Here is a 142,889-nt window from a genome sequence, read left to right on the forward strand (position 1 = left end):
CAGGTGACCCTGACGCTGCTGGTATGGGGATACACTTCAAGGATCCTAGGCTCAGAAGTTGAGGTGATAGCATGAGCTTAGTCTTGGGCTCTGGTCTCAGCTCCTCCCCTCACCACATGACTTTGAATACATCCTTTGCCCTCTCTGAGCTCCTTTCTCATCTCTAAAAGGATTCTCTTCCCCCTCCACTGGGTTGATGTAAGGAGTCACAAGCTTAGGACAATGTGATGTACCTTAATGGTACTGAATAGATGGCTTAGAACTCTACCTCTATAATTTCATTTTTCTGTGTGTTTACTTCCTAGTGGGAGTTCAATAAAAATTTGTGAATTGGTTTTAGGGAAAACTACTGACTTGGACCCTAATGAAATGTGCTGGCAAAATGAGAAGAGCTAAAATAGCCAAGTTGCATATGTCTGGGTCAAAGGAATGCTAAGTACCTTCAAGCTGGTGAGCGTTTTCACACTGGTGAGGGTTTTCTTTTTTTCTTTTATTTTTTTAGATAATAGTGATTTTTAATTTCACTCTTTGGATTAGTCTGGAATAGAGCCCAGATCTGTATTTTTAACAAACTCCCTCAGTGAAAACTGGTCTTGAATTTGAGATGACTGGGGGTAGCAGGACTCTGTCTTATCTTCTTCACATTGGTTCATCTGTATTCTTTTGGAACTGGACGAGGCGAACTCTGGTCACGTTCTCCATATCCATGTCTCCATTTGCGTTCTCCATATCCATGTCTCCATTTGCGCTTTCTGGAGAATCACCATTTAAATAGGGAGAAGTGGGAGGAGGTGTAACCCTCAACGCTTCATCACTGTAAACTTCATGAGCCACTACATCGTTGAGTCTGAAGTAAGGCCATGAAATGAGGTTGTGTTAAAATACGCTTTAGTTCCTTTGCATCGCTATTCTCAGGGTAACATGAAATTTCTTCCAATACCTCTTTGGCTCACTGTACTGCATCGCTCGGAGGATTCCTGATTTGCGGTGAACACTTCGTGTTAATTTTGTCATACAGATCTAGTAGTGTGTGAAGATGCTGATCCTGGAAAACACTGTGTAGAAAATCTAAGTCCTTTTCACTGCAGTCTGTAAGTGCATGAATCTCTTCCAGGCTGTCCAGCACCTGTGACACTGCTCCTGAGGAGGTAGGGTCTTCAGAGAAATCTGGCAACTCTTCAGGGGGATCCCCATAGAGTGAGTTGAATTTGTGACTTGACATAGCTGCTAGTACTGCACCCTCTAGTTTCCTCCGTGCATTGAATTTCCGCAGTTGCTCTACTGTTTCTGGAAGATGAATCTTGTAGGCATAATGATCCGGTGAGGGTTTTCTTTCCATGCCCGATGACCACACAGTACAATAACAATCGTGTGTAGTGTCACAGTGGACTGCAGATCAACTGTGTTCTAAGTTCATGGTTGTTTAACCAACAAATGCTTCCTGAGCACCGCCAAGGGGCCTGCTGGGTGCCCTCTGACTTGGCTCAGGGCATGTACTCCGTGAAGAAGACTCCCTGTGACTGGGACACGGCCTTCAGACACACACACACACACACACACACACACACACCATGCCCCTCACGCTGCTCCTGGAGCAAGCCATCTTCTCCCAATTTACATTTGTCAGATATGAGCCCTGCTCTTCATGGGAAAAGGGTACGCACATTGTACGCACAAAGGAAATGTCCATGGTGAGAATGGAAGCCCCGCATGCCCCTCAGGAGACTGGGCGTGTGGCGGCTAAGACCGTAAGCCTTGGAGTTTGGTTGACTGGATTCCAGTCCCATCCTTTGTCTCTCTTACCTCACTCCAGACACCACCCTTTCCACCGTGTCTAGCTGTGTGACCTCAGACAAGTCACTTCACCTCTCTGAGCCTCATGGGGGCATAATAATACCTATTCTATAATGTTTTGGGGAGATGAAACCGGTCCTGAATGGTCTCAATAGGGAGAGTTCTTTTCCCAATTTCGGCTTTTGGCAGAGTGGCCACCAGAGGGCGGTGGTCCCCATGGTGGGAAAATGGCCTGCCTGGTGATCTGTGATTCCTTTGAAGAAACACACACACATCTGCACACACGTGCACCAGGAGGACATGTGGCCTTGATTGGGTCAACACAGCCACTGGCCGACAAATGGGCACCCTGCTGGTCACTCTCCTCTGTGGTCACTCGAGCACCGGCATGAGCCTGAGACCGGTGAATAGGCATTTACTGGGACCTTCTATTCTTTCTACCCTGACCATGGAACCGCCGGCCTTTTCTGAAGTGCTTCCTTCTGCTTGCTGTGTTTTGGTAAACGTCCTCTTCAGGTCCATCCCCACCTCTCTGAGTTCTTTCCTCCATAGATGGGGTTCATCTAGGCTCCCGAAACACTGTAGTCTCCTTAATGGGAGCATTTAAACACATCATTAAATTACTTAGGTGCAGTTTAACTAGAGGTTAAGAGTAAGGATGCTTGGGGGTCTGCAGCCTGGGCTCCGTCACTTACTGTGGAACTGTGTGCACATCTAACCTTTCTGAGCTGCAGTTACCTCATATGTAAAAGTGGGGCTAATAACAGTACTCAGCACAGAGGGTTTCCCTGAAAATTACACATTAAGAATGCAAAGGGTGTGTTTCCAAAATGACGGCAGCGATGGATGTGGATACCCCGAGCGGCACCAACAGCGGCGCGGGCAAGAAGCGCTTTGAGGTGAAAAAGTGGAATGCAATAGCCCTCTGGGCCTGGGATATTGTGGTTGATAACTGTGCCATCTGCACGAACCACATTATGGATCTTTGCATAGAAGGTCAAGCCAACCAGGCATCTGCTACTTCTGAAGAGTGCACCGTGGCGTGGGGCGTCTGTAACCATGCTTTTCACTTCCACTGCATCTCTCTCTGGCTCAAAACACGGCAGGTGTGTCCGTTGGACAACAGAGAGTGGGAATTCCAAAAGTATGGGCACTAGAAAAAGAGAATTCTTCCATCAAGCTCAACTGTTTTTGTTATCCATTGAATGACTTGACCTCCTGTTAATTATAAATTAGATAGAACCGCGTCTCTTCTGCTTTCTCTTTTCAGTTTGCTACTCCGGCAGCCATACTGTATTCCGTGTCAAATAAAATCCAGTTGGATTCTAGAACAGACGCTGTCTCTTGTGTATGTGGAAAAAGTGAACACAAGTAAAGGGCCCCCCCTCCACCGCCCTTCTAGGGTGGAAGGCCAGTTTCTGAAAGTGAGAGGTTTGTTCATCAGAGCCAGAGCAGGATCGTCCTGCGAGCACGTCGCTTGGTCTTGAGGAAGCTTGGTCCACAGCCTGGCTGCTGATGGTGATCTTGGGCGAGTGACCTCTCTGCTCCGAGCTCTTCCTCCTCCGTGAAGTGGCTGCTAAGGACTAAAGAGGATCACGTGGGCACAGAAAGAGGCCTTATAAACTGAGGACGCTGTACAGGTGTTAACTTTGTGTATGACATGTCGCTTTCTCTTTTTAGTTTAGAAAAGTGAACTTGAAAACAATTTAATGTGTCATCTTGGCTGGCAGTGGAGTAATCTGTGAACTCAGATCAGAAATCAGCGTTGTTTAGAGCTAACGGGAGAATCCAGGTTGCCCTTCCCCACCGCCACCCTTTGTAATTCGTTTAAAATGCCTCGGCCGTGGACGGAACTGCCAGTTCTAACACTACTTCAGTCTCTTAAATAGTCTTTAACTGATAGCCAGGTTAATTTACTGCAGTGATTCTCAAAAGTGTGTGCTGAGGACTTGCGGGAGTAATGGAAACACTTTCAGGAGGTTCACGAAGTTCCTTTTCCGGCTGCATGTCTGTACAAGGCCAATTTTTCTTTTTTTACTTCAACCAAAGCAACATGTTGAATGCAGAAGCAGAGCAGAGAATCCAGCTGTCTTCTGCTAAGTCAGATATAAAAGAGATTTGCAAAAATGTAAAACGGTGCCACTCTTCTAACTTCTGTTTTGAAAACTAGTTACTTTGAATAAAAATATTTATGTTAAAAAAAAAAAGAATGCAAAGCCCTGGTCTGAAGAAAAAATGAATGAGCAAGTGAATGAGTGCCTATTAAAACCCATGGAGTTGTGAAAACTATAAAACAATGATAAAGGAAGATGGTTCAAAGAAATGGAAAGATATCCCATGCTCTTGGGTTGGAAGAATTAATATTGATAAGATGGTCATATTACCCAGAGAAATCTACAAATTTAACGCAATCTCTATCAATATATTCATGACATTTTTCACAGAAAAACTTCCCTAAAGTTTATTTGGAACAACAAAGACCCAGAATTGTCAAAACAATCCTGAGGAAAGAGAACAAAGCTGGAGGCATAAGCCTTCCAGACGTCAGACTATACCACAAAGCTACATCAAAACAGCATGTAATCAAAACAGCGTGCTATTATGGCCAACTCTAAGGATGTACCATACCCCACCAGACTCCGCTTCCATGGAATTTTCCTGGTAAGAATACTGGAGTGGGTGGGCTGACGTTTCCTCCTCCAGAGAATCTTCCTGACCTAGCAATCAAACCTGCATCTCCTGCATTGCAGGGGGATTCTTACAAGTTGAGCTACTCAGGAAACCCCAAATGGGACCTAATTAAACTTAAAAACTTTTGAACAGGAAAGGAAACTATCAAAAAGACAACCTATGAAGTGGGAGAAAATATTTGCAAAGGAGGGCTTCTCTGGTGGTCCAGGGGTTAGACATCCATCTTGCAATGCAGGGGACACTGGTTCGGTCCCTGGTTGTGGAAGATGGGGCAACTAAGCCCATGTACCACAACTAAGCCTGTGCTCTGGCGCCTGTGAGCTGCAACTACCGAGACCACATACTACAACTACTGAAGCCCATGCGCTTTAGTAGCAGCCTGGGCTCCGCAACAAGAGAAGCCACTGAAACAGAATCCTCTTTCTAGAGAAAGCCCAGGCAACAGCAACAAAGATCCAACATGGCCCCAAGTAAATGAATAAATATTTTAAAGATATTTGCAAAAGGTATGATCAACAAGGGGTTAATATCAAAAAGTACATCCACAGTTCACACAACTCAATATCAAGAAAGCAAACAACCCAATTTTAAAAAATGAACAGAAGACCCAAAGAGACATTTCTCCAAAGAAGATATAGAGATGACCGATAGGCACATGAAAAGATGCTCAGTATCACTAATTATCAGAGAAGTGCAAATCAAAACCACAATGAAGTATCACCTCATACTGGCCAGCATGGCCATCATCAAAAAGTCTACCAATAGTAAATGCTGGAGAAAGTGTGGAGGAAAAAGAACTCTCCTACACTGCTGGTGAGAATGTAACGGTGCAGCCGATATGGAGAACAGTGAGGAGGTTCTTTAAAAAACTAAAATTAGAGCTACCGTATGATCCAGTAACCCTACTCCTGGGTATATATCTGGAAAAGATGAAAACCGTGATTCAAAGAGATACATTCACCTCAATGTTTATTAGCAGCACCCTATACAATAGTTAAGACATGGAAACAACCCAAGTGCCCAACAACAGATGATTGATTTAAGATGTGACATATACACACAGTGGAATATTACTCAGCCATAAAAAAGAATGAAACAGTGCCATTTGCAGCAACATGGATGAACCTAGAGAATATTATACTCAGTGAAGTCAGACGGCAAAAGACAAATATTATATGAAATCTAAAAAATAGTACGAATTAATCTATGCACAAAACAAAAATAAACTCAGATATGGAAAACAAACTTAGGGTTACCAAAGGGGAAAGGGAGGTGGGGAGGCATGAATTAGGATTATGCAAACCAACCCACGGAGCTACAGGCTCCCTCAGGGGTAGGAACAATTTTCTTTCTTCTTCTAAAGCAGATCAGTCCTGGGCGTTCATTGGAAGGACTGATGCTGAAGCGGAAACTCCAATACTTTGGCCACCTCATGTGAAGAGTTGACTCATTGGAAAAACCCTAATGCTGGGAGGGATTGGGGGCAGGACGAGAAGGGGACGACAGAGGATGAGATGGCTGGAGGGCATCACCGACTCGATGGACATGTGTTTGAGTAAACTCTGGGAGTTTGTGATGGACAGGGAGGCCTGGCGTGCTGAGATTCATGGGGTCGCAGAGTCGGACACGACTGAGCGACTGAACTGAACTGAACTGAACTGAATGCCTGAATCCCAATGTGGGCATGTTGCTAGTACAGTGGTTTTCAAAGTAGGTTCCCCGCAACCAGCAGTCTTGGCGTAACCTTAGAGCTTGTCAGAAATGCACACTTTTAGGCCTTGCCTCTGACCTACTGAATCAAAAACTCTGGAGATGGGGCCCAGTAATTAGTGCTTTAGTTAGTCCTCCAGGTGATTCTATTGCATGTGAAAGTTTGTGATCTACTGGCCTAGAGAAGTGGATGTGGTGGTGGTTTACTCTCTGAGTAGTGTCCAACTCTTGCGACTCCAGGGGCTGTAGCCAGCCAGTCTCCTCTGATGTGGGATACTCCAGGCAAGAATACTGGAGTGGTTGCCATGCCCTCCTCCAGAGGATCTGCCCGACCAAGGATTCGAACCCATGTCACTTACATCTCTTGCATTGGCAGGCGGGTTCTTTACCACTAGCACCACCTGGGAAACCCATTAAGTGGATGTACCAACCTGTAAAATTGGTGATTTGAATTAGAATAGGCTGTAAGCTCCGTGAAGGCAGCAGGGGTCATGATTTCCCCAGCACCTAGCAGATGCAGACACATAGTAGGTGCTCAAAAATGTTTATAAAATAAATGAATGAAAATCCTTTCCAGTTCTTCTGTTTTTTAATTATTTTAAACCTTCCAAATTTTAGTTTTATTATTTGTCCTCTCTCCCAGGATGGAAAGGATCAAGAGGCAAATGAAATATATGAATATACATAATCAAATAGTACTGTCATCAGAAATTCCCCAGAGAGGTCTGGACATCTACCCCTGCTCTAAGCTAGAATTTCAGGCAGCTTAGGAGTTCTGCCGCAGACACACACCTGCTAGGCCTTGTCCATCCATGGAATGAGGAAGCCTGCTCTTAAAACAGGTCAACACTCTTAACAAGGAAGGAACAGTAGTTATGACCCCATCCTGGCACAAGACGGATGCTCAATAAATGTCTGAAAAGTAAACAACCCTCTGGAGAGCAGAGTTAATTGCATGGATTCTGAGCCATCAAATTGTTTTTCTTTTTTCCTCCTTCTTGTCCTATTGCTTTGTCCAGGATTGCCAAGAGATGTTGAGTTGTAGGAGTAATAGTAGGTGTCCTTGTCTTGTTTCTGAGGTTTTATTGTTAAGTATGATATTTGCTGCGGGCTTCAGGTGGCACTAGTGATAAAGAACCTGCCTGCTAATGCAGGAGACAAAAGAGACATGGTTCAATCCCTGGGTCGGGAAGATCCCCTGGAGGAGGGCATGGCAACCCACTCCAGTATTCTTGCCTGGAGAATCGCATGGACAGAGGAGCCTAGTGGGGTACAGTCCGCAGGGTTGCAAAGAGTTGGACACGACTGAAGCGACTTAGCAAGCATGCACACATATTTGCTTGTAGGATAGTCATTCCTGTATATTTTGATTTACCTATCAGGTTTCTAAAAAATCATAAATGAGTGTTGATTTTTTCCTGCATTTTTCCTGTATCTATGGAGATGATCACGTGGGTTCTCCTTTAATTTGTTAATGTGGGGATTGCATAAATTGCTTTCTTTCCGATTTTGATGGCAGGAGTCTGTGTCATGTGCGGTGTCAGAATGGCACCCAACAATTCACAGGCACCTAAATATGTCTGCTGAATAAATAAATGAGGAACAGATTCCTAGGAAAACTTCCCCAAAAGTTGCATTTCTAGCTCACATTCTGCACAAAAGAAGAGCTTGGAGTTTTGCAGCAAATGTCCTGATAACGTGTTTGTGTGTCTGGATCAACCCGAGCTGGCTGTGATTTATTTTTATTTTGCAAGGGTATATTTAATTGGCTACTATATATTTAGGTGGAGAAGGAAATGGCAACCCACTCCAGTATTCTTGCCTGGAGAGTCCTCCGGACGGAGGAGCCTGGCGGGCTGCTGTCCATGGAGTCGCACAGAGTCGGACATGACTGAAGCGACTTAGCAGCAGCAGCATATATTTAGGATTTGTGTCTCTACATTTGAGAGAATTCTTCTGGAATTTTCTTTTCTTGCATTGTCCTTGTTGGGGATTGTTGGTTTGGGGATCAAGGGTATCCTAGCCTCACAAAACACATTGGATGATTTTGTTTCTGATTCTCTGAAAAATGTGTAAGTTCAAGATGAAGATCTAATAAAACTTGTAAACTCCTTCTGGCTGTGGCATCATTTGGAGTCAGAAACTCCTGAATGCCAATTCAACCTAGTTAACGATTTGCATTTCCTCTTAAGCCAGTTTGGGTAAATATATTATTTTCTAGAAAATTGTTCCCTTCATATACATTTTCAGCTTTGCCTCTCATTGGTTGCATTACCTGGGAACTTTTTTTATTTTTAAATAAACAACTTTATTGAAGCATCTTTTACATAATCTAAATTTCACCTATTTCAGGTGTACATGCATTGATTTCTAGAAATTGTATCAAGTAACTATAACTATTACCATAAATTTGCATTCACCCTATTTCCATTTGTAAAGCAATAGCTTTGTTGAGATATAATTCATATACCACACAATTCAACTACTTGAAGTATACAATTCAATGGGCTTTAGGATATTCATAGAGCTGTATGACCATTACCACACCAATTTTAGAACATTTCCATGGCCCCCTCTCGATAAAGCCCTGCTCCCACTGGCAGTCACTCCTCTCCTCCCTTCCTTCAAAGCCTTAAGCAGCTACTAATCAGCTTCCAGCCCCTAGATAGGCCTATTCCAGACACTTCATATAAATGAAATAATCTGTTACCATTTATGTCTGGCTTCTTTCATTTAGCAGGTTTTCAAGGTTCACCTATGTTGTGGTATAAACCAGTGATTTATGTCTTTTTATTTGCTAAATAATACTCCATTGCTGTGGGCTTCCCTGGTGGTTCAGATGGTAAAGAATCCACCTGCAATGCAGGAGACCTGGGTTTGATCCCTGGGTCAGAAAGATCCCCTGGAGAAGGAAATGGCAACCCACTCCAGTATACTTTCCTGGGAAATCCCATGGACAGAGGAGCCTGGCGGGCTATAGTCCTTGGGGTCACAAAGAGTCAGACGTGACTGAAGCAACTTAACACACACGCATTCCATTACTATATGAATACATTTTATTTATCCATTCATCAATTGATAGACATTTGAGTTGTTCCATTCTTGGATTATTACGAATAATTCTTCCATGAACGTTTGTGTACAAGTTTTTTTGTGAATGTTTTCAATTCTCTTGGGTATATACCTAGGGGTAGAATTACTTGGGTTGCATGGTGGGTTTATGTTTAAAGTTTTGAGGACCTGCCAGACTTTTCCCCACAGTGGTTGTATTATTTTACATTCTGAGTAGCAGTGTACAAGGGTTACAATTTCTCTACATCCTCAGCTTTGTTATTAAATATTATCTTTTTGATTATTGCTATCCTAGTAGATATGAGGTGGTATCTCGTAGTTTCGATTTACACTTCCCTGGTGGGGCTAATGAGGTTGTGAATATTTTCATGTATTTAATGGCTGTTTGTATATCTTCTTCGGAGAAAAGCCCATTCATATCCTTTGTACATTTTTTTAGTTGGGTTATATATATTTATTAAGTTTTGAGTTCATTCTGGGCTTCCTAAGTGGCACTAGTGGCAAAGAACCCACCTGCCAATGCAGGAGACATAAGAGACCTGAGTTCAATCCCTGTGTCAGGAAGATCCCCTGGAGGAGGAAATGGCAACCCACTCCAGTATTCTTGCCTGCAGAATCCCATGGACAGAGAAGCCTGGCAGGCTACAGTCCACAGGGTCCCAAAGAGTCAGACACAACTAAAGCGACTTAGCATGCACACAAGAGTTCTTTCTATATTCTAGATGTGGTGTGGTGTGGTTTAGTTGCTAAGTCGTGTCCAACTCTTGTGACCTCCGTGGACTGTAGCCTGCCAGGCTCCTCTGTCCATGGGGATTTTCCAGGCAAGAATACTGGAGTGGTTTGCCATTTCCTTCTCCAGTGGATCTTCCCAACCTAGGAACTGAACCCAGGTCTCCTGCATTGCAGGCAGATTCTTTACCAACTGAGCTACAAGGGAAGCCCCATATTCTAGATACAAGTCCCTGATTATATGTCTGTGTCTTGTGATCATCCTGAGGATGGGAACTATTCTTATTCATTTCTAGCTCCCCAGTACTTAGTAGGTCTTCAATAACCCATAAAAGACCATATCAACTGTACAAAGTATTAATGACTATGTATGTCAAGGAAAACCTCTACAAAAAACTAAACTGGGCCTTGAATAAGCAAGAGCCTGCCCAAGTGAAATGCAGAGAAGGGGGAAAACTTGCTGTTTACAGGAATTGACAAAGAAGTCCAGTGTGGCTACAGGTTGTGGGGAGGAGTGGTCAGTAAGGCTGGAAAGGTAGAGTAAGCCAGTTGGAAGGTTGGAAATGGATGTTCACACCAAGTAAAGGGGCATTTCATCCTGAGGGCAGAGGAGCCACCCATTAAGCAGGGAGAGACATGATGAGAGTTGTATTTTAGACAGATCTCTATGGGGTTTCCCCTGGGGGTCCAGTGGTTAAGACTCTGCCTTCCAATGCAGGGGGCATGAGTTCAGTCCCTGATCGGGGAATTAACATCCCATATGCTGCGTGGGGCAGCCTAAAATAAATAAAAATTTAGAAGGACTTCTCTGGATTAGTGGAGAGGCATAGTTTGTCAAACTTCGCCTGAATTAGAATCACCTGGAGGGCTCATTAAGACAGATTCAGAGTCCCACTCTGAATCAGTTTATTCTTATTTAGAAGGTCTAAGGTGGGGCCTGAGAATATACGTTTCTTACAAGTTCCCAGGGAATGCTGGTTTGAGGGCCACACTTTGAGAACTACTGATACAGAGGATGAGATGCAGAATGGGTGGCAGTAAGAGTATTAAGGAAGCTACTGAAATAGCTCAGGTGAGAGATGATGGAGGCAGTATTGGGCAGGGGTTCACATTTTAGATCTTGGTGCTAACTCCAGTGTCTTATTGGTGACATTTCAGGCATGGTAATAAGCCAGTGGAGAAAAGGGAGGCTGTTTTGGGGGGCTGGATCAGCCAGTTGGTCAGAATAGTCCCCACCCCCGACCTGGGGGGCCCAGACCCAGCCCTGGTCATGACCCACAGAAAGAACGACAGACACAAGGGGCCCAGTTTTGTCGTTTAATGCCCAATCATCACAACATGAGGTTTCACATGGTGCTCGCCAAGGCAGGACCGGAAACCAGGCTGGAGGTAAGTGACCCGCATGGAATCCCAGCGCAGGGACCAGGTTCCCTCTGGACACTGGTGTCACGTCCAAGGCCCCACCCAGGAGCCAGCAGCCTGGCCGGGTTTCTGCTCATCGAGGGCCCCAAGGATGGAGGAGCTAGAAACGAGGCGGGGACTTCAGGACGCAGTGACGAGAACCAGAAAGCTGCTTGCAAACAACCCCAAAAGGCTTTCACTTCAAATGCGTTAAGCCACACAATGCTCGGACACAGGAACACCCAAACTCTTTCACTAAAAACTAAACACGGCACAGAACTGAGACCAAACACCTGGAAAGGAGAAATGAAGTCAAAATCACAGGACAGCCAGCTTTAATGTGCTGCACCGTTCTCCTCTTCCCTGTGGCCGCACTGCTCAGACCTCAGTGTGGCCGTGGAGAAGGGAGGATACACTGGTTTTAAGAAATGTCTTCAAATCTCAGAACAACTCTACCAAATGACTTAATGCTACTGGGTTCCCGGCAGCCCCTGCGCCTTAGGTGCCCCTGGGAACATAAGTGATGGGGGGGCTGCCAGAGGGACTGGGAAATTTTCTGGCAGAAATAAAGTACCTCAGAAAGAAACTGGCTTTTCTTCTACCCTGGTTTTAAAGTTTATTGGGCCCCTAAAGGGAATTCCACTCAAAATGCTTTTTAAAGCACTTGATGGAACTCGGGAGGTTTCAGGCGTCACTGGCAAGAAAGAGGCACCAACTTGTTTCCTGCCTGGAACCTGAGGATTGGCCCGGGTGGTCCAGGCCCTGGGCCAGGCTGGGTGTGGAGGGGTCGGGATGGGAGGGGGCGGGGACAGCTGCTCTGGATACAGGCCATGGGCCCAAGGGGCAGCCCCTCTGTCCGGCCCTGTGGCTGGGCTTTTGGGGAATGAGCTTAAATTCTGGCTGGACTTCATCATTAGATTCATTCCTGGTGGGTCCTGCCAGCCTCTTCTCCTTTTTTCTCTGATTTAATTCTAGGAGAAAGCTCCAGCCAGCGCCCCAGGCATGGAAGTCAAAGGTCTCCATCCTCCGAGATGGCACATGGCTAAACCACCTCACAACAGTCATGCCATCTCCAGCCCCACACACCCCAAACCAGGTCCCAGGAAGCACCCCCTTCCCTCCACCCAAGGGCCTGGGGGGAGTCCCTTGGCCCTGGGCATGTTGGGCTTCCAAACTGACTTTTGCTGAGACCCCTGTGAGTATCTGGAGAGGGAAGGTGACACGCATCTCTGTAAAAGGCAAACAATTGGCCCTGTTTATAGACTGGGGTAGCTGGGACCATTCCTGAGAGGGTGCTGACTTGAGGACCAGAAGTTGGGTCAACGACAAGGCCTGACCGTACCCAGCTGGGCATTAGCTCACATCAGACCCCACCCCCAAAGAAGCCCACCTTCCAAACTTCAGATGCCAGTAGGTCAGCTCGGGAGCAACCCCACGGAGCCAACTTCATATTTGAAACCAACTTAATGCTACAAACTTAAAAAACAAAAAAAGTGCTGCCCTGCTGAGCCCCTGAGGAAACCTAGCTGCCCGAGGGTGGGTGGGTAGTGGCTCTCAGACCACCACCACCCTGGACTGCCTCTCCCCAGAAGGCACAGCCTGGCTTCACCCAGAGCACCCCCACCCCAAGTTGGATGGGGAAGGAGAGCTGATTCCTCGCTACCCAGTCGGGCTATATGGACAATGTGGGATGGTCCAGCCTCTGGGGAATGGGGAGGAGGTCAAAAGGCTGGCTTATTAATAGGACCCCAAGCCTGAAGAGGTAATCTGACTGTAATCAAACAAACATATCCCCATTTGTTAGCTGCCAATGTTTGGTCTGCAATGAAGACCCTTCCCTGTCACCTTTTCAACATCCTGTGACAAAAGAAGCCAACGTGCCATCAAGCCATGGTCACTTTTGTCTCTAGGGGGGTCTGTGTGAGAGCTGGGGGCAAGGGGAGGTCCTTAATCACCCCCTTCAATGAATGCGGCAAAAAAAAAAAAATGCTTCCGGGAATGGGGAGGCCCATACCAGCAGCTACCGCAAGAGCTACTTTCTGGCAGTTTCTTCTTTTCATCTCACCCTTGTCTACAGTAACGCTGCCTTTGCCTCCCATGTCTTCAGTGTTAAACAGCCCCCTGTCCCAGTGAGAGGCAACCACAGAGCAAAGGTGCCTATAGCAACATTTCCCGCTTCTGTGTTCCTGCCCCTGTTTCCCCAGGAGCTCTTCAGGGATGACCTCCCCCCACCAGGAACCCCAGCTCTGGGACAGAGAACGGGAATCCAGCGGCTCCCTCTCGCTGGAGTGAGGAGGCCGAAGTGCAATTGACGTTCCAGAAGACTGGATGGGCCCTCGGGCCCAGCCCGCCGTGTTGAGGGCAGATGGGGATTTGGCCTGGGCCCCTGGAAGACCCCAGCCTGCCCTTGGACAGCAGACGGCGCTGGGCATGTCTGAGGAGCAGTCTTACTAGAAACTAGAACCACCTCCCTGCTAAAACTCAGGGAGGGCAGACAAACAAAACTCAACCTGCAATAAATACAAAGGCATTAAGTGCTTCTCAATAAACTGAGGGACCTAGTGGCCCCTCAAAAAGGCAGTCGATGGGCCTCTCCTTGGACCCAGTCCCCTCCTCTAGAGCCCTTCAGGCGAGAGGTCAGAGATCAGGAGACTGACCAGGCCTTCCCAGGCCCGGCTTCCACGAGGAAGGACAGGGCCTCACCCCTGCTGGGCTCCCGCCCCATATCCTCCACCTCCCCCGGGACAGCATCGACTGGCAGGTGGGTAGGAAAGGAAGGGGCGGGGGGGAACCCTTCCACTCTGAGGGCAGCACCTCATGTCTCACGTCCTGTGAGGAGGTAGAAACGGGCCGGGCTGCCCGGGGCGAGTGGGGGGTGCAGGCAGCGCCAATTCAGTTAATCAGCAGGTCCCCGAGGTCGTAGGTGTCGAAGAGGTCGCTGATGCCCTCCCCGCCATCCAGGCCCCACAGGTAGTCATCCTGGTCTAAGGGCGGGGAGAAGCTGATCAGAGGGGAGCTGCAGGGCAGCGTCGGGGACAGGAACTGGTCCTCCGTCTGCTGCAGCAGCGGGTGCGGCAGCTCCAGCATGTTCTCCGTGGCCTCCAGGGGGACAAGGGGCGGCGGGGGCGGCGGCGGGACCTGCGGGGACGTCAGTGCTGGCTCTGCAGACAGACAGACAGACAGACAGGCAGGGTTATGCCCAGTCCAGTGCCCCACCAAAGCCTCCGCCGGTCAGACCTCTGGGATCAAGAACCGCCTCTAGCTCCCTGGGCAGCTGTGCACCCTGCACGTGTCTCCCATCCTGGCCCTCGCCCGACGGCACAGGACGCCTCCCTTTCCCACCCCAGCTCCAGCAGCGCCCCGCTCCTTCACCCGCACTCTCTCCCCGCTTCTGTCCCTGCACGCACCCCCAGCTTCTGCTCCCAACCCTCCCCACTTTCACCATCAAGGCCCCCACCCCTGAAGTCATTCACTGTTCTCTTTTTTACTGCATCATCAATGCTTCTCACTCTCCTAGGTCTTTCCTGTCGACGCACAGACATCCTTTAATAACTCTGTCTTTAAAGAGCATTCCTCCCCTGACCTCATGACTCTCCCTAATTACCAGCCCATTATACTGCTCCCTTTTGCAGTGAAGTTTCTCAAGAGTTACCCATAGGACTTTCCTGGTGGTCCAGTGGCTAAGACTGTGCTCCGGGTGCGGGGCGCTGGGGTTCAATCCCCGGTCAGGAAACTAGATCTTACATGCCGCAACAGTTAACATGTCGCAACTAAAGATCTCGCATGCCATAACTAAGACCTGGCGCGGTCAAAAAAAAAGTTTCCCGTGTTCACTCCCTACTTCCCCACCACTGTTCATGCTTCAGCCCACTCCAATCTGGGGTCTGTCCCCACCACGCCACTGAACCAGTGGTCGGTTCTCTGACCTCATCCTATTTGACCTTCCAGCAGAATCACACGCAGTCGTTCACAACCTTCTGGAAACATGTTCTTCCCTTGGTTTCAGAGGTACTAGATTCTCCTGCTTTTCTTCCTACCTCTTTGGCTGCTTCTCCTTGATCTCCTTTCCTCTTCCCAACTTCTAAACCCTGAAGCCCAGAGGCCCCATCCTTTGATTCTCCTCCCTTTTGGTTTCACTCCTGCCCAGGTGATCTCAGCCAGCCCATGGCTTTATATCTGTCTCCAGACCTACTGCTCCCAGGTGGACGCCTCCAGCCTGGCCCCCACTGCCAGGCTCTGGGCTCCTGCTTCATCTCTACTTGGTGTCTACGCGACATCAGAGCTCAGCATGTCAAACCACACTCCCGGTTTAGTTCAGTTCAGCCGCTCAGTCGTGTCTGACTCTTTGTGATCCCATGGACTGCAGCACACCAGGCCTCCCCGTCCATCACCAACTCCCGGCGTTTACTCAAACTCATGTCCATTGAGTCAGTATTGCCATCCAACCATCTTATCCTCTGTCGCCCCCTTCTCCTCCTGCCTTCTATCTTTCCCAGTGTCAGGGTCTTTTCCAGTGAGTCAGTTCTTCACATCAGGTGGCCAAAGTATTGGAGTTTCAGCTTCAGCATCAGTCCTTCCAATGAATATTCAGGACTGATCTCCTTTAGGATGGACTGGTTGGATCTCCGTGCAATCCAAGGGACTCTCAAGAGTCTTCAACACCACAGTTCAAAAGCATCAATTCTTCGGCGCTCAGCTTTCTTTATAGTCCAACTCCCCAAACCTGAGTCTTCCCCCATCATATTCAATAAACCCCCACCCACTTAGTTGGGCTTCCCTGATAGCTCAGTTGGTAAAGAGTCTGCCTGCAATGCAGGAGACCCCAATTCGATTCCTGGGGTGGGAAGATCTGCTGGAGAAGGGATAGGCTACCCACTCCAGTATTCTTGGGCTTCCCTGGTGGCTCAGCTGGTAGAAAATCTACCTGTCATGCGGGAGACCTGGGTTTGATCCCTGGGTTGGGAAGATCCCCCAGAGAAGGGAAAGGCTACCCACTCCAGTATTCTGGCCTGAAGAATTCCGAGCACGGTATAGTCCGTGGGGTCGCAAAGAGTCAGACACGACTGAGTGACTTTCACTTTCAGCCACTTAGTTGGGCTTAGGCCAAAAGGCCCAAGGATCATCTGAAATCCTGCCATTTCCCCAGAATCTAACCCAGCAGCAAGTCTGGTCACCTCCACAACCAAGTCAACCCTCCAAGCTGCCCACTGGCTCTTCAGTCCTGCTGCTGTGGTCTGGGGCTCATCCCCTCCTCTCTCACTTAGGACTCTGCCAGAGCCGCCTCACCAGTCTTCTCGCTTCAACTCTTGGCCCTCAGTCTATGCTCTGACTTAAAAATGGCTTAGAGAGACTTCCCTGGTGGTCCAGTGGTTGACACTCTGCGCTTCCAAAGCAAGGGGTCTGGGTTCAGCCCCTGGTCAGGGAACTAAGATCCCACAAGCTGTGTGGGGCCACCGAAAAGTTTTTTATTTAAAAAAAAAAAGACTTAGAATAAAATCCAAGTTCCCACCAGGACTGAGTAGGCTCTGTACCATCTGGTCCCTGCCTCCCTTTCTGTTCTCTCTCCTGCCTACCTCCCACAGCTCATGCCCATCTCTCCAGACACACCGGCCATCACCTCCTCTTCAGCACACCCAGCTCATTTCCACTTAGATGTAAGGAGGCGATTCCCTACACAGGCATGTGGAGCAGGGCACTGGAAATCCCCTGCCAAACATACCCTGACACCCAGAATCTCACCACCTGAATTGGTCCTTACCAACCAAGCATTGTTTTGAAAATACAACCATGCTGGTGTGCCAGATTGCCTGATCAACCTCCGAGCTGGGCGACTTCCTGGGTGGCCCAGGGGTTAAGAATCTGCCTTGCAAGGCAGGGGATGCAGGTTTGATCCCTGGTTGGGGAACAAAGATCCCACATGCTGCGGGGCAATTGGGCCCGCACACAGCCTGCATGCTGCAATGAAAGATCATCGTATGATGCAATGAAGATCCTGCATGTCTCAACTAGGGCCTGATGCAGCCAGATAAATATTTTTTTAAATGGATGGAAGGAAAATAAAATAAAATCCATGAAAAATCCCTAGAATTACAACAAACAAACAACACACACACACACACACAAACCTCAAGCAAGTTGTATAATTGTGTGGGCAGATGACAGCGTTCACAGGCCTCTGTTTCCTCACCCCTAAAATGGGAAATTCCCTGATGCTGGGAAAGATTAGGGGCAGGAGGATAAGGGGACGACGGAGGATGAGACGGCTGGATGGCATCATCGACTCATGGACATGGGTTTGGGTGGACTCCAGGAGTTGGTGATGGACAGGGAGGTCTGGCTGCTGCAGTTCATGGGGTCGCAAAGAGTCAGACACGACTGAGCGACTGAACTGAACTGACCAAAGATGGGAATGATGATACCTGCCTCTGGTTGTTGAAGCTTAAATGATAAGTGAAGCTAAAGAACAGCTGGTCTGTAGGCTGCCCTTCTGAAAAATAAAAATAGATCCCGTTGACCGAGGGCTTGCTTCCCAGGTGGCTCAGTGGTAAAGAATCCACCTGCCAATGCAGGAGATGCAGGTTCAATCCCTGGGTCAGGAAGACACCCAGGGGGAGGAAATGGCAATCCTCTCCAGTATTCTTGCCTAGAGAATTCCATGGACAGAGGAGCCTGGTGCGCTACAGTCCACGAGGTCACAAAGGGTTGCACATGACTTAGTGACTGAACAACCACCAAGAGCTTACCAGACCCAGCTCTCCTCTCAAGGAGAGGTCTGTTGCACCTCCTCAGACACTCAAGCAGCCCCAAGGGAGGCATTGTTATGATGTCTATTTACAGATGAGGAAACTGAAGCTCAAAGAAGCCAATCAAATGTAGTATTTGCATGAAAAAAAAAAAAAAGAAAGTTTGTTTAGCACACTGCAGAGGCCTGCAGGTGTTAAGAGGCCTGGCTTGGGAGCAAGGAAAAAGACTGGGTGCTCAGACACTAGCCCCTTTCACCGGCAACAGGACCCAGCGCCTCGGTTTTCCCACCCAGAAAAATAAGGACCCACCTCCCTGAGTTGTGGAAGCAACAACTGAGCTGTCACATGTGAGAGGTTCGACCCCAGGTCAGGCTCCTCTCATCCATCCACCCACCCATCCATCCATCTATCCATTTCCCCTCTCTCTCTCTCTCCCTCTTTCTCTCTCTCTTGCTGTTGATTACATCAGCAGAGAGCTGCTCTTTGTAACATCTGTGCCTCCCCTGTACCCTGAATGGCTCGTATCCACTTAAACATCTCCAAACCCACAATAGTAGGTGTTCAGTTCACATAAACTTTTAAAAAGTCACATTCACACTGTATCCTTGCCTGAAATGCACCCAAACATCACGAGGGAGTTTTAGCATCTCTGTTTTGGAAACGTGGGAACAGAGGCTCGGAGGGGTTAAAACGGCTCCCCCACCGTCACCCCGTCATAGAAGGGGAAGCACAGACTCGAACCCAAGCCTCCCAACTTCAGCTGGGGCACCTTCAGCCACGTGTAGGTTTAAGTCAGAACGTCACAGCCTGGAGGGATGTTCAATGACCCAGGTTCCAACCGTCCCATTACAGATGAAGGAAACAAGCTCCCAAAGTGTTCGTGATTCCCCTGGTGGTTCCAGAACTGGGAAACCATCCCTTCCCAGGATGGGAACCTGGGTCCCAAGACAGCAGTGACTTCCTCTTTGGACCTGGCCCTTGGACCTCAGGATGACCCTGCTTCAAGCCAGAATGTGGAGCATGTGCACGTCTGTGTGTGTATAATACCTTCTGGAAAACTTCTCTTCTTCAGCAGGGACATCTTTAAAAGGCCATGTGACAAGGGTGGAGGGGGCGGCAAGGGCACAGGCCCTGGCACAGAGCTGGCCTCTCCATCAGCTCTTCTGTAAACCTCTAGTCCTTTGGGGCCTCAGGCTCTTGACTTGTACGAGTGAGGTAAAAACCTCACCCTGGTTTCTGCACTCCGGTCCACCACCTCTGCCCAAGGTCTCAGAACTGAAGGCTCTAACTCTGGAGGGCCATGCGCATGTTGACAGGGCAGTGAAAAAGCAGAGCATCGCAGGAGGAGGGAAAACAGGGTGGGGCATAGGTCTGGACCAGGAGATAGGCACTGGGAGGTGCCCAGGGGGACAGATGGCTGATGCAGGGAGAGCCTTGGGCCCCAGACCAGGCCAGGACACAGGAGAGATCACTAGAGAAGAACTGGCAGTCTGGGCTCTTGTCTAAGCCCTGTTGCTATCTTGCTGTGTGACCGTAGGAAAGTCACTTGCCCTCTCTGGGCTCTGTATAAGATGAAGCGCTGAGTTAAAACAGGGGTCAACAAACTTCTGTAAAGGGGCCAGATAGTATTTTAGGCTTTGCAGGACATGTATGGTCTCTGCCACACACACATCGCTTGCCCTACCCCGAACCCTCAACTCTTTAAAACTATGAAAACCATCCTCAGCTTATGGGTCATATAAAAACAGGTCAGATTTGGTCTGCAGGCAATAGTTTTGTTAACCCTTGAGTTAAAGAAATGGACTCCAATCTGTGTTCTGTAGATACCTGCTCCCATCCACCACACACACAAAAAGCCTCTTCCAGGGAATTCCCTGGCAGTCAAGTGGTTAGGACTCAGCATGTTCCCTGTCATGGCCTGGGTTCAATCCCTGGTCGGGGAACTAAGATCTCACAAGCCACACGGCCACAAAAAAAAAAAAAAAAAAAAAAGCCTTTTCCACCAGACCAGTTCTAGCTCTGCATTTGTTTAAACACCAGGGTTCTATTTAGGGGAATTCTGCTGCTAAGAAAACAAAAAGGGCAAAAACCATTCGGAGGGACAGGCCTTGCAGAGGCTCCCATTTCTACTCCTACCCAACTCCCAGTCTCCCTGGGAAGCCCTCAGGGACTCTCCCACTTCCTTACTTCTTGGCAACAGCCTCATTCTACCTCTTGCCAGGCATAGGCAGCTTATAGCTGTACCACCCACCTCCCAGCCACCGTCCTTCCTTGATTTGTTCTGTGCCTGGTGGAGAGATGCCTGGGCTACGAGTGTGGAGACCAAGGTTCAAGATACAGTTCCACTGCCTTCCAGCTGGGAGGCCTTGGGCAGGTCACATCAGCTCTCTTTCAGTTTATTTATCTCTAAACTGGGACAATAAAAACCACCCCAAGAATTGATGTGAGGAGTTATGTGATAATGGATGTCCTTGAGACATAGTTGTGGTTCAAAAAACCCTTGTTATCATCTCCTAAGAAAGTGTTAAGAACTTCCCTGGTGGTCCAGTGCTTAAGAATGCACCTGCCAATGCAGGAGATATGAGTTCAATCCCTGGTCCAGGAAGATCACACATATCACAGCAACTAATCCTGTGTTCCACAGCAACTGAGTCCATTGTTGAGCCTTCCTCGGAAAACCTACAGTTTCCATTTACTAAGGGCTGATTGAGTGTCAAGGAGCTTTGCTATTAGTTGTTACAGAAGTAGCAGGATTAATGGCAGAGACCACCATAATGATAATAATAGGTAATTATTATTGCTATTAATAAATAATATGGCCAGTTATCACCAGGCATTGTTCTAAATGCTTTACCTATATACGTATTTTTTGGCCGCACCTTGCAACATGCAGGATCTCAAGTCCCCTCAGCCAGGATTCAAACCTGTGTCCCCTGCATTGGAAGCGTGATGTCTTAACCGTTGGATCACCAGGAAAGTCCCCGCCTTCCTTATATTTATTAACTCATTAATTTTCACAATCTGTGAAGTAGATCCCATTAATTACTATGCCCAAGTTACAGATGAGGAGATTAAGAAAAAGAAAGGTTAAGAAATTTGTCCAAGATCAAACAGCTGGTAAGTAGAAGAGCTGGGATTCGAACACAGGCCGTCCTCTGCCCAGAGCAGCATCAGTCTTCCCATTGAGACAAGGAATGTACGGGTGCTTTATAAAGTGTAACGTGCAATGCACACACGTAGGGGGAAGGACTGTCTCCCTGTTGCTGGGTAGAAGGTAGGTATCCCACAAATGCTGATACGGAAGAGGAAGACTTGAAGGCCGGTGCCCCTCCCCATCTCCTGTCCCTCTGGACAGAAGGTCTCACCTGAGGATGCCGTGGGTTCCGTGACCCCAGGGTCGCTGTTGCTGCTGGGCTGGGTGGAGTCAGGGCCAGGGCTGAGGGTGGAAGTGGAGGGGAGGGGCTCCTTGGCAGGACTGTGGGGCTCCTGCACCTCTTCCGGGCACAGGTAGACCTCGATGGGCCCCTGTGTGCTCTTCAGATATATCTGCAGGTTCTCCTGGAGAAGGGAGAGAAGCCAGGTCGTGGGTCTGGGCACCAGGGCACTTACTCATGGCTCAGCGTGTGTGGACGGACGCACGAGGCTCTCAACGTCCATGCGAGCTCGCAGCCCCTGAGCTGGGCGCTGGGCCTGCCCCGTGTGGCCTGTGGCAGACAGCTGTCTGGGCCCAAGACCTCCCCCACCCCTTCTTTTAGGGAGAAAGCTTTGATTTTCCTTTGAGAAACCGCTCCTCCCCTACTCTCAGGCCTGAGCTGGTATCATAAAAGCTGTCTTTGCTACTGCAAGGGGGAGCTGGCCCAGAGTATGGCAGAGAGAGAGAGACGGAGGGCGTGAGGCCAACTTGAAGTCCCAGTTTGAGCGCCTGAATCCAGCCTTGCCTGCAATCCCCAAAATCTTCCCCTGGACCCGTCACTTGGTTCCCCTGGGGTGCCCCTCACTGAAGCGGGCTGGACGTGGCTGTCTGTAACCGAGAGACTGATATTTGGCTTTCCCGCCCTTGCTTCCTGCCTGCCTCAACCAACCTAAGCCACAGCCGATAACATAGGTGCTGCTCCCGATGGCATTCGGGTGTCCGCGCCTGTGCCCAGGCAGCCCCTCTGCCTGCCCCTACTTCTCCTGGCAAAGACCCTATTCATTCTTCAGGATTCAGTTTACCTGTCATCATCTGTGGGCCCTTCCTCCAACTCTCCTTCCTCCAGGCCCTCAAAGCAAGACAGCGTCACTGCTTGCTTGGCTGGCTCTTTTTCCCACCAAGTCCTGAGATTCTTCAAAGCCAGGGCAGGGCCCTTATTTATCTTAATGCTTTTCTGTTAAACAGATTATGTCCCGAGCCCTTACTAGACTCTGGGTTGGGAGTACAAGACGGGTGGAACATGGTTCTGTGGAGGTTACCCTCTAATAGAGGAAGCAGCACGTAATTATGTAATCGTTGATACATCCTGGCCAATGGAGGTTAAATGTGATGGAGAAGGACAGGTGGTTATGCAGCTGGGGAATAATCAAGGAAGGCTTCCTGAGGAGGTGACGTTCACGTTTCAACCTGTAGGATGAACAGCAGTAAACCAGGCAGAGAGGGACTTCCCTGGGGGTCTAGTGGTTAAGAATCTGCTTTGCAGTGCAGGGAACGAGGGTTCAAGGAACCTGGTTGGGGAACTAAGAGCTCACGTGCTGCAACTAGCAAGCCCACGCACTCTGGGGTCGGCACCACAACCAGAGAGCCCGTGTGCTGCAACTAAAACCCAAATAGAAATAATGAGGCCGAGAGAGGGAAGAGCATTTCGGCTGGAGGGAACAGCACGTCAGAAGCTCTTGTACTGGGGTTGAGCTCAGCGTGGTGTGGGGACCGCAGGCGGGTCCGTGTGGCAGGAGTGAAGCCAGGACAGGAGCAGCGCAGAGAGGAGGTTGGAGGGGTCAGGGCTCAGACGGTCTGATGAGGTGTGTAAAGAATGCGGTCTTTAATCTAGGAGAGCACGGTTAACAGGGAAGGATTGCTGTGAGTACTGACAGCGCTGTGTGTGGGCGCACGTGCGTGTGTGCACAGGAACTCAGGGCTGGTGGGAGGCGGAGAGAAACTGGGAACAAAGAGCTTTCTCAGGCCGGTACCTGATGCCATTGCCAGCTTCTGCCTCTTCTGCCCCATCTCGGAGACCATCAGCCTTGCCAAGGCCACCGGCATGGACCTGCGAAGCTTGGGCCCGGGCAGTGCCGGGGACAGAACCTGCAGGGCTGCCTGGAATGTCCCTGGACCTGCCCTCCACCAAACGCCTCCCCTCTCACCTCACTCCTGTCAGGCACCTCCAGTCTCGTCTGCGGAGGGGCCTTGACTGCAATCACCGTCTGCTCCTTAAAGTTGCCCACAGCACGGATGTCCTGGTACGTCACGTAGGCCAGTGTAGGGGCAGGGGAGTCAAGAGAAGCGACTGTTGGGTCAAAATTCAAATTCCCAGCCTGCCCAGCAGGGATCTGAACCCACCTCTCAAAGCCTCTAACCATCCCCAAACTATAACCTGTGCTTTTAATACCATGAGCTACATTGAACCCCTTGAGAAAGAGGGGCATAAATCATTTTTTTTAAACCTGCCTTAGGGATTTTCCTGGCAGTCCAGTGGTTAAGACTGCACTTCAAATGCAGAGGCTGTGGGTTTGATCCTTGGTCAGGGAACTAAGATCCCACTTGCCACATGGTGTGACCAAAAAAAAATAAATAATGCTGCCTTATATCATGTAGAAGGCAATGGCACCCCACTCTAGTCCTCATGCCTGGAAAATCCCACGGACTGAGGAGCCTGGTGGGCTGTAGTCCATGGGGTCGCTAAGAGTCGGACAGGACTGAGAGACTTCACTTTCACGTACTGGAGAAGGAAATGGCAACCCACTCCAGTGTCCTTGCCTGGAGAATCCCAGGGACGGGGGAGCCTGGTGGGCTGCCGTCTATGGGGTCCCACAGAGTCGGACACAACTGAAGCGACTTAGCAGCAGCAGCAGCAGCCTTATATCAGCTTTTTACATAAAGGCTTCAACTGTTAAGCCAGATTATAAGCTCTGTCTTATTTCTTTATATTTCTCACAATGCCTCCCATCCTTCCAAAAATATAAGGTCAGATCCAAATGCCAATTAGATGGTCAAACCATTTGGGGAAAGTATATATAAAGCCATTGCAAAATTTATGCTCTTTGACCTCGTTGAGTCAATCCTAGGAATCTAACCCAGGGAAATAAGTTAAAAAACTCAGGAAAAGGTTCTACCTATAAAGATATTCATCACAAAGTTGCTTTACAGACGCAGAAATCTAGACCTGATCTCAATGCCCGTTTTAGGCCTTGTCAAAAACCACAGTGGGCTCAGTAGGACATTCTCAAACCATTTAAAATATGAGGTTAAACCATATGAAACTGCTGTTTTGTATAGCTTAAAAAATGGTCCAATACCAATTTCAAGTGAATCAACCAAAATAATTAGGAAGGATGTATAACAACATAAAAACCACCTATGGTAATATACTAAGTGGAGGAAAAAAAGTGAAAGTGAAGTCGCTCAGTCATGTCCAACTCTTTGCGACCCCCATGGGCTGTAGCCTACTAGGCTCCTCCGTCCATGGGATTTTTCTAGGTAAGAGTACTGGAGTGGGTTGCCATTGCCTTCTCCAGGGGATCTTCCTGACCCAGGGATCGAACCTGGGTCTCCTGCACTGCAGACAGACGCTTTACTGTCTGAGCCACCAGGAAAGCCAAGTGGAGAAAAGTAGGATATATTAAAATGCTGTGTACAGCAGGTACACACTGTATTTATTTTTCTCCATATAGTATGTTTTCTCCATTTTCCAGATTTACGGAAATGTACTTGTCTTTTTTTTTTATCGTGAGAAATTAACTTCAATAGACCTAAGAGGAAAAGCCATCAAGGAAGTCTTTCTTCAGTGATAACGCCAGACCCCTGGGGTGGATCAGCCCCTCCAGAGAGGTTCTGCATCAGCTCTGGGTGGTTATGAGCATGCCACAGGCCCCCTGCCCCCAGACCTCTTCTTCCCAACCAAGGAGGATATCTTTTGTTGGCCTTGTCCTCCGTCAGGTGCTTGAAGTTCAGAGAGCAGCTGTGGATGAGCTGGTCCAGGGCCTGCTCCATGCTCGTCAGCTCCTTCAGCTCCTGCCCCAGCTGCTGCTGCTTCCCAGGCCGCGTGGGGTCTTCAAACAGCCCCCTGCCTCTGGGGACAGAACAGCCGCCCCACCCAACGGTGTCAGTCTCAGTCTTCACCCAGGGGCCCCCACCCCAGGGCTGCAGTGCCAAGCTGCACAGGCGGGCAGGCGAAACTCCAGGAAGAGGCTGTTCACAGGGTCTGTGAAGGTGCCCCCTGGCTTGTAAAGATCAGTGGTCCTGCCTAGCTCTCGGGGAACTGCCAGGGATTGAAACTTGAGTTTTGGGGGTTGGGCTAGGGAAAAGAAACAAGTCAGGGCCTGACTCCACTTTTGGGGGGCGGAGGCTTTCAACGTTACCCACCCCATGCCGCAGGCTCCTCCAAATGGCAGGGAGCTGCAGTGACCTCACTCCTCACTCCTCTGCCTGTGTTCTCTTAAGAGCTCATGCCAGGGGTTACAGGTCTGTTCCATAAGACCTTGAAGAAGTGAGGGATGGAGTCCTTATCTCAGCTGAAAGGAGTCTAGGTTACTACTGCTCAGCATCCCAGAGGACTGTCCTAAGTTAGAAGAAGGCAATATTGGGACCCCTGGCTCAAGAAGATCTGGGGTGGGATGTTTTGAGAGAACAGCATCGAAACATGTATATTATCAAGGGTGAAACAGATCACCAGGCCAGATTGGAAGCATGAGACAAGTGCTCCGGGCTGGTGCACTGGGAAGACCCAGAGAGATCGGGTGGAGAGGGAGGTGGGAGGGGGGATCGGGATGCGGAATACACGTAACTCCATGACTGATTCATGTCAATGTATGGCAAAAACCACTACAATATTGTAAAGTAACTAGCCTCCAACTAATAAAAATAAATGGAAAAAAAATTAATTAATTAATTAAAAAAAAAGATCTGGGGTGCTCTTAGCTTCCACACGCGATGGATATCCCTCTGCCCCTGCCACGCTCTCCTCATTTTATTCTAGCAGTATACACTTGCGCTTCCATCCCCCTCTTAAATACATTGGCTCCACCCTCAGCGTGTAAGCTCATTGGATGCTGCCTCCGATTTCCCCAGCCAGCGTGTGTGCCCATTGGGTGTTGCTCTCAGGCCGCCTCCCACAGCGCAACCTGCGGCTACTGCCCCTGGCCCCGCCGCGCCTGCACTCACTGGTGCCACCCGCCCCAGGCCCAGGCACTCACACCCACTGGATGTTGTTCTTGGCCTTCTTGCGGATGAGCTGGATGCCCTCCAGCACGTTGGTGATGTCGTAGATGCGCCGCTTCTGCACGTCCAGCACCTCAGCAGCCCAGTTCAGGTCCAGAACCCCATCCTCAGACTCACTCAGGAGGTAAATGAATTTCTTGGTGAGCAGCCCCAGCGATGTGTCATAGCGAGTCTTCTCCCCCGGGGACTTGGGGGCTGAGGAGGAAAGGGGCTCAGTCACTGCTCAGAGGGGGCCCCTGGGGACCTTCCTCCATTGACCTGAAGCCACTAAGTCCCACCCTTCACATGAGCACCCACTTCCCAGTTTACAGAGTACTGGAAGGGTGGTCAATCACCAGCATTGTTCAAACATTGTTCAAACTAGAGAGGCAAAGTGACTTGCTTCAGGTTTCACAATTGTGGAGGCATTGTCAGGTCTGGAAACCAAATATTCTAACTCTTGGTTCACACCTTTCCACCAAAGCTCAGGGCAGCCATACCACCACCAACACCAACAACAAATGCTTACTGTGTGTAGGTCACTGTTCTAGGCACTTCCCATATACAACAAATTTAATCCTTACAACACCCTATAGGTTTGGTATGGAATCATCCCCATTTCACAGATGAGAATACTGAGGCACAGGCAGATTAAGTAATTTGCTCAACTCCCTCAACCAGAAAGTGGCCAAGTTGGCACTTAAATCCAGGCAGTCTGGCCCCAGAAGTCTCCCTTCCTAACCACTACCCAATCCTACTAGTTATGTCAGGAATTTGGAATTAGGGTAGGAAGGAAATGACAAGAACATGTTTATAGACTTGCTTTTTTTTTTTCTTTCAGTTTTGTTGAGATATAATTGACATCCAGCACTGTATAAGTGTAGACTTGCCTTTTCTTTCTATGTGTCATCCAGTGATTATCTGAGAGGAATCAGTCCTGTTACGTCACATGCAGCAGGTTCATGAAAAAGGTCCCTTTCTTAATGAGGTCGATGTCACAAGACCACACCTCAGCTGCAGCATCTTAAACCACAAGAAGACTTTTGCAATCTAGTGACTTGCAAGTCATATAGCAAGTTAGTGGCTAAACTAGTTCTGGGAAATGAGTTTTAGAGAGTCTCAGATTCCTCTAGAAGGGGACTTTAGAACCCCTTAAGATATAGATAGCAAGTATTTGGCACACAGACAGCTTTGTTGATTTTTGCATCCAAGACAGACATTACTAACTGATTGGGATCCTTCAATGAAGAGCTCTGGGAAGACTCTACTAGTCAACTGAGAGGAAACTTTCTTACTATTCCTGATCTAGCTGTGCCTTGTTTTACAGATGATACGGCTAAGGAGTGACTACTCATGTCAGAGCCCTGCCCAGACTTGTAAGTTCCAGACCCTCCATCTTCCAACCCAGTCACATACCTTTTTTTTATTAGGTCTCAGTTCCCCCAAATTAGTGTTAATACCATTGCTTAAACTCCCTCTCAAACCAGGATGGTGCTCAGTCGCTCAGTCGTGTCTGACTCTTTACAACCCTATGGACCGTAGCCCTCCAGGTTCCTCAGTCCATGGAATTCTCCAGGCAAGAATACTGGAGTGGGTCGCCATGCCCTCCTCCAGGGGATCTTCCCGACCCGGGATTGAACCCAGGTCTCCTGTATTGCAGGTGGATTCTTTACTGCTGAGACACCCTTGGAAAGCCCTCAAAGCAGAATACGGACTGAAAATATCAAGAGGCAGGAGCTGGCTTCTGGCCCTGACGCCACTGACTAGCAGTGTGACCTTGGGCAAGTCACTGAAGCTCCAGGTCTCCAGCTGCCTCATCAGTAAGAGGGGAATAATCAACCTGCCTGGCAAGATCCAGTGAGAAGCTATAGGACACTGTTTTGTAAAGAAAGCCTGCTACGAATATCAGTCCTAGTGACTTGGCCGGCGCTGCTGCCCTCTGACCCTCCCCACTCCAACGTTGTCTCCTGAGCCTGCCTTGAGATAATACCCCATCGGCATGGGTATCTTACTTTTGGGGCTGGGGAGGCCATCCACTCTAATGCACTTCCCCTTGGGAGTCCGGAATTCAGGGACCGTGGGCCTCCCGATCCCCTCCAGGTCCAGCTTCCTTTTGGCCTTGGGGAGAAAGAGGAGAGAAAGGCAGAGTTTGAGAAGCATTCCTGCTTTAGCCTTTCCCCGACCTGGGGCCAAAGCCCTGAGGCCGCCAGCAGCCACCTCCTGCCTCAGTTTACCACCAGTCCTGGGTGAAAAAAAATCACTGTACCTGGTAAGGAAATATCAGTGACTTGAAAAGTAAGCTTTCAGGGGAAGGAAGTCCTATTGCTGAGGGGCCCACCACACTCCCATCTTCTGAGGCCCAGGCCCTTGAGGCTACCAAAGCCAGTCTGGGTTTTAATGCAGGGTTCCTTAATTAGAAGCCCCAAGGTCACTTCTGCATCCGTCTCTCCACCCCGTCCCAGGATGACACAGGGAGGACGGAATGGGTGGGGCCTACACCACATCAGGCTGGGGAGAGCCCCCCTCCCCGCTTGCAGAAGCAGCTGGCCCAGCCAGACCGAATGCCCATCACAGCCTCACAGCTGGCCCTTTATCAGGGTGGGGCTGGGCATCCGCCCAGGCTCAGGGGACTTCCTGGCTCTGTGCCACACCCCAGGGAGGTGCCTACATGGGGAAGAAGTGCAAACATCCCCCCACCCCCATGTTTGGGCTCCAGCTCAAGGGCCCCCGGGAGCCTCCTGAATAGACTCTATTTGCCATTCTTTCTTTGCTGAGAGGGGCAGACAATGAATCCTTCCCATGTGTCTTAAGGACAAGCAGCTGAGGTCCCCCCTGCTCCCCCCTCCCTGTTCCCGCCAAGCTTGGGAAACACCTGCTGGGGAAATCAAACCACAGACCCATCTGCTCCTCTCCACCCCACTGCCGCCCGGCCTCAATTACGCCCAGAAGCGGTGCTGGCCCGGAAGGGGCCTCTCTCCTTGCGAGGGCTGGGCAGAGGCAGGGTTGGGGCACTGGGGCACTGGGGCACAGGTCAGAGATACGGGCTTGGGTCTCCCCACTCCTTCACAGGCTCGCTGTGTGACTCGGGAAACGCTCCACATTTAGGAGCCCCTGTTTCCTCCTCTGTAAAATGAGAGCTGTCCTAAAGCTTCAAGGAGATAGATAACCTTTGTAAAGTGCTCAGCACTCAGTAGGGGCTCAGGCTAATCTCAGCTTCTTCTTTGACAAACTATTCTGGGGGTCGCTGAACACATTTCCTTCCTCTCCCTTTCCCCCAGTCACCTAGACACCCCTACCGTAGCTAAGACAGAGAGGCCTATTTTAACCTTTGGTGGTGAGGTCATGCTCAACAGGGCTGAGACTTCTAACCGCTGCTGATCACAGCTGGGCTGACAGGTGTGGGAGGTGATGATGGCTCTTGCTGCTGTCAGCTCCCTTCCCCCGTCTCATGCGTCCTCCCCCCTTCTCATGCCTCCTCCAGGAAGTCTTCCTGGACTGATCTGAGGAGCCCCGTTCCTTGGTTTGAGGAGCCTGGATATGATTCTCCTCTCCTCCACCCCCACCCAGACCTGGACATGATCCAAACGCCACACCTCTCTGCTTATTCGATTCTCTTGTTGAAGTCTCTCTGGAATATTCCTTTTCTAACCTCCCAGCTGGGGAGATGCTAGATTCTAGGGACGGTGACCTGCTCTAGTTCCATCTTGTCTATAGAAAAAGTCCTGCTCATTCACTGAGACCTTCTACCTGCCTCAGACCAAGTCCCAGCGTTCATCACCTCACTGAATCTTTTCCATACCGCGAATCCCCACTTTACAGCTGAAGAAATGGAGACCTTGTGAGTCCAGGGCAAGGAGAGGAAGGGAAGTCAGGCTGAGCTCTACCCGAGACAGAGACGGCGCCCGGTCTCCCCATCCCCACCCAAAGAAAAGCAGCCTCTGCTGAGTTCACAGAGCACACCAGAAGAGCCACACGACCTGCAGAGCAAGGAGGGGAGGGCCTTGAACGGAGTACCTGTGCGGGGCCTGTCGCGTGCTCACCAGCCCTAACTCATTATGGCAATCTCTCTTCCAGAAGAAGAAGCGGAGACTCAGAGAGGGTAAGCCATGTGCCCAAGGCCACACAGAGAGGACAGCCAGAGTTTGAACCCAGGTCTGTCTGACTCCAAAGCCATGGGCCAGACGGCTCAACTCCATCCCATACACATTGCCCAAGAACCCGCTGAAATTCAAGTTAAGACCTGGCTGTGTTCACCTGCCCCCATCACTACTTCACACACACACACACACACCCCGCCCCCATCACTACTTCACACACACACACCCACACACCGGTCCCCTTCCTTTTCTTCCTCCCTTTCACCTGGTTGTGTTCACCTGCCCCCATCACTACTTCACACACACACACACACACACACACCGCCCCCATCACTACTTCACACACGCACACACCAGTCCCCTCCCTTTTCTTCCTCCCCTTCACCCTTATCCTGCACTCTCAGGGTCCGTAGCAGCAAACTGTGAGTACGTCTCGCTGACACCTTTGAGCACTGCCCAGAGACAAGTCAGCACGGATGCGCCTGAGCCCGGACAGCAGAAGCGGCAGAGGACAAGCCCAGGAGGATGAGGAGCGAGGCGAGGCTGAGCACAGGCTTTGGAGCCAGAGCCACCCGGGTCCCCATCCGGGCGGACCTCCTGAGCCCCACCAGCAGAACGGGGATGCCTGCTCATCCCCCGTCATCGGGGATCCCGTGAGAGGGCAGCAAAGGGCTTGCTCATGCCACGGAGCTGTGATCGCTAACCAGGGGCACCAGCGAGGGGAGGGCTCAGAGGTGAGCCCAAAAGCATCGGGGATGTGCCTCAGAGCAAAGGCCAGTTGGGCTCCAACCTGACCCTGTTAGGCAGCCCCTCTCACTTAACCTAAAGGCCTGATTAAGATTCCGGTCCACACTGGCAACCCCACAGGAGAAGAACGAAGTTCCTTGCTCGAGCAGCCCTAGAGGCGAGAGGGCCAGTGATGCCAGACACCACCCCCAACAGGTGAGGTAACCCAGGCTCAGAGGAGGGGAGGTGACTTGCCCAAAATCACACGGGGAGTGGAGCCGCGTCTCTCCTGAGTCCCAAGTCCTAAGTTAGAGGGTGTGGGTAGGAGCCGGTGTAGAGGAGCTGAGAGCTTCACTTCCAGATCCCCCCTGGCCTCCCTATGCCTACATTTCCTCATCTGACCCAGCTTGTAGGGGTGCTCACTAAAATACTTGTTTTCTTTGCTGATTCTCAGAGGAAATTTGGAAAATACAGACAAATGAAAAGCAAAGAAGTCTGCAGGACCCCACCCTTTTCCCAGGCTCCGGCAGGGTGAGGCCATGGGCCTGACTGGAGCCGGATCACCCCACAGGTGGTGGAAAGAGCTCTAGCCAGGGAGTGAGGAGACCCGGGTGCCCGCATTCTTTCTGCCACTGATCTTGGTTGCCATCCCTGAGCAGCGCCTAAGGTCCCTTTAAACAGCAGCTCCCCACCAAATCCTGCCTCACCCTGCACTTTGCAGCCTGGCCACAAAGCAAGTGGCCACACCCAGGGTTGGGGTTGGAGCTGCTCCTGGTCACACCCTGTGAAAGTGAGTAAACAGGGGGCCAAGGCCTGCCCACAAGGCTTTGGGACACCAGGCAGCCGGGGAATGACAGTAGAGGGGGCTCTGGGCCCCGGAGGCCCTTAGGGTGACCTGAGGCAAAGAGATGCTCCCACGTCTTGGCTTAGGACCTGGACAAGTGACTTCACAACTCAGCTTAGTTTCCTCATCTGTGAGATGCCTCATCCCAGGCATCTTGACCAAGATAATGAATGTGAAGAGTGCCAAGCAGTGCCTGGCACATGAGAGGCATTCAGTAAAAGAGCCATTCTTGCTATGATCACTGAGCCCCTCCGGGAGGGAGGTACAGACAGATGCACTCGGCTCCTCTGGGAGGCAAGCGGTTCAAAACCACAGCTGTTACTAAAACTCTGCCGGGTTGCCTGAAAGCAGCTGGCCAGAGGAGAGACTGGGCCCAACACTGAGCCCCCTCCCTAGGGGCACCCAGCTCCTAAATCAGGCAGTACTGGAGAAAGTCAAGCAGAGAAGAGACTGTGTCTCCCTATATAACTTCAGACAGGTTACATCCCCTTTCCGAACCTCAGGTTCCCCCTGCAACATGGAGCTGCGAACACCATCTACTTCCTAAGGTACAAAACTGTTTTAGATCGTAAAATAGTGATCAAGAGACAGGTGCAAAACTCCTGGTTATCCTTGGGTGCTTGACTTGTAAAAATAGGAAAAGCACTCCTGCCTCCTTCCTCCTAATTGGAAAGAATGTACAGGAAGGGGCTCTGAAAGTTTAAAGCCTTGATCATGAGCAAAGCAGGATTCCAGAAGCAGGAAGTGGGTGCTCTGCCTGCAGCCTGGGAGCCGAAGCCTGCTGACTGACACAGATCTGATCAGTGCCTCTGGATCAGAGGCACTGGGGCAGAGGGGGTTATCAGTTTCTGTACTTGAACTTGATTCACGTCTCACAACAAAGCAACCTACAACACCACCATCTTCCTTCCCCGATCCTGCTTCCAAAACCCTGGACCTTGAGCTGGGAGAGAACTGAGGTGAATTAGTCCCACAGCTACCAGCCCCCCACACACAGATTTTCAAGACAAGGAAAATGAAGCTCAGACTCGGGCTAAAACTTGTTCAAGGACAGACAGTGAATTAGTGGCAATCAGGATGAGAAACCAGGCTCCCCAACTGCCACCCCCACTCCCCAGGGCTCTCCCCACTCCATCCCCACCCTATAGTTGTTTCATTTTTCATGGGCTCCAAGAATTCCACTCCCACGAAACACACCCTGTGCCTGGTGCCACCCCACTTTGGGCCCTCCCTGGCAACAGGCCTGGGGGTTTGAGAAAGGAACACTCCATCTGCAAAGGAACTTCAGAGGGCTGCCCCAACCTTGCACCTGCTACTGGCTGTCTGGGACAGAAGACGGGCTGAGGGTGGGGGGTGGGGGTGGTACCTAGTGCAGATAATTGGGAAAGAGTTGGCTGGATGGTGAATTGAGAGTCTCAGGCCAGCTGGATCTGAGAGACCTCCTCCTGTTTTAAAGCCCCCACGGTATCCCTAGGCTCAGCTCTGTGCTTGGACAATAGCAGGTGCCAAGTACTGGTTTCTGAACCAAACAATGAATGAAAGAATGAATGAATGACAGCAAACTGATTCCATAGATTTCCCCAAGGTCACAGGGTGCACTGGGGGTCGTGGATTGGGTCTCCACACTCCTGACCCAGTGTTCTTTCTATTCCACTCCAGTGGATGAGCTCATTTTACCCCAAGTCTGAAAAGGAAAGGCTTTTCTCCTTAGATATTGGGGCAATGGGTTGTTCTGGAAGCTGAAAGCAACCCTTCTGCCTTCCCAGACTCGATCTGCCTCACTTAGACTAGGTCCCAGGCGCCCCTCCCGCGTTTCCCACACCCGGAAAAGCAGAAAGGGAAGCGGTGGGTGTGGGTGGGTGGGGGTCCCCAGCATTACCGGCAGCCGGCCAGCCGGCACGCATCGCACAGCTTGACCCTCCGGTCCATGGGGGGTGGCGTCGAGGCAGGTGCCGGGCGCCGCCGCGGGAGGCACAGTCTGTGGATACAGCTGGGTGTAGTAGGCGGTGGTGGCCGGGCAGAGCTGGGGGCTGCTGAGGCCCGGCGACCACAGCTCCGTGGGGCTCATCGCGGGCAGCCCCTTTGGGGGTGGCCCGGCTGCCGGAGCCAGGGCCCGAGGCCCCCGCAGCATGGCGAGTGCAGCGCCCCCCTTCCCAGCCAGGCCTGGCGCGCCCGCCGGCACCTGCGGGCTTCGGAGCCCGCGGCGGCTCACACCGCCCGCGGCATGGCGCGGAGGCCAGGCAGGGCCGGACCCTCCTCTCCTGGCCCGCAGCCGAGCCGGGCAGCGCTTGGAGATCGCCGCTTGGAGATCGCCCGGCGCCGCCGGCGGCGGCGGCGGCGGCTGCGGCAGGGCCAGGGGCTGCCCCGCCCCTGGGGCGCCCGCGACCTGCGAGGGCCCCGCGCCCCCGGAGGCTTCAGCCCCTGGAGTCCGGCGCGCTCCGGGGAGGGGGTCTCTGGGATGCCCACGGGCTCGGCAAAAACAGCGATGCACTCAGATAGGGGAGGGGGACCGATCGCACCGACTCCCTCTCGCCTCGATCTGAAGTCCCTGAGTCTTTCTCTGCTGCTTTTTTTTTTCCTTTTTTTTTTTTTTTTTTTTAGCGCGAAACTGCGTGCCGCGAAATTCGGATCTCCCGCGGAAAATGCCGGGCTCCGATTGGTCGCTGCAACAGACACAGGCTCCACCCCCCGGAAGGACCAGTCCCCCGAGGTGGTGATTGCAACACAAGCTTGATGCTTAAAGGGGCCGCCGTACCTGCTGTCGCCCGGTGCCCTCCCTCTCTGGCAGCCCGAGAAACAGACCCGGAGGGTGGTTCCCAGACAGCGGAGGCAACCATGCCCTGAGGAATGGGTCCGAATACCCTGGGGGTGGAGGGGATCTTTTGGCGTGGAGTCTTTGGCTTGAGCCCAAACCCAGTGGTACATTGCCCGAGCTGCAGGCCTTTTGTTAGTTTGCATTATAGCTCAGCTAACGCTAACGTAGAGGTATCTATATCCTTTTCCCCGCTGAAATGAAAGCCAGAAAAGTCTACTCTTTCTTGGCACGGGGCGGGGTGGGGGTGGGAGGGCGAGGGGCAGAGACTAAGGTTTATACCTCTTCATAGGGGGATCCTAACATCTATCGGATGAGATGGTTGGATGGCAGCACCGCCTCAATGGGTATGAGTTTGAGCAGGCTCCGGGAGTTGGTGATGGACAGGGAGGCCTGGCGTGCCATGGGGTCGCAAAGAGTCGGACAGGACTGAGCGACTGGACTGAACTGAACTGAACATCTATCGATGGCCACAGCATGCCTAGCAACCTGCTAGATGATTGCTTTATCTTATTTTATTTAACTGAATCCAACAATTGCCAGAAAAAAAGTGATGATCTTGCTGGTAAAGATGGACCGTCTGAGAGGTTAGGTCACTTGCTCAAGGTCACACAGAGAGACTGGCTGGTTTGTGATCTGAACTGATCCCAGTTCAGTCTGGGAAAGGCCAGCTCCTGAGCCCTTGTTTGTTCCAATGAAAGGATCCTCCCACACTCTCCTAAGCTGAGCCCAGGCCCTTGCAGTCTTGGGTGGGAGTCCAGAGTGCAGAGCTCTGACTTGTCCACAGTTGTATTCCCAGAGCCCAGCTCTCAGTGAATATTTGAAGATCTCCAGGTTTCTCCTCAACAACCCTTTCGTCACAGGTCTTCCTTCCTTCATGGCCAGTAATCCATTTACATTCCTCATCTCTCCAGTCTAGAGAGGCCAAGGCTTAGAGAAGTAACCTTGGCTAGTGAGTGGCAGAGCCACTAAAAGGTGCTGCTAGATTCCAGGTCTGCTGATTCCTGCCTGCGTCTGTGTGATTTTTATGCAAGTCTGAACCTGGCATTCAAAGCACTTCTTCAGAGTCAGTTCCCAGCTTCATACTTGATCCTCAGATCTCGAAAATGAGATGGTAATAACGCGTGGGGATGAAGAACCCAGACTTTGAAGCAGAGAGCCCTGCTTTCAAACCCAGACCTGCTCACTTTACTAGCTGTGTGAGTTTTGTAAACTCTCTGAACTTGGGTTTTCTTGTCCCATATCACTCACTTCATAAGACTGTGGGGAAATCTCATGAGATAATGCATGTAAAGCTCTCAGCACAGAGCATGGTTTACAAGGAACCCCAGGAAATGGCAGCTGTGGTTACATCTCTGACCTTATCTCCAGTGCACAGATCCCTTTACTCCAGTCTACACATTTCACTGGTCTATCATGGCTCAGTTTATTTTTAAAATTTTATTATGATTGTGTTATGTTATTTGAATGAAAATAGACTTTATTGCCGAGGGATTAAAACCATTTGAACATGTATTTTTCTATATAACTTATCACAATAAGTCATATTGTGATCAGTGTTCACTAAAATATTAATTTTCATCATTTGCTTCAATTCATGTCTTCTTGACCAATTCTTTTGTTTCCTTCTCATATATTGTATGCCACACCTTTCAGGCAATGAAGAATTTTTTAAACACCACAGCTAAGGACTTGAACATTCATCTGCAGGTACTTATATGCTTGTTATTAATACATGCATTTATGTTCTTCATGGTTTTCTCACAGCCATCCTCTACCACAAGTTTTTGGAAAACATTTATCATGACAGCCTTCACTCACCTTCAACTCACAGGCTCTGTTTCACCTTGAAGAGTCTGGTGACTGGCCTCCAGGTGCTGCTGCCCTGCCCGCACAGCTGATGGCGCCTCTGGCGACTTCTTTCCTCAGCAGCCAAATGGGGAAAAGCTTCATGCCCTAGTTTAAATATCACCTCCTCCAGGAAGTCTTCCCTGCCTGCCTCCCGTCTCCTAGTCAAAGTGCTTCTCGCCCTTTTCTGGACCCTTTGTGTGTTCTGCCTCCACAAACAAGGCTTTGTTTATCTGTTAGGTTCTAAGCCTCCTCCAGGGACCAGGTGGCACCCCTCTCTGAGTGCCCCTCAGCATCTAGAGACTGGCTTGGCATGCAGAAGATGGATAATAAATATTGATTAAATGATTCACTCATCTTCCCAGCAAAGACTGGCAGAAGTTAATGAGATCTGAAATCAGAGGCTCGGCAAGCCCAGATTCAAGTCCCGCTGTCCAACTTCCCGGCTGAGAACCTTCAGAGAGGCTGCGACTCCACCTCTCCACAACAGTTTCCTCAACCATCAAATACAGGTGCTTCCACTTGGCCGGTGTCACTAGGCTCCAGGTATATTATTGGCTGCTGATGATGTTGATGATTGCTAATATTTATGGAACCTATGGTGTGCTGGGCTCCAAGCACTTGGGCCTCTTTTCTGATTCTCGTGACACCCCTCTGAGACAGGCACTGTTATTACCCCCATTTTACAGATGAGAGAACCTGGAAGGAATTGTGGCAGAGCAGGTTTGGGGAAGGAACAGGGCCCCAGGGCCAGGAAGGGAAATGGGGGTGGTAGGGTGGGGCTGGGATGAAAGAAGGTAGCCAGCAAGGGGGCCATGAGCCAGCTCTCTGCGGCTGAGTTTCGGGCAGCTGGGGCTGCCTTTAGAGTTTCACTGCCTGGGAACTAATTCCTGCCAGAGGTGTGGGATGCCAATCTGCAGTCTGTCGCCCTGAACTTGAATACCTGCCCCTTCTGTTCCTAGTGTAGGGCTCTTAGTCAGGCTGTCGGATCTCTCCGAGCCTCAATTTCTTCATCCTTGAAATGGGTATGGCAAAAGTGACCTTTTCATTCAAGATTCAATGAGGTGTTGGATATAAGGGGTGCACAGCAGGTATTTAATATATTTTCACTGAGCTTTGTGTGAGTGAGCAGAGAGACCTTCACAAGGAACTAAACTAAAATACTTGCAGTTTTCCATTCACGTCCTATACTTTCCTGTTCCCCAGCCTTGACTTCCATGGCTCCATATCCACAAGGCCCCTTCTGCCTGCCATCCCCACGTGACAGATCTGACCCATCCTTCAAGGTCCAGTTCAAACAGTGGAGTGGCAGGAATAGAGTCTGAGTAAAACTTCCACCGACCCATGCTTGTTTTCATCTTCATGCCCTCTCCCTGAGCATGCCAGGTACATAGTAGGTCAGCAGTAAGTGATGATGGTGTTAAGAGTGCACGTCTCCTGAACACTGCCTCAGTGTAAAGCACCAACCAGCCACTTTATATGCATTATTATTTTTTTAATATTTATTTAGTTTTGACTGTGCTGGGAGTTGGTGATGGACAAGGAGGCCTGGCGTGCTGCAATCCATGGGGTCGCAAGGAGTCGGACGCAACTGAGCGAGTGAACCGAACTGAACTGTGCTGGGTCTTCATTGCTATGTGCGGCTTTCTCTAGTTGAAGGGAGCAGGGGTTACTCCTAGGTGTGATGCTTAGTCTCATAGTGGTTTATCTTGTGGAGGAGCACCGGCTCTAGACACTCAGGCTTCAGTAGTTGCAGCTCATGGCCTCTAGAGGGCGGGCTCAGCAGTTGTGGTGCATGGGCATAGTTGCCCTGCAGCTTGCGGGATCTTCCTGGACCAGAGACCAAACCTGTGTCCCCTGCATTGGCAGGTGGATTCTTAGCCACTGAACCACCAAGGAAGTCCTACATGCATTATTATATTGAAACTTCCCAACTACCCTACAACACTGTACAATAAGGGCATGTGTGCATGCGTGCTAAGTCGCTTTGGTCATGTCTGACTCTGCAATCCTATGGACTGTACTCTGCCAGGCTCTTTTGTCCATGGATTCTCCAGGCAAGAATACTAGAGTGGGTTGCCATGCCCTCCTCTAGGGTATCTTCCTGACCCAGGGACTGACAGAGGCTCACATATGTAAGGAATTTGAGCTAGGGCTGGTTAAAGAGGAAAGTGGAAGTGTTAGTTGCTCAGTCATGTCCAACTCTGTGATTATAGCCCACCAGGCTCCTCTGGGCATGGGATTCTCTAGGCAAGAATACTGGAGTGGGTTGCCATTCCCTTCTCCAGGGGATCTTCCTGACAGAGGGATCGAACCCAGGTCTCCTGCATTGCAGGCAGGTTCTTTACTATCTGAGCCACAAGGGAAGCCCAGTGGTTAAAGGGGAAACAGGATCTGAACTCAGATCTCTGTCTCCCAATACACTGAGCTATTATTTTGAATGAAGAACTCAATGCTGGAACCAACCCCATTGAAGGAGGGTATGTTCTGCCAGTGAACCCAGCGTTCCAGTGCTGCATACACTGTTGCGGGTGGGAAGAGTGTGCTCACAACTATCAATTGCTTTATAATTACCGATGTTTAGCCCCATTTTCCAGATGAGGAAGCTGAGCCACAGGGGACGTTAAGAGAGGCTACACAGCTGGTAAGGGAGGCAGCCCTGTTCTAGCCAGAACCAAAAGCCCTGGAAAAGTCCCCAAAGCAAAGCAAATTTTCATTTCAGCTGTTGGACCTCATCCCTGGTGAATTTTCCTATGAAAAATGCCTCTGATTCCCTCTTCTCAAAGCCCTACTTATCAAAATATAAAATGCTTGATAGAAACTTCCCAAAGGCACAGACCTCTTGTTCTGGGGCTCCCAGTGTGTTATCTGTTCACAAAAATCCAAAATCAGACAGAAGCCAAGTTAGAACTGTACATAGGAAGGGGGGGGGAAAAACCTCTGCTCTGTCATATTTGTACTTTTCTGTACAGTCTTTTTCAACTATTCTAAAATAAGCACATATTACTCATCCGGTAAAGAATCTGCCTGCAATGCAGGAGACCCCGATTTGATTCCTGGATTGGGAAGATCCCCTGGAGAAGGGAACAACTACCCACTCCAGTATTCTGGCCTGGAGAATTCCATGGACTGTATAGTACATGGGGTCACAAAGAGTTGGACACGACTGAGCAACTTACACTTTAACACTTTGGTAACTGGAGAGAAAACGTTATTTTTAAAAGGGGGGTGGGGAGCTTTCCTGGTGATTCAGAGGTAAAGAATCTGCCTGCCAAGGAGAATGCGTTCGATCCCTGGGTGGAGAAAATCCCCTAGAGAAAGAAATGGCAACCACTCCAGTATTCTTGCCTGAGAAATTCCAAGGAAGGAGGAGTCTGGTGAGCTACAGTCCATGGGGTTGCAAAAGAGTCGGACAAGACTTAACGACTAAAAAGTAAGTCATTTTTTTTTTTTAAAGCAATAAGCAAGACAGTGTGGTACTGGCACAAAGACAGAAATATAGACCAATGGAACAGAATAGAAAGCCCAGAGATAAATCCACGAACCTATGGACACCTTATCTTTGACAAAGGAGGCAAGGATATACAATGGAAAAAAGACAACCTCTTTAACAAGTGGTGCTGGGAAAACTGGTCAACCACTTGTAAAAGAATGAAACTAGAACACTTTCTAACACCATACACAAAAATAAACTCAAAATGGATTAAAGATCTAAATGTGAGACCAGAAACTATAAAACTCCTAGAGGAGAACATAGGCAAAACACTCTCCGACATAAATCACAGCAAGATCCTCTATGACCCACCTCCCAGAATATTGGAAATAAAAGCAAAACTAAACAAATGGGACCTAATGAAACTTAAAAGCTTTTGCACTACAAAGGAAACTATAAGTAAGGTGAAAAGACAGCCCTCAGATTGGGAGAAAATAATAGCAAATGAAGAAACAGACAAAGGATTAATCTCAAAAATATACAAGCAACTCCTGCAGCTCAATTCCAGAAAAATAAATGACCCAATCAAAAAATGGGCCAAAGAACTAAACAGACATTTCTCCAAAGAAGACATACAGATGGCTAACAAACACATGAAAAGATGCTCAACATCACTCATTATCAGAGAAATGCAAATCAAAACCACAATGAGGTACCATTACACACCAGTCAGGATGGCTGCTATCCAAAAGTCTACAAGCAATAAATGCTGGAGAGGGTGTGGAGAAAAGGGAACCCTCTTACACTGTTGGTGGGAATGCAAACTAGTACAGCCACTATGGAAAACAGTGTGGAGATTTCTTAAAAAACTGGAAATAGAACTGCCATATGACCCAGCAATCCCACTTCTGGGCATACACACTGAGGAAACCAGATCTGAAAGAGACACATGCACCCCAATGTTCATCGCAGCACTGTTTATAATAGCCAGGACATGGAAGCAACCTAGATGCCCATCAGCAGATGAATGGATAAGGAAGCTGTGGTACATATACACCATGGAATTTTACTCAGCCGTCAAAAAGAATTCATTTGAACCAGTCCTAATGAGATGGATGAAACTGGAGCCCCTTATACAGAGTGAAGTAAGCCAGAAAGATAAAGAACATTACAGCATACTAACACATATATATGGAATTTAGAAAGATGGTAACGATAACCCTATATGCAAAACAGAAAAAGAGACAGAAATACAGAACAGACTTTTGAACTCTGTGGGAGAAGGTGAGGGTGGGATGTTTCAAAAGAACAGCATGTATACTATCTATGGTGAAACAGATCACCAGCCCAGGTGGGATGCATGAGACAAGTGCTCCGGCCTGGTGCACTGGGAAGACCCAGAGGAATCGGGTGGAGAGGGAGATGGGAGGGGGGATCGGGATGGGGAATAAGTGTAAATCTATGGCTGATTCATATCAATGTATGACAAAACCCACTGAAATGTTGTGAAGTAATTAGCCTCCAACTAATAAAAAAATTAAAAAAAAAAAAAAAGCAATAAGTTGCTGCTTCAGGGAAGCAGAGAAGTTCTATTGATAATGATATTTTCACTGGAAAATTGTTGGAATGTGAGGTTCAGGGGTTCTCTGGACTGGCACATAGTAAATACTATATGAGTATTTGTCAAATAAATAAAACTCTGGGCCCTGACATTCTGTAAGCTGTGGCCTCTTGGGCATATCATTCCTCTACTCTGGACCTCAGTTTCTTCACCTGAGAAACGGGACAAATCATGGCTTCCTCATATAGTTACTATGATACTTGAAGAAAATCCAGGCTGGTACATGAATGTGTTGTATATGTGTGTGTTGGGCATAATATTACCAAAGTGAATTGAGAAGATAAAAGATTTGAATGAACAGTCCTCCAGAGAATATATATAGAGGCCAGTAAGCATATGAAATGGTGCCCAGTATCATTAATCATTAAGGAAATGAAAATCCAAACCACAAGATTCACACCCTCTAGAATGGCTGTAATCAAAACGAATGTTAGTAACAAGTTTTGGCCAGGATACGAAGAAATTAAAACCCTCATATATTGCTGGTGGGAACGTAAAATGGTGCAGCCACGTTGGAAAACAGTTTGGCAGTTCCTCAAAAAGTTATACAGGGCTACCATTATTGTTGTTCAGTTGCTAAGTTGGGTCTGACTCTGCGATCCCATGGACTGCAGCACGCCAGGCTTCCCAGTCCTTCGCTATCTCCCGGAGTTTTCTCATATTCACGTCCATTGAGTCAGTGACGCCATCCAACCATTTCATCCTCTACCACACCTTGCTTTTGCCTTCAATCTTTCTCACCTCAGGGTCTTTTCCAATGAGTTGGCTCTTCCCATCAGGTGGCCAAAGTGTTGGAGCTTCAGCTTCAGCACCAGTCCTTCCAATGAATATTCAGGATAGTTTATGATATGACCCAGGGATTCCACTCCTAGATATATACCCATGTTCATACAAAAACATATGCATGGATGTTCACAGCAGCAGTATTCATAACGAGCAAAACATGGAAACAACCCAAGTATCTGTCAGCTGATGAATGGGTACACAAATGTATATCCACCCAAAGGAATATCATTCAGTCAAAAACAAATGGAGTACTGCTATCTGCTACCACATGCATGAGTCTTGAAAACATTATGCTATGAAAGAAACCAGACACAAAAGGTTACATACTACATTATTATATTCAGGTAAAATGTCTAGAATAGGCAAATCTATAGGGACAGAAACCATTCTGACATAAGGATGTTAGTGCCACGCTTCTCCAGTGGAGACAGGCCATAAGAGGATGCTTTTCGCGACCCCCACACATGCACAGGGCTTCCCAGGTGGCTTGGAAGGTAAAAAGAATCTGCCTGCAATGCAGGAGACCCGGGTTTGATCCCTGGGTTGGGAAGATTCCCTGGAGAAGGGAACAGCAACCCTTTCCAGTATTCTTACCTGGAGACTTCCACGGACAGTCCACGGGGTTGCAAAGAGTCGGACACAACTGAGCGACTAACACTTTCACCTTTTTCACAGGGACAGAAAGTCGATTCGTGTTGCAGGGGCGGGGGCGGGGGCGGTTGGTTTCATCCTACAGATGAGGAAACTAAGGCTCAGAGAAACAGAGTTCCGCTATGCCCACCTATCTGGTGACTTTGGACTGGTGGCTTCACCTCTCACAGCCTTAGTTTTCTCAACTAAAAAATGGAGGTAATGATGGGCACCTGAGAGGGTGGTTGCCCACCTTCAAATTAGATCATGTCCCTTCTCTTTGGCCTTTTCAGGTGGAAGCTGGTGGGGTTGAAGGGGTAAGGCTGCCACCTAGAGGTGAGCTCTGGTACCTGCCAGAAGCCTGCAAAGCTATATAATACCTATTAACCAATGAACCAACCCCCTACAGACTTGGGGCGGAGATAAAGAATGTGAAAGATGCAGCCCGCTGGGAAGCCCAGGGCTACCAGATTGGCCAAATGCTTTCCAGATGTTTCCAGGCTCTGAAGATGTTTTTCACAGATGTTGGGTCTTGTGGTCTCACTGGAGGAGGGCAATCGGATTCAGGTCCCAGTAGAGATGCCCAGAGGAGTTTGGGGAAACACGGCCTATGAGTCCTGTGATTATCAGTTTATTCCCTCCTTTTCCCAAAGGAACTCTTTAAAACACACACCTGGTCTTGTCACTCTCTAGCTTATGATCTTGCAAATAGCTCCCCTGCATGGCCCGGCCAGCTCACCCCCTGCAAGCCCCTCAGATTTTCAGCCTCCTTCACACAAAAACCTGAGGCTTTGATAAAACACCCTTCTCTCGGCACTCGCTCTGACCTCCCTGCTCTTTCTGTTAGCCCACATTGTTCTCTCTGCTTGGGCTTCTCTCCAACTCTCCCACCAGAAAAAAAAAACACACACAAGTTTCTCAGATACACAAGTCATAGAGAATGCTATATATACCCTCTATGCACAGGTGATCTCAAACTACACTCGATAAAAATGGGTGTATTTTCTATCTACAGATGGATGGTTAAAGGGGATGTGGTACATGTATACAATGGAATATTACTCAGTCTTTAAAAAGAATGAAATAATGCCACTTGCAGCAACCTGGATGGACTTTTTGAGACTATCATAATAAGTGAAGTAAGTCAGACATAGAAAGACAAATACGACTTCATTTATGCAGAATCTAAAAAAATAGATACAAATGAACTATTTACAAAGCATACACAGACTCATAGACTTAGAGAATGAATGTATGGTTATAGTCGGGGAAGCGGGTTAACTGGGGGAGGGATAGCTTGGGAGTTTGGGACTGACATGTACACACTGGTATATAATACTTAACATAGATAGCCAGGGACTTGCCTGGATCTCTGGCAGTCCAGTGGTTGAGGCCCTGCAATTCTACTGCAGGGAGCATAGGTTCGATCCCTGGCCTGGGAACCAAGATCCCACATGCTGTGCAGGGAAGCAAAAAAATAAAATTAAAAAAAAGATAAAAATAAAATAAATAACCCACAAGGACCGACTGTATAGCACAAGGATTACTCCTCAATATTCTATAATAACCTAAATGGGAAAATAATTTGAAAAAGAATAGATACATGTATATGTATAACTGAATCACTTTGTTATACAACTGAAACTAACACAGCATTGTTAATCAACTATCCTCCAAAATAAAATTAATTTTTAAAAAATGGGTGTGTTTTAACCCTTCAGCTGAATAGAACTGAAACCTGGGACAGCAATATCAAAAATCCAGATCAACTACTGACATTAAAAAAAAGACTCAGAACTGTTTTGAAATAAACAAGACATTCAGTCTTTGGAGTCTGAGTGGTATTGGCCACACTATGAGTGTGGGTGGTGATAGCTTAGAGCACCCATTTCTCAGATGCTAATTCTGACCCCTGCTCCACACTTCCTGTAGGGGATCTCAGTCTCATCATTTCACATTGTAATTCTGTTCTGTCCCTCCCCCCAGATTTAAGTCACTCCTTGTCTTCTTTATTGTCGCACCCCCATATTCAGCCCAGTGTTCATTGCAGAGTAGAAGCCCAAGAACCGGTGGTTGAAATGAACTTAGTGGAAGATTTTTGGAATAGTTGAGAGGCCACTCCCAGTCTCTTCCCAGAAAAGTCTCTGGCCACTGTCAGAGGCTCTGTGACTCTGCAAACCAAAGAGACTGCAGGGACCAGAATTCTCAGATATCTCCTCCTGGCTTGTTGACAGAGTAGCATCTCTCTGCCCATCCCTCTGCCCCCATGATCAGCCCTCCCCAAAAAGGCAGATAAAAAAATGATGATAATAGTAGCAAAGCAAGTACATTCACACCTCAAATCCACTTTAGTTACCGTGATAGTCCTAGGAGGAAGCCATGATTAGCCCCACTGTACAGGTGAAAGAGGGGCTTCCTGGGTGGCTCAGTGGGTAAAGAATCTGTCTGCTAATGCAGGAGATGCAGAAGGCGTGGGTCAATCCTTGGATCGGGAAGATCCCCTGGAGGAGGGCATGGCAATCCACTGTTATTCTTGCCTGGAGAATCCATGGACAGAGGAGCCTTTTGGGCCACAGTCCATGGGGTCATAAAGAGTCAGACAGGGCTGCAGTGACTGAGCTCACACACACGCACAGATGAAGAATTCAGTGATACACTTGAAGGCACACAGCTTAAGAAGTGTCAGGGCACAGGATTTTATTGATCATGTGCCAATCACTGTTCTGAAGGTTTATAGATCTTATATAATCCTCGAAACATCACTATGAAGTATGTATTGTTATCACTCCCACTTTACAGATAGGAAACAGACTCAGAGCTCAGATACTTTTCCTGAGATCATCGGGCTGGTGATGCCTGGTTTTGAGCCAGGGCAGTCTGGAGTCACCCTCTCACCCACTCCGCTAGCTTTGTTTCCTTCTGCAGACCATCTGAAAGCCTTGGCTTCAGCGTGTGTGAGGAGGGTGAGAACACCCACATCCCAGAGTGGTTGTGAGGATTAGATCAAATGTATGCGGGCAGCTGGAACACACTAGATGCCAAGGAAAAAGAGGTAACAAGTTTGGCCACTCGAGTCGAAACTGACAATTGCAGCAACTGGCCACCAGGGGGAAGTCACGCGCCGAAGACCTAACACCTTCCCGGGTCCTGGTTGACCGTTGGATGGTTAAGAATTCTGTTGAGACCTTCTTTTCCCTGTGCCCGGACCCTGTGATCAGTGACATCTTGCCGATGCAGAACCTGGTGGAACTAACCTTCCTGCAGATGAAATGAGGTATAGACCTTAAACACTTCCAAGGCCCCTTTGCCAACACCAGTTCTGGGAGGATGTATGCTGGGGGGAGCCTAGCTGTGTCCCATTTGGGGGTGGCCATGGAGGGGGCAGCGATTACTAGCTATGCCCCTTCTGCTGGAGGCTGGGCTCCTGGAGCCACAGCTGCAGGGTGGAGGGTGACAGGAGGGGCTTTGGAATTGTCTCCCTATTGGTTTCCATGGTTACAGATTGATGCAGACAGCCCACTAGGCTGGGTCCTTTATCTGTATTGTCTCCTGGGGAGACAATGGGCTTTGGGGATTGGGGGGCCACTCCATGCAGATCACTGCTGCAGGAGGGCCCTCCTGGGCCCTGCTCTGTGAACCCCTTGACCCCGGGGTTGCTGGGGCTGAGAGAGCAGAGCATGGGGGTCAGCCTTGGCAATCACTCCCTGCTTTAGGGTCCAACACTACTGCTAGAGATTTGGGAGCGGCCATCTTCGGGGCCCTGAGATAACAACGCGGCAGAGGTCTCGCAGTACCGGATAAAAAGCACACATTTTAGAATCAGCCCTGATTACATCATGATTCCAGCTTGGGAAATAACTTTTTACCTGCCTGAGTCTAAGTTTGCTCATCTGGAAAGTGGAGGGGAGCACCGACTTCATAAAATTTCTGTGAGGCAGCATCAAGCACAAAGCCCGGTATCTAGAGACTCACGGAGTTCCTAAGCTCCGAGGGACTCAGAGCATGCCTCGGGTCGTAGGACTGGCTCTCTCTCAGTCTGTGGCCTTAGCCACGGCCCTTCCCCTCTCAGGGCCTCAGCTGCCCCATGTGTGGCTTGGGGACTTTGAAAGGTTTATAAAGAATGAGATGAGATGATAAGAAAATGCTTAGAAAAATAGAAGTCAAACCCTAACACACCACTCTGCTTCCAGGACTAACAGGCACTTGGAATATACAACACATGATCACCGGAGCATGTGACATCCAGACGAGTTGAATCTTTTGTGCTATGGCAGAAAGGAGAGACTATTTAGGAGGCTGGATATGGAGGGTCTCAGAATCAGGGAATTATTCCAGGAAGATCTGCCACCCTGGTCAAAAAAAGAAACAAAAGCACAGACAGGGAATTCCCTAGTGGTCCAATGGTTAAGACTCTGCACATTCACTGCCAAGGGTGAGGGTTCCATCCCTGGTGGGAAAATTACGACCCCCTCACAAGCCAAGGGGCATGGGCAAAAAAATAAAAATTAAAAAAAAAAAAGCACAGAGAAATGAAGGGGCTCAGCTCTCTGCCACCCAGTTTAATCACCTTGTTCTGTCATCACCTTCCTCTCCAAGGAAAGGGTGTGTCTAGGTGGGGAGGAAAGGAAGGAGTAAGGGAAAGTTACTGTCATTTATGGGACACTTTTATATGAGGTTAAGTTGATCATTAGCCCCATTTTATAGATAAGGAAACTAAATAATGCTATTATGGTTATTCAACTGGATTGGCCAAACAATGTATGAGGCCCAAGAATAAAAATAATTTGTCTGCAGGATGGAAGACAGAACTTGCTCAAGAGAAAACTAAAACAATTCTCAGCAGAGGGAATCAAAACTTTTAAGTGTCTATCACTCATCCTTCCATTAAGATGCACTCATCCGAGAGTCTTGCACAATACAAGTGTGCAGGAAATGAAAGTTCTTATCACCATAAACGCTACTATTAAATTTATTACTACACATTCAACGCAGGAGATACAAAGGCAAATAAAACTCCCTCCTGTCTTTGAGGAATTCAGCCTACTGAGAGGGAAGGAGGGTGCAAAAAATCATCTCTTACACTTATTGGACTTGACAGTAAGCACTTTTGACAGTAAGTGCTTTGTAAAAGTACAAAGCACTTTTACATACACCGTCTCAACTGAATTCTCCAAACAACCTCATGAAGAAGGCATTTTTCCCATGTTAGAAATACAGAAACTGAGGCTCAGTGAGGTCCAATGACTTGCCCAGACATTGTAAAATATGAATAAAATAGGAAAGAAAATAATTTTAGGAGGAAAACCACCTTTATTGGATTAACAGATGTGTTTAAAAAGCAATAAAGGGTATTAATTACATAAGGCACCCAGATCATAACCTTGTTTTATTAAAGAATATAAACAGATAGCTCTTACTGAGTTAAAAAACCAACATGCTTTGAAGAGCTCTCATCTGGAGCAATGACTATGCGAAGGCACTTTTTGTGCATCTCTCTAATCCTCACGACCTTGAAAGGTCCGCCCCCTTTCACAGATGGGAAGTCAAAGCTCAGAGAGATGAAGTCAAGGGCCCAGGGTTGCACAGCAAGGAGGGGAGAGAACCAGGACTGAGACCTGGGCTCTGATACTCAGGTTCAGAGCGGGAGCCAGGGCTTCCTCCCAGGTCAGGTTTTTTATTTTTTATTAATTACTTTTATTTCTTTATTGGAATATAATTGCTTTACAATGTTGTGTTAATTTCTGTTGTACAACAAAGTGGATCAGTCATATGCATACATATATCCCCTCCTTCTTAAGCTTCCCTCCCACCCCGCCTCCATCCCATCCACCCAGGTCATCACAGAGCACCGAGATGAGCTTCCTGTACTTTATAGCACCTTTCGTTCTGATTGAAAGAGTCAAGACTTGGGCTTAGGGTGGAGAAAGCCTGGTGCTCCCCAGAAAGAGCACTGAATTGATCTGCCGCCAGAGAAGGCTATCATATCCTAGGTGGTCTGGCCCCACCTGACATCTTGGCTTTTTGTTTTATTGTTGTTTTTATTTTACTTTTATTGATTTATAGTTGACTTCCAATGTTTTGTTCATTACTGCTCTACAGCAGAGTGATTCAGTTATACATATATATACATTCTTTTTTATATTCTTTTCCATTATGGTTTATCATACATGCGTGCTGAGTCACTTCAGTTGTGTCCAGCTCTTTGTGACCCATGGACTGCAGCCCACGAGGTTCCTCTGTCCATGGGATTCTCCAAGCAAGAATACTGGAGTGGGTTGCCATGCCCTTCTCCAGGGCCAGGTCAGTTTTGCCAAGGAATTCTCCAGCTGAGAGGTCAGAGTCACCAATCTCCCTTCACAGAGGACAGTGAGTGGGACAGAGCATGCGGGCCACTCTTCAAGGCAAGAGGGCTTGTTTCAGCTCATCATGTGTGTGTGTGAGTTCATGCACATGCGTGTGCACACACAGAAGTGTGGCTATGTGTGAAGTTCGTTAGGCTCTAGATCTCACAAAACTATGATAAAAATCTGTACATCTTCTTGAAATGCCAATTTAAAATAATTGAGACATTAAGATTTTGTATAAAAACACAGATGGCTATAGAATGCATGGGAACCCAACCTTCAGAGTGTGGTAAGATAATGAATGACAGGCAGCATTTCGGGGTCCCTAGTATGTGCCAAGCGTTAGACCGAGTGTACTCTGGTAACTGATTTAATCCTCACACCTGGGAATTCCCTGGCAGTTCAGGGATTAGGACTCTGCTTTCACTTCTGGGGGCCTGAGTTCGACCCCTGGTTGGGGAACTAAGACTCTACAAGCTTCATGGAGTGTCCAAAAAAGAAAAGTAAAAAAAAAATCCCAACTGTCTGTAGTGGGGACTTTCATTATCCCCATTTTATAGGTGCAGACACTGAAGATGAAAGAACTTAAGTAGTTTGTCCAAGTTCACACTCTAAGTGGGGGAATGTGGACACACACAGGCATATCAGAAGCCAAATATTGTTTGTTCAACTGGAAGTCTACAAAAAGATTCACAATGAGGGTGATGACAAAGTCACAGGTGGCTCCTTGATAAAATCTTGATAAAATTATAGGGGCTGCCGATTTCAAGCAGTTCATCTGTGCCAGGGACTCTGTTGTCTTACTTAGTTCCCTAAACAGCCCTATGAAAGAGGTACTACTGGGAGCTTTAGAGGAAAAAATGAGGGGACTTCCCTGGTGGTCCAGTGGATAAGTCTGTGTGTTCCCAATGCAGGGGGCCTGGGTTTGATCCCTGGTCAGGGAACTAGATCCCATATGCCGCAACTAAGAGTTCGCATGCCGCCAAAGACCTGATTCAGCCAAATAAATAAATAAATGTTTAAAAAAAAAAAAAATGAGGCTGAGAGAGGTGGTGTCCTTTAGCTGATCACACAGCTAAGAAGTGGCAGAGACAGGTCTGTCTGATCACAAAGCTCGTGCTCCTCTGATTTCACTATGTTTGGCCTCCAGGTTCTCTGGCCTCTGAGTCATGTCCATCCTATCCCAACCCTGACCCCTGTTCTCTTCTACAGAGGGATGCGCTCACCAGCGAGCTGGTTCTGTATCAGGCGGAGCCTGGGTTCAAAGTTCTGACTTTCCACAGTTGAAAACACCTTTGTCATGAAATGATTACGAATCCCAGTGATGAGAGAGTAGTAGCTGGGCGAAGGGAGATGGCAATGGCAACCCACTCCAGTACTCCTGCCTGGAAAATCCCATGGATGGAGGAGCCTGGTAGGTTGCAGTCCGTGGGGTCGCACAGAGTCGGACACAACTGAAGTGACTTAGCAGCAGCAGCAGCAGCAGCTGGGCAAAGACTGGGAGCACGAAGATCTGGTTTTTAATCCCTGGGTCTGTGAGGGGGTCTTTTCACATGACACTGGATGCGTCACTTATGCCCTCTGGGACTCAGCCTCTCCATCTGTGAAATAGGACCATTTCTAACCCCAACTGTAACTCACTGAATGCCTCCCTGTGCCGGCGGGCCTCTTGGCGCTCTATCTTTAGTTCCTCACTAAATCCTCAGCAGGACTCTGCGGTGGCTCCAGGCTGGTTTTCTGAGGCTCAGAGAGGTTAAGGAGCTTGTCCACGGTGGCACAGCCTAGGAGTGGCGATGCTGAATTGCAGCCCTGCTTTTTAAGTCCTTGCACTGTTCCTCAAGGCACCGAGCATCCTGTTGATCACATACTTCTGCGTGTGTGTGTGAAAGGCCTCTGAAGAGCACACCTGCTGGACAGGCAGTGCTGAGATGCCATGGATGGATTATGCCAACAACTCTGCCACCCGGAAAGATGAGGGAGGAATTATGTGAGGAGTCTGACAACCATGCCCAACAAGCTCTGTGGCTGGGGGCACCCAGGCCCACCAAGTGCCAGGCGCTTTATGTGTCGTCTGCTTTAATCATCACAGCAAACTTGTGAGGGTAAATAACCTACCTCTAATGGATGGAGAAGAGATAGGCTACCCACTCCAGTATTCTTGGGCTCTCCTTGTGGCTCAGCTGGTAAAGAATCTGCCTGCAATGCAGGAGACCTGGGTTTGATCCCTAGGTTGGGAAGAGCCCCCTGGAGAAGGGAAGAGTTACCTACTCCAATATTCTGGCCTGGAGAATTCCATAAGCAGTATAGTCTATGGCATTGCAAAGAGTCGGACACAACTGAGCAACTTTCACTTTTCACTTTTCTGATGGCACAGCTGATACATGACAGAGCTAGGTTTTCCACCAGCATCTGTCTGATTCCCAAACTCACAGAAAGTACAGGAGGGCTGTGGGGGGTGGGTAAGGCCAATTCTATATGACCACTGGTTAGTAGAAAGTTTTAGAAGAGCTGCGTTGGCTCAATGGTAAAGAATCCGCCTGCCAAAGCAGGAGACTCGGGTTCGATCCCTCATTCGGGAAAATCCCCTAAAGAAGGAAACGGTAACCCACTCCAGCATTCTTGCCTGGGAAATTCTATAGACAGAGGAACGGGGAGTGGGGGCTACAGTCTGTGGGGTTGCAGAGTTGGACATCATTGAAGCGACTTAGCACACAGTACAGCAGACATCAACAAGACAGGATGTGGAAGCTATGTTTGGAGACCTGGGCTCTGATGCTTACTCCAAGGTGATCTTTGGCAGGTCCCTTAATATCTGTGAGCCTCATAGGGGTGAAATGGAGGCAGCCCCCCAGGATCCTACAACCACATAGACTAAAATCCTGTGTACCAGGAAATGGTCTCTTTGAACACTTTCTTGCTGCTGTGTTTGAATATGGAGTCCAACCTGCCCAGGGAAATGTGATTGACAGGATGCGGGACCAACATTTAGGCCCCTCAAGGCCCCCACTGGATGAACCCTGGATGGAAGCTGAGACCATCTCTTCACACATCTGGACCCACTGCAGGGGCCCTGGTGGGGAAAAGACATGTGAGTCAGGGTGTGGGTGGTTCTGGGGGGGCTGTCTGTCTTGATGGTCCCTAAGTCTCTGATCCTACCCACAAAACCTAGAGTGGCCTAGTACCTGGTGTCTTGAAATCACTTTTTTTTTTTTTTTCCAATGTTAAAAATGGAAACAATACCTGGTTCAGGAAGAACCTGGATCAGTGAGTGGGCAGGTTATTCTGGTGAGTCTGCCTTAGGTACCCTCACTACCACACAACACACAATTTTAGCCCCAAACCGACCAACTGCCAGCTGGCCAGCGACCACTTCGACTTAGGGTAATGAGTTCCATATGTTTCCATAAGAACCCAGCTAAGCTTTTCCCCAGCAGTTCTTAAAAAGTGTTCTCTCCTCTCCCCAGCTTCGCCCGGCCACCCTTGTTTCATTTGCTCCTAACAAGGGCGTCAGGGAGGGGGCTGGGTGGCAGTGACAAGGACACAGTGTTTCAGGGAATCACCGGGTTCCCACTTCTCGTGTCCAGCTCCTCAGCTGGGTGCTGTGCAGTCCACTCGCCCCTGGCAGTAAGAGCTAGGTGAGTCCGGAAGACTCTCAGGGCCTCAGCTGCCCATCTCTAAAGTGGGAATAACAATCCTTGCTCAGGGTAGGCAAAGGATCACAAAGAGTGCCCTAGCTAGAAAGGTAAAAGACATGGGTTTCTGTCTTTATTTTTTGGCCATGTTTATGGGATCTTAGTTCCCAGTGAAAGTGTTGAGTCCTAACCACAGGACCACTAGGGAGTTCCCTTGAGTCCTGTCTTGACCACGAACTTGCTGGGTGTCCCTGAGCAGGCTTCTTCCCCTCTTGGGCCACACGTGTGACCTCTAAGAGCCCTTCCATCCCCAACAGGCTTTAGGTTTGTGAACAAAAGGCAGAAGGTACAGGGAAGATCAAGGTACCTGTTCCCCACGGGTGAGGCCAAGTGTGGGGGGGTCCGTCAGAAGCCTAAGGCCTCCTTGCCATGGCCAGTGTTACCGTCAGTTTGACCACGGGTCTGCCCCCGCCACGGTTTTTTGCCTCCAGCATCTGGCACAAGGTAGGAGCAGGGAGGTGTGGAGGGCAGGGAGTGTCCCAGATGGAAGGCCAGCTTCACAGTCTGAGTAATGCCAGGGGGAGGCTATGACCAGCCCCCAGCTGTGGAGGGATCGGAGTTCAGAGAGCTACAGCGCGCCCCGACTCCCCACTGCCTTTATCTGGCTTGTCAAAGGCAACCACCAAATCCTAGTCTCTGGGTGACCTAGTACCCTGATCCACACTGTTCACTGACCCTGCCCAAGACTGACTCACTGACTTTGGCCACTGATGCTACTATACTCTGTCTATTAAGCCCTGCCGTAGACTGACCACTGCCAACTTCCACCCACACTATCTCCAAACCTTGCCACAGTCTGGCTAAAACCCCAATTCTGGCCACACTCTGACCCCTCACTCCACTTTCAGACTGACCCTTGATTTCGGTCACAAAGTGATCCCCTGACCCTGCCACTGACTGACCCTTAACAGGAGAAATAACCAGAGAACAATTAAATGCTAAACTCGGAGTGAAACCGGACATCAGAGATAGAAGAGTCTGGCGGAGTTGGGAGGGAGATCGGGCGGAGGGCGGAATCTTCCCGGAGGACCCCGGTGGGCCGGGGGCCCGCACTCGGAAGGTCGGAGAGGCCTCGTGCGGGGCACGTCGCAGGCGCTCGAGGAATGCAAGTTGCCTGAAAAGAATGAAGGAAGGAAGGAACGGGGTGCGATCCAGGGCGGTCGCCCGGCCCGGGCAAAACTGCCGAGGCAGGAAGCGGGGTGGGGGCGCGTCGAGGCCGTCGCGGTCCGAGCGCAGCTGGGGGCAGCGGGAGAGCGATCGGGTCAGCAGCTCGGGTGGGTGGGGGTGGCCCGGCACCCCGCCCCCAAAGCCGGGAGGCTGGGAACCGGGAGGCCGCGCTGCTGGCAGAGCGGCAGGGGCGCCGCGAGGCTCCGGATGGGCTGGGAGCCCCGCCCGCAGGCTGCGGAGGGAGCCGGAGCCAGAGCGGAGCCAGAGCTCAGACATCCGGGCGCCAGCGAACACCTGCGACCGGCCCCCAGGGCCCGCGGGGGGGAGCGCGGGTCGCAGGGCCGGGGGCGGGGCAGGGGCGGGGCTATCTTGGCCCCGCCCAGTCGGGCTCCGGGCCACGTGGGCCGAGGCCCCACCCCTGCCCCGGCCTCCTGAAGCCTTGGCGGGGAGCGGAGCGCCAGAGGCAGTTCTGCTAGAGCGAAGCGAGGATTTAGGATGTAGCCCCGGGAATGAGACGAGTGCCAGCCAGCAGTGAGAGATGATGAGGTCGAAAGACAGCCACTGGCGGTTGTCCGGCACATCCACAGGAGAGCTGTCACTGGTCTTCTCGGACAGGGCACCGTCTCTGGTTTCTCCATGCAGGAATTTGAATCCTTGCTTTGTCACTTAGGAGCTGTGTGGCCCCGGGCAAGTTACTTCATCTGTTCTGAACCTGGTTGTTTTTTTTTTTTTTTTTTTACAAAGTAAAAATCCCTTCCCAAAGTCCGTTTTTCAGAGCTGATCCAACAGTGAACTGTTAAGACTCAGTTAATGGAGAATCTTGCCTTTTCAGGGAGGCTGGTAGATGCTTTATGCATCTTTAATCCGAAGCACAGACCTGCAAAGGAGGCACCATCATCCTCTTTTCACAAATGAGAGGGAGACCTGTGGTGGGCCTAGGTCTTTCATTCAGCAAGCGCCTACTGGGGACCAGATATGTGCCAGGGGAAGGGAATGGAGAGGGAAAAGATTGAACGTGGACTTTGGAGCTAGGTGGTGCTGGATGCTGCCTTGCTGTGGCCCTTCCTTGCTATGTGACCTGGATCAAGTTATTCAGCCTCTTTGAATTTGTTTCATGGGAATAATGAAACGTGGCTGGGTGGTGGTGAGGATTAGAAAAATGTTAAGATGAAATAGAGCCTGGCACCTGGTAGGCATTTGATAGGTGTTTATGACACAAGACAACTCTCCTCTCAGAGTTTTCTGACCTAGGGCCAAATTGCTTTCACTCTCTAATGACTAATGAACTGGTGTGCTGGTTCCAGCTTTTGTCCCTGCCACCTGAGCAGTTCAGTCTCCGAGGACCATACAGGCAATTTCCTTGGAATTAGCTTAATAATACCTCGTAGGTGTGTGATGCATTTCAAAGAACTTTCCCACCATTATCTTCTGTCCGGGGAGGCAGCAATGCAAGAAGCACCAGCTGCTGCGCAAGGGAGGAGAGAGGCTTGGAGAGGTGAGGTGGCTGGCTCAAGGTCACAGGGCAGATGAGCCATCCAGCGCTTCCTCGCCTTTCAGTCCCGCAACTTCCGAGCAGGAAGCGGCATGGTGTGGCAGAAAGGGCACAGGGCGTTGAGTTCAGTGCCTGGCTTTGCTGCAATTAATGGTTTAATGTGGGGCCAGGTGCCTCAGAACTGTATCAAGAGCAGCAGTCTCGCACAGATGTGGACACTGAGGCTCAATAGAAACAGTCCCTAGCTTGCAGTCAAACAGCTAGCATGCTGTTTGCACCTTTGTGTGGCTGACTTCAGAGTCAGCACAGGACACCTAAAGAATGATCCCAGGTAGACCCGGCCTGGGTCTTGTACTTACTGGGTTTGAAGCAAAAGTTCCTCACATGGGGACTGAGGGCTCTCCCCAGGGCATTGGAGGTTTGCTTGGCCATGCGTGCATCCTCAGTCGCTCAGTCGTGTCCATCTCTTTGTGACCCCATGGACTGTAGCCGACCAGACCCCTCTGTCCATGGAATTCCCCAAGCAATAATATTGGAGTGGGTCGCCATTCTTTCTCGAGGGAATCTTCCTGACACAGGGATTGAATCTGTGTCTCCTGTATTGGCAGGCAGATTCTTTACCACTGAGCCATCTGGGAAGCCCTATTGCTTTGGCAAAATGGTGTGTGAGTGTGGATTTTCTGAAGAGTATTCATACCTTTCACCAGATCTTTGGAGGAGACCAGGAAACAGGTTAAGAACACTGGTCCATCAGGAGGGTGGTTCACAAAGACAAAGTTTGCCTCCCCGTCACATGCCCCTGTTCACCCTTGCAAATTCACCAGGGTTAAGGCATGAAAGGTGGGTGATGACGTGACCTGTTTGTTATGAAATACTGAAGTAACTAATGCCAGGTGCCAACACATAAATGAGATCATATCATAAACAGGAATCTAGTAAGACCAGGCACCTGGTGGAACCCACCTGGGGAACTGCCAGATCGAGGTTGGGGTGGGGAAGCAAAGGAAGATGGCATGGCTTGGGAGTCCTGCCCTCTGCCTGACTCTCAAGCCTGGCCCCATGGAATAGCCAGTCGCAGATCCTGCTCCTTTCCACTACAGTCATGGTCACTGTTGTTCAGTCACCAAGTTGCGTCCGACTGTTCATTACCCCATGGACTATAACACACCAGGCTTCCCTGTCCGTGGTCATTGTGGTAAAGTTTAAGATCCCATTTCTGCCTCTCGAGGGACTGTGTGAACCTGACTCCAACTTATTATCCACTGAGCCTCAATTTCTCCATTTCTGAAATAGGGCTAAAGATGCTTACAGAGGAGACTCCCACTGGAGATGTTATTGGAAGGATACACCAGGAATGAGGAGACTCCCACTGGAGATGCTATTGGAAGGATACACCAGGAATGAAGGCTGTAGTGCTGTCTTCCTCAAACTCCCAGTCTAGGCTTAGTCTTCAACTACCTGGTGGTAGAATTTATTCCCTTATTTCCCAACCAGCACCAAAGTCCTTCTGATCAGAGTAGTTGATCAGATTTGAGGGAAGAGACCCTCTCCTATTTTCCCCAACTTTGGAAGTCCAAGAGGAAATAAACTAGAGAACGTGAGGCGGGAAGTAAACCAAGCCCAATGATCCATTTATTCATCTCTGAAATGGATCTATCAGCACCATGCCTGCCTGACAGGTGAGGGTCCTGTTTCACATCCCCTGCTAGAGAAACATCATGATTAATGGCATTAATGAGGACTGCCATCTGCTAGTTAGCAACACAGCTCTCAAACGACCTAAGAACTGGGACTCAGGAGAGATTTCTATCCTAGGCCCCCAACTTGCTGGGTGAGCTCCTTCCAGTCACTTTCTCTCTCCAGTCTTCCCTCACTTGTAAAGTGAGGCAGGGCAAGGCTCTTCTCTGCACCCAATGCGTGTGGGGCTCCCCCATGAGCCCTTTCTACTTCCCCCTCTTCCCCAGGCTTAGCTGGGCATTCTCCCATCTCCCTTTTAAGGGAATAAGCAAGTTTACTTTTCCTAAGTTCCAAGAAAGACATGAATTTATTCTCCCTAAATCCAGCTTTGTGAGAAACAGTGTTAGTACTTAAAGGAATCAAATTATAAACACAAGTGTTTAAAAACCGTTTATTATGCAAAATGTTAACTTTTATAAAAAGTTTAATATACATCGCATGGTTACAGAAAGTCACCTTCCTGCAAAAAAGGTACAAAAGCTAAATACTCTATTATAGAGTTCATAATCAGGGCAACAGAGTCTTTCTCCAAGGAGACCAGAAGACCAGCTCTACCGCTGCCTTGGCCAAGGCAGAATTTGGAGAACAGCCAGCCCCCACCCCCAACCCCATACACCTCCACACACTGAAAGACAGTCTTTAAAACTTGGGAGTGGGGTGAGGGCTGGGGGAGGTTGCCCAGCTGGTGCCCAGAGCTAGCGCTGGCTCTTTAGGCCACCCAAGTTCACAGTCCTTCGCTCCCGGGCGCAGGTCCAGCCTCGAGGCAGGGGTTTGGGGAAGTCAAGTGGGCAGGGCAAGGTTGAGGCCCATCCATGCCCTCGGGCTTCCGGCCGTAGAGGGTCCCGGGGTCCCGGACGGGCGCCAGCACCTGCGTTCTGGGCGGGGGAGGAAAGAAGACCAGGGAGCCGTCAGTTTCCGCCGAGCGCGCCGAAGCGGGGGCCGTCCGCAGACTGGCCGGCGCCAGGGAGGAAACTTGGTCTCTACCTCCAGCTGATAACTCCGCGCCCCACACTGCCCCCACCCAGTTGGCGCCGAAGGACCACAGGCGGAGCTTGCACCACCCCTCCCTCTTGGAAGTGACACTACTTGGGAGGGGGCTGAGGAAAACGCGGCTCCCTTTACGACTCCAAGCCACAAACAGACTGGTTATTTTATTTAGCCGGACCTGCGTCTATAGTTTCGCGTCTTTGGCCAATGGGGGAAGACCGTAACAACGTGCACTTTAGGTTGAAACGAACTCTGGATCGGAATTGGTTCCGCCATTCATTTGATGTGACCACAGGCCAGTCACTTGCGCCTCTCTGGCCTGAATTTCCCTAAACCGAGGGGGCCGCGGCAATCCTTTAAAAGGTCTACCAACTCTAAGTTCTGCCATTTAAGCACCAGCCGTCCCCCTTCCCCGCCCCCGAGAGATTCGGCTTGGATAACTCACCTGGAGGCGCCAGGACGGGCCAGGTCAGTGGCAGAAGCTCCTTTGGTCGTTGGAGATCACAAGTTCCGGAGCGAGCTCGGCTGTCTGAGAGAAGGAAAAGGGGGGAAGGGTTTACCCACGGAGTTTGGAAGGTCCAGGGGTCCCCGTAGCATCCCAGCCTGGAGCGCAGCCCCGCCCCAGCTCCCGAGCACGCCCGCGCGCACCTGGATGGGAAGATGCGGGCCGTCTGGGGGCCCAGGGGCCGGCTCGGCCAGGACCACCTGCAGGTCGAGGATGTAGTCGATGACGCGCTGCAGGATTTCCACCTGGCTAAGCTGAGTGCCTCGCGGGACTCCGGGTACCAGTTCCCTCAGCCGCGAGTAGCAGTGGTTCATGTCGTCAAGCAGGCTCAGCGGCTCCTCGGCGGCCGGGCTCTTGCCACGGCCCCGCGCGATGGCCAGGCTGCGTTCCGACAGGCAGCACACCGCCTCGTAGCAGCCGCGCACCGGGCTGAGCGCCTTCATACTGAGCAATGAGGTTGGGAAGTGCTGGAAGGAAGGAGAAAGCCAGAGACCCTCTAGAGCAGCCTGCAACGCGCGCACGCTCTCCGAAGTCTGCACTTATAGAGTCGGCCTGGAGGGTACGCCCCTTTATGCAAAACATCCCGCCTTGGCCCCGCCTCCGCCAACCCTGGGCGTTCACAACCCGGGTAAATTGCAAACAGGCTTCCTCTGGCCGGTCTGACGCCGAATACCGCGGAGCCGCGGATTCAAAGAATGAGGAAGCGCTGATACTGGGGAGAGGCGGGCCTCTTTGCCAGCAAGGATTTAAAAAAAATCACTTAAAACCATTAACTTTTAAAAATTTGCCTTTTCCTGGCAGCGCCCCATATCTTCGAGCTCCCCTGCCCCCTTGCCAGTCCACCTACAGCCCAATACTGGTTCGAACCCATAGTCCTCCGAGGTCATAAATCCCTGAACAGCAAAGCTTTTTTTTTTTTTAAGCAAAAGATTTTTCAAGGGAAACTTGTAAGGAATTAGTGCCGCCTTGTTCCCCAATTTGCTGTTCGTCTGACCTCCAGACTCACTGGCGTCAGGAATTATCTTGTGACCAGAGGGGGAAAAAATTAATTGCGGTGAAGCTGAGGTTACAATGAAGAAAACAGATTTGGGCTAGGCGCTGAGATTGCAGAAGGAGGAGGGGAAGGGGGTTTGAGCAAAGAACACTGTTTGAGCAACAGGGAGAAAGAAAAAAAAAAAAGGCTTGAATTGTGCTTTTTGCATGGGGAAGAAAAAGAGCTCCCACCCTCTGGCCTCATGCATTCCATAAGGAGCCAAATATATGCCCAGTTATGTTTTGGAAGTGAGTTTGATTAGAATTTTGGACAGGGTTTTGAATATGGAGTACAGATGGGCTGATTTCTAGATAACCTTTTTAGGAGCTCCCTTTGGGTCAGTTAATATTTTTTTAACTCTCCCTTCTCCCTCCCCCCAACCCCACATTCTCCACACACCTCTATGCAGAAAACAATAGTTTGGTAATTTCATCACTCTATTGTCTGTCTCTTTCTGCTGTGGGAGGGCAGGCCACCTGGACTTGATTATTCTTAGCCTTGCTGAAATGGCTCCAGCTCTATCTGAGAGCCCCCAAGAAAGGACTGGGGGACAGGCGAGTAAGCCCCATATTGCAATGGGACATTGCATTCTTTGCTTGTCTTCTTGTCATTTCCAAGGGTTTTGGGGAAAGTGCAGCCTCTGAATGCTGGTTTCTGTCTTGGGAGTGACCAGGTGGGATCCCTCAATGGTTGCTTCCCTAATCAATCAGTTGATGAATATTTATGGAGTTGCTTTCCTTAAAACAGTGACTTCTGCTCTCAAGGATCCCAGAATTTGGGGAGACAAAATTAACACCGGAAACAATTAAGAGTTCTATACTGTGTGGCACTGATTAACAGGACAATGGGAGCTCAGAGCTCAGAGCTAGGACAATCTCATAGTGAAACAGGACACTAGACTGGGAGTTAGGAGTCCTGGATTCAACTTCCCAGCCTTGCCAATAATCTGTCCTGTGATCATGGACAAGCTCAGGTACCCTGGCCTTGGTTTCTTGTGAATAAAGTGGGGAAATGGCGCTAAGTGGTTATTTGAAATCCTTTCCAACTCTAGAAGTCTGATGCTTTATGAAATTTGGACAGGCAGGTGTGGGATGGTAAAGGGTCCAGAAAGGAGTTATAAAATATTTCCAAGGTCACACCACAAGTAATGGCAGAGCCAACCCCAAAGTCTTTTTTTTTTTTTTTTTGCTGTCATACCACAGGAATCTGTATCCCAAGTAAAAGGTCTTCAAAAGATTTCTTCCTGAAATATGGATGTTTTCAAGGACAGTCTCTTTAGTATAAGAGGATGAAAATATCCTGTGAATGGACAGATCAGTCTATATATACTACAGAAGTCAACTGGAGAGCCTGTCAGCTATTTGGTCTCAGGAAAGGAATATGGTGACTATAAGGACTCCTGCATGACCGAAAAGAAAACCTTTTCGGTCATGCAGGCCTCCATGGTTTGTGCAAAATAGTCAAGCCCAGGTTCTGGAAAAAATCATGGCCTTTGGGGCTAGGCATTTTTATGTTCAAATTTCCATTCTTTTTTAGTTAACCTGTGAGTTTTGGGTAAGTCACGTCTCTGTGCCTCGATTTTCCAATTTATAAAATGGAGCTAACTAGATCTACCTCCTTCCTTCCACAAATAATTATTAAATGTCTCTTCTCTGCAAGGCGCTTAACATACTGACTGCATCACGTCCATTAGTCTCCTTGGTGCCTGAGGACTGGTTGAGTGGATGTGAGGGCAAGTGACTGCTGAGTGCATGTGTCTGGTTGAGTGGTCCGTGCTTAGTCCACAGGTCCATAAAGATTCGGGAGAAGGCAATGGCAACCCACTCCAGTACTCTTGCCTGGAGAATCCCAGGGACGGGGGAGCCTGGCGGGCTGCCGTCTATGGGGTCGCACAGAGTTGGACACGACTGAAGCGACGTAGCAGCAGGCACATAGATTCCCTCCTCTCTTTCTCCCTCCTCCATCACTACCACTGATGTCGGGCTTGTGCAGCAGTTTGTAAAGCACTTTCGCGTTATCTCTAAAGATGCTTTCAGGCTAAAATGCCCAGGAGCTGGGCGACACAGGCAGGAAAGAGATGCAGTGGGATTAGCAAGCAGAATTCTTTCCTGGTCATGTCAATAACTTGCAATGTGGCCTTGGAAGAATTTCCTTCCTTCCTGGGCTTCATTTTTTGTAAAATTGGGGGAGGGGGGAGCAAATGACCTCTAAGGGTACTCTCCAATGTAAGATGCTAATTCTGAAAGAAATGGGTTACGGTTGAGAACACTGGATAAAGTTTGAACCCAAAAGACTTCTTTTTCCCAGCAGCGGACTGAAGGGCTAGCTCAGGCCTTCTGCAACTTGTTTAGCGGTGGTGGGGCCTCAGTCTCTTATTCCAAATGCCTCTGAACTTTCTGTTCCCAGTTCTGCTCCTTTTACCAGCTTTTTCCCCCCTCTTGCATTTTTTATTTTTATGAAAGGATGTCATTAAGGCTTTTGTCTGCGCTGTTTTTGTTTCAGAACTTTTCTCACAATCCTATTTTTTGTTGAGGAATCCGCTCCTTTGCCCAGCTGTGGGTCCCGGTCCCACAGCTGTGTTGATCTAAGACTCAGCCCCAGACAGCCTGGCGCCAGGGTGGGACGTCATGCGTTCACACAGGGATGCGTGTCCCAGGCAACCTTTCCTCGGGCAGTCACCGGCCGGCGACTGCCGCCCCCACCAATGAGCGTCCGACACCCGAGAAAGGGGCGGAGTCTGCGCCGCCCCGACCCACAAGCGGCTTGTGAATTGCAGATGCTGAGAACTTGATAACGTTCCTTGAATTGGGGCCCTTTAATGGCTCCCCCGCCCCCCCCCCCCCGCCACCTTCTATCTCTTTTAGTTCTTTCTTTTCTTTCTTTCGTTGATTCTCTTTCTTCCCACCTTCGTCCTTTACTACATGTGTTAATAAGTTTTCGTCGTCTTCTTTTTTTAACTGTCTCCCCCCAGTGTCAGGAATCATTTTGCAAGCATTTCCAGGAACTGAATCTTCCTTTGCCAAAATTAAAAAAAAAAAAAAAGAAAAAAAAGTCAGTGTTGTGCTCTCTGATTTTTTTTTTAAGAGTTGGCAGAACTGTTAAGTTACACTGTTTTGTCTTTAAATTTTTAAAAAGTGGTGGGGGGTCTCTGAGCTGTCGATTTCAAAGCCAAAGTAATGATGATGAGAATTGCAGATGTCTTTTTGCCTAAACTGAGCTTACATCTACCTTTCTATTTTTTTGCTTTTAATGTCGAAAGTGGGGACCAAGAGAACTTCTGAATCTTGCCCAAAGTTATTCTGGGCAAGATATCAGTTGCTGACCTGTAGCCAGGACCCAGACCTACCCCTCCTGTGGCTTCCTGTCCACTTTGCCCCCTAAATCTCTTTTGAATTAGGGTAGTCTGCTGTATTAGGGATACATTAGGGATCTCAGGACATCCCCAGATGCTGCGTTTCCTAATATGTACCTGTTTGACTTCCCCGGTGGCTCAGACAGTAAAGAATCTGCCTGCAGTGCAGGAGAGCCTTGGTTCATTCCCGGGGTCTCAAAGATCCCCTGGAGAAGCGAATGGCAACTCACTCCAGTATTCTTGCCTGGAGAATTCCATGGACAGAGGAGCCTGATAGGCTACAGTCTATGGAGCCACAGAGAATCGGACACGACCGAGTGACTAACACACACACACACACCTGTCTGCTCACAAAGTACCTGTGAGAGTGTGAGGAGGATTTCCTAGCCACACACTTAGAACATACCCCTCCCCTCCCCCTAGCAAGGCTAGACCTCAAACTACAGCTTGAGACTCTTGTGAAACAAGATCACAGGGAATGCAGGTTCAAAGCCAGGCTCAAACCCTTGGATAGACTACCTAGCCTGCCTCTGCCTCAGTTGTCTCCTCTGTAAAATGGGGAGAAATACCCACCCACTTAACAGCTGGGAGGATCAAGGGGATAAGGGATAGAAAGTGCCACAGGAGTCAATTAGTTATTGTCATGTGCTGTGATGTGATATAGCCCCTGGCGAGTGAGGTAGGTGGTTTCAAGAAGCTTAATGGTTCCTGCTGAGACTGTTCTCAGGAACGTGGGCAATACTGAGAAGGGGACTATGGGGAGCACCTGGATCTCAGGCATGAGTCCTTATAGGAATGTGGATGTCTAGGGGCCTCCAAGATGGGCTCCTTTACAGTTCAGAAGTACTTGGTCCCATCATTATCATCATCATCATCGTCGTTGAATCTTAACTTCATTGAATCTTAACTATTTGCCAAGTCCTGCTTGCCTTATGCGTCATCTCATTGATCCATTCTGTGTACCAGCAGACTGAGACTCAGGGAAGTTAATATACTTGCCTAGGGTTACATGGCTAATAAGCTACAGATCCAAATCTTGCACCCAGGTACCTGTTTTAAAGCTTTTATCCTTCTGTGTTTATGATTTTCCTTCTGCCCTTTCAAGGGATCTCCTAGGAAAGTAGCCTGCTCCTGAGATGGTTTTATTCTACCCGACAGAGAAAAGCAAGACAATCATTATGTCAGAAGACAGACACTAAGGTATTAGAAAATGTTTTCTAAGCAGAGAGAGACTCAGAGAGCTTTGGAAATTTCTTAGAAATCTGAAGATCCCCCCCCCCCCGCCCCGAAAAAAAACCTTCCTGTCCATGCTTTAAGGGATGTTTATTCTTAAACAAAGTGCAAACTGACTACTCCTGTATTTAGGAGTCAGCTTTGGAGTTGAGTTTCCTCCCTCTCTCCTTCTTTCAACCCAAAGCCAGCCTAGCTTGGACCAGTCATAACACTCTTAAGTTAACTAAGCCCTTATGTCAGCAGGTAGGCAGTGACCGTGGGACATCCAGGGGCTGGCTTGGCATCTGGGAGATGTGTGGGTGGGTGGACAACCACAGGGAAGTATGAAGGGAATTTATTTTCTGAGAACCTATCTTGCGCTGGTTCTTTATAAATTCTGTCTTGTATAATCTCTTTTGAGGGTAGGTATTATGACAAAGGTACTGAAGGTCAAAGAGACTTGTCTACAGAGCTAGAAGAAAAAAAAATTCCAACAATCAAAATCTGAACTCTCAGGTCTGGTGGCTCAAACAGTGATGAATAAAAGGATGGAGACAGACATTCAAACTGCACACAGTGTCCAGACACTCCAGCATTTTTAGGCTAATGAGGCCAGATAGGGATAAGCTCATTTCCCTGTTAAGAGAAGTTGGAGAAAAAAAGAAAGGTTTGGAGCTTCTAGTCTTTAGAGAGCATCAGTAGGTTATGTGGAAATCTGGTTTAACAAGTAGCAAAAGGAAAAGGAATTATTGCAGAAGTTTTGCTATTTCCAAGGCACTTTTCTTCATAGTTTCACTGAACTCTTCCAACCATCCTGTGGGGTTTACCGCTCACCTGCTTTGTAATTATGTCATATCATCTCCCTGGTCTCAGCATCCCTCACAGTGCCTGGCAGAGAATGGGCAATGAGTAAGGATGTATTGAATTAAGCTCCACCTCGGTGATCACTTGTGGGAGACCCCTTAGGGGATGTTCTTTACCACAGACAGATGCTGACAATTGGATTGGGGCTCTCACTACTGGGGTTTAGGAAGGGCTTTAGAAAGATGATGGAACCAAGGCAAGAAAAGTTGAAGGTTAAAAAAAAATAAAGGAGCCTGGAAAAGCAATGTTCACCCTGCCCCGATATTGTCTTGTGTTGGCCCAGGTCCCAGCAGCAGTTCAAAGGGTAGATATTGAGGTTGGGATGGTACGGATCCAGCCTGGGGACAGAGCTGACCCTGCTGGAGGGGAAAAGCCTCCCCCATGCCCATTTGGGCACTGCAGTGAAAGTGCAGGGGTGCCGGGAGGCTGAAGAGAGGCTGGCCACAGCTGCCCCTGAGTGTCTTCATTACTGTGGCCCCAGCATCAGCAGGCTCACAAGGGATTAGTTTAACCAAGTGCTAACGATGAGTCAGGCATCTTAACATATATTGTCTCTTACAACCCACATATCCATCAGAAGCTCAGAGAGGTGAGGCCACTCACCCAAGGTCACACAGCTGTTAGGCAGAGCACAGCTGCTTGAGTCCAAAGCTTGTGCTCGGAAGCATGAGCCAGGCTGCCAACTGGAGGGAGGGTCTGGAAGCTAATACTGGAGAATGGGGGCCAGTCTTAAGGAGAAATGGGGGTTGGAAGGAGAAGTGAAGTGAAGCGAAAGTCGCTCAGTCGTGTCCGACTCCTTGCGACCCCACGGAGGATACAGTCCATGGAATTCTCCAGATCAGAATACTGGAGTGGGTAGCCTATCCCTTCTCCAAGGGATCTTCCCCACCCAGGAATCCAACCGGAAGGAAAAGGAAATTCATATTGGAAATCCACGTTGTTGAACAGACCTTTATGGTGTCAGGGGGTGTGTGGGTGTCTGTGTGTGTGTGTAAGTGGGTTCTTCCTTTGAATGTGTGTGTTCCTCCCGGAGTGTGTGTTGTTGGCCCCTCTCTGGCTGTGGGACCCTTCTTGAGAGTTTGTGTGTCTGTGTCCCTGGTGAGACGGTGTATATGTGTGTGTGTGTGTGCGCGCGCGCAGGTGTCTCCCTGAGTGTTACTTAAAAGCGCGGTGCGTCTCCCAGAGTTCTCGTGGGCCCCCTGCCTGAGCATACGACCTCCTCACGGTGCGCAGCCTTCTCCCCACGCGCCCTTTCCGCGTGTACCCATCTTCCCCCAATCTCGGGGCCAGCTGCAGAACAGGGCCAAGAGGACAATGGGCTTGCGCGCCCGGGTGGCCCTTTTCCTCCACTCCCTCGGCCCCTGCGACCCTCCCGCCCGCACCCCGCGCCCCCGCGGCCCCCACCCCGGGCCGGGTCTACCTGCCCCGGCCATCCGCGCCCGCGCCCCTGCGCCCCACCCCGGCCCGGCCCGACCTCGGGGGGGCCCTCCCCGCCCGCGCCCCGGCGGCCCCACCCGGGCGGCCCCGGGCGCGCAGCTGCGGGGACACACAATCGCCGGCGCCCCCGCCCCGCCCCCTCGCGCAGCCCCTTGCCCAACAAAAGCCGCTTTCTTTCCCCCACAACAGATTAAAGACCAGGAGGGGTGAAAAATAGCTTCTCCGGCCCTGGCGGGGGAGGGGCGCGGGAAAAGTCGGGGCTTTGGGGACTCTTTGATGGCGAGTGTGTGGGAAACCCGGAGGAATGTGGCTGCGCCGACCGCCGCGGCGGGGCGAGGCGCCGGGAGGAGGACCCGCGCCCCACCCCCGGGACCCCCATGGCCCGGGCGCCACCCCCCACCCCCCCACCCCCGATCGCCCGCATAGCCCCTCGCGCCCTCGGGGTGCCCCCTTCCTCCTCGCCCAGGTCGCGCCTCTCTTGCTCTTGGCGGTCTCTCCCGCACGTTCTCATTTCTCTCTCGTCTTCCTACTCTGCCTTCCTCTCGTTTTCCTTTTTCTGAATCCCCTTTTCATCTCCACCTCCTTTCTCTTTCTCTTTCTCTTCTATCTCTTCCCTTCGTCTCTCGCTCCGTGCCTTGGTCTTGATCTGCGCATCCATCCTTGTTCTTCTGTCTTGGGCACACTCCTGGTTCCCCTTTGTGTCTGCGTCTGGGTTTCTTCTCTGTGCCTCTGGCTCGGGCCCTCCTGGGTTGGCTCATAGCGATGATGATGCCGGGTTTAGGACGTCTCTGTCGCCCTTTCTCCTGCCTGTTTGGAGAGGCTGGGACGAGGGCACAGGGATGTGGGCAGCCTTTAATTTAAACACCCCCTCTCCCTAACACACTTATGAGTGGAGATGGAAGCTGGCAGGGGAAGTCTGGGGGAGCCCAGAAGATGGCCTAGAGGAGACTTGGGGAGGCTTGGCCCACTAGATCCGGGCAGAGTAGGAATAAGGAGCTCCTGGAGGCTTCCAAGGGTGCGGAATTATTTTCAGGCTCAGTTTAATTCAGTCTCTGAAAGGAATTCCTGGCCCAGGACCGGATGGTGGCCTTGGGACCCTGATGGGAAGGTTGGGTCTCCTGACCCCCCCTCCTCTCTAGTCCTCGGGATAGGCTGGGGAGAGGAAGGGGGCTGGTTCAAGACAAAAGGCTTCCAGGTGGCTGGGGGCAGGGGCCTTCCATGTACAGACAGTGAGGTCCATGCAGGGGAACTCGGCCTGAGAGCCCAGAAACCCTGCTTTTGCATGTGGCTCTGCCACTCGCTGACAACCCTGGACAAACCTTCTCCCTTTGGGGCATCAGCGTCCCCACCTGTCAAATGAGATATGTATTTAGACCCGTGGTTCTCAATCTTATTACACCCAGAAATGCCAAGATCTGATTTATTCCAAATGCACTGCTTCTATTAATTAATCTGCTTTCTCCTTTTGTGTTTATGAAAGACAAGCATTCAGTCAGAGTTTCTGATTAGCATGATTCATTACCATGAAGAGCTGTTCTGATTCCAGCCAAAGGCACCCCAGGAGACCCCCCTTGATGCTTCAGTGGTATGTGCAGCAGAATGGAAGACTATGGACTTTGGAGGCAGACAACTTGGGTTTGAATCCTGAGTCTGCTACTGTCCAGCTGTGTGGCCTTAGGGAGATCACACCCTCCCTCTGTTTCCTTATCGGTAAAAAAGGAGATATTCATAACATCTCCCCACAGGGTTGCACTGAGCATTACATCAGATAACAGATGCAACAATGCAAGAAAATAGGTGCTCAATAAACAGCAGCTGTTAAGATATTGATGCTGTTTACCAATGCCGTCCAGTAGAACTAGCAGTTAGGCACAGATGTGAGCCATATGTGTAATTTAAGGTTTTCTAGCAACCTCATTTAAAAAATTTTTAATTTTTTAATAAATTAATTTCAATAATGTATTTTTACATAACCCAATATACCTACAATACTATTTGAACCTGTAATTAATACCAAAAAACCCTATTAATTTCATATTACTTTTTCATGCTAAATCATCAAAATCTGATGTATATATTATAATTCAGCACATTTCAGTTCAGACTAGCCACATTTCAGGTGCTCAACAGCACACAGACAGCGCTAGTCTGGTTAGTTAGAAATTCAGTATAGGCAACTTCCCTGGTGGTCCAGTGATTAAGACCTCAAGCTTCCAGTGCAAGAAGCATGGGTTCCACCTCTGGTCAGGGAATTATGATCCCACATGCCCACAGCATGATCAAAAAAAAAAAAGTCAAGATAGACCTTGGAGAGGAAAGGACACCTGAGCTAGACCTGAGTCTTGAAAACCAAGTAGGATTTTAATACTTGAAGAGAAAGCAAGAGGGAGATGGCAGAGAATGGTGGGAGCAGAGGTGCTGATCAGCTTGACTGGGCAGAAGCTAGAGGACAGGGTGAATGCTGGCCAAGATTGGATGAGTAGATGCAGTGATGGGGTGTGTGGAGAGCCTTGAATGGCAGGCTAAGAGGATAAAGGGTGCGCGGGCTTTAACACTAGAGTGACTGCCTCTTGGAGATTCGCTTTCTTTCCAGGAAAGGAGGCAGCAGTACCTTGGATTCTAGCACTATTCTATTAAGATTCTTTTAAGACCTCTATAATACTAGCTATCATTTGTAGAAGATTCACTATGATCAGGCACAGTGCTAAGCATTTTATGTTAATTATCTCATTTAATTCTCTCAGCAAATCCTCATACGTTACTGCTGGGAATGTAAGACTTTGAAAAACTAGCAGTTTCTTATAAAGTTAAATATAAATTGACCATATGACTTTAGCCATTCTTCTAGGTCACCCAAGAGAAATGAAAACATATGTCTATTCAAAACCTTGTACAGGGAACAGTCATAGCAGCCTTGCTCATTATAACCCCAAATTCGAAACAACCCAAAAGTGTATCAAATGATGAAAGCATAAACAGAATGTAGTATAGTCATATGATGGAATATTACTCAGCAATAAAAAGAAACAAACACGGGAATTCCCTGGTGTTCCGGTGGTTAGAACTTGGTGCTTTTATTGCCCTGCGCCTGGATTCAATCCCTGGTCAAGGAACTAAGATTCCCACAAGCTGTGTGGTATGACCAAAAAGAAAAAAAAAAGGAGCAACTACTGATGTATACAATTTATAGATGGACCTCAAAAATATTAGCCTAAGTGGAAGGAACAAAATACAAAGGACTACATATTGTATAATTCCATTTATGTTCAATTCCCAGGAAAGGTAAATTTATAGAGATAGAATATAGATTAGTGGTTGCCCAAGGCTAAGAAGCAGGGGAGTGGCTGCTAATGAGTACAAGAGAGTTTTTTTTGGAGAGACTGATCACATCTGACTCTTTGTGACCCCTTGGACTGTAGCCCACCAGTATCCTTGGTCTATGGAATGGGTAGCCATTCCCTTCTCCAGGGGATCTTCCCAACCCAGGGATCAAACTTGGGTCTTCTGCACTGTGGGCAGATTCTTTATTGTCTGAGCTACCAGAGAAGCCCCAATAAAAATATCCTAAAATGGATGCGGTGATGGTCATACAATTCTTTAAATAGGCTAAAAATCACTTAGTTGTGTACTTAAAGCAGGTGAATTTTATGGTATGTAAATTATACCTCAATAAAGCGCTTTTAAAAAAAGAAAAGCGTCTCAACATCTGAGATAGATACGCTGGCCTTCCCATTTCACAGGTGTGGAAGCCTCAGAAAGGTGAAGCCCACCACCACTCAGCTAGGAAGTGGAGGAGCCAGGTTTGAAACCTACAAGGCTGTGCTCTTGATCACTGGGCTTTCTCACTTCCCGAGGTTTGCTTGGGCAGTGCTCTTCATCTTTCTGGAGCATCTAACTCCCAAGTTTGGTGCCAGACACATTTGCAAGCTGCAACAACTGCTTCTTAGATGACGAGGGTCGGGGGAGGCAGCAGAGGGCCTGGGGTGGATCTGGGACGCTGGGAGAACCTCCTTGTGAGAAAGCTCAGGCAGCAGCTGGGCCAGGGTCACCCATGGCAACCCCCGATGCACTGACACCCCCTCCCCAACCCTGCATCCCTCCCCGGGGAGAGAGGAACTTGGCTCCAAAACTGAGACCAGAAACTGAGCCAGAGACCTGACCTGACCCCCACCTTAGAATCTACTGGATCTGGGACTATGACAGGGGAGGGGCTGTCCTCAAACCAAACAAACGGAAATCCAACTGCCCCACTCAGTCCTGTTATTTTATGATCATGCCATATAATCACACCAGAAGACAGACTTTAATTGAAAGTCATGGGATCTGGAATCTTGAAATCCTGGTTCAAGCCTCTGTCGTCTCTGTGTCCAAACTCAGTGTCCTTGAGGAACTTGCTTATGTTTTCCAGGCCTCAGTTTCCTTATCTATAAAATGGAGACATGGATATTCCCTTCAGAGCGTGGTTGTAAGTATTTGGGGGGCCAGAGGTTAAATTCGCTTCATTTTGATCACCTTCATTGCATGTCTTAAGTTGTTATTGTGTTAGTCGCTCAGTCATGTCAAAATCTTTGTGAACCCATTGACTGTAGCCCACCAGGCTCCTCTGTCCATGGGATTTCCCAGGCAAGAATACTGGAGTGGGTTTCCATTTCCTTATCCAGGGGATCTTTCTGACCCATGGATTGAACCCAGATCTCCTGTATTGCAGGCAGATTCTTTACGGTTTGAACCACCAGGGAAGCCCTAAGTTGTTATGGTTTTAATAATTCTCCCACTCTAAAGAAACAAATTTAGACGAGAACAGTAAAAATAATAATAAGAGTCATCATTTTTGGACACTGATTTTGTGTTGTTTCAAGTGCCTTACTTGCCTTAACTTATTAATCTTCATAACAGTCCATAAAATTGGTATCATTATTACGTCTATTTTACAGACCGGAAAACTGAGGCTCAAAGAGGTTAAGCACATTGGCTCAAGGTCACCAAGTTGACTGACTCTCAAGTCTTAGCTTTTTGCCATTCAGATTGGAATAGAATGGAACTGAAGACACCAGTTTGGTTTATCAAAGTCCTTGTGTGTGAGGATAAGGAAAAGCAGCAAAGATGATGGATCCAAAGTAATTGGCCCACTTTGTTAACATTCATTCACATTTCACCATTTCTAAACCTTCCTGCCATGAGGTCACACATTGCATTCATGTTTTGTTTTGTTCTTTACCTTGAACGTAAACTATTGAATTTTTAAAATATTTTTCAATGAATAAAGGTACTTCAATGTAGTGTTTCAAATAGATAGCACGTCCACCTGGTTCAAAATTCAAAAAGCATGAAAAGGCAGAGAGTGAAAAGCCTCGTGCTCGCCCCGACCCCTGCCAGCCTCCACACAGTCAGCCAGTGTTGCTAGCGCTTTCAGGGGGAAGAGAAGAACTGATACGTTTTGAAATTAGAAAGGGTCTGCTTGATTTGTTCTGAAGCCGTGAGGCATAAAGCCTACCTCAGTCTGGCTGATTTCTTCAGGTCGGCCTCTGCCTGATTTCCTGTGCCCTTTGCTGCACCACTGCTTTCTGCAGGTGATGGTTGGCCCCTCGGGGAAATGGTTGGTCCCTTCTCCCTCTAAACTTTCCCCCGAGGCACCCCCTGCAGTACCTGCTCTCCTCCTGACCACGTTCCCTCCCACGTCCAGGCCCAGCTGGTTCCTCTTCCCCCAGAGCCTGGAAAGCCTGTAAATGCCAGAGCGCATCTCATCATCTCACCACCGATGGGGTGGAGATGAATTCAGAGGTCACACCTGGGTGGCCTCAGGCCGGATCTAGCCCATGAGAATTTTTTTTTTTTTTCCGGCTTGTTCAGTGATTTCAGAATTGGAAGATTTCACCTGAAGAAAGCTAGGGCTGAGTAGCAGATGCCCCCTTTAGAAGGCGGCATTGAGAATGTGTTCTTATTTAGTATGTTCTCTCTGGATTGTCGTGGTCCCCACCACTCCCTGTCGGTTAAATGGGGTAGACAGATTAATGGTCACTTTGAAGGTATCCACATCCCAGAAACCTCCTACACTGTTGGTGGGAATGTAAGTTGGTGGAGTCACTGTGGAGAAGAGAATGGAGGTTTCTTAAAAATCTAAAAACAGAGTCACCATATGATCTCGCAATCCCACTCCAGGGCATATATCCAGACAAAACTCTAATCCAAAAAGATACATGCCCCACTATGTTCATAGTAACACTATTCACACTAGCCAAGACATGGAAGCAACCTAAATGTCCATTGACAGATGACTGGATCAAGAAGATGTGGTATCTGTATACAATGGGATATTACTCAGCCATAAAAAAGAATGAAATAATGCCATTTGCAGCAACATGGATGCAACTAGAGATGACCATACTAAGTGAAGTCAGAAAGAGACAGACAAATACCATATGATATCACTTATATGTGAAATCTAAAATATAACACAGATGAACCTATTTACAAAGCAGAAACAGATTCACAGACATAGAGACCCGACCTGTGGTTGCCAGTGGGGAAGGGGAAGGGAGAAGGGATGGAGTGGGAGGTTGGGGTTAGCAGATGTAAGCTTTTATATAAGTAACGGATAAACAACAAGGTCTTACTGTATAGTACAGAGAACTATATTCAGTATCCTGTGATAAACCATAATGGAAAAGAATATTAAGAATATATATGTATAACTGAATCACTTTCTATACAACAGAAATTAACACAATATTGTAAATCAACTATACTTGAATTAAAAAAACAAAGAAGAAGGTATCCACCTCTTAATCCCTGGAACGTGAATCTGTTACGTGAACATTACATGGCAAGTGGGAACCAAGGTTGCAGATGGAGTTAAGGTTGAATTATTGCCTGGAGAATCCCATGGACAGAGGAACCTGGCAGGCCACAGCTCATAGGGTCACAAAGAGTGGGACGTGACTGAATGACTCACCCAACAACAACCTAATCACAAGGGTCCTTAAAAGTGGAAGAGGGTAACAGAAGAGGCGAGTCAGGGATGTGGCAATGGAAGCAGGGTCAGAGAGGTGCCATATGGCTTACTTTGAAAATGGAGGAAGGGGCCATAAAGCCAGAAAAGTAAAGAAAGGGGTTCTCCTCTAGAGCCTCCAGAAAGAAACACAGCCCTGCAGACACCTTGATTCTATCCCAGTGAGATCCTTGTCGAACTTCTAATCTACAGAGCTGTAAGATACTACCTCTGTGTCATTTGAAGGCACCAAATTTGCAGTAATTTGTTACAGCCATGACAGAAAACTAATGCAGTTTACATGGGGGTCTCTTAGGTCTTGGGATGGTCGAGTGGGGCCCTGCTGGTGAGGGCTGTTGTAGGTGGGAGACACATAGCTTAAGATGCTCAAGAAATGGGGGCTTCCTTATTACTGGCCCCAGTAATAAAGAATCCCCCTTCCAATGCAGGGAACTTGGATTCAATCCCTGGTGGGGAAACTATTCTCCCACAAGCTGTGGGGCAGATAAGTCTGCTCATTGCAACTACTGAACCAGCATGCTCTAGAGCCCACTTGTTGCAACTAGAGAAGCCTCTGCACTGCAGCTAAGATCCAGCACAGCCTGAAAAATAAGAGGAGGGGTAGGTGGCCCACTCCAGTGTTCTTGGGCTTCCCAGGTGGCTCAGCTGGTAAAGAATCAGCCCACAGTGCAGGAGACCTGGGTTCGATTCCTGGGTTGGGAAGATCCCCTGGAGAAGGGGAAGGCTACCCACTCCAGTATTCTGGCCTGGAGAATTCCATAGACTGTATCATCCATGGGGTCGCAAAGAGTTGGACATGACTGAGTGACTTTAACAAAAAGACGCTCAAGAAATGGCACCTATTGTCTGAAGAAATGGTTTTATAGGGTGGGCCCAGGCCGAGGAGAGACAAGGGTGATTCTTGCTTTGAATTTTCCTCCGTCTGCTCTGCTAACACTCCCCCTGGTTTGCTTCCCAGAGCCCAGAGCTTGCTGACAGAGGGGCTGAGTATCTAGGCCTTAGAGGAAATACATGGTAACCACTCCAAGAGTGTGCAAGTATCAGCAGCCAGTGGAGGGATCTGATCCCTGACCGAAGATAGGATTAGGGGGTCAAAGCAGAAAAACAAGGACTGGGTCCCTGGCTGGGTAAAAGGGCCATCACAGCTTCAGGTGGGAGGAGCAGGAGCAGGCCCTAAAGTGGGGTGGAAGGTGGGACAGGGCACCGAGTTGGTCCAGGCTGGAGGCCCGCTTGAGGTGAGGATGACTGATGGTTAAGGAGTCCTGAGAGCAGGCGGTAGGCTGCCTTGCTGGGAGGGAGCTAAACTAATTTATCCTGAGCAGTTACTGATGACTGCTAGTGGCTTACTGCGTCAGACTTACCAGAGACATTCATGTTTAACAGTGCATATCATTCCAACATAAAAAGGTGAAGCTGCATTTCAGGTAGCAGTGTCTGCGAAAGAAAACCTCCTGACCAGGGAGATGTAGGATGCCACGTGGATGACCACGTGCCTCATTTGCTCTCAGGGCCCTACACCCTCCGAAGGGCTCCCATGTTCTAGTCCCTATACCCTGAAATGTCTTTAGGCTTTCATTACAATTCTTCATTGGAAGGACTGGTGCTGAAACTGAAGCTCCAATACTCGGGCCACCTGATGTGAAGAACTGACTCATTAGCAAAGGTCCTGTTGCTGGGAAAGATTAAAGGCAGGAGGAAAAAGGGATGACAGAGGATGAGATGGTTGGATGGCATCACCAACTCAATGGACATGAGTTTGAGCAAGCTCTGGGAGTTGGTGATGGACAGGGAGGCCTGGCGTGCTGCAGTCCATGAGGTCACAAAGAGTCAGACCGACTAAGCAACTGAACTGAACTGAACAATTCTTCTACTTGCCTGTGTATTCTGGGCAAGTTTATTTTTTTATTATTTTTAGCATATACTCATATAATACTTGGTATATTAAGTATTAACAGCCAGGCACTGTTCTAAGCACTTTATAAAAATGTGTTTAATCATTATAACAACCACTGACAGAAGCACTGTTATCTCTATTTCATAGATGAGGAAACAGAGGCACAGAGAGGTTAACTAATTTGCCCAGGACCACACAGTTAGTAAGCAGCTTTATCTTCTGAGCCTCAGCTGTCTTACTGTTAAATTGGGGTGTATTTAGAAGAATGCCATCCCAACAACAGAGTTTCTCAGCTCTGATGCTACTGATCCAGATAATTCTTTGTTGTGAGGGTTGTCTTGTCCATCATAGGATGTTAAGCTGTCTCCCTGGCCTCTACCCATGAGATGCCAGTAGCAATCTCCCTTCCTAATGACAATGTCTCCCAACCTTGCCAAATATCCCCTTGGGGCACAGTCAACCCTGGTTGAGAACTGTTGCTCTCATAGGATCTGGGAAGGGTTAGATGCATTAATGCCTGCAAGATACCTCTATACATTCCTTTCCCCATCCTTCTATGCCTCTACTGGGTGAATTCTGCCTCCTCAGAACCTTCTTTATCATATCTTTCTGTTCCTTTACTGATGTTGAAGATGTCCCTAGTTAAGTATAGACTGGTGTTCGAGAGCTTGTTGCAAAGCTGAAGCTGACTCCAGGAGTCAGACCTGTGTTCTGGTCTCATCACTTCCTCTGACACTGCATGTGGCCTTAGCTGAACCCCTTTCCCTCCCCCAGCCTCAGTTTCCCCATGTGTACAATGAGGGGGTTGACCTAAAAGCTTTCTAAAAGATCTTTTCTTTTAGAAATCAGTGACTGGGTGATTCATACCAAATACAAACAAATTCCCCTTACAAAGTCCAAATTCTTCCAGAGACTTAGTCATTCCAGGGTTTGAACTTTCTCGCAAAAGCCATTTGAAAAATTCTTCCAGCTTAAAAAAAAAAAAGCTATTAAAAGAAAGTAAAAGTTTCAAAACCAAATCCTAAGCAAACCCCCTTGAAAACAATACTCACACGCACACACACATATGCATGCACACACACACACAACACCCAAGGTAACTCCGAGAACAGGATATGAAACTTCTCAGGCTGGCGCTAAGAAATGATTCACAGGCCTTTCGAGATGCTTCTATTTCAGGGCATGATCTGCCCAGTGGATCTGGTGGCTCCAAAAAGAGAATAAACCTTAAAAAAGCTGCTCTTTCTTATCTCAACATAGAGTTAGCCCAGCCTGCATCCTCAGGTCTCAGGGCTCCCTCCAGAAGACTAGGTTGAGTCCTGTGAATTCCCTTTCTGTTCTATTTCAGGTCTCAAGCTGCAGGCTTATTTAAAGTCTTTTGCATCCACCTTTGGTTGGCTGACCCCGAGTTTAAAGCAGCACGGCCTAATGGGTTTAAAACAACCTGGGAGTTCAGTAGTTTAGCAAGGTCTCTCTATGGCCCTGTCCTACTGCATTCTAGGCTGATCATTCCAATAGCTGTCCCCAACTAAACAATCCTACCTGGCTTTGTGTCAATATCTATCATATTGATAGTATGGTGCTATCAATATTATACTTGTCCGGGAAGCATGAATTATAGTGCACCAATCAAAATGCCATGTTCTTATGTAAAACAGAAATATAAAAGTCATTTATTCATTCAATGAAATTCTTATTGAGCACTTACTATATACCAAGCCCTGGGGTGGATTGGTGCTAAGATCCAGCCCCAGCCTTCAAGGAGCTTTGTGAATAGGAAAATCTGATGAGTTAAATGTAGTAGAAACATAGAGAACTATTTCCTATAGGAAATGGCCTGCATAAAAACTGTACCAAAGTTGGAGCAGAATTTAAAGAAATGCAAATGCTTGTGATATGGTTAAGTACCTGCTCACCTTGATATTTTTCTGTTTAAATTTAGTAAAGTTCTACCCTTCATGATGCTTCAGTTGCTCCCTAAAATCCTGCAGAAAAGGTCATCATCTGGGCCAGACCTACTTTTCCTCCCAGTAAGTTTCCTCACCCCAACCATATGTTCATACACCATTGCTTCGTGGTGTCTTCCCTCTTCCTCTTCTCCTCTCTGGGCTCTGATTCAAAAGCCCACTTTCCCCAGGAATCTATCTGGCCATGGTGCCGCAGTGCCTAAACACAGACCTCAGGCTCTTTGCTTGGCTTTTAGCCTGTCCTGCGTTGGCCTCTCTTGTATTTCTGTCCTGAACTTTCACCTAACTTGTGAATCAGGGGAAAGAGGACGAGAACTAACATTTATTAAATGCTTTCTTGGTGCCAGGCTAGCCCCTTCCTGCACATTTTGTGCCAGGCTTCCCTGGTAGCTCAGTTGGTAAAGAATCTGCCTGCAATGCGGGAGACCCGGGTTTGATCCCCGGGTTGGGAAGATCTCCTGGAGGAGGAATTGGCAAGCCACCCCAGTATTCTTGCCTGGAGAATCCCACGGACAGAGGAGCAGGTTACAATCCATGGGATTGCAAAGAGTCCGACACAACTGAGAGACTAACACTTTCACTTTCACTTTCACAGAGAAAATGTTAAATATTTACAGACTGAATACTTGCGTGGTTTCACATAAACCTAATAATAACTCTTTGAGGCAAATGCTATGTGTATTCCCATTTTAGAAATGAGGAAATTGAGGCACAGATGGGTTAAAGCCTGCCTTTGAGGTCTTTCTGCCTCCAAAGCTAAAGTTGAGGTTCATTTTCCTACTCTGCATTGGTTTTTTTTTTTCCCATACATATTTTTCCCCTAAAATATCTTGCACATATAGTGAGTGCTTAACAAATAGCTACTGACTAATAGGACACATGCCATGCTTCCTGCTTTATTCCACCCCAGACACTACTATTTGTTCTCTTTTGTGAGTCCATCTGCTTTATTTCTACACTTAGTTTAAAAACCATTCTGCTGTTATCTATGGCTGTCTGCCCCTCCCACTAGACCATGGCAGAATTAATGTAATATGCCTGCTGGTGCCCTGGCTGGCACATGCTTTGTGCTCTGTGAAGATTTACTGACCTGGGGTGGCAACAGGGTGAGTTGAATTATACCCTTTAATAAGATATGTCCAGGCACTTCCCTGGTGGTCCAGTGGCTGAGACTCTGTGTACACAATGCAGGGGGCCTGGGTCTGATCACTGGTTAAGGAACTAGATCCGTCAAGCCACAACTAAAGATCCTGCGTGTTGCAACGAAGACCGAAGAGCGCCACGACTGACACCCAGCATGGCCAAATAAATAGATATTTTAAAAAATAATTAAAAATAAAACGATATGTCCAAATTCTAACCCCCTGTACCTGTGAATGTGACTTATTTGGAAATGGAGTATTTACAGATGTAATTGAGGCAAGGATGTCAAACATTCAAAGTGAAAGTGAAAGCCGCTCAATCGTGTCCGACTCTGCAACTAGTCCATGGAATTCTCCAGGCCAGAATACTGGAGTGGGTTGCTGTTCCCTTCTCCAGGGGATCTTCCCAACTCAGGGATCGAACCCAGGTCTCCCGCATTGCAGGCGGATTCCTTACCAGCTGAGCCACCAGGGAAGCCCATTTGCATTCAAGGTGGGCCCTAAATCCAAGGACTGGTATCCTTATAAGATGGGCTTCCCTGGTGGCTCAGCGGTAAAGAATCTGCCTGCAATGCAGGAGACTCAGGAGATGAGGGTTTGATCCCTGGGTCAGGAAGAGCCCCTGGAGGAGGGCGTGGCAACCCACTCCGGTATCCTTGCCTAGAGAATGCCATGGACAGAGGAGACTGGTGGGCTATTGTCCACAGGGTCATAAAGAGTTGGACATGACTGAGCGACTGAGGACAGCACATCCTTAGAAGAGAAAGGAAAGTGAGATCTGAGACAGAGAGAAGAAGGCTGAGTGAAGACAGAGGACAGAGGCAGAGATTGGAGTCACGAAGCCCCAAGCCAAGGAACACCGAGGACTGTGGTCAGCCATCACAAGCCAGAGAAGCGTGGAATGGGTTTGCCCTCTGAGCCTCCGGGGAGAACCAGCCCTGCTGACACCTCGACTTTGGACCACTCAGTTCCATAGCTATGAGAGAATATATTCTTGCTGTTTTAAGCCAAGGGCTGTTCATTAAAGCAGCCCTAGGAGAGCAGCAGGGGTTGAACAAGATGACAATCCTGACTAAGAAATTCAGGGCTTGGGAGAAACAGCTTTGACTTTGGGGTCTCATAGACCTGGCTTTGGCACCTACTTGTTCTATGGTCTTCATTAATGGACTCTGCTCCTCTGAGCCTCAGTTTCCTTCTGTGTAGAATGGGGACAGTCACAGTAATCACTAACATCTATGGGGTGCTGGAGAGCATGCTAATCCATTTCCATGCATCCATGCCCAGCCTGAATAACAGGCCAGGCGTAACCATTAATAAGGGTTTCCCTGGTGGCTCAGATGACAAACAATCTGCCTGCATTGCAGGAGACCCGGGTCTGATCCCTGGGTAGAGAAGATCCCCCGGAGGAGGGCATGGCAACCCACTCCAGTGTACTTACCTGGAGAGTTCCATGGACAGAGCAGCCTGGTGGGCTGCAGTCCATGGGAGTCACAAAGAGTCAGACATGACAGTGACTAACACTTTCACTTCACTCAACCATTAATAAAAGAAACTGGGTTTGAAGTTTATAATTTCACCTTGCCATGTCTGAGGAATTCTGCACCTGGCACTGTTTGACTCTGAACCTGACTATGTGATAATGACATGTGGTAATGACATGATAATGACATGCGATAATGACAAGAGCACAGATGGAGTCAAGCAGAACCCAGTTCATATCCTGGCTCCGGCGTTTACCACCCGGGTAAACTTGTGCTATCTACTTTGCCCATTTGAGCCTCAGTTGCATCATCTATAAAGTGGGCTTGGTACTGGTCCCGACTTCGTGATGTCGATGTGATGACTCAGTTGTGTCTGACTCTTTGCCACTCGATGGACAGTAGCCCACTAGGCTCCTCTGCCCATGGAATTTACCAGGCAAGGATATTGGACTGGGTTGCCATTTCCTTCTCCAGGGGATCTTCCCGACCCAAGGATCGAACCCAGGTCCCCTGCATTGCAGGCGAATTCTTAACCACCTGAGCCACCAGGGAAGCCCAAATAACACGAGGGAATGCACGCGATTACGAGCTGTTCTGTGAAGGGTTCCAAAGTGTGGTTCTGGCACACAGTAGGTCATCGATGGGAGAAAGTGTCTGCTGCGTTCAAGATGATGGTTCAGGAGGGGACAATCCAGAACAGCAAGGGAGTGAGAAGAGGACTGCAACAGCTGGTGGCTGATTTTCCCAGAGGAGGGCTGAGGGACAGCAGGGGCCTCTCGGGCAGCTGCTTCCTGGGGTTGTGATGTCACCAGCCCATCCAGGAGGCCCTGGTACCCACGCCTGTCACTGCCTCCCAGCTGGCCAGCTCCACTTCCTGCGCCCTGAGCCTGCCCTTGGCTTCTTTCTCATGACCCGGGGGAGGCAGCTGGACGGCAGTTCAAGAAACAACTCCCATCTGCAAGTTGGGAGAGCGCGGGCTCCTCCTCCCTACCCAGGGCTCCTGCATCTTGGGAGGGACCCTGAAGAGTGAGTCTTGTCCAGCGGTTTTCAAACTGGGTTCCTCCAAGCCCTGGGATTCTGCAGAAGGGTCCCAGGGACCTCTGAGGGGTGGGGTGGGGGAGCGTGGTGGAAAGAAGGGGTACACTAAGCAGGCCAGCTTCTCAGGCCACCCCTCCAACTCCTCCAAACAGCCCCACTTTTGCCTGGTTTACATATTGGGACTTTACGTAAAATTTAAGTTTGGTAAAGAGATTCTCAAGAACAGAAAGTTGAAAAACCTTTGATCTTCTGTGGTATGTGAGTTATAGCTCAGTTTTTGAAAAATCCTCTGATCTCTTCTACTGCTTTCATTTTCTAGAAGGGAGGTTGAGGCCGAGCGAGGAGGAGCAGCCCCTGCACGGTCACCCCGCGGGTCAGTGATAGAACGGGGAACCAGGGCTCCTGCCACAAGCCAGAGGCTGTCTGCACCAGGGGGTACCAGGAGAGGGGTGGGGGGCAGACAGCTCTGGTTGCCACATCTGACCAGCACCACCTCATCCCATCACTCTCTGGGACACAGCTCAGATGCAAAGTGGGGCCGCTCAGTGACTGAGACAGGCAAGGGTGAGGCTAAACGAGCAATCATCTTGCCTCCCTGGGCCTCCATTACCTTCCTCTGTACAAAGGAGAGACATGTGCTTAAAGAGGGGTGAAGGGGAGCTCAGATTTGTTAGCTGTTCTTTGAGCAAATTTTTTTTTTTTTAATGACGCAGTTTGTGGGACGCAGTTCCCTGACCAGGAATTGAACCTGGGTCATGGCAGTAAAAGTACCAAGTCCTAACCACTGGACAGCCAGGAAAACCCCTGAACAAATATTTTTTTTAAGTGCTCGGTATGTGCCAGGCGTTGTATTTGGCTTTGGGAATTGTGGAGGGACCAGGATGTCAGGCTCCCATTCTCATGGAAACTTACATTTTTGTGGGAGAAGCTGAACATAGACAAACAAATAAATGTCCGTAGAAACAGGTCAGAGAATGTTAAGTTCTATGATGAACATACAAGGGGTGACAGGGTAGAGACAGGGTGCATCTCTGATTAAACTGGACGGTTGGAGAGAATCCTCTAAAGAGGTGCTATTTGAACTGAGGCCTTGAAGGGGTGAGGACCTAGTGAATCCACGCCAAGGGAGGGTGCCGTGTCAGTGTCAAAGAGGACAGGTGAGGATGAGACTGACTAGCACGAGTATCCATCTGTGTCACAATTGCGTTATTATTACAAATATGCAAACATGATGCAAACATGTCATGTGTTTGAGGACGGTAGTGGCCGCTAACACTTTGCGCACTCACAAGTGCCGTCTCCTCTTCTAAGCGTTTAGATACTTTGCTTCATTCTCATAGCAGCCCTGTCGGGGGCGGGGGGCACTTTTATTTCCACCATTTCACCCACAATGAAACTGAGGCTCAGAGAGGTGAACTGACTTGCTTGAAGTCACACAGCCAGAAAGTGGTAGAGCTGGAACTTGAATCCAGTCAATCCAGGGTCTGGTTTCAATGATTGCTCAACTTTGCCTAACCTACTGTCTGCCCGGAGTAGGTGCTCAAATGAACTGGATGTCTGTTTGTGTTTAGGGAGAGGGAACTCTGACCAGACCTGTGGCACGGCTGCCCCTTGAGTGACCCGTGAAGTCCTATACTTACCTTTCCCTGCAGAGCTCCCACCAACCTTCCAAAATAAATCCCTAAGGTTCCCCACAGGGGGAGGAGGGGCAAAATGTGCTGGCAGGAGACACGATCGTATCTGCAATCATCTGTGTGGATTGTGAAACCTAGACAAGTTCTGAGACCATGACTCACAAATCTTACGTCAAGAAGGAAATTACAAAGGAGTAATAACCAGGAGCATCATTTTGCAGAGCGTCCTTCCCAGGCTGTGTCACCCTGGGCCCCTGATCCTATATTTTAGTCACAGCAGGCGTCTGGAATACAGATGGGAGCCTCGCAGCCCCTCCCCCAGACTCAAGACATCCTCCTCCCAGGTCTTGTCTCTTGGGAGAGTTGGGTTTGGCTCTTCCCAAGCTGCCCTCAGTCCTTCTGCAGTTTTCTAAGATGATAGTTCCTGCTGGGAGCCTGGGTTCAAATCTTGGCTCCCCCATTTGCCCGCTGAGTGCCTTTGGCAAGTTTGTGAACCTCAGTACCCTTCCTGAAGGACTAAGATCCCAGATGCCCATCTCCTAGGGCTCCAAAGATGCAGTGTTCTTATCTGTTGTATTGATGGCTGTATCCCTATGGATTATGACGGTATCCTGCGTATAGGAGAGCCTTAATAAATATCTGCCAAATGAACGAATGAAACCAAGGTTCCTGGACACACCGTAGTTGCTCAGTACCTGCTCACTGTTGTTATTACTACTGATTCCTGAAAGAGAACTTTCTGGCCCGCTGACGTCAGGATTCTTGCTATTCAGCCTCTGTCTCTCTCAGGATCAATGAAGATGCTGGTTCGGGGTATTTTGGATGGTCCTGGATGGGTTTACTAGTGTGAGTCAGGGTCCCAGGGCCTGGATCCTGGGACTGGTAGAAGGGGCTTGGACAGCTAAGACCTTGATCTTGAAACACTCAAGAGGAGGATTGGGGCACCAAGGCCTCATTTAGGGCTGCCATCTGTGGGGCTCAGCTGGGCAGGCAGCTCTGCAGAGACTCCTCTCCCAGCTGGGGTCTGACTCCATACCTCTGAAGACTTTCCCAAGAAGGGCCTATCCTTTGGGATACAGGGACCTTCTTTCTGCAGTGCCATGTGGGCCAGGCAGGGAGAACATCTTGATAAAAACTGGGAAACGGACTTCCCTCGGGGTTCAGGGGCTCATTGTTCCAAGTGCAAGGGGCCAAGTTTCAATCCCTGGTCAGGGCACTAGATCCCACATGTCACAACTAAGCATTCGCATGCTGCAACTAAGATCCCATGTGCCCACAAGGAAGATCAAAGATCCCAAGTGCCACAACTAAGACCTGGTGCAGCCTAATAAATAAACAAATAAAATATATACATACATATATATATATAAAAGGAAAGTGGCTCCTTACATCTGTCAAGGTTCCAGCAGGAAGCAGATGGCCCACTGGAAGAGGCACCTGGAGAGAGTTTAACAAAGGGACTTAAGGACATCCAACCAGTCCATCCTAAAGGAAATCAGTCCTGAATATTCATTGGAAGGACTGATGCTGAAGCTGAAACTCTGATACTTTGGGCCCCTGACGCAAAGAACTGACTCATTTGAAAAGACCCTGATGCTGGGAAAGATTGAAGGTGGGAGGAGAAGGGGATGACAGAGGATGAGATGGTTGGATGGCATCATCGATTCAATGGACATGAGTTTGAGTAAACTCCGGGAGTTGGTGATGGACAGGAAGGCCTGGAATGCTGAAGTCCATGGGGTCGCAAAGACTTGGACATGACTGAGTGACTGAACTGAACTGACTGACTCTCTGAAGGGGTGGGTGTGGTTAAGGGATAGAGGGGCACCCAGGGACCAGCAACAGCCCTGAAGGTTAAAGGGAATGAGTGGGGAAACTGTAGCTGCAGGAAAGGAGCTGTGGCCTCAGGTAGACAAATTCAACACAGTCAGAGGAGCCCGACAGGGAAAAGGGAGGCAGGGCAAAAATTCCTGACCCTCTCTCTTCCTTTAGACACCAATCTTCTGCCAGTGTTTCTATTGGCCACTTCCAAGCAGAAGCCAGAGAGCAGAGGAGCCCAGATTCTTCCCCAGGTGGGAAACGGAGAGCCAACCTGGGTAGGGGAGGGAGACAAATGCAGAAGACACGGCATGTTTTGGTTTTAGCACATCTGTAAGTGAAAAACGGCTTTACATCCACTGTTGTATTTTTGTATGGATTACATATATTCTGACAGTTACTCTGGGAGGTGAGGAAACCAAGACTCAGGAGGTAAAGTGACTTGTCCAGGTGTTCTGACTGCAAAACCAGTTTCTTCCTTCCTTCCTTTCTTTCTTTTCTTCTTTCTTGAAAAGAGGCTTTAATGAAACCTTTAGGCTTCCCTGGTGCTTCAGACGGTAAAGAATCTTCCTGCCTTTCAGGAGACCAGAGTTCGATCCCTGGGTTGGGAAGACCCCCTGGAGAAGGGAATCGCTACCCACTCCAGTACTCTTGCCTGGGAAATCCCTCAGAGGAGCCTGGTGGGCTACAGTCCATGGGGGGTCATAAAGAGTTGGACATGACTGAGTGACTAACACTTTCAGGGTTTTTTGTTTTTTGTTTTTTTTTTTAGTTTTATGGGAGATAGGAGGATGTCTCAATCTCTTAAAAGCCATAGAGACGCAAAGCACAGCCTCAGCCTGGATTGTGTCACCAGAGCTTGGAAGCCAGGCGTGTTTGAATGCCACAGCCCCAGGTAGGCTGTTTGAATGCCACAGCCCCAGGTAGGCTGAAGAAGGGAGTCCCAGCAGAGACGCTCCAGGAAGTCCACTGCTTTCCAGGGCACGAGGTCAACATTATCCACAGATTACCAGTTTATTATAAAAGGTCTTAACTCAGGAACAGATAGAAGACATGGGTAGGGCAAGGTATATGGGAAGGGGCGTGGAGCTTCTCTGCCCTGTCCGATGGGCACTCCCCACAAATCTTCCAAGTGTTCACTAACAGGAAGCTCCCTGATTCCTTTCCTTGCAGCATGATTCTGACAGAGTTCTCACTGACTTTCTGGCCATGTTCTTTCCAGGGAAATTTCCCCTGACCAGATAATTCTTAGGCTCACACGAGAGGAAATTCAGGGGACACAGTGGATAGAAATATGTTTTACACTGCAGAGCTTCTTTGGTACTTACCAAACCATTCCAGGGACCCTTCCTGTGGGGACATCTCATTCATTCTGTGATTCAACAGCTAAGAGACTGACAAGGCGAGGGGAGCAGGCAGGGACTGGGATTGGGAGGGGTGTCGCCCATAGAGTAATTAGGTAATTAGCACCTGTCGGGTCCACCACCTAGAGAAATACACACATATACAAGATGATCATTGCAGTTTTTTTCTGTAACAGTGGAAACTTGAAAACCTCTAGATGTCCATCATTCTGTGTTTTGATTGTATCTGGGGTTAATTTACAGAGGTGACTGTGTGACAATCACAGTGAAGCCAATGTCACTGAAAGAAGTTTTGCGACTTACAGGTCCAAAGAGGAAGGGACATATTACACCACACAAGGCCACTTGGGGAAGCACCGGGGTCAGTCAGAAGGCAGAAGAAGCAAGGCAGGTCATGGCCCAGAGCCTTTCCTGTGGTTTGCCTTGGAAGGAATGGGTCGACGGAGGGTGGGCAAGTTCGAACAAGCTTGGGGTTGCTAGTTTGCATGTTAGCAGGCTCTGGGCTATGCGGGTGGTTTCCAGGGTGTCCAATACCTGGCCCTGGGGTGAGTTAGGGCGGGGAAAATATTGACTTGGTGTGTGAGACTTAGATAGAGAAGGTGTTGGGGATATGGGTTTTAAATAGGGGTTGGTTTTATATGAAAGGTATGTTCTCAGGCAAGTTGTTAACTACCTCTACAAAATTGCTAGCCCTGAGAAGAGCAATCTCTCCAAGATTAGCAAGGCCCTAGGATGTGAAAGCATCATAAAATACAGAAAATTAAAAACATGATTAATACATTTAGGGAATGGCTAAAAAACACAGTACTGTCGTATTTTGGGTTATTATATGGTAGTTAAAAACAGTAAACATAGGTCTCTGTGTTCTAACATGGATGACCTCCAAGACATTGTTAAGTAAAGAAAACAAGTTGTGGAACAATTCGTACTCATATGATTCCATTTATAACTGCCTGCAATGCAGGAGACCCAGGTTCGATCCCTGGGTCGCTAAGATCCCTTGGTGAAGGGATGGCAACCCACTCCGGTGTTCTTATTCAGAGAATCCCATGGACAGAGGAGCCTGGTGGGCCACAGTCCATGGGGTCACACAGAGTCAGACACAACCGAGGGACTAACACTTTCACTTTATAAATTAAAAAAAAACTCAAATGAAACTGAAACTTCTGTACGCTTATGTGTATGCGTGCAATGCACCCAAAAATGTATGAATGAACAGACAGCAAACTGGCATCCATGAGGAGGTCTTTTACTGTATCTATATGTTTGAAAATTTTATAGTAAGTACATGTTTGTGTATTACCTGTGTGTAAGTGAAAGTGTTAGTTGCTCAATCATGTCCTTGCGACCCTGTGGACAGTAGCCCACCAGGCTCCTCTGTCCATGGAATTCTCCAAGCAAGAATACCAGAATTGGTAGCCATTCCCTCTCCAGGGGATCTTCCCCACCCAGGGACAGAACACAGATTTCCTGTACTAGAGGCAGATTCTTTACCATCTAAGCCACCAGGGAAGCACGTTATCTGTGTAATTAAATAGAAAAATATTCATTTAAAAAACAGTGAAAGGATGGGGGAAATTGGATAAAGATTGTCAAAGGGTACAAACTTCCAGGTACAAGAGAAATAAATTCTTGGGATGTTATGTGCAACTTGGTGGCTGAAATTTACTGTACTGTATATTTGAAAGTTGCTAGGAGAGTAAGCAGTTCTTAAAAGTTCCCATCACAAGAAAAAAAGAAAATTGTAACTACATGAGGTGATGCATGTTGACTAAACACTGCGGGGGGATTTCCCTGGTGTCCAGGGGTTAAGACTCTAAGCTTCCAGTGCAGGGGGCTCGGGTTGGATCCCTGGTTGGGGGAACTAAGCTCCCACATACCTCTCAGTATGGCCAAAGGGGAAAAAGAACTTACTGTGGTGATCATTCCACAGTATGTACATATATGAATCTTTATGTTGTACACCTGAAACTAATAAAACATTATATGCCTACTATATCTCAATAAAACTGGAAATAAAAATAAAAACCAACCTTTCTTGCCCCAGATAATGTCAAACCTATGTGATAAACACAATGATGGGGAAGCATGGGGGCTTGGTGTGGAAGCAGAGAGGTGAGGTTCTGAATACTACTAGGCAATCAGGGAGGGCTTCCTGAAGGAGGTGAATCCTGAGTTGTGCTTTGAAGGAGGGATGAAAATTAGCCAGATGAAAAAGTAGAGAAACAGGGTTCCAGACAAAGGGAACAGGATGTTTGGAGGAACGGAGGCACATCTATATTTAAGAGCTTTAAGATTTGAAAGGGAGAAGGATGAGGGATGAGGTTGGAGAGGTGGTGGAGGGCAGATCGTAAGCAGCCTCCTAAGCCCAGCTGAGAGGTTTTAATTTCATCCAGAGGGTAATCGGGAGCCTTGGAAGGACTTTCAACTTTGCCTTGATGGGCCAAGATGGTGAGGCCAGGGCAGTGAATGGATGGGCTGGGTGAGACTGAGGATCAGGGGGTGCCCCTCTCCCCATCACCACACTGCACCAGCTTCAAACTTTAAGGTGCATCAGAATCACCTGGAGGGGGTATTCCCTGGCTGTTCACTGGTTAAGACTCGGCACTTCTACTGCAAGGGGCACAGGTTCCACCCTTGGTTTGGGAAACTGAGATCTCATGTGCTGCCGGGGTGGCCAAAGAAAAATTAAAATAAAATAAAATTACATATCTACTCTAAAAAAAAAAAATCACCTGGAGGACTTTGTTAAAAACTCAGCCTGCCCTATAGATTCTACCCTTACAGGCTTTTTGGTAGGTCTGGGATGGGTCCTGAGAACCTACACTTCTAACTGGTTCCCCGATGATGATGCTGGTTGGGGACCCACGTGGAGAACCCCCACTCTAACATACCTTTCCATTGCCCCTGAAGGCCTTTGCACTTGCTGTTATCTCTCGTTGTCATGCTCTTTCCCAAATCTGTCATCTCCTTAGAGAAGCCTTCCTTGATTACTCTGTATGAAGTAGCTACTCAAGTCGCTAACTTCTCAGCCTGTTTTATTTTCTTTAGCACACGGGTCACGACCAGAAACTATCTTGTTACTATATTTATTGACTTATCCATTTGTTGTCTGTCTGCCTCCATTAAAATGTAAGCTCCAGGAAGGCAGGGATCTATTCCTGAGGCCTGAGGACAGAGTTTGGCATGCAGCAGAAGCTCGGGGATTTTTTTTTTTTAATATTAATTTTATTTATTTGTTTTTGGCTGTGCTGGTTCTTCATGGCTGCACTGGCTTTCTCCAGTTTCAGCAAGACGGGGCTACTCTCTAGTTGCGTGCATTGACTTCTCACTGCAGTGGCTTCTCTTATTGCGGAGCATGGGCTCTAGGACATGTGGGCTTTAGTAGTTGCGGCTCCCAAGTTCAAAAGCACGGGCTCAGTAGTTGTGGCAGAGAGGCTTAGTTGCCTCCCGCATGTGAGATCTTCCTGGACCAGGGATCAAACCTGTGTCTCCCGCATTGGCAGCTGGATTCTCAACCCCTGAGCCACCAGGGAAGCCTGCTCTGGAATTCTTCATCAAATGAAAAGCAGCTAGGGTGGGTTCCTGCCACCTGGAGGAGTCTGCCGGGTCTGGGGTTTTCTGGTGGAGGCCCTGATGATGGGCACCAGGAGAGACAGCTGTTTGGATACTGAACTGAACTGTTGAGACAGGTTAGAAAAATTCATCCTTTTTGGGGGTTGGTGGGGGGGCGGGGAGGGACAGGGTGGGGTGAGAAAGAGTTTAAAATAGGTGACCTTTTCAAGCAGATATGAGAGGAAGGAAGGGCCCTGACATCACAGCTGAGAGGCCCAGAGCTCCGTTGTGGCCCAGGGGCCAGGGCCACCAGAGCGGGGCCCCGGAGCCTGAGTCACTCCCACCTGTAAGTCAGGGGACCAGGCCAAACCCCGGGGTGGGGGCGTGGTCTTCCCTCCCTCAGCCTCCCCTCCCGCAGGCCGCCTGCCCACTGCATCTCGGAGGCCTGAGCGAGGCCCGGCTCCTCAGTTTTCTCATCTGGGAAATGGGGCGAAGGGAGAAGGCTCAAGTCCTGGTGTCTCTGCTGGTCACAGATGATCTCACCCCAGCTATTCACCTCCACTCACTGCAAGCACACCTGCTGGAGAGCTGGAACCAGTCCTGCCTTAGGCCTCCATCCAAGCTCTTTATTCCCCATCCCCCGACTCCCACCCCAGGACCTCCTCTCCTACGGCCATGCTCTCCGTACCCCAGGCGCTGGGGGCAGACAAGGCAAGAGTGTGGGCTTCAGGGCCTGAAGATCCAGCTCTCTCCCTGACACCTGGTGAACTTTCACCTTTCTCACCTCCCTATTCCTTCCTATAGAGTGAGGATATCTAACATCTGGGCTTCCCAGGTGGCGCTAGTGGTAAAGAACCCACCTGCCAATGCAGGAGACACAGAGATGCGGGTCGGGAAGATCCCCTGGAGGAGGGCCTGGCAACCCACTCCAGTATTCTTGCCTGGGGAATCCCATGGACACAGAGGAGCCTGGTGGGCTCCAGTCCATGGGGTCGCAAGGAGTCGGACATGACTGCAGCGACTTAGCGTGAACGTATCTAACTTCCAGGTTGTGCTGAAGATGAAAAAGATCCTATTATGCAAGTTGGCTTCCTTTGCCCTTTTCTCCCCCAATTTTCTTATCATGGTAAAACACACAGACAATTTACCATCTTAACCACTTTTAAGTAAATAGTTCAGTGGCATTAACTGTATTCACAATGTGCTATGCTCACCACCTTCCATCTCCAGAACTCTTTTCTTGTAACACTGAAACTCTGGACCTATTGAACAATGACTCCCCTTCATCCCAGGCCCTGGCAACCACCATTCTACTTTCCGAGTCTATGACTTTAGTTGTCTCCTCTAAGTTCCTTGTGTAAGTGGGTCATGTGGTTATTTGTCTTTCTGTGACTGGTTTATTTCACTTATGCCCTCAAGCTTCCTCCACGCTGTAGCGTTGTGTCAGAATTGCCTCTCTTTTGGAAGCTAAATAGTATTCCACTAGACCATATTTTGTTTGTCTATTCACCCATAGCCGGACATTTGAAGTTGCTTCTGTGTTTAGTTATTATGAGTAATGCTCCTATGAACATGGGTATACAAATATCTCTTTGAGACCCTGCTTCCAATTCTTTTGGGTATATACCCAGAAGTGGAATTGCTGGATCATATGCCAAGTCCATTTTTAATTTTTTGACAAATCACTATACTGTTTCCCACAGTGGTTGGACCATTTCACATTTTCATCAACAGTTCCTTTACCTCCCCGCCCCTACCCTTGTTCCAACTACTGCTGCCCTGAAGCCTTTCAGAATTTCTTAAAGTGATGAACTCCAGTGGTGCTAACAGCCCTTCGTGGCCCAACACGAAGCCCTTGACCCCAGGCTGGCTGAAAGCGGAGACGGTTTCACTCACCAGTGACTCTGACTAAGAGCTGGTGGTGGGACAGGGAAGTTTACTAAACACCAACCGTGCACCAAGTGCCCTCCTAGGCACTCTTTACGCATCATCTCCTTCACTCTGCTCACCGCACAGAGTTGTTATCAGCCTACCAGGAGAGAGCCCTGGGAGGTGCCCTGACTTGCCCAAGCAAAGATCAATGAGCTATAAAGCTGGAGAAGTGGGCAGGGCTCGGTTTACAAACGTCCTTGAAAACACTCTGTCTGGAGGGTCATGGGAGCCATGGCAAGTTTTAGACCGGATGGGGGAGGGAACCGAGGGGTAGGGAGGGCAACGTGACCAGCTCCCGCTGAAAGCTGAGCAGAACTGAGACAGGGAGGGAAGAAAGGAGGATAGTGGGGTTTTTTTGGAAAGCTGAGCAGAACTGAGACAGGGAGGGAAGAAAGGAGGATAGTGGGGTTTTTTTTGCTTTGTGTTTTGGTTGCACTGCAAGGCATGCCAAACTTCCTGGACCAGGGATTGAACACGTGTCCCCTGCAGGGGAAGCTCAAAGTCTTAGCCACTGGACCACCAGGGAAGTCCAGGATTGTGCTTTAATTTCTGCCTACCAGAACAGTAAGAAGGGAGACATTATCTTGGCAAAGAAGGGAGGTGATACAGGCAGGACAGATGGCACGTGTGACCAGGAATGAGCCATCTGAGCTGGGATTGGGAAGGGAGCTTAAGGAGGGTCCACGTTGCCAAGTCCAGGGGCTGTGTAATTTTTAGGCGAGTTACTTTGCTTCTTGATTCTCGAGTTCCTCATCTGCAATATGGGCTTAATCACAGTACAACCTCCTGGGGAGCTGTGAGAGTTGAATGAGATCACTAGGACATGCAAAGCACTTACTTAGGGCAGTGCCTGGTACCCAGCAAGTGCCCATAACCACCGAACATTGTGGAATCCTCACTGTTCCCAGGACAGCCTCCCAGGTAGGCTGGCGGTCTTCAACCCCCCAGGAGCATCCCTAAGTCTGGCTCTTTTGGGTGGGCTCTATCAGATGACACGTCTCTGCTTCCTGGCGGGAGAGTGGTAACAGCCTCGCGTGCCGCCTCCCCCCTCCGCCTCCGCCCCCCCCCTCCCCCCCGCCCCGCTCCTGCTCTTCTCCCCGGGTCTATTTCCAGCTACACGGCTGCCTGAAGCCGGTGGCAGGTGTGGGTGGTGAGTCAGAGCTGGGCTGAGCGGACATGGTGGCCCTGGGGGCCTGACGCTGCCACAGCCTCCCTCCCTCAGCCTTTCCCAGCAGCGCTATGAGCACTTGGGGGAGCGGACCAGAACCAGTGCCAAAGAGCCCCCAGCAGTGTCCCCAGGAAGACAGGGAGACAGAGCCCCAGCATACCCCACATCAACCTCTCTGCTGGCTGGAGGTGGAGGCAGGGAACCGATCCTGTGTCTCTCCACTCCCAGCATACCCAGGACTGGGCTTGGCACCTCGCAAGGATGCAGTTAAGTGTTCACTGACTGAATGGGCCAGCCTTTGTACAGAACTTTGAAGGCATAGGATTTGCTGTGTGCCCGACGCTTGTGAGGAAACAGAGCAAGAATTCTGCAGATAGACCCACAGTCCTGAGTTTATGTGACCCTGAGCAGGTGAAATGGCCTCTCCAAGCCTCAGTTTGCTCATCAGTGAAATGGGCATAACATCACGTACCTTGTCAAGGACCACTGTGAAGTGTAAAGGAGGCCACCTGAGAAAACTGTCTACTGAGCCTCGGATGGAATCTATAATAACAAGGATCATACTGTGTGACGAGTGGGTTACCGAATGTGCTCCTCTTCCCTGGATAGCAAGCAGCTCCTGGGTCAGGGCTGGTGCTCACTCTCATTCACATTTGCTCCCCCGGGGCCAGGTGCCGGGCCAGGCACAGAGCCAGTCCTCCATCCATGTTTGTTGCACAACCGACTGACCCAGTGCAAGCCTGGAGCTGGTTAGGTGGTGAAAAGTGCTAACTGTGACAGCAGGCATAGGCTATCTGAGTGCACAGAATTTCTACCGAAAAGAAAAGAGGAGCTTGCTTTTGGCTTACCATTTCTTAAGCACTTGTAAACCAAGAGCTTTGTGGTTGATTTCAACAAAATTTTACAGCACCGCACAGGCTGGTACTGTTATCCCCATTTTACAGATGAGGGAACTGAGGTCCAGCGACCTTAAGTCACTTGTTCTAGAAGTGGAGCTGAGTCCAGTCCCGGTCTGCCAGGTCTCCCAAAGTTCTTAATCATCCCCAACTCTGCTGGTGTAGACAGAAGAGGGAGTCCGGAAGGCAGACGTGCTGACCTGTGCTGCCTTGAAGCGACCAGGACCTTGGGAATGGAAGGATCTGTCTGCGTGTCTGTGTGTCCCACGAGGGATGGGCCTATGTCTCCTTCAGCTCAGTAACTCCCAGACTGAGGACAGGGTCTGGCGAATCTTATATTAAGATAGGAGTCTCCGGAGGGAACGAATGGCCTTCTCTCCTGACTGGGTCCCACACGGTTGAGATAGCACAAACTGTTCCATGTGAAGGCACTGCATTTCTGGGCATCATCCCAACCCAGCTGGCAACAGCAGATGCCTGAGAGGGTCAGCACCTGGCCAAGCTGTCTCCTTAGTCAGAGTCAGCACTTCCTTCCATTTCGGATTCTCCCTATCCAGCCCCAGATCTACCCTCCTTCTCTCTGCCTCCTGAGACTCTAGAGTTCTTCCCTGTCCCCCACCCAGCTCTTTCTCTCTCCCTTATTTTATTTAATTTTTATTTTTTTGTCTGCACCACACGGCATGTGGGATCTTAGTTCCCTGAGCAGGGATTGAACATGTGCTTCTGGCATTGGAAGCACAGAGTCTTAACCACTGGGCCTTCAGAGAAGTCCTTCACATCTTGCTCTTGCACTTGGCCAAGTAGGACTTGCTTTGGGGGTCACTGAAGTAGTTTTGTGTCGAGTGAGCTGGGCTTTTTAACTTAACTGTTTTGAGTCCTACAGTCTTTAGTCATTGCCCACCCCTCAGTTCCTAGCACGGTGTCAGATACATAATAGGTGCTCAATAAATAATCTGTTCAATGAATGAACACATCTCAGGACTCAACATACCTACAACTCTATTGCTTTCTCTGCTGACAAAGCTCTGGATTGATGTGTGTCTGGCTTTGGCATTTCCAGGCCTTGATGTTCCCATCTTTGAAATGGGTGGGTTGGATGGAACCAGCCCTGTCCACCCCAGTATCCACAGTAGCTGACAGTGGGCATTCCCCACATAGAGCCTTTCTCCCCCACCCCTGTGAACACTCAGATATAACTGCTGTGGGGGAAGCAAAGCCCTAAAATGATTTGTGATCATAAACTGATGGACCTGGGAACTAGCCACTCACTGTGCTTGGGGCTTTACAATCTTCTATGCAAGAGCAAGACTCTTTTGTTCTCTTCAAGGAAGCAGATTGCAGAGCATCGGGTGTGAATGACATGATTGCGGGGATTCAGTTGTTCATCTCTTTATCTATTTACCAACTATTTATGGAGCATCTTCTAAGTACTCAGCCCTGGGGATACAATCATGAATAAAAAGCCCTTTGGGAGCTTGTGTTCTGGTGAGAGAGACAGAGGATTAAAAAATAAGGCTACATATTAAGTGGGAAGATTTCTAATTATGATAAGTGCCATGGAGGAAATTATCAGGGTGCTGGGCTAAAGGGGGTTACCTTAGCTGAGGGGGGAGGGTCAAAACTGGTCCTGAAGCTTCACTGAAGAGCATTTTGGAGAAGGTGCTGACCTTGCAAAAAGCAGAGGGAAGCACATACCACGCAGAAGGAAGAGTTTGTGCCAAATCTCCAAAGGGGGAAAAGCGATAATTGGATATCCTTTTCATTTTCTTAAAGAAAAGAAATGTAAAACTGTAACTCTTCAGTTATTATTAATAGTAGTGCCAGATTAATTCATTCAACTGACAAGCCCCTGCTGTCTAGCTGGCCCTGTGCTAGGCCCAGGGGACCAGCAGTGATGCCTGAGAACCACAATCTTGTCACACACATCGGGGACCTGGCACCCCATGGAGATGAGCTTGGCCGATGTTTGTGAAGGGCTCCCAGCTTGGATCCTTGGGGAATCCAAATAAACCCCGCAGGTTCTGGCATCCCAGGCCTCCCACCCGCCAGCCAGCCAGCTCCTGGCCTCCTAGGAGGGAGGCTTCTGTTTCCTGCCTCTCCCTCCCCCACCCACCTGGGCACAGAGGGTCTTTCATCCATTGTTACTGCTTCCTGCCCATCCATCTCCAGCTGCTGGTCTGAACCCTGCAGATTTACACTGACAAGCGGATGCTTTTACCAGGACCCTCGAGGGGGACAGGGGAGGGGAGTGGCTTGGGGTGGAGGGAGAGGGGGAAGCTAGAGCTTTGTGACAAGGAAGAGTTTCCTGCCCTAAAGAGGCGGCAGACCCTGAGGGCTGAGAGGACCGGAAGCAGACCTCTGTCCCTAAAGCCTTCCCCCCCTGCCCTGCCGCCCCCCTTGCTAGGGGAGGGAGTGATTAATGACCCCTGACTCAGCAAGGCCTCCATGCCCCTTGGACGGGGTTTGGGTTCAGCCACGTCTTCCGTGGCCCCATTTCTGACGTGTGGTGTGGAACGAGGGCAAGGCTTGCTGTCCGGAGACTGGGGTTTATGTCCAGCTCTGCCAACTCCTCGCTGGGTGACTTAGGCAAATTCTGTAGCCTCTCTGAGCCTCAAGCATTCCTCATTTGGCAGGTGAGGCTAATAACCCATGCCCAGCAATGTTGTAAAAATGAATGTGATCATGGAAGATAGATGGTTGCCAAATGCCATAAAATGAAAAGCATTTCTTCCCCTCCGGCTTGCCTATCCAAAGTAGGAAGGTTACCAACTGGCTCCTGTGCAGGAAGGCTTGGTTGAACACCTACTGCATGCTAGCATTGCAGATAAGGGGCAATGAGATTCAGTTTCAAGTGAGACAGACAAGTAGATATGCATCAGGCAATTGGTTGAAGCAGCTGAACCAGATAGCTCAGAGTATGGCTCTGGGGTCAGCTTGCTGGGGCCCGCCACTTACTGGTTGTGTGGCTATGTGCAAGTCACTTATCCTCTCTAGGCCTCAAATTCTTAAATCTATAAAACGGGGAGAATAATTACCCACCTGGTAAGATTATTGTGATGATTCAATTACTTGATATTTGTAAAGCACTTTGTTGTTGTTGAGTCACTTAGTCATGTCCGACTCTCTGTGACCCCATGAACTGCAGTGCCCCAGGCTTCCTTGTCCATCACTATTTCCCCGAGATTCCTCAGACTCGTGTTCACTGAGTTGATGATGCCATCCAACCATCTCATCCTCTGTCGTCCCTTTCTCTTCTTGCCTTCAGTTCTTCCCAGCATCAGGGTCTTTTCCAATGAGTCAGCTCTTCACACGAGAGGGCCAAAATATAAGTCTCAATAAGTAAAAGTTATGGGGACTGCATTTCACCCAGAATATCAGGAGCCCCGTCCCTGAGCAGAACTGCAGTAACCAAAGCAGAAGGGCCAGTGATACTGAGTGAGCAGCTGGTCAGGTGCCCGTTCTCCATGTGGTCATGTCTGTCTATCCAGGACAGCACAGGATCAGAGATCACCAGTTCATCCAAGGTCATTTGCATGAAGTTGGAGTTGAAGTTCCAAGGTGCTGGAGCTGCTGGTGGCCACATGGACCCACCAGGCAGTGGAAAAGCATCTCTTTGCGGGCCTGATGGGCTCTCGCTTCCAAAGACTGAGCTCCCTAAAACGGCACCAGCTGGTCCACATTGCTGTCTGGGAGGCTGGCTGGGCTGGGCCATGAGCTGACCATCTAGGACAGACCCCTGTCCAGTGGAGTGAGAACCCTCAACCAGACATGAAGTTTCAGTCCCCCTACTGCTTGGGTAGGAGCAAGAAAACTCGAAGAAGCCCCTGAAACCCAATAGAGATGGAGGACCCAGATGGGAATGCCCTGGGTGAGAATGAACCACTGGGTCCAGGGATTTGTAAGGGATGAGGGCCCCGAACCCCTTTCTACTGGCATGTACATATCCTCTGGACACAGCAACTCATTCCCATGAAAGCTCACCCAGAGGAAGAGCAGCATCTCTGACTGCAGCTCTTGCCCTGACTCAGGAAAAGCTGCCCAGTTGTCTCATGTTCAGCTGTGACTAAGGAACCACCAGACCTGATAAGTTGGAAATGATCCTGTACCTTAAGAGCAAAATTAGCATTTGAAAAAAGTTCTTATGATGTACAGGTGCTAATGAAGTCAACACGGAGTGGCAAGGAGGTGGCCCGGTGAGGTCCCAGTCCAGCTAGTGCTGGAGTGGAGGGCAGTATGAAAAGCTGAGCTTTCAGGGGTGTGGATGAGCCAGGAAGGGCAGACCTGGAGGAGGGCACAATGCCAGCAAAGGCATGGAAGCAAGAAGCAGCACTGGATGCTCCATAGAAGGGCAAGTGGAGATCCAGATGAGGCACAGTGGGAGATGATGTAGGCCTAGGACTCAGGGTACTGTAAGCCGTGGGAAGGGGATGGGTCCTGATCCTGTAGACCATTGAAGATTCAGGCGGAGGAGGACAGATCAGATTTTGATTCTTCTCAAGCCGCCCTGGTTGAAGTATGGTGGACAGATTAGAGGGTGGAGCCTGAAACCAGGGAGATCACAAGTTGGTTGGTATAGGAGTGCTGTAGGAAGTCAAATGGGGGAAGGTTCGATGAGACTAATATACTTCTAAAGGGCCTAGCACAGTGCCTGACACACAGTAAGTATTCAGTTAAAGGTCGCTGTAAATATGGTTAAATGACGAGGGTCTGGTTAAAGAAACACGGAGAAAGTCACATCTGTAGCAATCTTTGACTAGCAGGGTGAGAGGAGAGGAGTCAAAGAATTGCTTAGATATTTATTAAGCACTCATCATGGTCATGAGTTAATTCACCCGTTCATGGTAGTCCAGCTCCATTCACACACCACTTCTCCTTGGGCCCCTCCTGCGTATAAAGCACGTTCCCAGATGCTGAAGCTACAGAACGAACCAGAGCTGTGCCTGGTGCAAAGTTCAGACTTTGTCCAGCGATGGAAGGACCCACGGTTTTCATCAGAGGGCCTGAGACTGCCAGGGCCTCTGGAGCCGCCTCCTGGCAGTCTGCAGATGCCTCAAGCCCAGCATGCCCCACACTGGGTTCCCACCCCTGCCCTTCCTGTCTGCACGTCTCCCCGCCTCAGGAAGTGGTAGTGCCTGCCACCCACCAGGCGCTAGGACCAGAGGCCTGGGTATCCCTTCCAGCACCCTCTTCCTTTCTTCCCTCCACCCCACCCCTGACCCCATCCATCTGCAGCTTCTGGGAAGCTTATTCCCAAAACATATCGTGACTCCATCTAGTTCTCTCTGTGTTTCCTTTCCCATCTTAGTCCAAGCCACCAGCACTCCTATCTGCAGCCCATGTCCATTGCCTAACTGGTCCTCTTGCCATGGGCCCCTCCATCATTACCCCAGGCAGCAGGCATGAGCAAGCTTCTTCAAAGGCAAACCACATCCCATGAGTCCACAGCTGAAAAGCTTGCTTCAGGAGCTTCCCGTGGACCTGGAATCTAATCTATAAGCCCCAGCAGGTCCTCACAGCCGACACAGGCCTGGGCCTGCCTCCTTCCAAGTTCCTGCAAGGCTACAGCCCTTCCCTCTCTCCCCTGGCACTGGCCTTCCAGCTTCTTGAACCACCAAGCTCTGTCTCACCTTTGGGATTTTTGTGCATGCTACTGTCTCTTCTGAGATGCCCTTCCCTCCATTCTTTGCTGGACTGGTTCCTTCTCATTCTCCAGGTCTCAGTTTGTTTATTTATTTATTTTTATTTTTAAGTTGTGTGTGTGTGTGTATGGAGTATTTTTAAAGTCTTTGTTGAATTAGTTACAATACTGCTTCTGTTTTATGTTTTGATTTTTTTGGCCAAGAGGCATGCGGGATCCCAGATCCTTGATCAGGGATCGAACCTGCAGCCCCTGCATTAGAAGGCGAAGTCCCAACCACTAGACTGCCAGGACTCCGTTAAATGGCCCCTCCTTCCAGGGACTTCCCTGGCAGCCTGCTGGTTAGGCCTCTGAGCTTCCAATGCCGGGGGCGTGGGTTTGATCCCTGCTTGGGGAACTAAGATCCCATGGTGCAGCCATAAAAGCATATTATATAAAAAAAAGTTAAAAAAAAAATGTCACCTCCTCCCAGAAGCCTCCCTATCTACCCTGGTCTCCCCTATTAGTCTCCATCTCAGCAGCGCTCATTCCCTCATAGCACTTAACCCAATGTGCAATTATTTAACTTGTCCACTTTTGTCATCTGTCTCCCACCCTCACGTGACTAGCTCTCTTGAAGGCAGTGTCCACGTCCGCCTCCCTCCTTGGTGTTCCTATAGCCCAGCATCGTACCTGCCCTGCAGCCGGCCTGTATTGACACTGCCTAAGCACTGAGCTCCCGGCCAGCGCATCAACCCTCTGCAACAGTTCCCAACTCCCCTTCTCTTCAAACAGTCACTCTCTCTCCTCTCTGAGACCTCAGTGGAAGAACTTGTGGGTAATCTTGTCATCTATCAATCTCTAATAAGCCAGGTTATTTTTAGAACAGGTGAAAGCATCTAACATCTGAGAGGATTTTCCACTCCCATCTGCCTTTCTACTACAATTTGGTTTCCTGTGGTGGTTGCGGAGGCTGTGAGCCTGCAGGCTTTGTTATTCTGGGGTGCAGCGAAGGGCCTGAGGAGAAAACTCACCCCCCTCTTGCACCTTCTTCCACCCTGCGTGGTCAGAAATTTGAGGTGCCTAGTACCATCCCCTGGCATACTGCAGGAAGCCTGGGAAGGAGCCTGCTGCTCCTCAGTTGCTGTGTGACCTTGGGCTCATCACTTTCCCTTTCTGAGCCCGGTTACTCATCTATAAAAAGAGGGGGTTGGAGGGTTAGTTACTCAAGACACTGACTACTAAGATTTGGATGAAATCATGAGCGAGCGAGTCTTTTCCATCCCCAAACATCAATTACATGCAGGACTCAGTTCTTTCTATGAACAAAATGTAGTGGGGGGCCTCTTAGAGCCCTTATGCAAATGTATGCAAACTAGTGAAAAAATAAAGGGCCCCTGAAGCTCTTGTTCACAGGACCAAGGTCTGGCCTGACCCGGGCTGGAGGGAAAGGCTTAGTTCACGCTTTCACCCAGCTTGGCTGTCTTGCTCTACACCCCACTCGAACAGAGAGGAAACTGCGACCACAGAGGGAAAGTGACTTGCCCAAGGTCACCAAGCAAGACGCTGGCAAACGGTGTCAGCAGCCAGGCCAGCATTCTGGCACTTTTCTCACCTGCTGTTCGGCTGCAGGCCTGCCTGGCTCTACGTGGAAGGGAGGGGCATCCTCCAGTCAAATCCAAGTGGATGAGAATATGCTTGGGCAGGAGGTTCAACCAAATGCTCTATATCTGGAGCAGGGAGATACCCTTTTGGTTCTGTGATCAGAGTGAAGATGTCCTTTGAATCAGATGTTGGAAAACAGAGATGTGGAGAGAGAATGCCGTGTAGAAGGAATAACATCTGCCAAGAAGCAGCTACAGAAGAGATGGCGGCACAGCCAAGCCCAGGTGTTCCTGCTTATGAAGACAACTTCTAGACAAGCTTCCCCACTGTACCCCCTTCCAACAGAAATGCTCCACTGCCTATAGGGTAGAGCATATGTAGGGAAAGAGTGAAAAAGAAGCTGGAGAGTGATGCAGGGAGCCTCTTATACAAGGCCTGGAGTGCTGGGTGGAGAGATCCTGACTTTATTCTGAGAACAATAGGGAGCCATTTAAGGTTTTATGGCAGCGAGACAGAAGTCTTCAGATTCACGTGGAGGATGACCTGATTGGCTGCTGGCAGCAGGGAAATCAGTTTGAAAAGGAGGGCAATAGTCCCAGGGGTTAAAGCAAAGGCCAGAACCAAGGGGAGAAGGCAGCGGGGACAGCAGGGACTCTTGTGTGTGAACCGAGCAGTCTGAGCCTGTTGGGTTTGGCAAGTGGGGGAGAGGATTGAGAAGGATGAAGAGTTCTGTTTAATCCAGGGAGGAAGGAGGCTCAGGCCCCTGCTCTCTCTCCTTCTCAGGGGGGGTTCTCCCCCAGCCTGGTGCCCAGGCGGGAGGGGAAGGAGGAGCCCAGGTCCATGGAGCAGCTGCTCACCAGGAATCCAGGACAGAGAGCAGCTTGACTTAGTTCTCTGGGGACTTTTATTCTATTTCTCCAACTTGTTAAAGAAAGACCTGAGGGCCTCAGGGGACCACAAGTCAATTATTTCTCAAGCATTTATTTAGGACTTACTGGGGCAGAGTATTCGTGTGGGGGACAGATAGGCTGAGGCCATATTTTCTGAGTCTCAAAGTGGGACATCCGATCTACATAGGGTTTTTTGTTTTTTTTCCCCAAATTTGAGATTTATCTACAGAATAAGCACTTGAACGACATGTGTAATGGATTGAATTGTGTCCCCGAAAGATAGACATCAAAGGACTAAACCCTAGCACTTCACGATGTGACCTTACTTGGGGATTAAGTTGTTGCAAAAAGAAGATGAGGTCATGCAGGAATAGGGTAGGCCTTTAATCTAATATCACTGCTGTCTTTATAAGAAGAGGGGGGCAGGGAATTCCCTGGCGGTACAGTGGCTAGGACTCTGGGCTTCTACCGCCGGGGGCCTGGGTTCAATCCTCTGTCGGGGGAACAAAGATCCCAAATAAGAGGAGAGAGACACACGGGGAGAACGCCACGTGATGACAGAGGCTGAGTTTCGAACAATGCAGCTGAAAACCACAGAATGCCAGGGACTGACGGCCACCACTAGAAGATAGGAAGAGGCAAGAAAGGATTCTCTCCCCAGAGTCTCAGACAACATGGCCCCAAGGACACCTTAATATCCATCCTCTGACCTGCGGAACAGTGAGAAAAGACACTTCTGTTGTTGTAAGCCACCTGGTTTGGGCTACCGTGTTACAGGTAGCCCTGAGACACTAGCAAAATATTGAAAAAAATCACATTTCACTTTTGTCTGTTTCAGCCCCTATCACCACTTTGAAGGAGGGTATCCTAGAGCAAACACGTTCACACCACTCCCTTGCTCAGAACTTGTCCACACTTCCCCAGGGCCCCGGGCAAGGCTTTGAGCGACTCCCTGCCTCCTCGGTCTCACCACTCAGCACCTTCTGCTGCCCTTGATGCCAACACACCATCTCTTTGGGCCTTTCCTCTCGTTATTCCCTCCACGTCACCCTCTGTGCCCCCAACCCTGGTTCTCGCTTCCCTTTCCTCGGTGGAGAAAGTGTGACCCCGAGAGGAAAAGGCAGAGGGCCGGGGGCAGAACCCGAACTCCACTCCAGCACCCCCAACCTTGCCCTCCAGCCCCAGCACATCCTGCCCCCCGAGGTGGCCCTCCACAAGCTGTCACCCACGCACACCTACCCCGTCCCCAGCCTGCAGCTTCCTCTGACACACATTTTCCATTGCTGGGAGGGGCAGAGCAGGTTACAGGTGAAAACAAGCTCCGAGGTTTCCTCTCCAGGGTCCTTCCCCCACCTCCCAGGCCCTCACCTGGGTTTGGTTTCTGTGCCTCCGGACCCCACCGGTCCACAGCATCAGCAAGGGACCAGCCTATGTGAGGTGTCTCCTGGTGTCCTGGAGCAGGTGCCGCCCAGCAGTCAGAATGGCAGCTCTGCTGTGTTTGAGCTCTGCAGCTCTGGGCAAGCCCCTGGCCCTCCCTGAGACTTCCCTCCCCCTCATCTGTAAAAAGAGAAGGAATTCCAGCCCCCCTGGGACTGTTGCGGGGGGTGGGGGGAATTAAATGAAACAATGGAAAGAGCATGAGTGAGCTCTACCAATCTGATTATTGATAAACAGGGATGGGGGCAGGGGAAGGTCCCTTGTTCTGGGCCCAACTCCATGCCAGGCCCTGAGGGGCTGCAAGGGTGAAGACTGCAGTGTCCGCTGAGTGTGGAGGAGTTGGGATCCAGATGCTAAGGGAGAGAACCCAGAAGGTACTGGAGTTGGAGACTCTGGCAGGTCAGTTTCTTGGATGCAATAAGGGGGATATCTTGGGTGCTCTCTAGGTCTTCTGAGTCTTGACATCCCAGACCCTGTGCTAAGGGAAGGCCAGGTAAGGTTGCGATGGACGTCTGTGTTGTGACCGTGAGAGCCGGGGGTGAAACTTGGCTGGAGGCCAGTGCTCCTCAATTCCCTCCCACCAGCTTCTGTGGCGGGTTCTTCTGCATCCCTGGCCAGCCCGCATCACTGCCCATCTCATCAGCCAGGCTTCCTTCTTTGGCCTTCACAAGCCCCTGTTCCTCTTTCAAGACCAGCTTGGGTGTTTCTTCCTCAGGCAGCCTTCCTGACTCACAGGAAGTCACAATTGGGCATTTCCTCCTTGAAGCTCCTAGAAATCCTCTCCATCACCACACTTGCTCCCTTGCTTGGACTAAGGGCTGTCCACTCACCAGGTCTGAAGGAAGGCTTGAATTTTACTCACTGTTGCTCGTTGAGCATTCAGCAGATGATTGGGTCCAGAGTTGATGGTGACAGACGGGTAGGTGACAGGAGAGGGGACAGAATGAATGAAGGGTGGGTGAAGGAAAGAACAAATTGAGAGACAGGTCCATGGGCAGGCATATAGGACCTCAAGGGGATGGTTGGATGGATGATTCTATGGGTGGATGGATAATCGATGAGTAATCAATAGGTCGGGAATACTCAACTACTGATCATTACTCTTAGCGTCACACATCTCTGGAATCACAAACACACAAACACACATCCTGGATGTGCCGGGAACTCCCCTTGCTTCCAGCCATTCTTCCCTGGCTCTGATTTTCCCTCCAATGCATGAATGTGGGTCTAAGAATTTACCCCCGAGAATCTGGGGTAAGTCACTCATCCAAATGTCTTACCTTTATCATCCCATTGTAATTTCCCAAGCATCATTGTGAAAATGATGGTGATGAACTCACTGTGAACTTTAACTACGACCCTAGGCTCTGGGAGTGAGCATTTCTGGATAGCCCTGTCTTCAAGCTCAGAAGGAATCTCGGGCCACGACGTTGGCAAAGACGCCAGGATCACTTGCAGCCGTTTTCCTGTTTGCCTGGTCTAGTTGCCACCATCCCGTGCAGCCCTCACCTCCCACCCCTTAACTATCCCTTCCTCCCAAGGGAGAATTTAGCAACTTAACCAGAAGTGCTCAGTTCTCCTCCGCCATCACCCTACCCCCATGCTGTCTCAAGGTCCTAGAAGAATAGGGGTTGGAACCCATTTTGGAAGGTTATTATCTTCCCTTATCTGCGAACTCCGGGAGATGGTGAGGGAATGGGGGACCTGGCAGGCTGCAGTCCACCAGGTCACAGAGTCGGACACGACTTGGCAACTGAACAACAACCACCTGCCCTTAATCTGTCCCCTGGAATCAGCCGAGGTAGAAACACTGCAGGATTTGGGGTCAGAGGACTTCAGTTAAAGTTTTGACGTTAGCCCTTGTCAGCTGCTTCACTCTGGCAAGAAGGGGTTGGTCCAGGGACAGACCAGGGCAGCAGGAAGACAGGCTTTGCAACCACACAGCCATCGGTTCCAGCCTGCCCCCATCAGGGAGTAGTCGTGACCCTGGGCAAGATACTCCCCTGAGTCTCTGCTTCCTCAACTTGCAAAGTGGGAGCAAAAGCCCTACTGAGCTCCCAGAGCTGTTGTGAGAATCAAAGGAGATGCTGCTCCACACTAGAGGCTACGGAACCCTGACATGTGATCAGGACGAACTAAGATGCACCATAAGTGCAAAACACACACCAGATTGGAAGACTTCGGAAAAGATGTAAAAACCTCTGGAATTTTTCCATCAATTTTACTGGATAATATTATTTGTTGATATTTTGAAACGCTGGGCTAAATAAAATGTTATTACACTTTTTTTTAAAGATGATGCTCAAAAGTCCTTCCGCTGTACAGCCTCTCCGAGCGTGATGGCTTCCCTTCTGCCTTGCAACAGTGTTTGCCCATGCCTCTGTCACGGCTTTCAGCAAATACTGTGGTTGTCTATTAAGGCATCCATCTCCCCGACTAACCCATGAGTTCTCTGAGGTCAGGGACTCTTGTCTTGGTCATCTCTGCCCCCGGCTCCAAACACAAGAGCCTGGGACAGGGCAGATCTCAGCAAAAATTAATTGAGTAGATAAATACCTGACTGTGAGAGCCGTGTGAGTGTTTATTATTCGACCATACCTGGAGTCCTAGATGAATACATCAGGGTACACGTCACACATGATCAGGGCCCTGGCAGGAAACAGATGGTGCATTCAAATTGAGTAATTTGAAGAGAATTTAATCAAGGGTCTATGACAAAGATGTGGGCAGGATTTAGGGAGACTAGGAGGGACAAGGCAGATGTCCCAGGGCTGGCAATCATGCAGAGTTGTTTTCACTCACAGCCCGAAGGGTGGGGAGGGAGGGGGTACCTGGACCCAGAGCCACAGTTGTATGCCTGGGGCTGCTGACTGGAGCTGCAGACTTTGGGTGAGGGACACTGGCAGCCTGTGGGTACCCTGCAGGAAGGGGCTGGGGCAATAAATAGACTGTCACTCTCCACCTGCCTCTGCCTCCTGCCCCACCCCACCAGAAGCCAGAGGACAAAACCCATTGATGTCACCTACCAAGGTCACCTACCAAGTACAGAACAGATGGAGATGGGCAGAGGACAGTTCTGGAGGGACAGAGAAATCAAGCACTAGAGTGAACGTTAGACATCCCAGGATCTTCGAGGGGCTCTGGACATCCTTGGAAAGTACAAGAAATGGTCACAGCCAATCACAATTGTTAGTCATGCAACTTCTGTGTGTTGGCCGCTGTGGGAAACTCTTTTCCAGGCTCAGAGAGTCCAGGAAACGTGCCCAGGGAAGACTGGAACATAGGTTGGCCTCAAAATGCTGGTTCTCCTTGCCTCTTGGTGACATCATGTCAGGAGCTAGGCTACGCACTTTATCAACAGCATCCCTAATGTAGGTCATGTCCTTTTCCGTCTCAGAGAGGCCAAGTGACTTCTCTGGAGCCACACAGCTCACGGGAAGTAGGGGCGGGGCGGAGAAGCAGGGTGGGAAAGTTTGCCTTTAATCAGGGCAGGCGACCGGCAACTTGCATGGTGGCGCCGCAGGGATTTTTTTTTAGCCCCATTAGCCCCAACGGGTGGAGTCACCTCTTACCAGGTGCCTGCTGGAGTCACTCCCCCAGCTGCAACCACAGGATTTAGATTTTCAGAGCTGGGCCGGGCCCTCAGCATCCTCTAGGCTGGCTCTTGTCTGTGACTCTAAAACTAATAATAATGAAGGCAGTGACAGCCATGGCTTCCTGGGCCCCTGGTATATTCAATCATTGTCTTTTTCTACCTGGTCACTAAATCTGGCCGCAAATCTCTCCGAGGATTTTGATACCTGCGCATGCGTGCGTGCATGTTCAGTCCTGTTCGACCCTGTAGGCAGGTATCACGGCTGCTCATGTTGCAGATCAAGAACGGAGGCTGAGAAGGCAGAGGACTTGTCCATCATCACACAGCAAATCACTCTCAGAGCCAGACTTGCCCCCAAACCAGTGCCTGCAGCTCAGAGCACTGACTCCGGACCCAGGCAGGCTGAGCTCATCTGCACCTATCAGATGTGCTGACCTCCGGCAAGTCATTTTTCTGCATCTAAGTTTCCACACCTGTAAAATAGGGACGACATAGTACCTACTTCATTTGGTTGTGGTAAGGATGAAATGATTATTCTCCGCAAAGCACTTAAAACATCGGCTAGAACATACCAAGGGCTTCAGGATTATTTTACCTTCAGGTCCACCAAGCTTTCCACCCCCACCTGCAGAGGCTCTTAGAATTGTGTTCCTGTGTGACCCTGGCTTACACAGTAATTACACATGCCCCACCGGGGCATGCCTGTGTCTTCCCTGCTCATCCGACCCCCACCACAACCTCACCCCCACTTTACAGACAAGGCAACTCAGGCCCAGAGAGAAGGGATAACCTGGCCAGGTCTTCACACCTCAGATGTCTCAGAGCCAGGATGGCAGCTCCCACAGCCAAGCTGGTAATCCCCGCCCTTCTCCCAACTGCAGGAAACCCAGATTGTTATGATTATTGGTATTGTCATCCGAAACAATACTCGAGAGGACAACAATGCGACAATCACGGAGGGTGCTTATTTCCACGGGCTCCACAATCATCCTGCAGCCCAGCGGGGAGGGAGCCTGGGGCTTTAAGAAGAGGCTCCTCAAGGCAGGATGAACAAACAACCAGTGAAACCCTGCAGCTGGGCCCCAGGTGCCGGGAGAGAGAGTGGGGCAGGAAGCGGGCAGGCCATTTCTTTCTTTCCTCTTCTTTCTTATTTGTTTGAGAAGCAACTTTACTTTCTAAATCGGTCATTGTCACCCGTTGGCCCCTGCCCCACCTGGGCCAGGGCCTCTGGTGACAGGAGCTCTGGAGGAAGTTCTAGGGGGCAGGCGGGACGAGGGTGCTAGGTGTGGCAGGGCCCAGGGCCCAGCTGGACCTGGCGGGGGGGCCCTCGTCCCCCTCCTCCGGGTGACCAGAGCCTGGCAGACAGTGCTTGCCTGAGGTTTGACCTGGATCCTCCGGGTTCAGCTGCCAGGGGACAGGGGCCCATCCTAAACTGGGAGGGTAGTAGGGGTAGTGGTTAGGGGCAAGGCCCTCGATTCAGACCCGTCTAGCTTCCAAGCTCTGTGATCTCATTTTTCTGAGCCTCTGTTTTCTCACCTGTAAAATGGGAGTGGTTGCTGTGAAGATTAAACATCATTAAATAACAGGACCGGGGTAAAGCATTTAGCACCTTGACTGCTGCTGCACTTAGCATATTCGCCAGCTGGAGACTCACTTAAGAGGCCAATAGTTACTGGGGCATTTACTATGTACCAGGTGTTTTCAAAGCATTCTACACCTATTCATTCATTTAGTAACACCCTCCCTACTTAAGAAATGAGAAAATTGAGGTACATGGAGAGATCAAATGCATTAGACACACAGAGGCTGATGCATGTTTTGCAGGCTGTCAGTAGCGCTAAAACAATATTGGGGGGGCCCCTTTAAGAAAAGGAATAGAAAATTATGAATATAAAATAAGGTACAAGGCCATGTAAGTGAGAGACCTGAGGCTTAACTTCACGAGCCTCACCTTAAGCCTCCCACTAAGCTCTAGACCACCCTGCTAGCAAGTAGCTGAGCCCAGGTGGCCAGCTCCATAACCCACAGTTGGTATAAAAGCGGTACTGCTGGTAGGCGAGGCAGTCACTGCAGAATGCCATCCAAGAGGTCAGCAAACAAGAGGCAACTCTTCCACTGTGCTAGCCACATGCCACACACTCTTCTAATCTAACCCTCCCAATGACCCAATGAAGTGAGCACATTATTACCATTCCCATTACACAGATGGGAAAAATGAGGTTCAGAGAGGACCAGTGACTTGCCTGAGGGCAGAGCAGGATTCAAACCCAGGCAGCCTGACTTCAGAGGCCTTATGTTCACAATAACTGTTACTTTCCTCTTCCCTGGGGATCAGAGCCTCCTGTCATTCCTCACCTTGCTTTGCAGGTCGTACACCTCTTACCCAACAGCAGCTTGGGGTAGGGACAAGGCCCCTAGACTTTGGAGTCAGAGATGCTTGTATACTAATCCTCAGGCTGTCACTTCCTTTCTGTGAGTCCAGGAGGGTGACTTCTCACATCTCTGAACCTCAGTTTTCTCATCTGTAAATTAGGACTGCATAATTTATAGGGTGGCTATAAAGTCTAGATGCGCTGATTATTATTTAACATGTTTTGTAATATTCAATCAATGAACCATGTATTAAGTATGTATATTTGCCTCTGTTTCTAGACCTTACGGCTTCCCTCATAGCTTAGTCAGTAAAGAATCTGTCTGCAATGCAGGAGACCTGGGTTCGACCCCTGGGTTGGGAAGGTCCCCTGGAGTAGGAAATGGCAACTCACTCCAGTATTCTTGCCTGGAAAATCCTATGGAGAGAGGAGCCTGGTGGGCTACAGTCCATGGGGTTGCAAGAGTCGGACACGACTTAGCAACTAAACCACCACCACCAATAGACCTTATGGCTGCCCTGGCTAATACTTCATAGGATAGCTTGGAGGACCAGAGATAAAGAAAGATGAAATGCCTGGTCCATATTAACAGCTCAGATTGATAGAGATTGCTACAAATGGAGGCAAGCTGAGAGGTCATTGGTGAGGAGGAGATTTTGGGATGGAGAAGGGGCACAGAGCCATGTGTAAGACCAGCTGCACCCTGGATGGGCTTCTATCATGGCTCACTGTGTGACCTTGAACAAGATGCTCCCCTCTTTTCGGGCTCAGTTTCTGCATTTGCAAGTGGCATGCATTCCTCCCAGAGCATGAATGAAATTTTCTCTAGGGTCCTTAAGAGACTGAGTTTCTGAATAGAAGCATAGGACTGTCTTCTGGGATCCCCTGAGAGCTGCTCCCGTGGGGACTCCCACTCCTCTGGGTGCCCTTTGTGGCCACCACCCTTGACACAGAGAGGAGGGTTTGCAGTGAACTCTCGCATCGCATTTGCTCCAGGAGCACCGCAGTGTGGTGGCCATGGCCTGTGAGCTCCATCGCTGGAAAGCTTGGATCTAACCTCCGTTTCCTCATCTGCAAAATGGGGAGGGAGATAATAGCCTTGCTCATCCCCACTGTACAGAGAAGGAGACCGAGGTCCCAGGAGGCACAGGACTTGCTGAAGGTCAAGGTTCCCATCTTGTCCTTGTTTTCCTGCCCCTGCCTCGCCCCCTCCCAGGTGTGGGCTTTCCAGGGGGCACTCCTGGCTTCCTCTCCCCATCCCAGAGGGTTGGGTCATCTTGTCCTTCTCCTTCTCCCTGGCATCCTGTCTCTCTCTTCTCCACCTAGTAAATCCAGCCAGTGGGGTCAGGCCAGCCCTGGTGCCCCGACTTGTAAGTATGGTGAATCTGAGCAAGCCACCTACCCACTCTGAGTCCCTAATTCCCTTATCCATGAAATGGGAACAGCAGTCCCCACCTCCTATATGAAAATGCTCAGCACACCCAGCATCTGACCCACTGTGACATGCAGAGAACATTAGCACTTAAAATTTGTTTTAATATTTATTTATACATTTGGCTACGCCAGGTATTAGTTGCAGCATGCAGGATCTTTCAGTTGTAGCATGCAAGATCTAGTTTCCTGACCAGGGATCGAACCCAGGCCCCCTGCAATGGGAGTTCAGAGTCTTAGCCACTGGACCACCAGGGAAGTCCCCAGAACATCAGCATTTTTTGTCCCCATCAGTTGTCTTTTGGAGCCACCTCAAATGTTGCTTTCCTATAGAGTTGCCCTGGACCCTCCTAGGAGCCCAGGAGTTTCTCTGGGCTCCCACAGCCCAGGCCCTGTGGCACTTGTCATCCTGAATGGTAGCTACTCACCATCACATCGTATCTCCCGATGCTGCAGACGCCTGCGTGCTGCCGTGTCTGACACAGGAACTGGGGTACATACAGCAGGGGCTCCATTAAAGACTGCTGAATGAATCAATGTGTGAGGCCTCAGTGGCCCTGAAGGTATTAGCTAAACCTTCTACCGCATCAGGGTCGCAGGATTCTGGGGCTATGACCACTGCCACTATCAACAATTTCTTCCACCAGCAGAATAAGTAGCTTCTAATTACTGAGCATTTAGCGTGTGCCAGGCATCGGGGTAGGCATTTTTCGGTGTCAACCTGCTCCCACCTTTCACCCATCCTATGGGGTTGGTGATTCCGTGAGTGTCCTCATATCACAGGTAGGGAAATGGGCTCTACTGGGAGCTGTGGAAGAATCTACTGGCCCACCAGGGCTCACAGCCTTTTTTGACACCAAGTGAGAGTGGATGGTTGGAGCCCAGAACAGGGGGTGCCTGTCATCCCTTCCAGAATTTGCGTTTTTCCATTGCCTCCTTGTAGAACTTGTCTCCTCCCTTGAAGACTTTGCTTCTCCTAGAACCTCTCTCAGACTCGTCAGTCTCCTTCCCAAGTTCTGAGCAACCTGGAAATCTCAGTGTTCCCCAGGTTCTGCCCTTAAACCTGCAGGCCTGTGGGGGGGTCCTCACAGGTTCCTACCCACCGGGAAAGGCAAGTAGGCCAGTCACAGGGCCCAATTCTCCTTAGTACAATGGTTGGGTTGGGTCTTGCACATGTGATGGGCTGGTCAATCAAGCCTCCACCATCCCCAGCACTGCTGACGCAGCTGGCTTTCTCCTTCCGAAATGTGAGCTGATAAAGACTCTGAACATGTATCTTTTCTGGGACTGGAGAGGGCCAATCTGTCATGGGAGAGAAAGAAGATGGCCCATTCTTAAAGAAAGGCAGAAACAAATAGAATTGATTGATGGAGGTGGCAGGGAGATAACCCAATGACATTATCAGGAACCCTGAACCCAGCAATGCCTGAAGCTGACACTCCCTTGAAACTCCAAGATAACAGAGCCACTAGACCCTTTTTTTTTTTTTAGACTCTTAATCTCTGTCATTTTCCTTAAAAAAAAAAATTTTTTTTAAACTTAGGTTGAATTGAGTTCTGTCACTTACAACCAAAAGATTCCTAATATTCTCTGGTCTCTCGTTAGCCTCTCCCTAACACTGTTTTCTCTCACTTTAGCCTCTCCCTGGAAGATGCTGGGTCTTAATCTGCTCCCACATTTGGAGGTGCAGCACAGACAGCTCTTGAAGAAATGGATGTCCAGTGGGGACTTTGAAGGGAACCTCACCCAGCTGTGTCCCTGGGCTCCCCATCACCGTTAATGCTGTCCCTATCCACAAATTAAGTCATCTTTACCTTCTCTCCCTCAAATTATTCTACCGAATATTCTGCTCTTCTGTTCTGCAAAGTTTTCACCCACTTGTCCCTTCTCCCACCCTCTTGCCATTGCCTTAGCTCAGGCCACCTTCAACTCAAGGCAACAGCTTCAGTCTGTCCTCTCCTCCCTCTTCTTGCCTTTATACATCCTCGGCAGCTACTGCAGGGATCTTTCTAGAACCCCCACCTGACTGCATCGTTCCCCTGTTGCAAAGCTTTCATGCACCCTCATCAACTTCAGGATAGAGTCTGAGTTCCCTAGGGAGGCACTGGTGGAGAACGAAATGGCAACCCACTCCAGTGTTCATGTCTGGAGAATCCCAGGGACGGAGGAGCCTGGTGGGCTGCTATCTGTGGGGTCGCACAGAGTCGGACACGACTGAAGCGACTTAGCAGCAGCAGCAGCAGCTGGGAGGCACTGGAAGCTCTGCCCAACGTGTTCATCTGAACCTCCCTCCTTCCTGCCTGCATTTCAGCCACATTTCATGTCCTTTCCCTGAACACACGACACACTTTCTCATCCCTGGATTCTTCTGCTGTAATTTGTCTCTGCCTGCAATATACTTCCCTTTCTCCCCATGGGAGCTATAACCATTCCTTAAAGAGTCCTCTCAAGGCTGACTCCTCCAGGAAGTCTTCCTCCCTGCCTCACCCCAGGGAGCCAACTACCTCCCTCCTTCTGTGCTCCAAGGACACCTTTGCCTCTCGCCTAACTGGACCCTGAACCCTCCTGATTGTAGGATTTCCCTCCGCACCCTTTTGCCAGCATGGCACGACATGGTGGGCTCCACGAGTGAAGGTGAAGGCCAGTGGCCTTTCTCATGGGGACCCTCGGGGACTCACTGGCTAAATCTAGTTTGCTTCTTGACCAATCTATGACCCTCTAAGACAAAATTTTAATTTTTTTTTTTATATAGACAGCACTTCACAGTTTACAAGTGTTTCCAGGTTTATTTTCTCATTCCGTGGTCTTTACACCTCTGTGGATTGTCAGGGAGCACGCTATCAACCCCACATTATAGCTGGGAAATTTGATTCAGAGAGTTAGGGATGGAACCAAGCCCCTGACTCTCTCCCATCCTCAGACTTTTCCTATCCAAGCCTTCCTCAACCTCCCCATTTCCCAGATAGGAGCTGAAAACCAAGGAAAGCCCCAGTACCTGAGTGAGAGGAGGGAATGCCTATCTCTGGGTAGGCAGTAAGTGATGATACCCACAACCACAGTGGATGCCCTCAGCATGGACCGTGTTCTAGGTGCTTGGTGAGCATTATCTACTCATGAAAGTGAAGGGAAAGTGAAAGTCGCTCAGTCCTGTCAGACTCTTTGCCACCCCATGGACTATACAGCCCATGGAATTCTCCAGGCCAGAAAACAGGAGTGGGTGGCCTTTCCCCTCTCCAGGGGATCCTCCCAACCCAGCGATGAAACCCAGGTCTCTCCCGCATTTGCAGGACAATTCTTTACCAGCTGAGCCTATCTACTCCTGAAAAAGGGTTAATCATTCTTACTTCACAAGTGAGGAGACTGAGGCACAGGGAAGTTAGATGTGCCTCTATTAGGTTCTTCTGGCCGCTTCGTCATTGGCACAGCGCTTTAGAGTTTATAACGTCCCCATCCCTTCCCCCATCTCACCAGCCTGACACTGGGAGGTGGACATTCTCCCGTTTCACAGAGGCAACAACCGAGGCTCAGAAGTCAGCTGCTGAGCTGGGAGATGGCATCAGGCCTTCTGATGGGGGAGTGCGCCCAGAGTCAGGGGGCGCTGGGACGGGGGCGCAGGGCCGCGAGTGGGCGTCCGCGTCATCCCCTCCGCCGCAGGGCACGGAGCCCGGGCCTCTGCAGCGAGCACGCCAGGTGCGTGGCCAGTGGGCACGGCACAGCGGGCGTGCCCGCGTGGGCGTGGGCGCGGGCGCGGGACCCAAGCAGGCGGAGCCCCACGCCCATCCTCCCTCCCACCCGCCCTTTCTCCCGTGGCTGGTGGCAGGTGAGTGGGTGTCGAGGAACCGCCAGGCAGCGGAGAAAACAGGACGCCGCAGAAATCAGATTACTCACCTGCAGCTGTGACTACCCAGGGCTAATAAAAGCTGAGCTTCCTGTTGTTTCTTTATTACCACCCTCTGCCTCCCCCAGCCCCAGCCTGCTCCCAGCTGCAGTCAGAGCCCTAACCGATTGCCAGAAACCAGTAGCTTCGGGGTTCGGGACCACTCTGTGGCCTGAAATTGGGCCGTGTGTGTAGCATAGGATGGGGTTAATGTTGCCCCCTGGGTGGCCCTCCTTCACCTGCATGAGAATCCCCTGGGGTGCTGCTTAATTAAATAGGTCCCCAGACCTTGTTTCCCATCTGCTGAATCAGAATCTCTGCAGTCTGGGGCCTTGGAATCTGCCAATTCATATCAAACTCTGGTGTTCTGTACACAGGCTCAAGTTTGAGAAGCACCGAGTTCAGGTATTGGAGATTCAGAGGATCTGAGTTTATTTTTCTTGTCTGCCACCCACAAGTTAGGGATGAAACCTGGCCCCAGTATTGGCCAAATAAGTCAACCCCACTTTCAGGGCCTTCACATGAGCCTCAGTTTGCTAAGTGAGGATGAAAAGAATGCAGATTTCTTGAAACTGAAGAGGCTCAAATGAAATAGTATGTTTAGCATGATTTCTAAAATCATGCTAAAATCATTTCTAAAATCAAAAGACCTAAGGGATGGGCAGGATGGACGGGAGCTGTGTGCAGGGGGGTGGGGGATTGAAGGGACCATAATTCACTCTGGGAACCTTGAGAAAAGCTTCTCCAAGATGGGTCCCCACCACACCAGGAAATGTTCCTGCCCAGGACATCATCAACCCCTCATGGCCAGAATCTGTGACGTCCAGCTCTGGGGTAAGTCACCCACTCTCCCTCAAGCTCTCACCTTCCCCAGCTTCAAGGAGACCCCATCTTCCTATTTTACTCCTCCCTTCTCAGCATCTCCTTTGCAGTCATACTAACTCCTCCTCCTCCTGCCCCTGGGAACATAGGCAACTCAGCCTGCTGCACACCCTCATTTCCCTAGATCGACAACCTCACTCAGGCCCAGTTACCTTCTCCAAGCTGAGCTCTGCCCTGAGCTCCCAATGTGTAAATGCAGCACCTCCTAGAGATGGCCACGGATGACCCCCAAGCCCCCCAACTGAACTCGACCCACTCTGGACTCATCCTTTTGCTCTCCCCTCCAACCTGCTTCTCCTTCTGAGCTCCCTGTCCTAGGGCATCACACCTAGATGTTGTCCCATGTGATTTCTGCTGTCTTTGTCCCCACATGCAGTCTTTAGCCCAATCAACTGCATCTCCCCATAGCTCTAGAATCCATCCCCTTCTTTCCAGCTCTCCTGTCGTTGTGTACTTCACACCCTCTGGTTCAGGACTCTATACGCTCTCATCTGGATTATTTTAACAGCCTCTTAAACTGTTCCTTAAACTTCCTGTCTCAGGTCTTACCCCTCACTTTAGCTGGGGGGATCTTTCTGAGACACAGGTCTTGTTTCTGCCTCAAACCTTTAGTCAGCCCTTGGAGCCATAAGGGTATAATCCAAACTCCTCCTCCTCCCCTTCAGTGCTCAGCTGGGCAGACTGATACTCTCCTCTCCACCCCACTGTCTCAGCATTTTGCACAAAAAGCAAAATTGAGCTCTTACTAAATGCTTATATCATGGTGAGCCAGTTATCTTTAAAGCTTTATCCAAGCCTTATAGCATCCCATGATTGTTATTCTTTATTGATGAGAAAACTAAGGAAGAGAGAGGCAGGGTAAGCTACCCAAGGTTGTATGTGAAAACGTGGAAATGTTAGTTGCTCAGTCAAGTCCAACACTTTGTGACTCTGTGGACTGTAGCCCACCAGGCTCCTCCATTCATGGAATTCTCCAGGCAAGAATACTGGAGTGAATATCCACGGATCAAACCTGGGTCTCCTGCATTACAGGCAGATTCTCTACCCTCTGAGCCACAGGGACACCCACCCAAGTTCATACAGCTAGTAAATAGCACAGCTGGGATTTGCACCTGAGTCTCTCTAGCTCCAAAGTTGGTGCTCTTCACTGCTTTAATCTTGAGCCACTTCCTCCCAGTTGGATCATGTTCTCATTTTCTGTGTCTTTCTTGATGTCTAAGGAAGCTATCAGATGGCTTCTCTGATAGCTCAGTTGGTAAAGAATCCACCCGCAATGCAGGAGATCCTGGTTCAATTCCTGGGTTGGGGAGATCTGCTGGAGAAGGGATAGGCTACCCACTCTAGTATTCTTGGGCTTCCCTAGTGGCTCAGCTGGTAAAGAATCCACCTGTCAAAAAAAAAAAAGAATCCACCTGTAATACGGGAGACCTGGGTTCGATCCCTGGGTTGGAAAGATCCCCTGGAGAACGGAACAGCTACACACTCCAGTATTATGGCCTGGAGACTGCCAGGGACTGTATAGTCCATGAGGTCACAAAGAATCAGACACAACTGGGCAACTTTTTTGGTGTCTAAGAGGATGACCAGAATATGATGGATGCCTTTTAAATTAATGAAACCACTCTATCCACACTCCCATTTGATTCTTACAACAACTCTGAAAACCACAGAAGTTAAGAAAAAAAACTTTATTATGTAATATTTGGTGAATACCAAAAGAAAATGTGTGATGAATGTCTGGTTTATGAAGACAAACAACAATGAACCCACTGCCCCAACTTAGGAACTAGAACTTCACCAGCACTGTTGAAACCAGCTATGTGTTTCCCCAGTTCTGTTCCTTGCCTTCCTCCAGAGTTCAACATGATCCTGAATTTTGTGAGCACCATTCACTTGCTTTGAGAAAAAATACTGTCACTCTATGGGGGTGCATCCTACACAACATAGTTTTGTTTGCTTTTTGACTTTTATAAAAATAAGATGATGCATAGGTATTCCCTTTGGCTTGACTTTTCATGCATCACTAGGTTTCTAAAATACATACCTGATTTTACATTTTAGCTGACATTCACTCACTTTCTCAGCTCTCTAGTATTCCATTGTCTAAGTTAGACTTCAGCTTCTTCATCTATTCTCTAGTCAATGAGCATTAGGTCATTCTAGTTTTTTGCTCTAATAGTAGGTCTGCCATGATCATTCTTTTTTTTTTTTTTTTTGCCATGATCATTCTTAAACATGTTTCTGGCTGCACACAAGTGGGAGTTTCTCTAGGCTGCATATCTGAGATTGAAATTGTGGGTCATCAGGTATGCACGTGTTTAACTTTACAAGTGCTGCCGAGTTTGTTTTCCAAAGTACTGTACCCATGAACACACCCCTCTGGCTGCCATGGGGGATGAGAGTTCCAGTGGCTCCACACCCTCACCAACACTTAGTACTACCAGACTTCTTCATGGTGCCTAATGTGTCAGTTGTCATTTGCATTTCCCTAACCAGATGAAACCTCTTTTCATTTATTTATTTTGCCTCCTGGTTTCTTTCTCAGTGAATTGCCTATTCAAACTTCCGCCATTTTTCTCTTAGGTTGTTTAACTTTTTTTCCTACTGCTTTGAGGCAATCTCAGGGAAGTGTTTTGGTTTTGTTTCTTAATAGAGTTGTAATCTGAGACCCAAGTTCACAGGGGACAGAGCTGGGTCCCAGTCCCATGTCTATCTGATTCCAGGGCCCTTTGTACCAATCTCTCTCATTCATTCATTCATTCATTTATTCTTCAACTGTCTACTGATGACCTTCTCAATAAACATTGGAGAAGGAGGAGAGAGTTGTGGCTGAGTATAGACTGTGGAGTTCCTCTGCCTGAATTGTAATCTCTTCTCTGCCACTCACTAGCTGTCACGGTGGTAAATTTCTCACCAATCTCTACTTTAGTTTCCTTCCATGGAAAATAAGGATAATACTGGTACTAACGGGACCTCTTTTACAGGACTGATTTATGGGATGTGAATGTATAAATTCATTTAAAAGGGTTTAGGACTGTATCCAGTAGTCAGTGCTGAATAAATAGCTAGCACAAGCCAGGTAGTAAGCTAGTAGGGTTCTTGTTCTTCTGGAGACATGGGGATGAAAAGACAGGCAAGGACACTGTCCTCATCAAGCTCACAGTCCAGCAAAAGGAGCCAGACACAAAACAAGCTGATGAGTTAACTAAGTAGGCTTAAAATAAGGGCAAGGAAGAAGACCATGGGTGACAAATCAGAGTGACCAGGCATTGACTCAGTTGGGTGGTCATGCAGGGAAAGCCCCTGGAAGAGGTGACATTTATGCTGAAGTGTGGAGGGTGAGAAAGAGCCGCCCAGGCAAAAAGCAGAGAGGACAGCATCCCAGGGTTATCTTCCAACAGAGGTAAGAGCACACACAAAGACCCCCAAGACAGGAAGTGCAGGGCATGTCCAGAGACCCCCAGGAGTGCAGCACCGCTCAACCAAATGAGCCAGGAGGTGAGGGGCAGGATGGAAGGGTGGGGAAGCCACCAGGGCGAAGAGTCTAAATTTCCCTACAAGTACAGTGGGAGGTTCTGGACAGTGAAGTGTTGTTTATGTTTTTAAGAGATGACTCCAACTGCTGTGTGAAGATCAACTATCTATGAATTCATCTAAATACTTCTTGTAGCCACTAGTATTTTTAGCCAGTACCCCCTCAGTGCAGAGCAAAACTTCCCTTTATTGGTCTTAAATTTACTGCTTTCAGGTTTCGAGGGGAGCCCCCCTTCTGCCTTGTATCTGAGGGCTATCAGGCCCCAGAGATCTCTGGTCAAGGTTTTCAGAGTGGTAGAGAGGAAGGTCTCCTGGCTTGCGCCTTACCCACCCGTGATGTTTCCCCACCTGTGAAATGAAAATAACCCAAGTGTCCACTTCAGAGGGGCTCTGAGGGTGAGGTGAGATGCAGAGTGGCAGCAATGAAGGACAGATGCAGGCCAGCTCCCAGGAAGATGCTCATGGTGCTGATCACAGTGATGGTGGTGAGAGAGGATGCTGGGGGCCCTGCTGGGTGACCTTGGGTGTGTCACTGAAGCTCTCCAGCCTGAGCTGAGAAATCAAATAAAATCAGGGTGTTACAAAACAAGTCTATAAAATAAGGACACTGGACCAGATGATCTGAGGGGACCCACCCAGTCCTGGTGCCTCAGAATCCCCTGATTTACATCCTCTCTTCTTCCTTTCAGCCTACGTTATTCTCCTCCTTGCCATCCTGCTGATCCCTACTGACAGTTGATGAGAGATGGAACAACTTGGCCCAGAGAAAACTGGCCTGGAGTCAGGAGGCCTGAGGTTCCAGCTGTGCCGTTATACCAGAGTCCCACGATGGTGCATTTGACTTATTTTGTCTTTTTTTTTTTTTGGTTGTGCTATGCCCAGCATGTGAGATCCAAGATCCTAGTTCCCCTGCCACGGATAAAACCCCAGCCCCCTGCATTGGAAGCTTGGAATCCCAACCACTGGGCCACCCTGGAAATCCCTTAGCTTACATTTAAACACACGAAGAAAGAGAAAGGAACGACTGCAATGGGCAGGAATCATGGTGTGGAGTCACTCCCCTCCCACCATGTGAGCACGCATACTCGATAGGGATGTGACTTAGTGTGACCTGCCCTGGTCCCCCAGTTGGTCCTAGTTGCCCCACATCCAGCAAAGTGTGAGCTCTCACCATGCCCAGGGTGATCCTGGCATCCAGTGGGACTTTATACTGCCCTAAATATAAGCCAACCTCTATCTGGGGGTCAGCGGAAGCCACAGCTCTCTGTAACAATACTGGAGAACAAACCTGCCGCATTCGCTGTCAGCTGATGAATGACCCTGCTTCCTGTTTCACTGGAAAAACAGAAGCAATCAGAAGGAAGCCCCCCCCACCAGACTCCCACCTCACCCTCTGCTCACCAGCCGTCCTGGGCGTCCTTCCTCTGCTTCTCCCCAGTAAGTGGATGCTTGGAGTGTACACCTAAGACCACGTCCTCCACGTGGGTGATGCTCTCGGTGCCTCCTGCCCCCTCTTGCCCCACATCCAGCAAATCCTCTTTGTCTCTCTGATAGCATCGGTTTCCTCCCCTTTCTACTGGCTATTCTCATCAACACACAACCATGCTGCAATTCTCCCCATCTTAAACACACACACGCACACACACACACACACACACACTCCGTAAACAGTCAAACTTCTCCAAGAGTTTTCTAGATTGACACTCTGAACTGCTCTTTTCCCTTTCTCCCTCTCTCTCTCTTTTTTAAAGATTTGTTTATTTTCACCTGTGCTGGGTCTTCCTTGCTATATACGGACTTTCTCTAGTTGTGGCAAGTGAGGGCTACTCTCTAGTTGCGGTGAGCGGGCTTCTCATTGCGTTGGCTCCTCTGTCACAGAACACAGCCTCAAGAGCTGTGGCACACGACCTTAGTTGCTCCGAGGCATATGGAATCTTCCTCAACCAGGGATTGAACCCATGTCTCCTACATGGGCAGGTGGATTCTCAACCACTAGACCACGAGGGACTCCCCTCCCTTTTGCTCTTCAATTCACTCTAATTGGGCTTTTGCCCCCACCACCCCACTGGAGCTGCTCTTTTCAAGGTCCTCACTGATCCCGTGGACCATGCCCAGTGCTACAGTCAGTTCTAGGCATCCTCCTTGGCAGCATCCCGATCAGATGACTGAGCCCTCCTCCCTGGACTCATCCTTCTGGGATCTTCCTGGATCCCACTCTCTCGGCTCCCCTCCACCTTAGAAGACTCCTTTCCAGTCTCCTTTCCAGTCTCCTTCTTGCTCCTCTGTCCCACAACCACAGGCTAGAATTCCCTGGAACTCAGCCCTTGGACCTCTCTTCTCCTCTGGTCACTCTCCAGGTACCCTCATCCTTCCTGAGACTTTAGACACATCCTCATATACTGATGACTGTAGATTTGCTTCTCCAGTCCAGACCTTCCCACTCAGAATCATCCATCTCTACTCAGATATTAAGCAAGAAACCCAAACTTAACATGTCCATGATGGAACTCTTCATTTTCACCCTCAAACCTGACCTTCCATTGGTCTTCCTGTCTCAGCAAATAGCAACCCCATCCTTCCCATTCCTCAGGCTATAATGCAGGTCATCCTTGACTCCTCTCTCTCACACCCACATCTGAGCCACCATGAATACTCCAACCCTATCTTCAAAAGATGTCCAGAGGGACTTCCCTGGTGGTCCAGTGGTTAAGACCCGGTGCTTTCACTGCCTTGGCCCAGTTTCAATCCCTGTTCAGTTCAGTTCAGTTCAGTTGCTCAGTCGTGGCCGACTCTTTGCGACCCCATGGACTGCAGCATGCCAGGCCTCCCTGCCCATCGCCAACTCCCAGAGTTTACTCAAACTCATGTCCATTGAGTCAGTGATGCCATCCAACCATCTCATCCTCTGTGTCCCCTTCTCATTCTGCCTTCAATCTTTCCCAGCATCAGGGTCTTTTCAAATGAGTCAGTTCTTCACAACAGGTGGCTAAAGTATTGGAGTTTCAGCTTCAGCATCAGTCTTTCCAATGAATATTCAGGACTGATCTCCTTTAGGATGGACTGGTTAGATCTCCTTGGTGTCCAAGGGACTCTCAAGAGTCTTCTTCAACACCACAGTTCAGAAGCATCAATTCTTCGGTGCTCAGCTTTCTTTATAGTCCAACTCTCACATCCATACATGACTACTGGAAAAACCATAGCTTTGACTAGATGGACCTTTGTTGGCAAAGTAATGTCTCTGCTTTTTAATATGCTGTCTAGGTTGGTCATAATTTTTCTTCAATCCCTGGTTGGGGAACTAAAATCTGCATGGTGTGACCAAAAAAAAAAAAGAAAGAAAAGAAAAGATATCCAGAATCTGAACTTCTCTACAGCTACTAGCTGTGTCTGAGGCACCGTTTTTTCCTTGCCTGGGTCTGTGTGAAAGTCTCCCACTGGGGCTCTGCTTTCTCCCATGTCCCTCCCACCATGTTCCACTGTCCACATCGTAGCCAGCATGATCTTTTAAAATGTGAGTCAAGTCACTTCATTCCAGTAGCTCGCTTCTCACCTGAAGAAAATCTTCACGCCTTCCAGAGACCTAGAAGGTCCTACTTAAACTGTGCACGCCTCCCTTCACCTTATCTCCTCTGACTTTCTGCTCCCTCACTTCAGCGACCCTGGCATCTCTGCTGCTCTGCGAGCAGCCAGGCACAACTGCACCTCAGGGCCTTTGCACTCACTGTTCCCTTCCCTCTAGCTCATTTATCCACCCACAGGGCTCACTTCTGCTCATTGATAAAGACACCTTTATGTAAGGCCTGGCCACCTTACATAAAATACCCTGTCCTCCCCACTCACCTCTGCCACTTTCAAGCCCCCTCTCCTTCACTTTTCGTCCTAGCACTCATCATTACCAAACAGACATACTAAGCATTTTCTTGTTATTTGTCATCTGTCTCACCTCTAGAATGTCAGCCCCACAAAAGCAAAGACTTTGTTTCATCCTCTTCCATATTGTCCAGAACAGAGCTTGGCTCTTAGTGGCTGATGAATTCATCTGCCTTAAATGAATGAAAGTGTGCGAATAACTCAGAAACTGTTTGCTAGTATCCACTAGGCCATCTTCCAAAAGGATTTTCAAGGATTTGCTCATTCAGCAAACATTTATTGGGTATTTTATTTATGTGCCTACTGAAAAACCCAACCTCCGGCAAGGTGAACTTCCACCGTGTTCTCTGTGTCATGGCCCTCAATGGGCTCCGCTGGTGAGATGCAAAAACCATCTATTCAACATGAAAATGTTGAGCATCGGTCATGGGCTATTGTGCCAGGGTCTGAAATTCATAAAGGAGCCGTCAAGGACTTCCTTGGCTGTCCAGTCATTAAGACCTGGTGTTTTCACTGCCATGGGCCTGGGTTTGATCCCTGGTCTGGGAAGTAAGATCTGGCAAGCCCACATGGTCCAAACAAAACAAAAAGTCACCAGAAACAAATGAAAACAAAAAAGGGAAGGTCAAAATAAGGGTATCTCTGGAGAGAGAAGCAGAGATGAAAATAAATAATGTAAATACACAATTGCCCTAAGAGTAAAAATATTGGTGAGGACATGAAGTCACCAGTCTAGGAGTTTACCATCAGGAGATTATCACCCAAAGACAAAAAGCACATGGACATTCACTGAACATTTTTTTCCCCTTTATAATGAAAACTTGGAAATACCAGTGTCTAACCATTGTGGGTTGGTTATGAAAAATTATGATAGATTCATACAATGGATGCTAAGGGGCCATAAGCATGATGTTGTGGAAGAACATTTAGTGAAACTTTTAAAAAAGTTTTATTTTATTTTTTTAGTGAAAAAATTTTTTAAATAACAGCTGCTGTGTTGTTGTTTCAAAATATTTATTTTTATTTTAAAATTTGTTTGTTCTATGGGGTCTTAGTTGCAGCATGTGGGATTGAGTGCCCTGGCCAGGAATTGAACCCAGGCCCCCTGCATTTGGAGCTCTGAGTCTTAGCCATTGCAAGTCCCTATTTAGTGAAACTTGATAAAGATATTTGCAATATATTATTAAAAGTAAAAAATTTGTAAAAAACAGATTTCAAAATAACATGTATGTTATTCCTATATACACAAATTTGAGCTTAGCTTCAGGAGGATGTTTAGAAAGAGAGCTCCCATATGTTTAAATTGGGGGAGGGGGTTCAGTCATTGAAGTGGTAGGTGTGTGGGTGTTTATTATGCTACTTTTTCAAACTTTCTACATGTTTGAAAAAAATCTTACCAAAAAAATGGAAAGAAAATTGTCTATTTTGGAATAGAATGATTTGGGGAGATTTTTTTTTCTTTGTAGTCTCATTAAATTTCTACAATGAGCATCTACTACTTTTACAAAAATGATGAAACGATTTAAAAATAAAAGATAGCCTGGGAATTTCCAGGTTAGGATTTGCTGCTTTCACTGCCAGGGTTTGGGTTCAACCCCTGGTCAGGGAACTAAGATCCTACAAGCTGTGTGGCTCAGCTGAAATATGAATAAATATTAATAAATGAAAAACAGCTCTTGTCATATGAAGTGTCTTTTATTAAAAAAAAAAAAGAATAGTTGCCTTGAATAGTTTAAAATCAAAATGGAAAGACAATACCAATTCTTGCAAATAGAGAATTGGGTAAATAAGTTATAAGAGTCATAGAAAGACTGTGCTACTGTTTAAAAAGGTGTTATAGATATTTATAGTACTTTGATAAATGAAAAAACAGGCCATAAAATCGTCTGCATAGTATTAACTCATTTTCAAAAAAGCAACGTATAATGCCCACCCAGAGAAACAGCTGGAAATATCCACTCCAAAATGTTAGCAGTAGTTTTCTTTGGGAAATGGAATTACCAGTATTTTTTTCCTCCTTCCTATTGCTTATTTGTATGTCATTAGTCAGTTTTGTCCAATAGAACTTTGTGAGGTGATGGAAATGTTTTATATCTGCCCTGTCCAATGTGGTAGCTGCTAACCGCATGTGGCAACTGAGCACTTGATATGTGGCTAGTGAAACTGAAGAACTGAATTTTTAATTTTACTTAATTTTAATTCATTTAAATCTAAATGACCACGTGTAGAAAGTGGCTATTACACTGGGCGGCACAGTTGTGAAGTGTTTACAAAGAACACATACTGGCTTTGCAAAGAGGAAAAGGAGCTTTTCTGGACTTCCCGGCTGGTCCAGTGGTTAAGAACTCACCTGCCAATGCAGGGGATGTAGGTTTGATCCCTGGTCTGGGAGGATTCCACATGCTGCAGGACAACTAAGCCCATGTGCCATAGCTACTGAGTTGTATGTTTAGAGCCCATACTCCACAACAAGAGACGCCAAAAATAAAAAATTAATTAAATTTTTTAAAAAAGCAAAAGAGCTTTTCTTTCTGGTTTGTTTCATTTGTTCATTTGCTTTGCCATGCTTCTTGCAGAGTTCCCTTGAGATCTCAGCAAGAGGCAGTGAATGCAAGGGCTTTGCAAACTGTAAAGTGCCATGCTCCTGTTGGTGGGAATGTAAATTGATACAGCCACTGTAGAGAACAGTATGGAGATTCCTTAAAAAAAAAAACTAAGAATAAAACTACCATAAGACCCAGCAATCCCACTGCTTGGCATATACCCTGAAAAAACCATAACTGCAAAAGACACAAACCGAACATTTCTTGCAGCACTGTTTACAATAGCCAGGACATGGAAGCAACCTAGATGTCCGTTGATGGATGAATGGATAAAAAAGCTGTGGTACATATATACAATGGAATATTACTCAGCCATAAAAAGGAATTCATTTTAGTCAGTTCTAATGAGGTGGATGAATCTAAAGCCTATTATACAGAGTGAAGTAAGTCAGAAAGAGAAAAACAGATATCATATATTGACACATATACATGGAGTCTAGAAAAATGGTACTGATGAACCTATTCACAGGGTAGCAATGGAGACTCAGACATAGAGAACAGACTTGTGGAAGGAGTGGGGGAAGGAGAGGGTGGGATGAATTGAGGGTAGCATGGAAACATATGCCTTACCGTATGTAAAACAGATAGCCAGTGGGAGCTGTACATACATCATTCGCTGTGTGAGGCAGGGAGCTTAAAGTGGTGCTCTGTGACCACCTACAGGGGTGGGAGGGAGGTTCAAGAATGAGGGGACAGATGTATACCATGGCTGATTCATGTTGATGTATAGCAGACACCAAGACAATATTGTAAAGCAATTACCCTCCCACTAAAAAATTAATTTTTAAATAATTTTGAAAAAAATAAAGCACTGCACTCAGGAGATGTGGCTGTACATGACTCTCCTTCTTCTTGCCCAGGCCCTTTTTCTCCCCACCTCCTTCTGGGCTTTGATGTGGAAACTTGATGAGAGAAAGCACCTCCTAGGGACTCCTGGAAGGTGGAGAGCATGTCCTGGGGTCTGCCCTCTGCAGCTAGGGAGGCATTCATTCACTCATGCAGCCATTCAACAACCTTTGCATGCCCTCCCTCTCCTGACCAGGCCCTGCACTAGGCCCTGGGTACAGAGGGGTCATGGCACGTGGGATCTGCCCACATCTGAGCCAGGCTTGGGAGGCTTAGAGCGAAGGGTCACAGGGGGTGAACACAGAAGGCCTGGGTTTGTGCCCCAGCTCAGCCTCCTCTGGGCAGGCCACTTCGTGTTCCCAAACCTTCATTTTTTCTTGTATGAAAGTGGGAAACTGACCAACCTAGACAGCATATTAAAAAGCAGAGACATTACTTTGCCAACAAAGGTCTGTCTAGTCAAAGCTACGGTTTTTCCAGTGGTCATGTATGGATGTGAGAGTTGGACTATAAAGAAAGCTGAGCGCCAAAGAATTGATGCTTTGCAATTGTGGTGTTGGAGAAGACTCTTGAGAGTCCCTTGGACTGCAAGGAAATCCAACCAGTCTATCCTAAAGGAGATCAGTCCTGAATATTCACTGGAAGGACTGATGTTGAAGCTGAAACTCCAATACTTTGGCCACCTCATGCGAAGAACTGACTCATTGGAAAAGACCCTGAAGCTGGGAAAGATTGAAGGCAGGAGGAGAAGGGGACAGCAGAGGATGAGATGGTTGGATGGCATCACCGACTTGATGGACATGAGTTTGAGCAAACTCTGGGAGTTGGTGATGGATAGGGAGGCCTGGCGTGCTGCAGTCCATGAGGATGCAAAGGGTCGGACACGACTGAGCAACTGAACTGAACTGAACTGCCCTGCTAATTTCGTGGGGCTCATTAGGCCTGGGAAAGCAAATTGCAAAGACCTGCAGAGATGCTCATGGTCAAAGACCATGCTCTCCTGGGGAATAAGTGGGCGATTTGATGTAGATAATATTATTGTTAATATTTTATCATAGATTCTGTTTGAAGATTTATTTATTTTATTTTTTGGCTGTGGTGCGTCTTTGTGGCTGCATGAGGGCTTTCTCTAGTTGCAGCAAGTAGGGGCTACTCTTCATGGCGATGCTGGGGCTTCTCACTGCGGTGGCTTCTCTTGTTGCCAAGCACAGGCTTTAGGTGCCCAGCCTGGGTAGCTGAGGCTCACAGGCTTAGCTGCTCAGTAGCATGTGGGATCTTCCCAGACCGGGGACGGAACCGGTGTCCTTTGCATTGCAAGGTGGATTCTTAACCCCTGGACCACCGAGGAAGCCTCAGATTCTTTCGCTTTGTTTGCTTTTGTTTTATTTAAATATTTATTTGTTTGTATCGGGTCTTAGACTCCATGTGCGTGAGGGACCTTTCCTTGCGGCCTGCAGGCTTTTCTAGTTGCAGCCTTTTGTCTTCTCCCTAGTTGGGGCCCTCAGGCTCAGTAGTTGCAGCAAATGGGCTTAGTTATCCCACGGCCTGTGGGATCTTAGTTCAGCCAACAGGGATTGAACCCGCACCCCTTGCATTGGAAGGCAGATTCTTAACCACTAGACCACCAGCGAAGTCCCCACAGTTTCTTTTTTGCTGGTGTTGCTGTTTAGTTGCTCAGTCATGTCCGACTCTTTGCGACCCCAGGGACTGTAACCCGCCAGACTCCTCTGTCCATGGGGATTCTCCGGGCAAGAACACTAGAGTGGGTTGCTACCTCTCCACCAGAGGATATCTTCCCAACCCGAGACTGAACCTGTGTCTCTGTCTCCTGCATTGGCAGGCAGGTTCTTTACCACTGAGCCACCTGGGAAGCCCCCAAGGGATATTAAGCATAGTTAAAGTATCAACCTTAGGAAGGCCAGAAAAACATGTCACCATTCATTCATGGGACATTTACTCACCCTCTATGGTGTTTCAGGCCAAAGTGGGGTATGAGTCTGTCTGGAAACACAGACCTGGATTGTGTCCCTCCCCTTGGAAGGGGACAAGGGGGCAGAGGGGACACGGGGAACCGGACAAACTTCGTTCGGCCGGTCCACTGCTGTTTGCCAGGTCACTAGGGACGTAATGGGACCAGACAGCCTCCGCTCTCAGGAAGCTTTCAGAGGAAGTGAGGGAGGCAGATATTCATCAAATAGCCACCCAGATATGTAATTACTGACTGCGATAAGGTTAAGAGGAGGAAGCGCTGGGTGCTATGAAGGCATATCGTGAGGGATCTTGATCTAGTGGCAGTGGGAGGGTCAGAGACGTCCCTGAGGACCTGAATGGGTTTTAATAAGAGGTGAAGGGGTGCAGAAAGAGGGTCTGGGTGGAAGAAACCGTGTGCTCAAAGCCCAAGGTGGGAGGGGGAGGAAGGCTCCTGAGCCCAGAGTGGCTGGAACCCACTGGGCAGAAGAGATGGGCTATGTTACGTGGTTGGGGGCAGGGCAGAACCCAGAGGGTCTGGTGGACCCTGTTTGGGAGCCAGTGAAGGGCCTGAGGGGAGGGGTGGTGAGGGTAGTTGTTTCATCCTGGGCATGAACTCTGAAGGGGCAGGGTGGGCACAAGGGTGGCTGGTGTAAGGGCGGTGGCCTTGGGGATGCAGACGGGGGAGAGATGCGAGAGTCGTATGGAAGGTAAATAACTTGGTATTGGATTTGCCCTGGGGGAGGTGGCAGGAGGAATCCTAGTGTGAGTAGCTCTGTGAGCAAGGAAGTTCTGATTAAAGTGGACTTGAGGGGCCTGGAGCAGGTGGAGAGGTTCTTCCCTGGCTAGGAATGGGTTGCAGCGTCCCTGGTGGAGAGACGAGGGAAAGACAGTCTCTGCGGACGAACCCAAGGAACAAAACGTGTGTGCTAGCTTGGTGAGCATGCTGTGAAATGAAACTAACATTTGCTGAATACTGGTGGTTGACCTGGTCCTGTTCCAAAGGCTTTACCTTCACCACCTCATTTAATCCCTACTCCTGCCCTACAAGATCAGAGCTTTTCTCACTCCCATTTTATAGATGAGAACACTGAGGCGCAAAGAGGCTCTGCCTCTAGCCAGGCTGACTCCAGAGCTGCCTTGGGGCCATGGTGTCTAACTGCTCTTGTAGTTTGGGGTGACTAGAGCCTGGAAGAGTTAGAGAGGCAAGAGGGATGAGACTGAGGCTGGAGAGATGGGCTGGGACCAAACCCTGAAGGTTTGTGTTCAGCTGGGGGATCTGGACTTTATTTAGCAGAATAGGTAGCATGTTCTTAGGGTGAGGATGTTGAGCTCAGATGTGCTTTTTTGAGAGTCACTCTAGGACCACAGGGGGAGAAAAGTCAGAGGGGATCGGGAGACAGGTAGGGGAGAGGCCACTGGAACAGTGGAGGGCAGGAGCTCTAAGGCTTGGGCGGGGGAGACCCCAGTCAGACAGTTCCAGGTTCCATTCAACCGGGTGGCTGGCAGGCAAGATGTGAGGGGAGAGCAATCAAACTCGAGGGACTGAATGGTGCAGATTATTTCATTCATGCAGAGATCACACTGCACCTACTAAGTGCCAGGTCCTAAACAAAGTGCTGAGAACACGGGTGGGATTGCTGGTCTGAAGAAGCCAAGAAGAGAGAGGTGGGAAATGATGAAAGAGGAGAAGGAAGGGGAGGCGATGATGAGTTTGGCTGGGGGTGCTCTGCATGAGAGGGACCGGGGGTAGCCATGTGGCAATGTCCAATAGGGCTCTGAGAGAGTTCAGGACTCTGGAGAGAGGTCGAATTTGAGATAGACTTCTTGGAAAATCAAATCTTGAGCGCTGCCTTGTATGCCTCCCTCGGAAGAGAAGACGTCATGTGGTTTATTGCCAGCTTTTTGTTTACTCCTCTGGCTTGTACTCAAAGATTTAATAACAAAATCAAAGTTTGGGGGGGGGGGGGAACAGTTCATAAAAATTATCAAATTGTACACTTAAAATGGTTAGATTTTTATGATATATAAATTAGAGCTCAATAAAGTTTAAACATGTAGTTACGGTTGGGGGTGGGGGAGTCTCAAATTTTTTAGGAAGTCAGGAAACCTGGATGGGAAGAACATTCCACACAGAGGGCAGGAGTGACGTCTGGTGCAGCTGGACCTCGGTAACGCAGTGTGGCTGAATCTGGGCCACTTGGGAGGGAAGGGGAGCTGGCGCCTCTCTGAAGCCAGCTGTACCAGTCACATCACTGAGCACTGACCCCCTGCAGGTGCTGCAGACGTCTTTCATCCTAGATGGAATCAACCAATCATCCTAGATGGAATCAGACAAACCCCGAAGGAAAGATGCCATCAGCATTCTACAGATGGGGAAAATGAGGTTCAGAGAGGTTAAGCCAGTTACCCAAAGTCACACTGCCTTGATTAAAGGGGTAGAATCAGTCCTTTGGCCACCTGATGCGAAGAACTGACTCATTGGAAAAGACCCTGATGCCGGGAAAGATTGAGGGCGGGAGGAGAAGGGGTCGACAGAGGATGAGATAGTTGGATGGCATCATGGACTCGATGGACATGAGCTTGAGTAAGCCCCGGGAGTTGGTGGTGGACAGGGAGGCCTGGCGTGCTGCAGTCCATGGGGTCGCAAATAGTCGGACCCGACTGAGCGACTGAACTGAACTGAGCTAAATCAGTCCAGTCTGGATCTCTCAGCTCCAAAGTCTGACTCTTAATGAACACTCTAATTCCAGTTTTGCCCACTTCAGCAAACATCTCCATCCAAGCAGAGGCAGGCCACGGAGCCGTGCGGCTGGGACCTGGAGCCCGGTTGTAGGGAGGCGAGGGGCCGAGAGGCGGGCGCTACGATGGCCCCATCTGCTGGCCAAACGTGGAACTTGACTGGCTCCTTCCAGCACAATTCTCTTTTTCTGCCCCTCTTTCTCAGCAGTTTCCTCCCAACCGTCCTGGGAGGCTAGTGGGCAGGGATTGCTGGCTGGCTCCAGTTAACCATGAGGAGCCCAGAGCTCAGAGAGGGGAAGTGACTTCTCCAAGATGTCTCAGAGAAGTAGAGGAGGACCCCGGATTCAAATCCGTGTCCGTGAGATGCCCTTCACATCCCAGCTGCCCTTCCCATCCCAGCTGCCCTTCCCTCCACCCCTGTGTGGACTTAGCTCCCAGAGTGTCCCCGGAGGGCGTCTAGGCCAATCCTCTCTCTTTCTGGCTCACAGATGGAAATCTAGTCAGGTAGTGACCCGGCCTGCCCAGGTTTGTCTCTGCGGGACGACGCCTTGCAGAGGTGACCCCAGGGTCTGCATGCGGTTTTCTAGGCAGAAGCCCCTCCACCTTGGGAAATGGCTGTCCCTTCCTCCTTCGCCAACCCCTCAGGTCTTCTGGTCTCAGGTTCAGGCAGGAGGAAAGGGAGAAAAAGAAGGGAGGGTGGGTAGGAGGTGGCCGGGGGAGGGCAGTGAGCTAGGAGGGAGGCAGAGACAGAGGCCCTACAGAAGGCAGAAGGGAGGCGTCAGAGCCAGGCCAGGGTGAGGGGTGAAGACAGCGAGGGCCCTAAGCTGAGCTACCACTGTTGAGGGACAGACGGGAGGTAGGTGCTTTGGGGGGACATCACCCTTAACCCTCTCGATGACCCTGAGAGGTGGGAAGGATGACTTACCCCTCATTTACACCGAGGAGCGGCGGTATCAGGGGCTGGAGTGATGTGCCCTGCCCGAGGTTATGCACAAGTGAGTCTGACGTGGGAATCTGAACACAGGAAGCGTGGCTCCAGGAGAAACGGGCTGATGGAAAGCAGATGGGCTCTCCAGACGTCAGGCTGGGAGCAGGGGGCAAACGGCTCTGCTGCTGGGGGCGGGGGGTGTCTTGTTGCCGTGTGTCTGAATGTGTGATGGGGAGGGAGAGTGGCTGAGAGACGGCTGTCACACCTTGCTGACAGCCCTGGAGCATGTGTTGTCTGACGGTGGCTGAGCAAGGTGGGTTTGGTGAGAGGCCTGAAAGGCCGCTTCCCTGGGCCGACTCCTTGTCACCCTTCCCAGCTCAGCTTAAAAGTCGCCTCCTCAGGCTTCCCTGGTGGCCCAGGTGTTAAGAATCCACCTACCAATGCAGGGGACATGGGTTCGATCCCTGGTCCAGGAAGATCCCGCGTGCCACAGGGGAGCTAAGCACGTGCACCACAACTGCTGAGCCAGTGCTCCGGAGCCCGAGTGCTGCAAATACTGAGGCCCACGCACCCCAGAGCCCAGCTCTGCAACAAGAAAAGCCTCCACAATGAGAAGCCCGTGCACCATAACTAGAGAGGAACCCCTTCTCGCTGAAACTAGAGAAAGCCTGTGGGCATCAATGAAGACCAAGCACAGCTAAAATAAATAAAGAATGTTTTTAATTTTTTAAAAAAGTCACCTCCTCTGGGAAGCCCTCCTGCATTGCTAAAATGGCATCAGATCCCCATGTTATACACTTGCAATATTTCTCCTGTTGAGCACTCATACCGTGTGTTAGTGGTTCAGTTCAGTCACTCAGTCATGTCTGACTCTTTGCAACCTCATGGACTGCAGCGCGCCAGGCTTCCTATCCATCACCAACTCCTGGAGTCTACTCAAACTCATGTCCGTTGAGTCAGTGATGCCATCCATCAATCTCGTCCTCTGTCGTCCCCTTCTCCTCCTGCCTTCAACCTTTCCCAGCATCAGAGTCTTTTCAAATGAGTCATTTCTTCACTTCAGGTGGCCAAAGTATTGGAGTTTCAGCTTCAGCATCAGTCCTTCCAATGAACACCCAGGACTGATCTCCTTTAGGATGGACTGGTTAGATCTCCTTGCAGTCCAAAGGGACTCTCAAGAGTCTTCTCCAGCACCACAGTTCAAAAGCATCAATTCTTTTTTTTTTTTTTTTTTTAAATTTTTTTATTAGTTGGAGGCTAATTACTTCACAACATTTCAGTGGGTTTTGTCATACATTGATATGAATCAGCCATAGATTTACACTTATTCCCCATCCCGATCCCCCCCTCCCATCTCCCTCTCCACCCGATTCCTCTGGGTCTTCCCAGTGCACCAGGCCGGAGCACTTGTCTCATGCATCCCACCTGGGCTGGTGATCTGTTTCACCATAGATAGTATACATGCTGTTCTTTTGAAACATCCCACCCTCACCTTCTCCCACAGAGTTCAAAAGTCTGTTCTGTATTTCTGTGTCTCTTTTTCTGTTTTGCATATAGGGTTATCGTTACCCAAAAGCATCAATTCTTTGGTGCCCAGCTTTCTTTATAGTCCAACTCTCACATCCATACGTGACCACTGGAAAAACCATAGCTTTAGATTAGACGGACCTTTGTTGGCAAAGTAATGTCTCTGCTTTTTAATATGCTGTCTAGGTTGGTCATAACTCTTATATTTAACTCTTTATATTTAAATCAGTAAATACAAATCTGCCTTTGACTCAGTGGGGATTGGTAATGGGCAGGTAACAAAACTCTAGATAAAACTAGACATGTGGGATGGATGGCAGAGAGACCCACTGGCCTTGAACCCTCAGTGTCTCCTGAGCTCCAGGCTATGGGTTTTACTGAGAGAATGGATGGTGGTGGTTAATCCTCGAGTGGGTTCACTGGAGTTTTATCAAGCCAGCTTCCACGGGGTCTGCTTCATATCCATCTTCCCACCCTCTTCTCCAGCCTGTGAGGGTCAAGGTAATGATCTTGACTCCTGCTGTTTCCCCAGCACTTTACACAAAACCTCACATGTGGTCCTGGCATCAGGTAAACACTTGCTGAAAAAGTGAGTGAATGAATGAAGTTGGTGGGTTTGGGCACAGGCTGGGGAGGCCAGGTGTATTGTGAGGGTGTGCGGCAAGGAGACCCAGGCCGCACTGGCGCCACAGGGTAGCTGGGAGCCCCCAGGACACTTATAGTCCCCTCTGCAAAGCCCTCTCCTGGAGTAGCATGGGGTGGGGCACATCTGGGGGCCCTGAGAAGCGCCTCTGCGCTGGGCTGGCTTCCCTGAAAGGCTGCTGGGAAGGAAAGCCTGGAGAAGGCAAGAAGCGGGTCCCCCTTCTCACTCCCCCCACCCCAGATGGCTGGGCCCCTCTTTGCCCACCCCCTTCCTGGGGAAACCGAGGAGGTTCAGCAGTCCATCCTGGGGCCATGGGCCAGGCTACCCCACCAGCACCTGGCCAGGTACTGTTCTTGAGACTGTCAACTGCAGCATCCCTGGGAACAGTGGCAATAGAAATAGACGACTCCCCCCAGCCCCCACTCCCATATCTGATCTGGAAGGAACGCTTAGGGAGAAAATGACTGTGGCGAGAAGGCAATGGATGAATTCACAAGATGAATACCTAATCTTTATCACACTTCCTGTGTGCCAGCTATATGCTTCACACTTCACCAGCATTAATCCCTTAATCCTCACACAAGACTGTGCCTGTTTTGTCGTAAAGAAGAGGCATCTCGGGCACAGCAGGGCACAGATCTGGTATAAGGGGTGGAGCTGGGATTTGAACCCAGACAGTCTGGCTACAGAGCGGGTGTCCCTAACCATGCTGCCACATACTTGTATTATCTGGTCAGCAGCCTCTTTCCCTTTGCTGTGTCATGAGGGAGGATCAGCATCTTACACTCGCTGCAGTTGGTTCAGCTCAGCATTTTTTGATCGCTCACAGGTGCCAGGCCCTGTGCTGTGATGGAATGGGAGGCCACAGAGACTTCCCTGGTGGTCCAGAGGCTAAGACTCCACGCTCCCAGTACAGGGGGCTCCAGGTTCGATCCCCGGTCAGGGAACTAGATCCCACATGCCACGACTTACAGAGTTTGCCTGCCAGGACTGAAGATCACGCATGCTGCAACTAAGACCTGGTGCAGACAAATAAGTAAATATTAAAAAAGAAAAGGAGGCCACAGAGAGCTCTCAGTCTGTCTCTCCGTCTCTCAGTGAGACAGACACACGAAAATCCACACTAGCAAGTGGTGGGTTCCACGACAGTGCTTCTACAAGGCACAGAGGAGGGAAAGATACACCTGAGGACAGATTCGACTGGAAGCTGGATGGCTGGCTCAAAGAGAATGAATGTAAGCTGAACAGGGTCTTGAAGGATGAATAGGAGTTTGCTCGGCCAAGAAGGAGAAAGAACACTCCAGAGAGAGAGAAAAGCATGTGCAAAGGCAAGGGGCTCATTGAAACCCCGTGGGAGGCTCAGAGCAGAAAGTAGGCAGCAAAACTGGACATAAAGAGGGGGAGGGGGTGGTGTGAGCATGCTCACAGGAATCAGGGCTCTTGACTTTGCAGCTCATGGCAGTCCTTACTGGGCAAGGCTGAAAAACCAGCTGTGTGGACTTGGGCAGGCTCCTATACTTCTCTGAGCCTCTATTTCATTTTCTATAAATTGGGATACAAAAAAAATTCCCCATAGGACTGTGTGTGTGTGTGCGCGCGCGCGTGCGTGCGTGCGCACCCATGCGCGCATGCGCACACATGCTCTGTTGCCCAGTCGTGCCCGACTCTTTGCAACCCCGTGGACTGTAGCCCACCAGGCTCTTCTGTCCGTGGGACCTCCTAGGGAAGAATACTGAAGTGGGTTGCCATTTTCCGACCCAGGGATCGAACCCGCATCTCCTGGGTGTCCTGCACTGGCAGGCGGATCCTTCACCACTGAACCACCTGGGAAGTTCCCCATAGGATTGTAGTGAGAGTGAAATGAAGTAATATCTGTTAGGTGCCTGAAACAAAGTGGTCAATAAATGTGAGTAGTTGTTATTACTACAATGAGGACGTGTAAAACACATACTTAAAAAAAAAAAAAAAAAGCAAGAAGCGAATCTTCTTAGAGATGGAATCCCAGAAGAGAGGAAGGAACTCAGTGGATCAGACATAATGAATAAACAAAGCTGAATTATTTACACAGTTTTCCTCCCCCAAACTTCAAGGCAAAGTTCACAGTTTTGTGTTAAACTCCCAGGAGCATCCCAAACCAGGGAACATGGGAAGAAAGCCAGTGTCTCCAATAACCCTGGAGTTTTGTTTCAAAGTGTTTATAGAGTTATGTGTCAATCTGTGCAATTTATCTTTTTAACTTTTTCTTAAGTATAATAAACACACACAAGAGAACACAAATCCTAAGCATACAGCTCAGTGCATAGACGCAAAATAAACACACCAGCATGGCCTAAGCCCAGACGAAGAAACAAACATGGTAAGCATGACCAGCACCCCACCCTAGAGTCTTCTCTTTCCCACCCCTCCCAGTCACTGCCTCTCCCACAGGTAGTTACTACTGGGTAATTCTTTAGTTATCCACGTGGGAAGCACCAGTATCCCCTATGTATTATTTTCCTATCTCAGGGAAGTACCACAAACTTGGTGCTTTAAAACAACAGAAGTTTATTCTCTCGTAGTTCTGGAGGTCAGAAGTCCAAAATCAAGGTGTTGGCAGAGTCAGTTCCCATTCCATGCCCCTCTCCTGGCTTCTGGTGACTTCTGGCAGAACCCTTGGTGTCCCTGGGAAGGTGACTGCTATCTGGTCTCTGTTGCTTCCACGAGACCTTTTTCTCTGTGCCCTTCTGAGTTGTGTTTTGTTTTACAAGAACATTCTCATTGGGTTTAGGCACCACCCCCCAATCCAGTCTGGAGCTTCCCTGGTAGCTCAGCTGGTAAAGAATCCGCCTGCAATGAAGGAGATCCTGGTTTGATTCCTGGGTCAGGAAGTTCCTCTGGAGAAGGGATAGGCTAACCACTCCAGTATTCTTGGGCTTCCCAGGTGGCTCAGACGGTAAAGAATCCGCCTGCAATGTGGGAGACCTGGGTTTGATCTCTGGGTTGGGAAGATCCCCTGGAGAAGGGAAAGGCTACCCACTCCAGTATTCTTGCCTGGAGAATCCCATGAACAGAGGAGCCTGAGGGGCTACAGTCCATGGGGTTGCAGAGAGTTGGACACAACTGAGCCACTAAAGGCAGCACAGCACACAGCAACCCAGTGTGATCTCATCTCCATCCTTATTTTAATTATATCTGCAAAGACCCAAATAAGGTCACATTCCGAGGTTTCCGGTGGGCATGAATTTAGGGGGAGATGCTAGTCAGCCCTCTACACCCTACAAGCCTGCAAGCCCCAGCTGGGCCAGGGGTGTCACTCGTGTTCCCCAGAACCTAGCCCAGGGCCTGGCACCTAAGAGCTGCTCACGAAATGCTGGCTGAATAGATGAATAAGCAATACAACGTCACATCAGAGGCACCAGCACTGCACGCCCGACACGTGGTGGGTGGTCAGTAATTGATCGACGAGCAAATGAGATCTGAACATGGGTTGGGAATGAGCACAGAGGGTGGAAATGACAACAGGTGCTATTCACTGGGCTCTCAGCGCTCCCTGGCTTCTGTGCCTGGCTCTGCTTCCTCTCATTTCACATATAAGGAGAGAGACCGCATGTCCCGTTACATGGGACGGTCCCAGTCTGCGGTATTGTCCCAGCACCACGAGTGTTTCTTTCTCACTCTCCTCTGATGTCACAGATAAGGCCACTGAGGCTCTCAAAGGTCCTGAGGGAATTAAATTCAGTACCTGATTTGCACACTCACAGGCTCTGAAGCCCTTGCCCTCAACTGCTAGTAGCGGTGGGGTGTGGATTAGGAGGGGCTTCCCAGGTGGCTCATGGGCAAAGAATCCGCCCGCCAATGCAAGAGACGCAAAAGACGTGAGTTTGATTTCTAGGTCGGGAAGATCCCCTAGAGGAAGAAACGGCAACCCACTCCAGTATTCTTGCCTGGAAAATTCCAAGGACAGAGGAGCCTAGCGGGCTACAGTTCCTGAGGTCACAAAGAGTCAGACACGACTCAGCGATGAAATACACACACGCCAGCACGTGGATTAGGAGAGGCTGCTTGGCAGAGATAAGCTGACGTCATCCGGCCATCTCACAAGAGAGGTCACAGGGTGAACAGGTGTCCTCTTGGGACTGCAGGGCCAGCTCCTGCCCTGTTCCCGTTCAGCGATCGTGGGGAGAAGAGGTGCCTGGTGAGAAAGAAGAGAGAGCCTGGAGGATCCCTTTGGAGGACACGGACAAGGCCTCCCAGATGGAGGACGGAAAGAGAGGCTTCCCCCTAGCCAGGCAACCCCACAGGAGAAAGGTCTCTACAGGAGAAAGCCCCCCACCCCCAACCCCCACCCAGAGAACACTGCCCATCTCTCCCTACTGCCCAGGAAAAGCAAGCCTGCAGAAAAGACTGGAAAGCTTGTGAACATTGGTAGGAGGTGAAATCTCCATCTTTCTCCCCAGACTCCTCCTCCTCCAGACTCCCCATCTTGGTCCATGAACCCAACCCATACAGACAGGCCACCTCATTGGCAGGGCCCAGTGCAAAATGAAAATGCAGAGCCTCTTGTTTAAAAAATTGTTAATACCCTCAGGACTGTGGCATCAAGGCATTGAACCAGCCCTGGGCCCTTGTGAGTATGGAGTGTGCCCGTCACAAGACAGTGAAGTTGGCCCTGCAGCCACCCATCACCCAGGCTGGAAACCAACCATCCTTGGTCTCACCCCTCCCAAGCCCCACCCCGACAGATTCAAGTTCACCGAAAGGCTGCCCTTCTTATCCCAAATGCCATCCCTCTGATCCAAGCAGCACTTTTCACCTGTGGGCAAGAGCGCCCATTCAAACAGCTTCAAGTCTCCCCTGCTGTGGACCCATCCTCTCCTCTGTAGCCACAGACAGCTCCCTGAGGGCCAGTCTGACCCTAACACCTCCCTACTCACACCTTCAACGCTGTCTGCTGTGAACTGAGTTGGCGGCACCGTGGTAAAGAATCTGCCTGCCAATGCAGGAGACGCAAAAGACGCGGGTTCGATCTCTAGTTCGGGAAGACCCCCTGGAGGAGGAACTGGCAACCCGCTCCAGTATTCTTTCCTGGGAAATCCCATGGACAGAGGAGTCTGGTGGGCTACAGTGCATGGGGTCACAAAGAGTCGGACGTGATTGAGCACACACATAGACACACGTGAACTGAATTTTGAGCCCTCTCTGCCCTCCCCAATTTCATGTGTTAAAGCTTTAACCTCCCAACGTGACTGTATTTGAAAACAGGACCTTTAGGAGGTAACACAGATTAAATGAGGTCATAAGGGTGAGTTCCCTGATCCAACAGAGACAGGGGAGGCGTTGCGTCTGCCCCCTCCCCAGCGCAAGCATAGAGAAAAGGCCACGTGAAGACCAGGGAGATGCTGGCCGCCCCCAATCCAGGGATAGAGCCTCACCTGACACTGATCAGTGCCACCTTGATCTTGGACTTGGGCCTCCAGAGCTGGAAGCAAACCAATTTCTACTGTTTAAGTTAATGAGTCTGGTGTGTCTTGTTACGGCATTCTGAGCTGATACAGCTCCCCTCTGTCTGAGCTCTGGTCATGGTGTCCGTGGCCTTGCATGGGCAGGACACGCTTCTCTGGGTCATCTTCTTCTCCTTTTGAATGTTTGTGTTTATCTGTTTGGCTGCACCTGAGTCTTGGTTGCAGCACTCAGGATGTTGGATCTTCATTGTGGCATACGGAATCTCAAGTCTCGGAGTGCGGGATCTAGTTCCCCGACCAGGGATCGAACCCCAGCCCCCTGCATGGGGAGCATGGCGTCTTAGCCACTGGACCACCAGGGAAGTCTCCAGACCACCTTCCTTCCTGTCTCTGGGACTCCACAAGCTCTCTCTCCTCTGAGTCTTCCAACAGGCTCCTCCTCTGCTGGAAACCGCCTTCTCCACCCCTGCGTCTGGCCAACCCCTGCTCTACTTTCAGTCCAGCTTAGAAGTGAATTATCTCTGACCTCCCCCACCCGTGAGCAGCAGAGGAGGACCCCTCCTCCCTGTCCCCACAACTCCTTCCATGCTCCCCCTCTTATCAGTAAGACTCGTCACTCATGTCACTGCATATTTTGGGCCTCTCCTGCCTGCCGTCATAGTTGAAGACCTCCATAAGTACAGAATTTATTCTGCTCAGCCCTCTGTCCAAAGCCTCTCTGCTAGCCTCTCGTCCTTCATGGCTACGCAGAAAGTTTGAGGCCAAAGAAGAGGGCTTGGAGGAGCAGGGCTGAGGTTGTAAGGAGAGAATTTGGCTAACCTTTCACTCCCAGGGAGAATTTCAATTAGAGATGCTTGGAATTTACTTACTGACTTACTTACCCACTCAGTCAACAAACATTCATTGCTCTCCCAGTTAGGGCTGGGCCCTGGGCCAGGAGCTAGGATGCTGCGGGAAGTCACCTGGGTCCCCACCAGGAGAACCACAGACCTGAGTCATTCTGTTGTATTGAAAGGTGATCTTCCGGGTAAGGAGCGGGAGAGAGAGGACTCAGAGGTCAGACAGCTGAGATATAAATGCAGGCTTTCTTCCTCATTGGCTGGTGAGGCTGGGTAACCCATACATACCTCGCACCCCGTCTTTTAGATCTTGAAAGTGGCCCTGACACCCAACTGTGTGGATTAGTGATTCTCAGACTCTTTGGTCTTGGGAGCATTGTCAAGGACCCTACAGACCTTTGGTTTATGTGGATTATTTCTTTTAGTACCTGCCATCCTGAAAATGGGACTTCCCTGGTGGCTCAGTGGTAAAGAATCTGCCTGCCAAGCAGGAGATTCGGTTTCGATCTCTGGGCTGGGAAAATCCCTTGGAGAAAGAAATGGCAACCCACCCCAGTATTCTTGCCTGGGAAATTCCAAGGACAGAGGAGCCTGGCGGGCTACAGTCTACAGGATTGCAAAAGAGTCAGACATGACTTAGTGACTAAACAACAACAATAATATTGAAAATTAAAATTGAGAAAGGCTTAAAACCCTGGAATACCCAAACATGCATGCCATCTCCCATCAGAGCAATGGCACAGTCAGACCCCCAGACCTGTGCTCAAGTAGAACAAGAACCAAACCCCCAGCTCCCAAGTCCAATTTTATGAGAAGCAGAGACAAACCTTTAAAAAAAAATTAGTTTTTAAAACTGGAATTACAGATGGGCAACATGGCAGAACCAGTTGGCAAACTATGAAAATATTTCACCTCCGTTTTATCAATAGCAGCTACCCCAAGCCCCGTGGATGCCCCAAGCACCCTAGCAGCCTCAGCCCAACCCGGAGACCCTCCCACTATTGTAAATAATTCTAGAAAGAATACCCCTGTGATTATATTTCCTTTTGATAAACACCTAGAATTGAATCACTGAGTCAAAAGGATGCATACCCTAGGGCTTCAGAGGCATATTCTCAAAACGCAGAGTATTTTGTCAGTTGAAATTCCCACCAAGAAAGCATGGCAGTGCCTGTCTCCCCACATCTTTCTCCAGCGATGATCTTTACAGTTTTTCTAATGCTTGAAAACGCAGAAAGTAAAAATGGTATGTTGCTTTAGTTTGCATTTCTTTGATTCTTAGAAATGTTGACTATCCTTTCTTGGTTTCTTGGCCGTTGACAGAGCCTGTTTTTAATTGATTTAAGGGAAATCTTTGTATATAAAGGAGATGCAGGGAGTTCCTTCGTGGTCCAGTGGTTAGGACTCTCACTCACAGGGCCCCGATTCAATCCCTGGTCATGGAACTAAGAACCTGCATGCCTCACACTGTGGCCAAAAAAAAAAAAAAAAATGATGCAACTGCAGAGTAAATGCTTGATTCCAACCTGATTTGAGTATTGCCTTTTCCTCTCCTACTCACTCTAACCTCCTCCATGGAGCTAGGGGAGCAATCGTTTTTGCCCAACCCAGGAAGGCTTTTTATAAGAGAAATCTTGAGAAGATGAAAAAGAAGAGATACTGAGAGATGCCAAGTGCTTTTATTTTGGAAGAATTTCCTCTCCAATCTATCCCTCCCTGCTTCAAACTGGAAAGACTGCGATGTTCTCTTGTAGCCAGAATAACTGAGTCATGAAAGGGTGTGATCTTTCCGGCTTGCTACACCCCCTGGGCCAAATGGTTCCCCACCCAAGAGATAACCTCACTCTTGAGTTGTGCTGACCCAGGTAAGACCCAGCTTCTTGTCATCTCAGCAAAGCCCTGACTCACTGCGTCTCTGCTCCTCCCCAGCTGTGTGTCCTTGCAGGAGTCCCTTAACCTCTCTGTGCCTCAATACCCTCTGAAGTGGGGAAAACATGACCCACTTCTCAAGGGTAGTTGTGAAGATTAGAGGCTGTAAAGTGTGCATATAAGGCATTGGACACAATGCTTGGCACAGTATAGCTGCTAAAGAAGCATCTGTCAAATTAATAACTGATGATTGCTTTCCTTTCAATTTGTTCTTATGGAGTGTGTACATCTTTGTTTAGTTTTCTCTCTTTTTTTTTTTTTTTTGCA

General features: G+C 49.2%; 3 protein-coding genes across 3 annotated transcripts; 1 reads left to right on the forward strand and 2 right to left on the reverse strand.

The window, feature by feature from the left end:
* The first annotated feature begins 2,615 nt into the window (after positions 1 to 2,615).
* Positions 2,616 to 2,981, forward strand: LOC122426581 (E3 ubiquitin-protein ligase RBX1-like). The gene has a single exon (XM_043445604.1). It carries the CDS (start codon positions 2,625 to 2,627, stop codon positions 2,949 to 2,951), a length of 327 nt encoding a protein of 108 aa, XP_043301539.1. The 5' UTR covers positions 2,616 to 2,624; the 3' UTR covers positions 2,952 to 2,981.
* Positions 2,982 to 11,299: 8,318 nt separating this feature from the next.
* Positions 11,300 to 34,754, reverse strand: E2F2 (E2F transcription factor 2). The gene is made up of 7 exons (XM_043445603.1): positions 34,076 to 34,754; positions 28,542 to 28,647; positions 26,526 to 26,745; positions 25,244 to 25,402; positions 23,478 to 23,592; positions 21,506 to 21,698; positions 11,300 to 14,558 (listed from the first exon to the last, which is right to left on the reverse strand). The coding sequence occupies exons 1-7, from the start codon at positions 34,325 to 34,327 to the stop codon at positions 14,290 to 14,292; spliced, it is 1,314 nt and encodes a 437-aa protein (XP_043301538.1). The 5' UTR covers positions 34,328 to 34,754; the 3' UTR covers positions 11,300 to 14,289.
* Positions 34,755 to 58,135: 23,381 nt separating this feature from the next.
* ID3 (inhibitor of DNA binding 3, HLH protein) lies at positions 58,136 to 60,057 on the reverse strand. Its single transcript, XM_043445696.1, has 3 exons — positions 59,394 to 60,057; positions 59,191 to 59,274; positions 58,136 to 58,633 (listed from the first exon to the last, which is right to left on the reverse strand). The coding sequence occupies exons 1-2, from the start codon at positions 59,691 to 59,693 to the stop codon at positions 59,215 to 59,217; spliced, it is 360 nt and encodes a 119-aa protein (XP_043301631.1). The 5' UTR covers positions 59,694 to 60,057; the 3' UTR covers positions 58,136 to 58,633; positions 59,191 to 59,214.
* Positions 60,058 to 142,889: the final 82,832 nt, after the last annotated feature.

This window comes from Cervus canadensis, chromosome 24 (genome assembly GCF_019320065.1).
Source record: "Cervus canadensis isolate Bull #8, Minnesota chromosome 24, ASM1932006v1, whole genome shotgun sequence".
Classification (NCBI taxonomy): Eukaryota; Metazoa; Chordata; class Mammalia; order Artiodactyla; family Cervidae; genus Cervus; species Cervus canadensis.

What these genes read in the sequence shown, in the direction of transcription:
- LOC122426581 (XM_043445604.1), top strand. Translation starts at nt 2,625, where the DNA reads ATGACGGCAGCGATGGATGTGGATACCCCGAGCGGCACCAACAGCGGC.
- ID3 (XM_043445696.1), bottom strand. Translation starts at nt 59,693, where the DNA reads ATGAAGGCGCTCAGCCCGGTGCGCGGCTGCTACGAGGCGGTGTGCTGC. An exon ending in GCCCGCATCTTCCCATCCAG is followed by an intron (nt 59,275 to 59,393) that starts GTGCGCGCGGGC and finishes TCCTTCTCTCAG; the next exon opens with ACAGCCGAGCTCGCTCCGGA.
- E2F2 (XM_043445603.1), bottom strand. Translation starts at nt 34,327, where the DNA reads ATGCTGCGGGGGCCTCGGGCCCTGGCTCCGGCAGCCGGGCCACCCCCA. An exon ending in TGCCGGCTGGCCGGCTGCCG is followed by an intron (nt 28,648 to 34,075) that starts GTAATGCTGGGG and finishes TTTCTCCCCAAG; the next exon opens with GCCAAAAGGAAGCTGGACCT. An exon ending in GGAACCCACGGCATCCTCAG is followed by an intron (nt 14,559 to 21,505) that starts GTGAGACCTTCT and finishes GTCTGTCTGCAG; the next exon opens with AGCCAGCACTGACGTCCCCG.